Source organism: Pristis pectinata, chromosome 35 (genome assembly GCF_009764475.1).
Source record: "Pristis pectinata isolate sPriPec2 chromosome 35, sPriPec2.1.pri, whole genome shotgun sequence".
Taxonomy (NCBI): Eukaryota; Metazoa; Chordata; class Chondrichthyes; order Rhinopristiformes; family Pristidae; genus Pristis; species Pristis pectinata.
In genome coordinates this window covers 4,925,093-5,027,500 of record NC_067439.1, presented here as the reverse complement: position 1 = coordinate 5,027,500, position 102,408 = coordinate 4,925,093, and the positions used below count along the sequence as shown (strand labels likewise).

The window sequence follows — 102,408 nt, the reverse complement described above, 5'->3', positions numbered from 1 at the left end:
GAGAAGATAATTCCAGCTAATGAAGCAGTTAAAAGACAGGTTATTTTAGGTGAGACACGTTTAATTCTAATCATTCTTAACAATGACTTGTAACTTACAAAGGATTTCCAAACACACATACAATTCTTACAGGCTAAAATGTCAGACCAACAAGTTGCAGACGAGCAATTCATCCGTCGCAAAAACCAAAGGCTGAGGAATGAATTCTAGGTCTTCTCTCTGTAACACCTTCTCTCTGTCATTCCCCCCTCCCCTGACTGCTCTCTAACATTTGTAATGTTTTGTCACTTAGTTGACACCATTGGCATGTGACTTTTTTTTCAACCACATTTTCAGGCCAGGTGACGAGTGTTTAATTAAATAAACGTGAATCCCATTGTTCTCTTGTTTACGTCAAGAGGCTGAGTAGGGAATATTGGTTCGAAGTTTAACTCAGCAAACAACAGACATCTTGAGCCTTGGACCATTTCGACTGTTTTTGCAAAGGGGATTTTAGCTCAATGAGCAACCACTTCTTGACCTTTGGACAGGTCATGCTGCTGTGCTACAAAGCTGAGGTTAGCAATAAGCCTTTTTGGCGTTTGGAAAGTGAATATCCATCACACTTCATTGTCAGCACCTTCAAAACCAATGGTCATTAGATCCTGACGATTCATCACCTGGTAGTTCATTAATTTCTTCGTCCAGTGTTTTATTATTACTAATTTCTTTGAGCTCTTAAACCTTTGTTAGACTTATAGACAAATACAGCAGAGAAACATTCCCTTTGGCTCACTGAGTCCACATTGGCCATTAAGCAGCCATTTACACTAATCCTACACTGATCCCGTTTCACTCTCCCCACATTCGCATCAACTCCCCCCAGATTCTACCCCTCACCTACACACGAGGGGAAATTTACAGCTGCCAATTATCTAAAGAACCCCTACACCTTTGGAATGTGGGAGGAAACCGGAGCACTCAGAGGAAACCCACGCAGACACGGGGAGAACGTACAAACTCCTTACAGACAGCGGCGGGAATTGAACCCGGGTCGCTGGCGCTGTAATAACGTTACACTGCTACACTACCGTGCCTGCCATGTAGAATGCTTCTTTAATTTCTCTCCTATTTATCTAATCCAAATTATAATTTCTCCATGACTTGAGTAATCTTTGTGAATTTGTCTCTACAAAATTTTTGGCGTCTCTTACCACATTCGCACTTGACAACTTTTCCTTTCCTTTTATTGTTACCATGGTCTCCTTTGCTCAAGCTTCATGACTTTGTTTTGCAATGTGATAAGCCTTTCCCTTTGATCTAATATTATCTACAACTTCACTTGATAGCCATGTTGGTCTTTCGTGCCTTAAAAGGATACGTATGACGTACACTGCAAATTAATTCTTCAAGTGTTAGCCATCGCTTGGTTACTGTCATGGTTTTCAATGTAATTTCCCAACCTCCCATGGCCAACTAAGACCGAACTAAATCACTCAGTTTTAACACAAAATCCCATCTTAATTACCCGATCCTCAACTAACCCTTTCACATTGCACAATACTCGATCTGAAGCAGCCTGCTCCTCAGCCTAATGACCTGACAAACCATCCCTTTACAATCTATAATTCACCCTCCACATTATTGCTGATAAATTGTTTTACCCAACCATGTGTAGATTAAAGACCTGCCCCGGATTATTCCTTTACCCTTGTTACATGCAGATCTAAGTCTCCAATTTATGCCACACCCTGTATTACCACTATAGTGTAGGCACCACAACTTGACCACCACAGTATAGTCGCAGATGATCCCACTGTAGTGGGCTGTAACTCAAATAATGATGAGTCGGAGTACAGGAAGGAGATAGAGAGCTTAGTGACATGGTGTCACGACAACAACCTTTCCCTCAATGTCAACAAAGCAAAAGAGCTGGTCATTGACTTCAGGAAAGGGGGGGGCGGGGTGAACATGCACCCGTCTACATCAACGGTGCTGAGGTCAAGAGGGTTGAGATCTTCAAGTTCCCAGGAGCGTGAATGTCACCAATAGTCTGTCCTGGTCCAACCACGTAGACGCCATGGCCAAGAAAGCTCACCAGCGCCTCAACTTCCTCAGGAGGCTGAAGAAATTTGGCGTGTCCCCTTTGCACTAATGTGTTGTTTTGCCCCGTCTTTTTCTTCCACCTTTATGGTATTGGGGTCACCTGTACCGAGGTCCAGTGAAAAACTTATCCTGCATACCGCTCGTACAGGTCAATTCATTACACGGTTCATTGAGGCAGTACAGGGTAAAAACAATAACAGAATACAGAGTAAAGTCTCACAGCTACGGATGAAGTGTTCTGTGTGTTGTCTGTACCTACGTGCCTGTGATGCTGCTGCAAGCAAGTTTTTCACTGTACCTGTACCTCACCGTACGTGTGCACATGACAATAAACTCAACTCGACTTGACTGGACTTGACAAAATATTTAATTCCCAGCTCTCCGGCTCCTTATGAGTATGTATCTGTAATGGCTATAAGATCACAATATATCCATTTATTTCATATTGAGTTACCAATTCATCTAACTTCTTACGAATCGCATACATTCAAGTAAAGAGCCTTCAATGTTGTCTCTAATTATCTTGCCCTGCTCTGATGTAATCATGTTTCGTATGCGCTGGGCCTTTCTGACAAACTCTGATTATCTCCAGAGACCTGAATGCTAAAATCTGGTGCAGTACTGAGGCGGAGCTGCCTTGTGGATGCTTGCCACCCCGGACATTCCCTTTTCTCTCTTCTACCTACTGGGAGAAGATACAGGAGCTTCAAAGCTCGAATGTCCAGACTTAAGAACAGCTCCCTCCCCACTGCTGTCAGACTCCTGAACCAATCCCTTCCTTCACATCCCCCTCCTGGTGGTGCTGCCATGTTCTCAGACTCTACTCTCCCTCTCTCAGTTATTCTGTTCCTGTCACGTTAGCGTTTCTCTTTGCACGACTTCAGACTGTACTACAACCTTTGCACCATCTCCTGTTTTGTGCTCGTTGCAGTGTTTATTGATGTGTTTATTATTACCATGTGTACTGTTTACTCTGTGAGCTTCAGGTGAGCAAGGAATTTCATTGCACCCTGTTGTATCTGACAATAATCTGATCTGAATCTTAAACTGGGGCCCCATCTGATCCCACAGTCTCTGACTGACGATGAGGGGAGCTCTTGCTGTCCTGGGCAGTAGTTATGTCTCACACCTGAAATTTCACTCAAGCCCAAACTCAACGGTGCAGCCCAGTGGCGCTGCTCATGGAGTTACTGCCTCACAGTGCCAGGGTCCCAGGTTCGATCCTGACCTCGGGTACTATCTGTGGAGTTTGCATGGGTTTCCTCTGAGTGCTCCGGTTTCCTCCCACATCCCAAAGACATGTGAGCCGGTAAATTAATTGTCTGCTGTAAACTACCCCTTGTGTGTAGGTGAGTGGAATGTTCTGTGGGGAAGTGTGAGGTCAGGCACTTTGATAAGAAGAATCAAAAGGTGAATTATTATCTAACTTCAGAGAGACTGTAAGTTAATGAAGTTCAGAGTTCTGGGTGTTCTAATGCATGAGGATCAAAAAGTTAGCAGTGTTTAACAAGTCATTAAACAGAATGTCGGCCTTCTACAGGTAAAGATGCAAAGCCGGGAATGTTTTTCTCAGTGAAGGCACAGCAGGAATGGTATTATAGATCAGTGGTACCTATAATATTATTAGAGATCAGTGGGATCTCCAGCAGGGGTTGGAGTTTACGAACATGGAGGGTTTGTTGCAGTTGTACAGGGTGTTGGTGAGACCACACCTGCAATACTGTGCACAGGTTTGGTCCCCTTCCCTGAAAAAGGACGCAGTAACATTGGAGACAGTCCAAAGCGATTCACCAGGCTAATTCCTGGGAGGAGATGGTTGTCCTATCGAGAGATGCTGGACAGCTTGGGTCTGTATTCCTTGGAGTTTAGAAGAATGAGGGGAGACCTTCAAGCATACAAGATCCTAAGGAGGTTTAACAGGGTAGATGTTGGGGTGTTTTCACCAGTGGGAGAGTCGGGAACAAGGGGACAGAGCTACAAAATAAGGAGACGGTCACTGAAAACTGTGTGGAAATTTGTTCTCTCAGAGGGTGGTTACTCTCTGGAATCTCTGGAGTACTGTGTACAGTTTTGGCCACCCTGTTTAAGGAAGGATGTTATTAAACTAGAAAGAGTGCAGAAAGGATTTACCAGGATGTTGCCTGGACTTGGGGGCCTGAGTTACAAGGAGGTTGCATGGGCTGGGGACCTATGCAACGTAGCAGATTGAGAAGTGAGGTGTGAGGGCATGGACAGGGTGAGAGCACATAGTCTTTTTCCCAGGGAGAGTGCTAAAAACAAAAGAGCATGGGTTTGAGATCAGAAGCAAGAGATTTAAAAGGGACATCAGGGCAGCTTCTTCACGCAAAGGCTGGTGCGTATTTGGAACGAGCTGCCAGAAATAGTGGTTGAGGCTGGCACATCAGCAACATTTTAAAGCCGTCAAGATAAGTCCATGGATAGGAGAGGTTTAGAGGGCTGTGGGCCAAACGCGGGCAGATGGGACTAGCTCACTGGGCAACAGTCGGCATGGACAAGTTGGGCCGAAGGGCCTGTTTCCCTGTTGTCTGACTCTATGACTCGAATTCTCTGCCCCCGAAGGTGGTGGAAGCCGGATCACTCGATATATTTAAGGTGGAGATGGATAACTATTTGAATGATGGAGGAATTGTGGGTTATGGGGTACTGGCACAGAAGAGGAGTTGAGGCCAGTGTAGATCAGCCATGATCATATTGAATGGTGGGGCAGGCTTGAGGGGCCGTGGCCCACTCCTGCTCCTACTTCCTTGTGTTGTGTGCGTTGGAGGGAACATAGAACATAGAAAACCTACAGCACAATGCAGGCCCTTTGGCCCACAAAATTGAGCTGAAAATGTCCCGACCTTAGAAATTACTAGGTTTACCCATAGCCCTCTATTTTTCTAAGCTCCATGTACCAATCCAAAAGTCTCTTAGAAGACCCTATTGTATCCGCCTCCACCACCATTGCCGGCAGCCCACTCTGCACACTCACCACTCTCTGAGTAAAAAACTTACCCCTAACATCTCCTCTGTACCTACTCCCCAGCACCTTAAACCTGTGTCCTCTTGTGGCAACCAGTTCATCCCTGGGAAAAAGCCTCTGACCATCCACATGATCAATGCCTCTTATTGTCTTATACACCTCTGTCAGGTCACCTTTCATCCTCCGTCGCTCCAAGGAGAAAAGGCCGAGTTCACTCAACCTGTTTTCATAAGGCATTCTCCCCAATCCAGGCAACATCCTTATAAATCTCTTCTAGACAGGATTCACAGGATAGGTTTTGGGAAGGGGATTGGTCCCAGAGCCGGAATAGACTCAAGAGGCTGAATGGGCGAAGTTTGAGCAAAATAACATTTGGAGATGACAGGGAGGAGGGGACGTGGGGAGCAGGAGAGAGGGTGTAGGAACTCAGCAGGCCAGGCAGCATCCGTGGAGAAATGGATGTTTTTGTGTCAATGTTTCGGGTCAGGACCCTTCTTCAGGTTGACCACCTGCTTTTCTCCATGGATGCTCCCTGGCCTGCTGAGTTCCTCCAGCATCGTAGTGTTTTTGGTATTGGTATTGGTTTATTATTGTCACTTGTCCCAAGGTACAGTGAAAAACTTATCTTGCATACCGATCGTACAGGTCAATTCATTACACAGTGCAGTTACATTGAGTTAGTACAAAGTGCATTGAGGTAGTACAGGTAAAAACAGTAACAGTACAGAGTAAAGTGTCACAGCTACAGAGAAAGTGCAGTGCAATAAGGTGCAAGGTCACAACAAGGTAGATCGTGAGGTCAGAGTCCATCTCATCATATAAGGGAACCGTTCAATAGTCTTATCACAGGGGGGGTAGAAGCTGACGGGGAGGGTTCATCTAGATTCCAGCATCTACACTTTCTCCAGGGTGTGAGAAGTGTCTGATCACTGTGACCTTGAATGACAGGGCAGGATTGGTGGAGAGTGGTGGAGGGAAGGGTGGGGTGGCCTTCTCCTGGTTCTCACGATCTTATACGTTCTGGTAATCACCTGTGGGATCTTGCTGTGCACAGATCGGCCTGCTATGTTCACTGATTCGCGACGGTGAGAGCCCTCGGCTGTGAAGCTCATCGGCACGGGGTGGTGAAAGGTGCCACAGCAACGTGAGCCCCTCCCACCCCCCCCCCCCCCAACATCCAGCTCTGCGCTGGACATAAAAATGCCGGAAACACTCAGCAGGTCAGTCAGCGTCTGCGGGGAGAGGAGCAGTTACCGTGTCAGGTCCAGGACCCTTTGTCAGAATGGGGAAAAGAGAGGAAACAGGTTAGTTTTCTGTGGAAGAGAAGATGGGAGAGGGATTAGGACAAAGGAAGTATCTCTGATGGAGTGAGACCACATGTATCAATCATCAAAACCAACAGGTTTTCCTCTCGGTCCGATAACCCTACCCCTAACCAGACTCAAGGACAGCTTCTAAACCGCTGTTGTCAAACTCTTGAACTGCCCTCTGCTATGCTAAAGGTATTGGTATTGGTTTATTATTGTCACTTGTACCGAGGTCCAGTGAAAAACTTGTCTTGCATACTGATCGTACAGGTCAATTCATTACACAGTGCAGTTACATTGAGTGCATTGAGGTAGTACAGGGTAAAAACAATAACAGAATACAGAGTAAAGTGTCACAGCTACAGGGAAGTGCATTGAACTCTTGATCTCCCAATCTACCTTGTCGTGGCCCTTGCTCTTCATTTGGAAAACCAAAATTGGTGAATTGGTTTATTATTGTCACATGTACCGAGGTGCAGTGAAAAACCTTGTTTTGCATCCCATCTGCTGTGACTGACTAAACTGAGCCACACTGAAGCTGTAACTGGGAAATATAAAAGTCTTTTTTCCATACCAAGGTCGTCGGGAGAGAATCTTGTTCTGCTCCTGACACAAAGTTTTATACTTTTTAAGCACAACGACAAGAATAAATGATTATCTACAGTATCAATGGCTGTAATCACCTACCTAACCTTAACATTTTGAATGGCAACATTTTGACAGTTAACTTCACAGAATCACGTATTCACAATGATAGCACATCCCAACCAACAATAAGAATCAGGTTTATTATCACCGACATATGACATGAAATTTGTAGTTTTGCAGCAGCAGTACAGTGCACAGACATAAAAACCTACAAATTACAAAAATAAGTAAGTAGTACAAAACAAGGAATAACGAGGCAGTGTTCATGGGTTCACGGACTGTTCAGAAATCTGATGGTGGAGGGGAAGAAGCTGTTCCTGAAACGTTGAGTGTGGGTCTTCAGGCTCCTGTACCTCCTCCCCGATGGTAGTAACGAGAAGAGGGCATGTCCCTGATTATGAGGGTCTTTACTGACGGATGCCACCTTCTTCAGGCACCGCCTCTTGAAGATGTTCTCGATGGTGGGGAGGGTTGTGCCCGTGATGGAGTTGGCTGAGTCTACAACCCTCTGCATCCTGTGAATTGGAGCCTCCGTACCAGACAGTGATGCTCTCCACTGTACACCTCCAGAAATTTGTAAGACTCTTTGGTGACATACCTAATCTCCTCAAACTCCTAACGAAGTAGAGCTGCTGGCGTGCCTTGTTTGTAATTGCATCAATGTGTTGGGCCCTGGATAGAGCCTCTTAGATGTTGACGGCCAGGAATCTCTAAGAATCTTCAAATACTGGTGGCTGGTCCTAGAGCTTCAGAGCACAAACTACAGACATCCGAAGTATCCCTCTTCTGTTACAGTGTTGAGGGATGGCTCTCTGAATATACAACTGGCCAGAATAAGATAAGCTATCTTTATTAGTCACATGTACATCGAAACACACAATGAAATACATCTTTTGCGTAGAGTGTTCTGGGGGCAGCCCGCAAGTGTCGCCACGCTTCCGGCGCCAACCTAGAATGCCCACAACTTCCTAACTCGTATGCCTTTGGAATGTGGGTGGAAACCAGAGCGCCCGGAGGAAAACAGTGCAACAACCAAAGAGTGGTTGTTGAAGGGTCGTATTCTGCATGGAGGTTGGTGACCAGTGGTGTACCTCAGGGACCTGTCCTGGGACCCTTACTCTTTTTGATTCTTATAAACGACCTGAATGAAGAAGTGGAAGGATGGGTTGGTAAGTCTGCAGATGACACAAAGGTTGGATGCGTAGTGGATAGTATAGAGGGCTGTCAGAGGTTACAGCGGGACACAGATAGGATGCAAAGTTGGGCTGAGAAGTGGCAGATGCAGTTCAACCCAGATAAGTGTGAAGTGGTTCATTTTGGGAGGTCAAATATGATGGCAGAGTATAGTATTAATGGTAGGACTCTAGGTAGTGTGGAGGATCAGAGGGATCTTGGGGTCCATAGGATGCTCAAAGCAGCTGCACAGGTTGACTCTGTGGTTAAGAAGGCATACGGTGTATTGTCCTTCATCAATTGGGGAATTGAATTTAGGAGCCGAGAGGTATTGTTGCAGCCATATAGGACCCTGGTCAGACCCCACTTGGAGTACTGTGCTCAGTTCTGGTCGTCTCACTACAGGGAGGATGTGGAGGCCATAGAGAGGGTGCAGAAGAGATCTACAAGGATGCTGCCTGGATTGCAAGGCATGCCTTATGAAAGCAGGTTGAGGGAACTCGGCCTTTTCTCCTTGGAGCGACAGAGGATGAGAAGTGAGCTGACAGAGGTGTATAAGATGATGAGAGGCATTGATCGGGTAGATGGCCAGAGGCTTTTCCCCAGGGCTGAAATGGTTGCCACAAGAGGACATAGGTTTAAGGTGCTGGGGAGTAGGTATAGAGGAGATGTCAGGGGCAAGTGAGGGGCAGAGAATGGTGAGTGCATGGAATGGGCTGCCGGCAACGATGGTGGAGGTGGATACGATAGGGTCTTTTAAGAAACTTTTGGATAGGTACATGGAGCTGAGAAAAATAGAGGGCTATGGGTAAGCCTAGTAATTTCTGAGGTAGGGACACTTTCGGCTCAACTTTGTGGGCCGAAGGGCCTGAATTGTGCTGTAGGTTTTCTATGTTCTATGAAACCCACGCAGACACAGGGAAAACGTCCAAGCTCCTTACAGACAGCGCAGGAATTGAACCTGGGTCGTTGGTGCTTTAATAGCATTACGCTAATGGCTACACTACTGTGCCCATATTAAGTGACAAAGCAGACCTGTCCTGAGTTTGTGCATTAAATGGCAGAGATACGCCTTTAACAATGTGTTAATACAGGAGATGGCCACTTAATACCTTCTCTGATCTCCTCCTGAAGTTTTCAATGACCACTGATCAACCTAAACATTCATCTATTGTCTTCCCTGAGTAGTTTCAATGGGACAGAATCAGAATGTCTCACACTCAGTGATTGGTTTCAATGGCCTTAATGTATCAGTTGAAATTAAATTGTGAACAGGTTTTATTTTAGGGCATGCACTGTAGTGTAGCAGTTACCGTAACACTATTACAGCGCCAGCGACCCAGTTTCAATTCCTGCCGCTGTCTGTAAGGAGTTTGTACGTTCTCCCTGTGTCTGCGTGGGTTTCCTCCGGCTGCTCCGATTTCCTCCCACATTCCAAAGGCGTATGGGTTAGGAAGTTGTGGGCATGCTATGTCGGCGCCGGAAGCGTGGCGACACTGGCGGGCTGCCCCCAGAACACTCTACGCAAAAGATGCATTTCACTGTGTGTTTTGATGTACACGTGACTAATAAAGAGATCTTCTCTCCAAAGGTGTTGCCTGACCTGTTGAGTGTTTCCAGCGTTTTTTGTGTTTATATTTCAGGTTTCCAGCATTATCAGTTTTTTGCTTTTAATTCAGGAAGAGGATGTGGGAGATTGTCTGGGTGAAGTCCCTTAACGAGACTTAATGAAAACCTTCAGCTCTGCGTGCCACCCAGACAGATCATTCCACACACAAGTACATTGAGGTAGTAAAAAGAAAGACACAAGCAGAATGTAGTGTTACAGTTACAAAGAAAGTGCAATGCAGGGAGACAAATGGGGTGCGAGGGCCACGACGAGGTAGATTGAGAGATTAAGAGTTCACCTTTATTATTTCAGAGGCCCGTTGAAGAGTCTGATAGCAGCGGGATAGAAGCTGTCCTTGAGCCTGGTGGTGCGTGTTCTCAAGCTTCTGTATCTTTTGCCCGACGGGGGGGGGGGGAGAAGAGAAAATGACCGGGGTGGGAGGGGTCCTTGATTATGTCGGCTGCTTTCCCGAGGCAGCGGGAGGTGTAGACGGAGTCCGTGGAGGGGAGGCTGGTTTGCGCGATGGACTGGGCTGCGTTCACAACTGTTGGCAGTTTCTTGCAGTCTTGGACAGAGCAGTTGCCGTACCGAGCTGTGATGCAGCCGGATGGGATGGTTTCTATGGTGCATCTGTAAAAAATGGTAAGAGAATGGAGAAGGTTGCTTGCTCTTGAGGTTACACTGACAGGAGGTCAGACTGTGTAATCCCCTCCACTCCCCTGAAGGCTTTTAGCGCTGCTATTAACTCCTCAACGCTTGCCAGGAACAGGATGATGTCAGCAGGTAGTTAACCACAGACGCTGTCTCAGTTCTAAAGTATCAAGCCTCACAACTGATCCCACCATCTTTAAAAGCAATGTTTATTTCTTGATGAACAATAGCTTGTATTTATAGAGTGGGTTTAATGTCTAGGAAGGTCCCAAGGCACTTTCCCGGAGAGTTATCAAACAAAATCTGTCGCCAATTCACCTGAGGAGATGTTAGAGCAGGTGATTTGAAGCTGGGAGGGGAGGGGAGGGAGGGGAGGGTGAGAGGTTGAGGGAGGGGAGAGTGGGAGGTTGATGGAGGGCTTCCAGAGCTCGGGATCCATGCGTTACAGAGCAATGGAACTTTTTTGGTATTGGTTTATTATTGTCACTTGTACCAACGTACCGTGAAAAACTTGTCTTGCATACCGATCGTACAGGTCAATTCATTACACAGTGCACTTACATTGAGTTAGTACAGAGTGCATTGCGGTAGTACAGGTAAAAACAATAACATAACAGAGTAAAGTGTCACAGCTACAGAGAAAGTGCAGTGCAATAAGGTGCAAGGTCACAACAAGGAAGATCGTGAGGTCAGAGTCCATCTCATTGTATTACAGTGCCAGCGACCCGGGTTCAATTCCAGCTGCTGTCTGTAAGGAGTTTGTACGTTCTCTCCGTGTCTGCGTAGGTTTCCTCCGGGTGCTCCGGTTTCCTCCCATTTTCCAAAGATGTACAGGTTGGGAAGTTGAGGGTATGCTATGTTGGCGCCAGAAGCGTGGCGACACTTGAGGGCTGCCCCCAGAACACCCTAAGCAAAGGATGCATTTCACTGTGTGTTTCGATGTACATGTGACTAATAAAGATATCTTATCTTATCACAGTGAGATAGAAGCTGTCCTTGAGCCTGGTGGTACGTGCCCTCAGGCTCCTGTATCTTCTACCTGATGGAAGAGGAGAGAAGAGAGAATGACCCAGGTGGGTGGGGTCTTTGATTATGCTGGCTGCTTCACCAAGGCAGTGAGAGGTAAAGTCCAAGGAAGGGAGACTGGTTTCCGTGATGCGCTGGGCTGTGTCCACAACTCTCTGCAGGGCTGTGGGAGATTATGGAGATGGAGAGGTTTGGAAACGGCAGGGGGGATTAACTTCAGGGCAATGGGGTGGGGTGGAGACAGGTCAGCGAGAGGTGAGGGTGAGCCAGAGGCAGAGAGTGGGTGAGAAGCTTTACGCCAAGGCCTCTGGACACCGCTGTGTTCACTGGGCAGAGACGGCGAGAGCGGGCGGTTCCAAAGCACCTCAGAAAAGTCCCAGCCCAACATCTGGCCAGTGGTGCACGGCAAAATCCCACAAATAGCAATGTGACAGTCCGCCTTCGTAATGACTTTTGGCCAGGATGCCTGGGAGGAGTCCATCCAGGCGACATCCACGGGGGTCATGAACGTCCAGCTGAGGGGTGGATGAGGTCCTCGAGGACCCCAGACGATGCCTCCTCCAACCAGTTTCCGGCTGGAGCATCATTTTGGATCTATAAGGAGCTGGGTTTGAACTTGAAATTCAGACACACTAACCCACTGAGCCAGGAATCGGACTGAGACCACCATCCTGCCACCCACCCCCGCTCCCCAACTCCCAGCATTGAGGATGGACACCCAGTGGATTCTAGGGAGCAGGGAGCATCACTCACTAGCCCCACACCAGACCCCTGAAGCAACCAGACCTCGTTCCTGCTCCATCACAGGAAGGTGTGACCAAGCACACAGATAAAAAGGTTCAAGGTTTTCCTCAAAGTCTCCTCGCAAACGTTGTAACGACCCCCACAGACGCATGGGAACCCCTGAGCTGTGACCACCCAAGTCAGGGGAGGAACACTGGGGACACAAGAGGCTGTAGATGCTGGAATCTGGAGCAACAAACGATCCGCTGGAGGAGCTCAGCAGGTCGAGCAGCGTCCGTTGGGGGAGAGGAATTGTCGACGTTTCAGGTCAAGACCCTGCATCAGGACCCGAAACATTCACAATTCATTTCCCCATCCCCCCACCCACAGATGCTGTTCGACCCGCTGGGTTCCTCCAGCAGATTGTTTGTTGCTCAGAGAAGGAATGTTCTGGAAGGCACTGAAGACCGAGTCTCTCCGTTGAAGTCCCAGCAATAAAAAGGTGGAAGGAGTTGTGGACGCAGCCCAGCACATCACAGACACCAGCCTCCCCTCCATGGACTCTGTCTATACCTCTCGCTGCTTTGGTGAAGCAGCCAGCACAATCAAAGACCCCACCCACCCGGGACATTCTCTCTTCTCCCCTCTCCCATCAGGTAGAAGATACAGGAGCCTGAGGGCACGTACCACCAGGCTCAAAGACAGCTTCTATCCCATTGTGATGAGACAATTGAACGGTTCCCTTATACAATGAGATGGACTCTGACCTCATGATCTACCTTGTTGTGACCTTGCACCTTATTGTCTACCTGCACTGCACTTCCCTGTAGCTGTGACACTTTACTCTGTATTCTGTTATTGTTTTTACCCTGTACTACCTCAATGCACTGTGTAATGAATTGACCTGTACGATCGGTGTGCAAGACAAGTTTTTCACTGTACCTTGGTACAAGTGACAATAATAAACCAATACCTACAGAGTGGATGTGGAGAGGATGTTTCCATCAGGGGGAGAGTCTAGGATCTGAGGGTGCAGCCTCAGAATAAAGGGATGTCCCTTTAGAACTGAGATGAGGAGGAATTTCTTCATCCAGAGGGTGGTGACTCTGTGGAATTCGTTGCCACAGAGGGCCGTGGAGGCCAAGTCATTGGGTGTATTTAAGGAAGAGATTGATGGGTTCTTGATTGGTGAGGGGCTTAAGGGTCATGGGGAGAAGGCAGGAGAATGGGGTTAAAAAAAATCAGCCACGACTGAATGATGGAGCAGAATGGCCTAAGTCTGCTCCAATGTCTGATGGTCTAATCTGCTGGAGGAACTCAGCGGGTTGAGCAGCACTGTGGGGGGGGGGGGGGGGGGGGGGGGAATGGACGGTCGACGCCTCAGACTGATGGGGGGTCTGGACCTGAAACGTCGACTGTCCACTTCCCTCCACAGATGCCGCCCCACCTGTTAAGCCTCCAGCAGGTTGTTTGTTGATCCCAAGTTGACCTCAGCAGAACCAGAGAGCCATTCTTCATCAGAGAAAGTGCCTCAGAATCAGGCAGAGGGAGGGAGTGCGCCAACCACCCATTGCTCGCTCCCTTGCGAGGGTGCAGGGCAGGGACTGGATTCCATGTTTGAGCTGAGTCCCCCTTCAGTCTCCTAGACGTCCCTCTGCAGATTCCAGGCCGTGCCCGGTGACACAAAGCATTTGTCGACGCTGGGCTCACTGCCTTCACTCTGTGCCTGCCAGTCGCAAGGTTCAAGGTTCAACTCTTCGCCAGTTCCTTCCCAGCCGGGGAGGTTCCTTGACCCCATCTGACCAGACAGTGGGGTCACCGGGTCACTAAGCGCGCCCAGACAGGAGGGGGATGGGGGCGGTAGGGGGGCGGGGGGCAGTCTCTGTCCCGAGGCGCACAGGCTGGGAGGCCCGGGCGGAGATGGACACCTGTGTTTATGCAAAGGGCAGGGGAGAGGGGTTGTCGGCTGGTTGGGGGTGGCTGTAGGGGATGGGAGGAGGCACAGGATGTGTCTGTGGGGTGGTGGGAGTGGGGGGAGAAGGGGAGGGGAAGGGGAAGGGGGAGGGGAGCCAGCCGAGGAAGAAAGATGTTTGACAATCCATCACAGAGCGCAGGCTCTGACTGGGAGCTCATTAACCATTTAATGGTCAAGTACACAGAACAGCACAGTACAGCACAGGAACAGGCCCTTCGGCCCACGATGTTGTGCTGAACTAACTAACTAAATGCCTAGCTAAACTAGTGCCTTCAACCCACACAACGTCCATATCCGTCCATTCTCTGCGCATTCGTGTGCCTTTCTAAGAGCCTCTTAAACGCCTCTATCGTATCTGCCCCCACCACCACCCCTGGCAGCACATTCCAGGCACCCACCACTCTCCGTGTAAAAGACCTGCCCCGCACATCTCCTTTAAATGTACCCCCTCTCACCTCAAGTACACGCCCTCTAGTATTCGACATTTCGACCCTGAGAAAAAGATACTGGCTGTCTACCCTATCTATGCCTCTAATAATTTTATTAACATGAGCTACTCACCAGTCCTTTGTGGCTAGAGAGGACACAAAGATCTTGGCCAAGGCCCCAGCAATCTCATCTCTTGTCTCTCTCAATAACCTGGGGTATATTCCATAAGGCACTGGGGACTTATCCACCTTAATGTTTTTTAAGAGGCCAACACTACCTCTTTCTTTATTTCAAAATGTCCGAGCATATTAGCACACTCTACAGGGATCTCATGATCCTTCTCGTTGGTAAATACCGACGCAAAGTATTCATTTAGGACCTCGCCCACATCCTCCGCCTCCAAGCACATGTTCCCTCCTTTATCCTGGAGTGGTCCAACCCTCTCCCTAGTTATCCTCTTGCTCTTGATGTACGTATAGTCAATCAATCCCACCTTTCCCACACACAACAGTTGTTCCTGTAACTACTCTGCACTCTCCGAGAAACTTCCCAGCCAATCACATCCTTCTGAAGATTCTCAGAGCACAGTAACAGGCCCTTCGGCCCTTTGAGTCCATTCCAGCCATCAAGCTCCCATTTACACCAATCCCACGCTAACCCACGGAGATACAGGAGACTGCAGACGCTGGAATCTGGAGCAACTAACAATCTGCTGGAGGGACTCAGCAGGTCGAGCAGCATCTGTGGGGGGTGGGGGGGTGGTGGTGGGGAAGGAATTCACCAGTCCTGATGCAGGGTTTTGACCCGAAACATCGACAGTTCCTTTACTCCCCCACGGATGCTTCTCGACCCGCTGAGTCCCTCCAGCAGATTGTTAGTTTCTCCAGAATCCACCTTTTATTCTCCCCAGACTCCCACCAACTCCTCCCCAAGATTCTACCCCTCACCTACACACTAGAGGGCAATTTACCGCGGCTAGTTAACCCACCGACCCCCACATCTTTGGGATGTGGGAGGAATCACGAGCACCCACGCAGTCACAGGGAGAGCATGCAAACTCCACGCAGAGCCCAGTGTCAGGATTGAACCTGAGTCTCTGGTGCTGTGAGGGAGTGGTGGATCTCCCAACTGCGCCACTGTTATAATGTAGTGAATACGGCAGGGTGTATAGCAAGATACCAAAAAAAAGTAGCTGATGATGACCAGATAACCAGCTCTGGATGGCTTAAGTTGAACGTTGTATGAACGTTAGATCTAAGATCCTAGGATTTCTTTCCAGGGGCCTTGGTTTAAGCACTCCCTATATCCCAGTGGGAAAGTTAACTGGGGTGGCAGCCTTGATGCTCTGGACTGAGACTCGAACCCATGACCTCTACAATCAGGAGCAAGAGGTGGCCTTCTGGGAGCTCCAATCAGTTGAACCTCCGGCGGCTATGGGGATTGGATGGTTCTGTTTACAGGAAGGAGCTGATGTCGAGTTGGACTTCCTCTTGCCAGACAACAATTGTGAGGAGGGTTTGGTACACTAAGTTGGTAAATTGGTTTATTATTGTCACATGTACTGAGGTACAGTGAGAAACTTTGTTCTGCATGCCATCCATACAGATCATTTCATCACTTCAGTGCATTGAGGTAGTACAAGGGAAAAGCAATAACAGAATGCAGAATAAAGTGTTACAGTTACAGGGAAAGTGCAGTGCAGGCAGACAATAAGGCACAAGGGCCATGACGAGGTAGATTGTGAGGTCAAGAGTCCATCTTATCGTACAAGAGGTCCATTCAATAGTCTTACAACAGCGGATAGAAGCTGTCCTTGAGCCTGGTGGTACGTGCTTTCAGGCTTTTGTATCTTCTGCCCAATGGGAGGGGGGGAGAAGAGAGAATGTCCGGGGTGGGAGGGGTCTTTGATTATGTTGGCTGCTTTACCAAGGCAGTGAGAAGTGTAGACAGAGTCCATGGAGGGGAAGCTGGTTTCTGTGATGTGCTGAGCTGTGACCATAAGTCTCTGCAGTTTCAGAGCAGTAACCGTACCAAGCCGTGATGCATCCAGTTTACAGGAAAGAACAGGCTGTTTTTGCCCCTTTAGTACTGCTGATGTCAAGTTTGCATTTATATCAGAGACACATTACTGATAATCGATGAAAGGTAGATCTGGTTTTATTCAAACCTTTAATTAGAAAGATAAGTCCAAACCGTCAGTTTGGCGAGTATACCACCGGTCAACACTTAAACTCTCAGCCTGCCTCATTCCTGGTGCCCTGCCTGTTCCAGACTCACTGTTCCTCCTTGTCAGTGTTGGTGACGGGTTCTGCTGTTGCTCCAAACTTCAAGAAGGAGCTAAACCCCGTGTCCTCCAGGGTGGGCCAGCCTTTGCCTCACAGCACCGGAGACCTGGGTTCGATCCTGACCTCGGGCGCTGTCTGTGTGTGGAGTTTGCACGCTTTCCCTGTGACCTCGTGGGTTTCCCCCCCGGGTGCTCCGGTTTCCTCCCACATCCCAACAACATGAGGGTTGGTGGGTTAATTGGCCGCTGTAAATTGCCCCCAGTGTGTAGGTGAGGGGTAGAATCTGGGGGGAGTTGATGGGAATGAGGGGGAAGAATTAAAAAAAAGGGATTATTGTAGCATTAGTGTGAATGGGTAGTTGATGGTCGGCACAGACTCAATGGGCTGAAGGGCCTGTTTCTGTGCTGTATCTCCCCATGACACATCTCCTTCTTCCTTCAATGGAACCATTGACAGTCCAGTCCAAGTCTGACCCACTTCTACCACCTCCGTCCCTTCCCTGCTCAACTACTGGTTGCCATGGCATCGCCTTCCATTTACCACTTCACCAATGCCTCGCCTCTGAGCTCTCCGCTCTAAACCAAGTGGGTATAGAGCAGCACGTGATCGGGAGCTCCTGATCTCACTAACCCTGGAACAGCAGCTCATACAAGGACCTCATTCTCTTCGTGGGTCTGACAGTCTCATGACCAGGTCGCATCGCTTTCTCTACCCTAGCCTAGGCCCCTGGTGATATCTATTACCATGGAAACAGCCCATGGAGCTAATGAGGCCTTGGGTAGCATCAGTGATGTCTTCAGAGTGGGCGTATTGTCTCTTATCTTGGTTCTGGCTCCAGCTTTCTATCCCGCAGTGTTAATAACTACAGGTGGTTCCTGACAACAGTTCCTGATTGGGGATTCCACCATTAATCAAGGCGGGACAACTCTCTCCTTCCGCTGTTGAACCTGTTATCAACCTCCTGGCTTGTATTCCTGTCACATTCTCAGAGGTCTCCACAGGCCATTAACCTTCTCCTGGTCAAGCCGTAATCACTGTCCATTGGTGGCTCCAGCTCTCTGACTCCCACATCCTAGGCCTCCGCAGTTCACTGATCAGCTCAGTAGAATGGTCCCTCAACCCACAGCTTGACTCTGGGGCAAGGGGGCTTCCATTCTCTCTTGTTCTGTCATGGATTCTCACAGCCCGAGTCTGTGCGGACCCCACTTACACCACTCCCACTTCATTCTCCCTACAACTCCCTTCCCATCCTACCCTCATCTACACACTAAGGGGGCCAATTTACAGCGGCCAATTAACCTGCTGGCTTCCAGGACGTGGGAGGAAGCCGGAGCACCCGGGGGAAAGTCCACGCGGTCACAGGGAGAACGTGCAAACTCCACACAGACAGTTGGTTAGAACGGTGAGGCATCGGTTTACCAGCTGTGCCACTGCCCCACCCCCTTTGTCTTGGTGTCTCTCTCTCTCTCTTTCCTCTCTCTCTCTCTCTCTCTCTCTCTCTCCCTCTCTCTCTCTCCCTCTCTCTCCCTCAAACTCTCTCTCTCACTCTCTTCCCCCCCCCCCCTCTCTCCCTCTCAAACTCTCTCTCACTCTCTCCCTCTCTCTCTCTCTCTCTCTCTCTCTCAATCTCTCTCTCACACTGCCCACCTCTCTTCAGCCTGAGGCAGGGGTGTCGGAATATTGAGGACCAACTAGGACGGAGGGACAGGGGAGGAGGAGGGAGGCCGGTCCCATTGCCTCACGGAGGATGCGGTGATCTCCCTGTCATCCGCGTGCTGCCTGGGAGCAGAGGGTGGATGGTCTCTGGGGCAGGGCATTGAGTACAACACCGACCCTTGCCATGTTGACGCTCCCCGGCAGCTGTGCAGACTCGGTCTGGGCACTGTGCCACAGCAACCTGCCAGCTATAATTAGCAGGCTGTTCTGCTTCCAAGTAGAAATTACCTTACATCTGTTCCTTGCCTGCAGAGTGGGGAGTGTGAGCGAGAGAGACACTGTTCCCCTCGCACAGGTTCGCTGGGGTAGGGGTGCTGGGGGCTTGCTCGGGCGGGGGGGGGGGAGGTGGGTCCCAGGGGTGAGGGGTGAGGGGCCACGGTTGATGCCGAGACCTGGCAGGGGTAGGTAGGAGGGAGGGGGTTGCGAGCAGAGGTTGGTGTTGTTGTGTTGCCCGTGGCAATGACTTCTGGCTGATAGACGGCTCGGAGATGAGAGATCTTACACCGTGAGGTGCCCGGGAGTGTTGGAGGGTGGACACAGCAGCCTGCTCCAAGCAGGGGTTAGGGGTTTGGCCTGTGGTCCACACGGGGCTAGAGAGTTCATTAGACAAGGAGGGAGGTCAGACCCCAGGTGTAAATGCTGGGAGGGAACAGAGCCACGGGTGTGGTAAGTTTCGAAAATCAGTGGCTGGAGACACCATTGGTCAGTCCTACAGGCGGACAGTACTACAGTCAGTCCAAGAAACAACCAGACAGTGATACAGTAGATCCATGATACAGTCGGCCAGTGATACATCTGGTTAGTGATACAGAAACATGTACAGTTGGTCATCAGTACGTTTGGTCATCGATACAGCTGCTCAGTGAAACAGTTGGCCAGTATTACAGTTGGCCAGTGTTACAGTTGGTCAGTGATACAGTCAATCACTAATACAGTTGGTCAGTGACATGGTCAGCCAGTGTTAAGTTGGTCAGTGATACAGTCGGCCAGTGTACAATCAGGTGATACAGCTGGGCATTGATACAGTCGATCATTGACACCATTGGTCAGTGATATAATGAGCCAGTGTTATAGTTGGTCAGTGATACAGTCGGCCAGTGTTACAGACAGTCAGTGTTACAGTGATACTATCAATCACTGACACTCTTGGTCAGTGATACAATAAGCCAGTGTTACAGTCGGCCAGTGTTACAGGCAATCACTGTTACAGTTGGTCACTGATACAGTCGGCCGGTGTTAGTCAGTCATATGATACAGCTGGGCATTGATACAGTCGATCATTGACACCATTGGTCAGTGATACAATGAGCCAGTGTTACAGTTGGTCAGTAATACAGTCAGCCAGTGTTACAGTCAGTCAGTGATAGTTGATGACTGATATGGTTGGTCAGTGGTACAAGGACGTGTGGGTGAAGGCGGCAAGAGAGGAAGGGGGGCAGTGAAACCTCCAACGAGGAACCTCCTTCAGCCTGTCGAGAGCACAGGGCTGTGTTTTGAGTGGTGAATGAACTGGAGGAGATTCTCTGTCTGAGGTTAGCTGCTAGGCTCAAGTTTCCCCCTCCCTCGGCCTGAGGGGTCAGAAGTCCCGCAGAGCTGACGGCAACGTTTGGATGGGTGGGTGGGAGGGGGAGGCAGGGGTCTGGGATCCCTCGGTAGGGGTAGGGAGGTTAGATGTTGCAGTGGCAGAGACTCGCTGTACTTGACTGCTCGTTGACCCCTGCATTCCCTGGGTCACAGCCGGTCCAGTCAATGCAGACAGGAGGATGGAGTCTGGGACCCATTGCTCTCGATGTCTTGACCTGTGCAGGGGAAACAGGTCAAAGCCCTTCAGGTAAATGGGAACATCTGCTTTTCGGAAAGGTTGCTTTCACAAAGGGGGCAGGGGGTCCTCTCCTCCCACCGAGGAGCACAACTGGGACGTCTCCCCACGGCCTCTCGCTGACAAGCCGCGCCAGTCTCACTCCCATCAGTATCGCCCAGGTCTCCTCTCGGCTTGAGACGCCTCACTCTGGAGTAGTAGTGGTCAGTCCCCAATTACCCAGCCTTTGAGAATTCACGCCCAAGTCTCAGAGTTTCACGTTCTTGCAGACTGGACACACACAAGAAGGCCAGGAGGACACTCATGTCTCCTGACCCAGTGTGACTAATCTTTTAGCTGCCTACACTTCCCACTGCCTCGGGAAAGTAGTCAACATAATCGAAGACCCCTCCCGCCCCGGACATTCTCCCTTCTCCCCCCCCCCCCCTCGCATCAGGTAGGAGATACAAAACCCTGAAAGCACGTACCACCAGGCTCAAGGACAGCTTCTGTCCCGCTGGTATAAGACTCTTAAACGGACCTCTTGTACGATAAGATGGACTCTTGACCTCACAATCTACCTTGTCATGGCTTTGCATCTTATTGTCTGCCTGCACTGCACTTTCCCTGTAACACTATATTCTGCATTCTGTTTTCTTTTTACAATCTCAATGTACTTACGTATGGGATGATCTGTCCGGATGGCATGCAAACCAAAGCTTTTCACTGTATTTTCAGCACATGTGACAATAATAAACCAATTACCAATTATCAGGTTGTGGACTCAAACTCCTGGCTCCAGCCAAGATTCGAGAGACATACAGCACGGAAACAGGCCCTTCAGCCCATCGAATCCATGCTGACCATTAAGCACCCATTTACATTAATCCCATTTTATTCTCCCCCACATTCCCATCAACTCCCCCCAGATTCTACCCCCCACCCACACATTAGGGGCAATTTACAGCGGCCAATTAACCCACCGACCCGCACGTCTTTGGGATGTGGGAGGAAACCGGAGCACCCGGGGGAAACCCGCCTGGTCACAGGGGGAACGTGCAAACTCCACACAGACAGCGCCGGAGGTCGGGATCGAACCCGGGTCTCTGGAGCTGTGAGGCAGCGGCTCACAGACTCCTTCCTGAGTTGCCCACTCTTCCTGGAATCTCCAGGTGATGAAACTCAAACTTGAGGAGACACCAGGGAGAAAATTGTGTTTTCATTTTAATTTGAATTTTTAAATAGTTACTGGCTGGGATGTTTGACTGACACCCAATCATCAACCAATCATTTCTCTTCCCTTTCCCATTGGTTGCAGGAAGGCAGGCTGTGTGAGACGGACGTGTCAGAGGACCAATGGGGCGGAGGATGCAAATGACAAGACCTGCATTTCTATAGAACCTTGTAGAATGTCAGAATGTACCCAAGCACCTTACAGCCAATGAGGTACTTATGGAAATGTGGTCAAATCTACACACAGCAAGATCCCACTAATAATCAGAATCAGATTTATTATCACTGACTTATACGATGTGAAATGTGTTGTTTTGCAGCAGCAGTACAGTGCAAAGACATAAAATTACTATAAATTACAAAAATAAATAAGTAGTGCAAAAAGGAGGAAAATGAGGTAGAGCGTTCATGGGTTCATGGACTGTTCATAAATCTGATGGCGGAGGGGAAGAAGCTGTTCCTGAATCGTTGAGTGTGGGTCTTCAGGCTCCTGTGCCTCCTCCCCGATGGTAGAAATGAGAAGAGGTCATGTCCTGGGTGGTGAGGGTCCTTAGTGATGGATGCCACCTTCTTGAGGCACTGGTTCTTGAAGATGTCCTCGATGGTGGGGAGGTTTGTGCCCGTGATGGAGCTGGCTGAGTCTGCGATTGTCTTAGTCCGTCTGTGAGGCCAAAACTTGGTGATGCTCCCTCATCACCACCCTGGAATTTAGGACTGGGGTTTCTGGAGCGGGATTTGAACCCACAAAACCCCGCCTCACTGCCAATCCCAAAGACTCTTCCACAGGTCACTGAAGGTGTCCAGATGCATAGAGAAGGGATTAAAAAATCATATGGGATACTTTCAAATCCTGATCAAAAGCTGGAAGGTGATCCCCTCCACAGACTCTGTCTACACTTCTCGCTGCTTCAGTAAAGCAGCCAAAATAATCAAAGAGTCCACCCACCCCGGACATTCTCCCTTCTCCCCCATCCCATCGGGCAGAAGATACAAAAGCCTGAAAGCACGTACCACCAGGCTCAAGGACAGCTTCTGTCCCGCTGTTATAAGACTATTGAATAGTATGATAAAATGGACTCTTGACCTCACAATCTACCTCGTTATGGTCTTGCACCTTATTGTCTGCCTGCACTGCACTTTCTCTGTAGCTGTGACACTTTATTCTGTATTCAGTATTGTTTTTACCCTGTACTACCTCAATGCACTGTGTAATGAATTGACCTGTATGAACGGTATGCAAGACAAGTTTTTCACTGTACCTCGGTATTCACCAATTGTTAGGTCACAATGTGAGTACTGCATTCAGTTCTGGTCACCACGTTACAGAAAAGATAACTGCTCACTAGACGGAACGGAGGAGATTTATGGGAATGTTGCCCAGACTGGAAAATTGGAAGGGTTGGATAAACTGGGGTTGTTTTCTTTGGAACAAAGGAAGCCGAGAGGAGATTTGATTGAGGCGTGCAGAATTGCAGGAGGCCTAGACAAGGTGAACAGTTTTATTTCCCTTCGCAGAGAGATCAGTCGATAGGACGTGTAGATTTGAGTGAATTGGAAGGATTACAGGGATTCCTGGAATGAGGGGGCTGTTTGATGAGGGAAGTTTGAGCAGGTTGGCTTGTGATTGGGTTCTGGGAAAGTTTCAAGGTGAAATCTTTGAAGCCCAGAGGATTCCTGAGGGGGCTTCGCAGGGTGGTCTCCGGAACTGGGAGAGCAGCCTGTTGAAATAAAGGGCTCTGTCTTTCGGACAGAGATGAGAGGGAATGTCTTCTCTCAGAGGGTGGAGAATCTTTGGAATTCTCTCCCTCAGAAAGTGCGGAGGCCGAGTCATTGGACATAGAAGGTAGATAGACTTTTGTCTGAGGAGTAACAGGGACGGGGCAGGTGTAGTGGCGCAGCTGGTAGAGCCGCTGCCTCACATCTCCTGTGATGCCCTTGAGTTCAATCTCGACCTCCGGTGTTTTGTGGACCTTGCATGTTCTCCTCGTGGCTGCGTGGGCTTCAGCCTGAGTGCTCCCTACTGAGATGTGCAGGTCGGTAGGTTAATTGGCCACTGTAAATTACTCCTTGTGCATTGGTCAGTGGTAGAATCTGGGGAGGAAGTTGATGGGAACAGAGGGAGAACAAAATAGGATTAGTGTAAATCGGTGCAAGATGGCTGGCACAGACTTGGTGGGCCGAAGGGCCTGTTTCCCTGCTGTATCTCTCCGTGATCTCCAGATCCATCAGCATTTTGAATGGTGGAGCAGGTACAAGTGGCTGATTCCTGCTCCCATTTCTAAGTGAGGAAAAGCCTCTTCACGTAACCAGTGTGGGGCTGAGACTCGGAGCCTGAAAGTGTGTTGGAGGCAGAAACTATTGTCACATTTCAAAACTGCATAGCCAATTGCTCCAAGAAATGAGGCCCTCAATGGTACAGACCAAGCGTTGGGGAGTGGGGTCCCTCTGGTTAGCTATACTTTTAAGTTAGCGTGGGTACAATGGGCCAAGCCATTCCCCTTGTGTGACTATCTACTGGTTTCTTTGCAGATGATACCAAGATAGGAGGAGGGGCAGGTCGTGTCACAGAGGCAGGGAGTCTGCAGAAGGACTTGGACAGGTTGGGAGAGTGGGCAAAGAAGTGGCAGGTGGAATCTGCCCTTGGGAAGTGTGAGGTTATGCACTTTGGCAGGAAGAATAAAAGCAGAGACTATTTTCTAAATGGGGAGAGAATCCAGAAATCAGAGGTGCAAAGGGGACTTGGGAGTCCTAGTTCAGGATTCTCTTACGGTTAACTTGCAAGTTAAGTCAGTAGTAATAACAAAGATAACGTTAGCATTCATTTTGAGAGGACAGGCAAGGATGTACTGCTGAGGCATTGGTCAGGTCGCATTTGGAATATTGTGAGCCATTTTGGGCCCCGTATCTAAGGAAAGATGTGCTGGCCCTGGAGAGGGTCCAGAGGGAGGTTCACAAGGATGATCCCGGGAATGAAAGGGTTAACGTACGAGGAGCGTTTGATGGCTCTGGACCTGTACTCGATGGAGTTCAGAAGGATAAGGGGGGGGGGGGGGGTCTCATCGAAACCTACTGGATACTGAAAGGCTTGGATAGAGTGGATGTGGAGAGGATGTTTCCATCAGTGGGAGAGTCTAGGATCCAAGGGCACAGCCTCAGAATAAAGGGACCTCTCTTTAGGAGGAATTTCTTCAGCCAGAGGGTGGTGAATCTGTGGAATTCGTTGCCACAGAGGGCACGTCATTGGGTGTGTTGATAGGTTCTTGATTGGTAAGGGGGTTAAGGGTTACAGCAAGATGGTGGGAGAACGGGGTTGAAAAAGTAAATCAGCCATGATTGAATGGCAGAGCAGACTCGATGGGCCAAATTCTGCTCCAATATCTTATGGTCTAATGGACTCTGACCCCAGATTATCTTCACGTTGTCAGTCTGTTCCTCCTGTTGGTGATTGGTTGGCACAAGTCAACAGAGAGGCAGATACAAGAATCGTGAGGTGGCATCAGTTGGCACCGACCCATTGCAACACTCTGGCCTTTGGCCCATCTGTTTCAGTGAGTCAGGCCCTGCCCTCGACGCCAGAGACATCTTTGACCAGAAGAGGGTCTCTCTATCAAGTGGGCACCCTCTCACACAGGGTAACGTCTAAATTTTCCCTGGGTGGCTGTGGAATCGGTCAACTGAGGACATCACCAGCACCCTCGCAACCACCAGCTTTCTCCAGGTCCAAACACCCCAGCACGCAAAAGGATCACAAAGCAATCTCGCTCTCCAAAGCATCCATTTTTAATTCAGATACAGGAAATTCAACATTATAAAATCCATTAAAAACATTACTTTTTTTTGTGAAAACTTGGGCTTAGAGTATTTTTACAAAATACCTTCCCTGTAATCGAACCCTCTCCCCCACTCATTTCAGTGTTGTCATGGGATTTTTTAGTAGGGTGTCAACCATTTACCCCTTGAGTCGGACAATACTTCACCAACATTTCCCTAGCACCTGTCACCACCTCATAACGCCCCAAAGCACTTTACATCCAATGAAGTGCTTCTGCGATGCAGCCGATGTGTACACAGCAAGATCCCACTGCATTGAAGCCAATGCCCGTTTTTCTTTTTTTGGTCACTTTGATTGACCCCCAACGCCCTCCTTCGAAATAACGCTGAGGGTTCTTTTACGTCCACCGGTGAGGGCAGACGGGGATCTGGTTTAACGTCCCATCCCATAGACGGCTCCTTCTGACAGTGCGGAGCTCCCTCAGTGTTGGAAGCAGGGAGTGTTGGCCTGGATTGTGCAGTCTTCAAAGGGCAAGGGGGAAGGGCCAGGAGAAGTGGCTTCCAACATCTGATCTTGTGACAAGAGGTGATGGTTACAAAGTCATTGGAGACATAGCCTGAGTTTCAGATTGTGTGTGTGTGTGTGTGTGTGTGTGTGTGTGTGTGTGTGCGTGCGTGCGTGTGTCTTTCCTCTGTAACACACCCCTTCCAGTACATCCGGTGACAACACTGCTATTTGCCCGACCCAGCCCCTTGGCCCCCAACCTCCTCACCCAGAAAGAATCCCCTACCAAACATTAACTCATGATAAACCCTGATACCCAAAACGAATACCCCACATAGCAAAACAGTAAAACAGTTCAGTGCTACCTGGCAAGATATTGTACAGTTTAACTGCAATTTTAGATGCCCTGAACATGCCAGTTTTTTTTAATTAATTCACAATATTAGACAATACCACATTCAACGCATTCTCCATCTCCCACCCTGTCCCTACCCCTTCCTTTACATTACAAACTGTGTCTGACACAGAATTAAACCCACCCTGGTTATCACAGAGATACTGGAGATAGAAAAGAAGGGCAAAGGTCATACAAAACCCCACCCCATCCCTGGCTGAAGGCCCCGGACGCTACACGAAGGAAGGAATCACTTTGCTGCCATGTACAAAACACACAAATATCCTTAAAAAATAATATGCAGAGGGCAATGGATATCACCAGCCCCCACCCCAGGGCACAGAACCCTAGCCTCATCGTCCTCCCTCCCTTCGCGGTCTTGTGGCTCCAACAGCTCCAAGTCGCCACGTTCCCAAAGCGATGAAGCCCCTACATCCCATCTTGCTCACACAGGGACTGGGTCTCAAGGGGTGGTGGGGGGGGGTGTCAGGGGGGAGGTGGGTGGCTGCTGCTCAACCAGTGAGCTGGCCATGAGACACCAGGCCTTCTGTTCTTCCTGACGGGCCCAGGGCTTATTGTTCCTCCACAGACTGAGGCCTAGTGTCTCCCTACAGGCTCAAGGCTTGCTTGTCCCTTGTCCCAGGGCCTGTTTCTTCCCCCATCCCCAGATCCGAGGCCTCTGGTCCTCCCACAGACCCGCTTGTTCACACCCTCCCACCCCAACAGGCCTAAGGCCTGGTTTCTCCCCACAAAGTCTCTTGGCCTGGCTCGTTCCCCCCTACCCCAGACCTGAGGTCTGCTTGTTCCCCTTACCCCAGACCTGAGGCCTAGTGTCTCCCCACAGGCCTGAGGTTTGCTTTCTCCCTACCGCACCCCCATGCAGAACCGAGGCCCGTTGGTCACCTCCCTCACACCCGAGGCCAAGCGACCACCCCCTCAGGCCTCGTGCACGTGGGGTTGGATATTGAAGCTGGAACAATCGAGGCTTCACACACGTGTGGAGAACCGGGAAGGCTGCTCCTCCGTGTCGAGTATTTAATACCAAAATCACTTTCCTCCTGTACAATCCAAGGAAGCGGTGAATCCATCCCCTCCAGCCCCAGATGCCCAATCAGCGCTTGAACATCCGACAGCAACCGCCAACAGCTTCGGGATGTCCTGAGGTCATGGAAGGCGCTACATAAAAGCAGGTCCTTTATCTGAACGCTTCCGTTTACAAGCCCGATAAGGGTCTAACTCGATTCTGACCCAAAGCTTCTGGGGGAGGGGGGAGTGGGGGGCAGGCGTATAGGAGGTTGAGGGAGCCCCAGACATCCACTGCCCTTGTCTGAAGGAGGTGCTTCCTGAGTATTGCTCCCTGAACGGCCTGGTTATATTCCTAAGAATACGTCACTCTGCGATTCAGGAATCTGTCTGTCAGAGATAAGGAGAGATTACACAGAAGACTGAGGCGCAAGACTGGCAGTTCAGTCCAACAGTTCAAAGTAACAGGTGCCACTCTAAGCAGAATTAGCAGTACAACTTCCGCCTCCATCGGCCTGCCGACAACACCTTCCATTGAGATAGCGCCCTCAGCCTCCACTGTCCTGAGCTGCTTGATTTGGAGTGTTATCAAACAAACGTTTGGAAACTTTAGGACTGCAAATTTGGTTTGAGGAGTGTCTCGGTCAGGGAGGCAGAGGGTCAGGGAGAGAATTCCAAAGCTTAAGGCCTGTAATCGAAGCTCTTTGTTGTGTCATTGGAAAGCACGGAAAAGTCCCAAACCCCAGGGGATGTGTGTCATGCCGAGTAGCTCTTACCCCGATGGCTGGGTTACCCACCTGCCTGGATTACCCTGGGGCCTCTCGGGATTGAAAATTAATCGTTGTTAATCAGAAATAATAACTGAGTCTGGGTCATCCAATAGGCTGGGGAGACCAGGATGGTGGGAGGGATGAGTCAAGAGAACAAGTGAGAGGAACTCCAGGTGTTTAGGGTAACGTCATACAGGTCAGCCACTTCACAACCTGACGTTGGAAGGGGAGGTGGGAAAAATGGAGTCCAATCCCTCCATCGCCAAGTCCTGGGACATTTCCTAATGCTCCCAAAACCCAGCTCTTGGTACAGCAGACAGAGCTCCCCCCCGTTCACACCAGAGGAGATTCCTGTTTAAGGCACTTTGGGTTCCTTTGCCTCTCACCCCCTTGCCTTGCTGCCTTGCGTTACCAGGAAACACACGGCAGCTGACGCTGTTTAGGATTTCTCGGCCGACTCCTGGCAAAGACCCTTCCCCCTGACCGCATGGCAGAAGCGCCAAAGGCCGGGTGACGTGGACAACTCCACTCCCCTGGGCCATTTTTTCGGGTTGTCCATTTCTTTCTCCAAACTGCCCCACTCTTCTCCCACCTCACCACCAAGCGGAAGACCCTGTCTGTTTCCAAAATCCTGGCCTACGAGTCTGGTCGAACATCTCTCCCCTCGGGCACCAAAGGTCGATACCCCTGCGCAAGTCACCGACCTTGGCAAAGGGAGAAGGAAGTTCCTTGGGATTGGAATTACATTGGATTTGACAGGCAGCCAAACTCAACTGGAATGTTGTCAGGCCTCAGTTTCGGCAGATGCCTCCTCCAGGACTGACTGGAGTCAAACCAAATGGGAATAAAGGGGAAACTCCTTTTTCCAGTGGGGTGGAGATCTCTGCCACAGGGTGGGATTGAAGACAAGATCAGAGAGGTATAAATCCTAAGAGATAGGTTTAGAGGGATATGGGCCAAATCCGGGAAAATGGGACCTTGGCTGGCATGGATGAGTTGGGCCGAAGGGCCTGTTTCCATGCTGCATGACTCAGTGAGAAGCGGATTTGGGGGACTGAGCTCAGAGAGAGGGAGGAGGAATGGCCTTCTGACACACACACTCTGGAGTTTGGAAGAATAAGACTCACGAGGTTCTGGGAGGTGTGGACAGTGGATGGGGAGCAAGAACCGGGTGGGGCACCGTCTCAGGAATGGGATGTCCCGTTTTGGTCTGTGTTGAAGGGGGAATTTCTTCAACTCGAGGCCCAAGACCCTTCGGAATTCTCTCCCTCTCGGGGGCCGTGGTTGCCTCAAGGCCGCGGCCTGTGGATACTCCCGGGGTTGGTCGGAATCCGGGGAAAGGCACAAATCCGCCAGGACCTCCATGGGGGGAGAGACTCCCACGTCACAGGACAATGGCGGAGGGGGAAGGGGGGGTGGTGGGCGGGAAGGATGGGGGAGGGAGGAAGAGGGAGGGGGGATGGGGGATGAAAGAGGGAGGGATGAGGGAGGGGGGATGAGGGAGGGGGATGAGAGATGAGGAAGGGGGAAGAGTGGGGGGAAGAGGGGGAGGGAGGGGGAAACAGGGAGGGGGAAAGGGAGGAGGGATGAGGGAAGAGGGAGGGGGAAGGGGAAAAGGGGGAGAGGGAGGGGGGATTGAGGCAAGAGGGGAAGAAGTGTGGACCCGAGGAGAGGCTTGACCGGCTTGCTCGGCGGCCCCTCCTCTCCCCTCCCCGAGACCCTCCGGCGGTGCAGCGGGGCCTGCTCCCTGCTGGTGCGGCTGCGCCTCCTCCTCTAGTTGAAGAGCTGGGGCTCCTGCAGCTGCTCGCTGTGGCGTTTCTTGATGTGTTTCTCCAGGGTGCTGTAGATGCTGAACGGGACGTTGCAAGTGTGGCAGCGGAAGACCTCCTTGCCGGGCTGAATGTGAGTCTTCATGTGGCGGGTCAGCTTGCTGCTCTGGGTGCAGGCGTAGGGGCAGAGCTCGCAGCGGTAGGGCCTCTCGCCAGTGTGGCTGCGCCGGTGCACTGTCAGGTTGCTGGCGTTACGGAAAACCTTGCCGCAGAACTCGCAGGCATTGCGCCGACGTCCCTCCCAGCGGCCTTCCCCCTCCCTGCCGCCGTTCCCGGCCGCCCGCTTGGGCGTGCTGTGCCCGCTGGCCGTGCCACTGTCTGCCGACGCGTCCTGGGGAGGGGTGGATGGGCACGAGCCGGCGTTGTTCTCCCCGGAGTTCTCGGAGGCTGGCGAGGCCCGGGGAGCGGGGGACGGCGAGGAGGAGGAGGAAGCAGCCGGCGGGGGGGGAGGGAGGGGCGGGGGGGCGGACGGTTGCCGGGAGGCAGCGCAGTCGGCCAGCCAGCGGGAGTAGAAGTTGGAGCCAGCCTCCTCCAGGGGTAGGCCTGGCTCGGCCTTCACAGCCTTGAGGGGGGCCCGCAGCAGGCCGGGTCCCGGCGGGGGGCCCAGCAGCCTCTTGGCGTGGAACCCAAAGCCGTTGGCCAGGCCCGGGGGCGGGGGCGAGGCGCCGGGACGCTCGGCCTCGCCGTTGGCCAGCTCGGAGTCCGACGTGGGCCCATTGCCCTCGCTGTCCGATCGCTCGGTCGGCTCCCCCGGCCGCGGATCCTCACCCGAGTTCGGCTCCACCTTCAGCATCTTAATCTGTTGGGCAGACGGAGGTTTCGAACATTAGTGGAGGCCATTCAGGCCTTCAGGGCCAGCCCCATGGCAACGATCCCATTTCCCCAACTCCCAATCCATCCCCATTGACATAAACATCTATTTGCCCATCTGCACTGTCTCCGTAACTGCAGCACTATCAACAGTGTAATACAGCACGGAAACAGGCCCTTCGGCCCAACTGGTCCATGCTGACCAAGATACCTCATCCAAGCTAGTCCCGTTTGCCCGTGTTTGGCCCATAACCTTCTAAACCTTTCCTATCCATGTACCTGTCCAACTGTCTTTTAAATGCTGTTATTGTACCTGCCTCAACCACTTCCTCTGGCAGCTTGTTCCATACCCTCTGCGTGAAGAAGTTGCCCCTCAAGTCCCTTTTTAATCTTTCCCCTCTCACCTTAAACCTACACCCTCTAGTTTTTAGATCCCCTTCCCTGGGAGAAAGTGTGCATTCACCTTATCTATGCTCCTCAAGATTTTATGCACACCCACAAGGTCACCCCTCAGGCTCCTACACCCCAAGGAATAAAGTCCCAGCCTGGCCAACCTCTCCCTATAACTCAGGCCCTCGAGTCCTGGCAACATCCTTGTAAATCTCCTCTGCCCTCTCTCCACAGTTTGATGATGTCTTCTAGCACAGGTACCCTCACTGTTGGAGGGGAACCAAGAAATAAGGAAGGAGGGAATGGAGCGAATGGTATTGCTCTCCAGAGAGCCAGCATGGATGTGATGGGCCAAATGGCTCCTTGCGTGTCATTAGGATAAACCTGGAAATGAGTGGGGCCTCAGCAAAGGGTGAACACTTCCAGGGAAGCAAAGCAAATAAGTGGCAGAGATAGACATCACATAAGACCAAGTGCAGAGCCATATTTACCGTTTCATGTTTAATATCGGATCTGAGTTTTACTACCTCGATGTACTTATGTATGGCATGATCTGCCTGGATGGCACGCAAACAGACTTTCTCATTGTACCTCAGTACATGCAACAATAAACCAATACCATGCCCGCTAAGAGTGAGGCACACAGCAGGATCCCAGAGTAGAACCAAGCCCCGGCCTGCCTAAAGAACTGCATTGCCATAGCATCTTTCATGTCCCTGTCAGACCACTTTAAACCCCTCCCCAAACCCCACTGAGCAGAAGGGTGAAAAAGCCTGTGAAGGCGGCTTTTGGGGCCTTCATCAGTCAGGGCCCTGAGTACAGAGGTTGGGATGTTATGTTGCAATTGTACAAGACGCTGGTGAGGGCGCATTTGGAATCTGGTGTTCAGTTTTGGTCATCCTGCTAGAGGAAAGATGCTATTATGCTGGAAAGTGTGCAGAGGAGATGTACAGGGAGGTTCCTGGACTCAAGGAACTAGAGAGAGATTGAGCAGATTAGGACTTCTTTACTGGAGTGTAGAAAATGAGGGGTGATCTTTCAGAGGTGGATGAAATCATAAGGGGTATAGATAGGATGAATGCACACAGTTTTTTTCCCAGGGTTGTGGAATCAAGAACTAGAGGGCATAGGTTTAACATGAGAGGGGAGAGATTTAATGGGAACCTGAGGGGCAACTTTTATCACCTAGCAAGTGGTCCGTATACGGAACGAGCTGGCAGAGGAAGGGGTTGAGGCAGGTACAATAACAACACTTAAAGGACATTTGGACAGGTACATGGATAGGAAAGGTTTAGAGGGATATGGGCCAAACACAGGTAAATGGGATTAGCATAGATGGGCATCTTGGTCAGTATGGACAAGTTGGGCCGAAGGGCCTGTTTCCGTGCTGTATGACTCTGTGAATCTATGGAAAAACTCCTTTTGTTTATTATTTATATTGAGCATGGTGAGCAGTAGGACTGGCAGTCACAAATAGTCGAATTGGGTAACAGAATGTGCTGCACCGTCCAGTTGGCCTTGGGAAGGTGGGACATCATGAGGATGGGCATGTGGACTGACCAATGGTGTGAGTGTGGGTGGTAGGGGCATCAGGTCATGTGATGCCACCTTCAGGAGTTCTGACGGGAACTGGCAACTCTCGTCAACTGGGTGTCAGGGGCTCGGCTAACAAAATGGACCATCTCTGGTTGCTGGGCCAATGAATATTCGTGCACAAGTTTTTATTTTCCCTAAACACCTTCTGTGCTTAGTTGCCACCAATTCCAGCCCATGAGTGAATTCACTGAACACACTGGTCAAGGTTAGGACTCGAACTCGTGGTCCTTAATGGGCTGGTCCAGCACTGAATTATCACAATTACATATCACCTTGGATAGCAAAGCAGTAAGTCAGGCATGTCCTCACCTATTCTACACACACACACACACACGCATCTACGCACAAGCATGCACACATTTGCGTGCACACACATACATGTGCACACACAGCCATATACAAACACAAGGTACATACACTCGTGCACATACAGTATACACGCAAGTGTGCGCACGGTACACAAGTAGATTCCCATCTCTCATTCCTTCAGCTACCTGTGCCCCAAGCTCTGGACTTCTCTCCCCCTTTAAGATACTGTAAAACTCTGCAGCCACCCCAATACCCACACAGTGACTTGCTGGCAACTGTCAGCTCCCCTGTGCGATATCTCAGGACATTAATCACGCTACAAAGTATGTCTCTGGTTGTCGATCAGGAAGAGAGCAACCGGTGATACGTTTTGCCTTCTCCAGCCTCAGGGATCAGGCTGGGTGGGGGTGGTGGGGTGGTGGTGGGTGTCAGCACAGAGTGGGGAACATGGAACCTCCTGGTTCCCTGGATCTAGTCTGCTGGTTTACATCTCCACATACGAGAGGTTACCCTAAACTGTGCCAATGACCTGAACTTCTATTGAAGATGGTTCTTTTCCAGGTAAAAGCCCAGGTAAAATCCCTGGGACAGAGTAGGCTGACCCAAGATATCACTAGGTGATTCCCCTTTCGGAGCAGACATTAAACCCAAGCCCTGCCTCATCTCTCCTCTCCACTGAACACTAAACATTCCCTAGCCACCTAGTTCCAAATAGATCAGGCATCTTCCTCCCACTGTCCTGGGCCAATAGGAACAGGGTTCTGATCCAGCAGCCAAGATTAATCACTGATCCCTCCCCATCTAAGACCATAAGATACAGGAGCAGAATTAGGCCATTCAGCCCATTCAATCTGCTCTGCCATTCAATCAGGGCTGATTTTTTTGTTTCTTGACCCCATTCTGTCTTCCCATGACCCTTCACCTCATTACCAGTCAAGAACCTGTCAACCTCTGCCTTAAATACACACAATGACTTGGCTCAACAACCCTCTGTGGCAACGAATTCCACAGATTCACCGCCCTCTGGCTGAAGAAGTTCCTCCTCATCGCAATTTGAAAGGGACGTCCCTTTATTCTGAGGCTGTGCCCTCAGATCCTGGACTCTCCCACTGATGGAAACATCTTCTCCACTGCCACTCTATCCAGTAGGTTTCAATGAGATCCACCCTCATCCTTCAGAATCCAACAGAACTCCAATCTGTTGGCTATCTGTCTATCATCCACAAGTCTATCTATTGATCACATTCCCTCTTTCCCTCAATAACCAGTTAACAAAAATCTCAGATTTAAAATTATCAGTTGATCCCAGCATTGCTTATCCCCCCAGCTGCCAAGATGGGATTCGAACTCCTGTGTCTGGATCAAAGGTCCAGACCTCTGCTTGCTATCCCAGTGATTTAACCACCACAGTAACCTACCATGTGGAAGAGAATTCCATGTTTCCCCACCCTCTGTGTCTACGAGTGTTTCCCAAATTCACTCCTTATTGTCATTTCCGGGAAGATTTTCTCTCCAAACTCCCATTAATATCTTGTAAATTTACATCAATTCATCCCATAACCTTCAAAATTCCAGGGAATACAATCCTGGTTTGTGGAATCTCTCCTCATAAATTGAACAGTTGACTCCAGAAATTATTTAGAAGGTTTTATACTAGTCTCTCTCTTCGAGCCCAATAATAAGTTGTTCTTTGCAAAGAGACTGCATTTCTCACATTACAACACTTCAGAGAGGACTTTATTGGCTGTAAAGTACTCTGGATAGTCTGGAGGTAGTGAAAGGTGCTACAAAAATGCAATTCTGACCTTAATTTGGTCTCAGTTCTCCCTAATGGTGGTTTCTAATACTGGAATGGATGCACGGCTATGTGGATGTGGTCAGAACAGGTCATGTGTCAGAGTCATAGAGTCATTGAGCTCAGAAACAGGCCCTTCAGCCCGACTGGTCCATGCTGACCAAGTTTCCCATCTAAGCTAGTCCCATTTGCCTGCATTTGGTCCATATCCCTCTAAACCTTTCCTATCCATGTACCTGTCCAAGTACCTTTTAAATGTTGTTAATGTACCTGCCTCAACCACTTGCTCTGGCAGCTCGTTCCATATACTGACCACCCTCTTGGTGGAAAAAATTGCATTGCCCCTCCTATTAAATCTCTCCCTCTCAGCTTAAATCTAAGCCCTCTAGTTCTTGATTCCCAACCCTGGGAAAAAGACTGTGTGAATTCACCCTGTCTATGCCCCTCATGATTTTATACACCTCTGTAAGATCACCCCTCAGTCTCCTACGCTCCAATGATGAAAGTCCCAACCTGCTCAACCTCTCCCCATAACTCAGTGTCTCGAGTCCCATGGGTGGATGCTTAGACATAATATCAAGGAAAGGCATTAGAAGGTAAAGGAATAGAAGGTTAGCTAGTTGGGCCAAAATTGGACAGTGGCTTCATTAGTGCATTAACAGTTATAGCAGAGTGCAACAGTTCACCTTAAAGAAATAATAATTTACAAAGACTAAGTACTAAAACCTTGTCCTGGGAGAGACTATTCACAACCGTGCAGAGAGTCACGTCAAAGGAGACCATTCGGCCCGTGAGGTCTATACTGGCTCCTATCAATCCCATCAGTCCCATTTCCCCCTCTGGAGACACAAGAGACTGCAGACGCTGCAAATCTGGAGCAACTGGAGTGAGTCCAGAACCGAAACGTCGACTGTCCACTTCCCTCCACAGATGCTGCCTGACCCACTGAGTCCCTCCAGCGTTTTGTGTGTTGCTCCATTTCCCCTTCCCCTTATTTCCCTGCTCGCTCTCTCTCTCTCTCACATGCCCATCAACTACCCTGTTGATTCTTTCTGCTAATTACCTACAGTAGGGGTAATTTACAGCAGCCAACTGACCGACATAGAAGGAAACTGAATCCCCCAGCAGAGACCAGGAGAATGTACAAACTCCACACAGACAACCCCAGAGTCGTGATCGAACCGGGTTCCTGAACTGTGAAGGAGCAGCACTAGTTTCCGACTGTGTGGCACAGCGGGTCGAGCCGCCCCCTCACAGCTCCAGAGACCCGGTTCAATCCTGACCTCAGGCGCTGTCTGTGTGGGTGCTCCAGTTTCCTCCCACATCCCAAAGACATGCAGGTTGGTGGGCTAATTGTTGTTGCCCCCAGTGTGTGGGTGGGGGGTAGAATCTGGTGGGGGAGCTGGTGGGAATGTGGGGAGAATAAAATGGGATCAGTGTAAATAGTCGGCACGAACTCAGTGGGCCAAAGGGCCTGTTCTGTGCACATTATCACAGCGCTCTCACACATAGGAGCACAGCACACTGTCAGTGTTGTCCAATGAAATGCAGCAGGTTCATGCTATGGTAATGCACCAGAGGTCCAATTCTGGGCTCTTACGTTATTATAGGGCTGGAATAATTCCAAGGATAAGACACATTACTCCCATGGGGAGACCGGAGCAACTGGATTGTTCTCCTCAGAGCAGGGAAGGTTAAGGGGAGATTTAATGGAGGCATTTGAAGTTATGGAAGGTTTTGAGAGATCCAGTTGCAGAAGACAAGACATCTTTAGTAGTCACATGTACATCGAAACACACAGTGAGATGCATCTTTTGCGTAGAGTGTTCTGGGGGCAGCCCGCAAGTGTCACCGTGCCTCTGGCTCCAACATAGCACGCCCACAACTTCCTAACCCGTACGTCTTTGGAATGTGGGAGGAAACCGGAGCACCCGGAGGAAACCCAAGCAGTCATGGAGAGAACGTACAAACTCCTTACAGATAGCAGCCGGAATTGAACCCGGGTCACTGGCGCTGTAATAGCGTTACGTTAACCGCTACACTACCATGCCTGCCCTCAGGAATAGTAAAGGGAAAAAATAACTGATGGGGGTTGTCTGTAGGCCACCAAATAATAACATTACAGTGGCACAGGCAATAAACCAAGAAATAGATGTAGCAGAGGATGCGGAGAGTCTGCAGAGAGATATAGATAGGTTAAGTGAGTGGGCAAGGGTCTGGCAGATGGAGTACAATGTTGGTAAATGCGAGGTCATCCACTTTGGAAGGAAAAATAGAAGATCCAATTATTATTTAAATGGTGAAAGATTGCAGCATGCTGTTGTGCAGAGGGACTCGGGAGCACTTGTGCTTGAATCACAAAAGGTTGGTTTGCTGCAACCGTACAGGGTACTGGTGAGGCCACAGATACTGCGTGCAGTTCTGGTCTCCTTACTTGAGGAAAGATATACTGGCTTTGGAGGCGGTGCAGAGGAGGTTCACCGGGTTGATTCTGGAGATGAGGGGGGTTGGTCTATGAGGAGAGATTGATCACAGACTAAAGGGAATTAGCAAAGAAGCAGAGGGGGAGATTTTATTTTTAAAAACTTAGCAAGTTGCCTGACCTGGAACCGAGACACCCGAGGAACAGATTCAACGGGAACGTTAGAAAGGGAACTATAAACATGGAGCAGGGCTGTGGGGAGAGAGTAGTGGGGCGGAACTGAGTGCAGAGTTCTCAGGGAAATCCAGCACAATAGCTGTCAAACAAAGGCTAGTGTTTCTGCAGAGCCTCTTCACCTCCCCGGTCAATGCGCCTGTACATGCTTCCCAACCCACGAAGTAACAGGAGCCTGAAAACGGAGACCGATTGACTTGTGGATGTTCGGGGAATCGGGGAATTACAGGGAATAGCAGGGCTGAGGTAGAAGTTCAGTCACAAGTGGAGATGCAGGTACAGGTGGCTGACTGGCTTCTCCAGCTCTTTATTTTTATTTTATTCTTATGACAGCGTAAGAAATAGAAGAAATCATTTCGCCCCTTATATAGAGCCTTCTACAAGACTGGGCTGGGATTTCACTTCATAGAACAGTATAGCACAGGAACAGGCCCTTCGGCCCACAATGTGGTGCTGAACTAATGAGCCTAATCCCTTCTGCCTGCACACAATCCATATCCATCCACTCCCTGCACATCCATGTGCCTGTCTAAGAGCCTCTTAAACATCTCTTATCGTATCTGCCTCCACCACCACCCCTGGCAGCACATTCCAGGCACCCACCGCTCTCTGTGTAAAAGACCTGCCCCACACGTCTCCTTTAAACTTTCCTCCCTCACCTTAAACACATGCCCTCTAGTATTAGACATTCTGACCCTGGGGAAAAGATACCGGCTGTCTACACTATGCCTCTCAATCTTATGAACCCATCAGATCTTCCCTCAGCCTCCGGTCCTCCAGAGAAAACAACCCAAGTTTGTCCAAGCTCTGCTTATAGCACCTGCCCTCTAATCCAGGCAGCATCCTTGTAAACCTCTTCTGCACCCACTCTGTAGCCTCCACATCCTTCCTGTAATGGGGAGGGGGGGGGGCAACCACTTTCTTGCGCCAGACCCCCACATCCCTCGATCCCACTGGGGGTGGAAGCCAATTTGTGCACAGCAAGATCCCAACAACCCGAGAGAACATATTTTCTGCCCAGTCAGAAACAGTGAAGGATAAATAGTGGCCCCGATTCAAAAGCGGAGCTGTGGGATCTTAAGAGAGTTCAGAAGGTTTTATCCCAAAAGACAGCGCCTCTGACAATGCGGCACGTACTGCACAGGATCATCGGCCTCGTGTCACAGGTGGCCCCGGTCCATCACGGGCACAGCCCTCCCCACCACTGACAGCATATACAGGAGGCGCCCCTCAGGAAGGTGGCATCTATCATCAAGGATCCCCACCATCCGGGCCATGCCCTCTTCTTGCTGCGACCGTCGGGCAGGAGGTACAGAAGCCTGAAGTTTCACACCAGCAGGTTCAGGAACAGCTACTTCTCTGCAATCATCAGGTTCTTGAATCGACCTGCACAACCCTGACCCGACCTCAGCAACGGAACACTACGCACCACCTCTCGCACTGCCATGGACTTGTCTCTGATTGTGTTTTTAGTTTGCACTAACGTCTAATTTTTGTAGTCTTTTTTTTCCCACTGTCCTGTATAATTTATGGTCTGTGTGTTGTCTGTACCTATGTGCCTGTGTTGCTGCTGCAAGCAGGATTTTCATTGTACCTGTACCTCCCCGTGCTTGAGATGAGGAGGAATTTCTTCAGCCAGAGGGTGGTGAATCTGTGGAATTCGTTGCGGAGGTCAAGTCATTGGGTGTATTTAAGGCAGAGATTGAGGGGTCCTTGATCGGTAAGGGGGTTAAGGGTTACGGGGAGAAGGCAGGAGAATGGGGTTGAAAAGAAAATCAGCCACGATCAAATGGCGGGGCAGACTCAATGGGCTGAATGGCCTAATTCTGCTCCTGTGTCTTATGGTCTTACGGTACTTGTGCACGTGACAATAAACTTGACTACGACTACTCACCTTCAAGCCGAACTCCTCCTGGCCGCCAAGCGGTGAGGTGACGCCGGGGTCCTGCTGCCCACCTCGTTCATCCACGTACCTCCGCCGGTGAGTCGCCTGGTCTTTGGAAGCCCTGCCGGAGAGGGTGCCCGCGGCAGGCGGCCAACCGTTGAAGAGGCCGGCGTGGGTCTTCATGTGCCGCTTGAGCTTGCTGGACTGGCTGCAGGCGTGCTCGCAGAAGGGGCAGCGGTAGGGCTTCTCGCCGGTGTGGCTCCGCCGGTGCACCACTAGGTTGCTGGGGAACTTGAAGGTCTTGCCGCAGAACTCGCAGTCCTTGCTCCGGCCATGAGGCGAGCGCTGCCGCGAGGAACCGGCACTCCCGGGGACCTGGTGGCCAGGAGGGAACGCCGGGAGCCGATGCTGGTGGTGGTGGTTCCGGCGGGAAGGCCCGGGACCCCCGGCCAGGGTCCGGAGCCGGCGGGAGAAGTCCGGCAGTGCCCGTCCCGAGGCCGGCGAGGGGCCCGTCTCCTCCGAGCCGCTGTCGCTCTGGTCCGGCGGGCAGTGGAGGGGAGGGGCGAAGAGGAGGGCCCCCGCTGGCGAGCGGACCCGGAAGGCGGTCTCAGAAGCCCGGGGGTCCTCGAAGGGGCTGCCCTCCTGAGGCAGAGGCGACGTGGAGCTGGGGGGGTTCTCGGCGTTGGACGGCGGTGGGGGGGACTCGGCGTGGTCCAGCTCGAGGAAGATGTGGAGGCCGTGGCTGTACTGAGAGTGTTGTAGCAGGAGCCAGGCGCTGGGGAAAGGTTCCTTGCAGGAGTTGCAGATGTAACAGGCGGGCTCCATCTCATCTGTAGGGAGGCAAAGAAATGGCAGTGCTTAGGAAACCATTGCCCAGTCCCACTCACACACTGGACTCTGTTCTTCATTTCCCCACACCAAGGCATGCAACTACACACGCCAGCGCCTCTACTTTCTTATCTGGCATGTCACCGAACCCTCTAGCAAACTTCTTGCGCACCGGAGACATGGATGGTGGAATCTGGAACAACACACACAAAATACTGGAGGAGCTCAGCAGGTCAGGCAGCATCTGTGGAGGGAAATAGACAGTCGACGTTTCAGGTTGAGACCCTTCTTCAGGACTCCTTATTTCCCTCCATAGATGCTGCCTGACCTGCTGAGTTCCTCCAGCATTTTGTGTATATTCTACAGACACACTGTAGAAAGAATATTTTACCCGGCCACATGTAGATTAAAGGCCTGCCCCGGATTATTTGTTTGCCCTCGTTACATGCAGATCTAAGTCCCCGATTTATGCCATGCCTTGTATTACCTGTGTGCACCTCTGGACAACACCCACCATTGTTTGCCACCCCTTGCTCTCCAACCTAACTGACTCTGCCTCTTAAATTTCTCTTGCTGAACATTCTTACAACATCAGGACAGCTCCTGCTAAACTTTTATGTTGACTATCTTTCTCAGAAGCTGTCACCGAACACTAACTTCTACAGCTGCACTGTGGAAAATATCCTGACTGGTTGCATCACGACCTGGTCCAACAATTCTTCACAGAGGCTACAGAGAGTCACGGACACTGCCCGGTCCCCACCATCCAGGTCATGCCCTCTTCTCACAGCTACCGTCGGGCAGGAGGTACAGAAGCCTGAAGTCCCACACCACCAGGTTCAGGAACAGCTACTTTCCTACAACCATCAGGTTTTGAACCAGCCTGCACAACCCTAACCCTACCTCAGCAACGGGACACTACGGACCACCTCTCGCACTGCCGTGGACTTGTCTCTGAGTCTAGTTTTTTTGCACTAATGCCTCGTTTTTTTTCCACTTTATAATTTTTATGGAAACATATTTTGTGCTGTTGTCTGTACCTCCGTGCCTGTGATGCTGCCGAAGCTCGCTCTTCATTGTAGCTGTACCTCACTTTACTTGTGCACATGGCAATAATGTTGGATTCTGGAACAACAATCTGGAGTCCTGATGCAAGTGAAACGCTGACAATTTGTTTCCTCCCATAGACGCTGCTCGATCTGCCGAGTTCCTCCAGCAGATTATTTTTTCCTCTTCCTGTACCTTGCCTGTTTAAGTGCCTGTCTAAACACCTCTGAAACACAGTGATTGTATCCAATTTCACCACCTCCTCTGGCAATGAGGTCCAGATATCAACCACACTCTGTGCAAACTTATCCCTCAGATCCCCCCTACAATTCTTTCCTCTCCCTTTAAACCCATGCTGTCTTGTTTTCGATACGCCTACCATGGGAAAAAGATTTTGAACATCTACCCTATGGTGAGAGGGGGTAGGATCCCTTAAGGTGAGAGAGGGTAAGTTCAGAAGAGGTGAGGGGTACGTTTTTTTTTACTGAGAGAGTGGTGGATGCCTGGAATGCGTTGCCTGATAGGGCGGTGGAGGCAAATTCATTGGGGGCTTTTGAGAGGGGCTTGGATGGGCACATGAATGAGAGGAAAACAGAGGGATATGGGCATTCTGTAGGTAGGATTAGCTATGTCGGCACAACATTGTGGGCCGAAGGGCCTGTCCTGTGCTGCACTGTTCTATGTTCTATCTATGCCTCTCATAATATTAATTATTTCTACCAGGCCACCCCATAGCCTCCTGTGCTCCAGGGAATACAAGCCCCGCTATTTAATCTCCCATAACTAAAGTCGTCAATCCAGGTAACACCCTGGTGAACCTCCTCTGCACTCTCTCCAGTGCAATCACCTCCTTCCTGTGGTGGGATGACCAGAACTACACACAGTACTCACACGTGCAGCCAAACCAGTGTTTTGTGAAGTTGTAAAGGATCTTCCCAAAGCACCATTGTCTTGGAACAAGGGTTCGAGGCAGCCACCTAGGCTAGCAACATACATATGAATTAGGACATTCAGCCCATCGAGGTTCTCCTGGCTGATCTGATTGCAACTTCAATTCTGCACTCTCTTCTGTCCGCAGTATCCATGGCGCAATGGGTAGCGCATTGGACTTCTAGCGGTTGATGTGATTCAAAGGTTCCGGGTTCGAGTCCCGGCGGAGTCGAATTCTTCAATTGGGCAGGCACGGTAGTGTAGCGGTTAGCCTAATGCTATTACAGTGCCAGCGACCCGGGTTCAATTATGGCCGCTGTCTTTAAGGAGTTTGTACGTTCTCCGTTTCTGCAAACTCTACGCAAAAAGATGCATTTCACTTGTGTTTCGATGTACATGTGACTAATAAAGATAACTTGGCAGGCACAGTAGTGTCGCGGTTAGCGTAACACTATTACAGCGCCAGTGACCTGGGTTCAATTCCGGCCGCTGTCTGTAAGGAGCTTGGATGTTCTGCCTGTGTCTGCGTGGGTTTCATCCAGGTGCTCCGGTTTCCTCCCACATTCCACAGACGTATGGGCTAGGAAGTTATGGGCATGCTATGTTGGCACCGGAAGTGTGGCGACACTTGCGGGCTGCCCCCAGAACACTCTACGCAAAAGGTGCATTTCACTGTGTGTTTTGATGTACATGAGGCAAATAAAGATATCTTATCTTATTGCTTATCAGGAATCTACCTACTTTTGCTTTTAAAAAAAAAGCCCTTTGAGGAAGAGAGTTCTACACACAAGGAAAAGGAAACTTTTCCCAGGAGCAGAGCTGTCGATAACCAAAGGACAAAGAGTAGGAGGTACAGGCGGGATCAGAGGGTGGTTGGAATCTGGAATGACTGCCTGAGGGAGGCAGAAACTCTCACAACCTTTAAGAAATATCCAGATGAGGATGTGAACCAACAAGGCAGAGGACTACGGGGTAGATGGTATTAGTATGATGGGTACCTGATGGGTCGGCATGTATTTCGTGGGCCGAAGGGCCTGTTTCTGTGCTCTTACTCTATGACACTCTACTCTCAAAGAGAAAAAAATTCACCTTACCTCTGCCTTAAGAGGGCAGTCTCTTATTTAAAAAAAGTTCTAGATTCTCCCTCATGTGAAAAAAACACAAGAAAATAGGAGGAGGAGTAGGCCACTCGGACCCTCAAGTCTGTCCTGTCACTCAATACGATCATGGCTGATCTACGCCAGCTTCAACCCCTCTTCTGCGTCAGTTCCCCATCACCCTCAATTCCCCGATCTTTCAAATACTTACCTATCACTCTCTCTGCACCCACGTTGTCAAGAACCCTCAGGAAGATCCCACCAACAATAGCAACAGGACAACAACCAGAAGATCTATTTTGGTGATGGATAATTTGGTGATGGATAAGTCATAGACTCATAGAGTGGCTACAGCACGAAGGAGACCATTTGGCCCAATGTACCTCTGCTAGCTCTCTACAGAGCAGATTTCTAGTTCCACTGCCCGGCCCTTTCTGTGTAGCACAGTAGCGTAGCGGTTAGTGTAACGCTATTACAGCGCCAGCGACCCGGGTTCAATGCCGGCTGCTATCTGTAAGGAGTTTGTACGTTCTCCCCGTGTCTGTGTGGGTTTCCTCCAGGTGCTCCGGTTTCCTCCCACATTCCAGAGACATATGGGTTAGGAAGTTGTGGGCGTGCTATGTTGGCGCCGGAAGCGTGGCGACACTTGTGGGCTGCCCCCAGAACACTCTACGCAAAAGATGCATTTCACTGTGTGTTTTGATGTACACGTGACTAATAAAGATATCTTATCTTATTCTCCACTATATATTGATCCAAGGCCGTGATGGGATCTGCCTCTGTCACATCTGCAGGGGATGCATTGGAGGTCCAACCACACGTCAACACCACTGCCTCATCTTCCCCCACCCCCATCCCCCCCCCGCTCCAATGTGCAACCTTCCCCATTCACCCGAGGGTGCATAGACAGCCCTCATTTATCTGGGAGCCTGCAAAGTTCTTCCGAGAACGCAGCGTTTCCTCCGGCCTTGGACCTGGATTCCAGTGCCCCCAGTCTCCAGAGCGGGACTCGAACTCGTAACCTTCTGACACCCGAGGCAAGAGAGGGACCCAATGGGGTGTGACAGGTACCACGTGAACTGACACCGGAATGATTGTGACAAAAATTACAACAAGGGGAAGTATTTTTACAGGAAGTGAGTGCAGGTGTAAAATATTAATAGTTGTATCAAATATTATAATCAGACAAGCAGCAAACAGAAACTAGAGAGAGATCAGAGCAGATGACCAACAGCTCGGCCAGAGTCTGGTTTTATGGATCGCGCTGGGATAAGGAGTTAGGGGGATCCAGAGCTCAGGTACAGGCAACTGCAGGCTGGAGCTACTGAGCAGAGGTGAATCTTTCCTCCGGTGTTGGTGTCCTCCACTCCTTTTATCCCCTCTGTACCATACAAATGGACCCCAGTCAACTCTCTGTCCACACACCAAGGTTCGAAAGATTGTGGATTCAAGTGCATGTGACTAGAAGTTGTTCCAGATCCGAACAGGCAGCAGAGTGGCGCAGCGGGTAGAGCTGCTGCCTCACAGCACCAGAGACCCGGGTTCGATCCCGGCCTCCGGCGCTGTGTGTGTGGAGTTCGCATGCTCTTTCCTGGGTGCTCTGGTTTCCTCCCACGTCCCAATGACGTGAGGGGTTGGTGGGTTAATTGGCCGCTGTAAATTGGTCCCCAGTGTGTGGGTGAGTGGCGGAATCTGGAGGGGGAAGTTGATGGGAATGTGGGGAGAACAGGCTACAGTTACTGAAAGAATGCGATTGCGCTGACTTCAGTAGGCAGAAACAGCCTCCTCCCACGTCACAAAGGAGGACGATAAACCGTGCCGACCTGCTAAACCTGCTCCTGGCACCATCCCAGCCACGAATGGGAATTTTCTCCAGAACTCTTGGCCAACATCGATGTGAATGACTTGGATCAGAAGGTAGCGTGTTTGAAGACAACACAAACACCTGTGGAGCTGTAGTGAGGAAGGTTGTCTAAGGATAGAGAGGGACCTAGATCAGCTGGAAAGTTGGGCAGAGTGATGGCAGATAGAATTTAATCCAGACAAGTGTGAGTTAATGGGAAGTCAGATAAGATAAGATAAGATTTCTTTATTAGTCACATGTACATTGAAACAGTGAAATGCATCTTTTGCGTAGAGTGTTCTGGTGGCAGCCCACAAGTGTCGCCACGCTTCCGGCGCCAACATAACATGCCCACAACTTCCTGACCCATACGTCTTTGGAATGTGGGAGGAAACCGGAGCACCCAGAGGAAACCCACGCAGACACGGGGAGAACGTACAAACTCCTTACAGACAGTGGCCGGAATCGAACCTGGGTCGCTGGCGCTGTAATAGCGTTATGCTAACCGCCTCAAGATTCTGGTCGGATATAGAGTCATACAGCACGGGAACAGGCCTCTTGCGCAACTTGTCCACGCCAACCTAGATGCCCATCTAAGCTAGTCCTACTTGCCCACGTTTGGTCCATAACCTTCTAACCCTTTCCTATCCATGTCCCTGTCCAACTATACTTTAAAAGTTGTTATTGTACCTGCCTCAACCACTTCCTCTGGCAGCTTGTTCACATTCATCCCTCTCGTGCCCCTCAGGTTCCTAATAAATCTTTCCCCTCTCACCTTAAACCTATGCCCTCTAGTTCTTGATTCCCCAACCCTGGGAAAAAGACAGTGCATTCACCCTATCTATGCCCCTCATGATCTTATACACCTCTATAAGATTACCTCTCAGTCTCCCTCACTCCAAGGAAAAAGTCCTAGCCTGTCCAAACTCTCCCTATAACTCAGTCCCTCAAGTCCTGGCAAAATCTTTTCTGCACTCATTCCAGTTTAATAACATCTTACCTATAGCAGGGCGACCAAAACTGAACACAGCCTCACCAGCATCCTGTACAGCTGCACCATGATCTCCCAACTTCTATACTCAATGTCTTGACTGATGAAGGCCAGCGTGCCAAATGCCTTCTTCACCGCTCTGTCTGCCTGTGACTCCACTTTCTGGGAACCATGTACCTGAACTCCAAGGTTCCTCTGTTCTACAACACTCCCCAGGGCCCTACTGTTCACTGTGGAAGTCCTACCTTGATTTGACTTTCCAAAATGCAGCACTTCTCACTAATCTGAATTAAACTCCATTTGCCATTCCTTGGCCCACTTAGCTGATCAAGATCCCCCTGTAATTTTTTATCTACACAGTAAATAGCAGGGAACTTAGGAGAGTTAGGGTACAGAGAGACCTTTGGATGCAAGTTCATAGCTCCCTGAAAGTAGCAACATAGGTGAATAGGGTAACGATAAAGGAATTTGGTATAGAACGGTACAGCACAGTACAGGCCCATCAGCCCATGATGTTGTGCCAACCTATACAAACCTACTCAATGATCAATCTAACCCTTCCCCTCCTACAAAGCCCATAACCCTCCATTTTTCTTACATCCATGTGCCTGAGAGTCTTTTAAATGTCCCTACTGTATCAGCCTCTATCTACCAGTGTGTTCCAGGCACCCACTACTCCCTGTGTAAAAAAACGACCTCTGACATCTCCCCTAAACTTTCCTCCTCTGACCTTAAACTGACGTCCTCTGGTATTGGTCATTGCTGCCCTGGGTATACTTGCCTTTCTAGGCCGAGGCATTGGGTATAGTAGTTGGGATGTCATGTTGCAGTTGTACAAAACATTGGTTAGACTGCACCTAGAGTATTGTGTACAGTTCTGGTGTCCACACTACAGGAAGAACATGGCAGCAATAGAGAGAGTACAGAAGAGACTCACCAGGATGTTGCCTGGAATTGAGGGCTGTAGTTATAAGGAGAGATTGGACAGGCTGGGTTTGTTCTTACTGGAACTGAGGGGTGACCTTATAGAGGTTTATAAAATTACGAGGGGCATACATAGGATAGTTAGTCAGAATCTTTTCTCCCAGGGCAGGGTAGTCTATAACTAGAGGGCACAGGTTTAAGGTGAGGGGGGAGAAATTTAAAGGAGATCTGAGGGGTAGGTTTTTCACACAGAGGGTGGTGGGTGTGTGGAACGAGCTGCCAGAGGAAGTGGTAGAGGCAGATACAATTACAGTGCTTGGAGAGATACTTGGATAGGAGAGGCATAGTGGGATAAGGTGGGCAAACAGGATCAACCCAGACAGGATGAAAGGGCTCAGTTCTGCACTGTATATCTCTACAATTCTACAGTCATCCCGTTGCCAACAGAATGTGTGACCCAGTCAGAGGGAGGAGCTATTTCTTCTGGTGGTGTGGGAAGAGGACGGAGCCCAGAACGGGGAAAGGGTGTAATAGCTCAGAGTTAGATTCAGGGCAGGGGTTGTCAGGAGCATGAGGGGCAAGGGGGAATGTGGACACTGATAAGGCTGGGAGCCCGATTCCTTGTTTAGCAAGGTAGGATTAAGATACTGAAGGGCCATGTACTCCACGGATGGCAGGATAGTCTCAATGGGCTGAAGGGCCTCCTGATCGTATGTTGACATTTGTGAGATTCTGTTGCAAAATGAGCACTGTTTCTTGCCTTGCCCTGGCCCACTGCAAGCTCAGGGACTTGTAATATTTCTGCCAGGTGCTACTTCGTTATATTGATAATGACACAGGAGAAGGCTGTTTGGCCCATCTGCACCCTGCAGGCCCCAAGCCTTCATTTCCAGGCTGTTCCAACCCCCACCTGGGGTGCAGCTTGGTCACTGATCTTGCAAAGCGCAACAATCTGACACAATTTGCTGAAACTAAAGTCCTATCCCCCACCATAGACCATTCCTGTACAGCCCCTCCCTCAGTTTACGGACCCCCACAGACCGTTCCTGTACAGCCGCTCCCTCAGATTACAGACCCCCGGATTGTGAACAGCCCATACACACGACCAAGCATTCGGGAGACCAGTGGGACGGATTTGCCAGCTGCTCCAGGGCTGCAGGCATCTCCTACTGGGTGGGAACTCTGTGGCAAGATCGTTTCATCTTGCAGGGAAATCTGAATGGTTGAGTTAGAGGGCCCTGGTTTAACTACATGTTGACCTAGAGGGCATAACTTTAAGGTGACAGGGGAAAAGTTTAACAATGATAAACGGGGAAAGTTTTTTTCCCCACACAGAGAGCAGTGGGTGCCTGGAACAGGCTGCCAGGGGTGGTGGTGGAAGCAGATACGATAGAGGCATTTAAGAGGCTATTGGATAGACACATGACCAGGCAGGGGATGTAGGGATATGGACCACGTGCAGACAGATGGGATTAGTTTCATTTGACATCATGGTCAGCACAGACATCGTGGGCTGAAGGGCCTGTTCCTGTGTTCTAGGTTCTAGCAAGGCCTTAAACCTGGTTCTACTGAGCGACCCTTCTCTGTGCTTCCTAAGCATAGACAACCTACATCAGGCACCTCAAAGCACTGGAGAAATACCCACCAACGTTGCCTCTGCAAAATCTTTCAAGTCCACTGGCAGGATAAGTAAACCAAGAACATAGAACATTACAGCGCAAGAATAGGCCCTTTGGCCCACGATATCTGTGCCAAACTAATTAAACACCTAACTAAACCAATCCCTTCTGCCTACACATTGTCCATAATCCCTCCATTCTCTGTATATTCATGTCCCTATCTAAGTGCATCTTAAACACCTCTGTCATATCTGCCTCCACCACCACCCTTGGCAGCACATTCCAGGCACCCACCACTCTCTGTGGAAAAAACTTGCCCTGCACATCTTTTAAACTCTCCCTCTCTCACCTTAAATGCACACCCTCTAGTATTAAATATTTCAATCCTGGGGTAAAGATACCAGCTGTCTACCCTATCTATGCCTCTCGTAACCTTATAAACTTCTATCAGATCTCCCCTCAGTCTCCACTGCTCTAGAGGGCTTCTCCTTATAGCACATGCCCTCTAATCCAGGCATTGAGTCATACAGTGTGGAAACAGGCCATTTGGCCCACCAATTCTATCCTGCTCCTTTGCACCAATCCTACACTAATCCCATTTTATCCTTCCCACATTCCCATCAACTCCCTCCCGATTCCACCACACACTGGAAGCAATTTATAGTGACTAATGAACCTACATCTTAGGGATGTGGGAGTAAACTGGAGCACCCAGGGGAAACCCCCGGGGTCACAGGGTAAACGTGCAAACTCCACACACAGACAGCGCCGGAGGTCAGGATCAAACTGGGGGGTCGCTGAAGTGTTGAGTTAGCAGCAGTACCTGCTGCACCAATGTGCTGCCCCATATTTGTCTCACCTTTTGTAACGGGCAAAGGGTAACATGAACCACTGAGACTGCGGACACACCTACCATCGGCACAGATGCAGGGCTGCCCAGAAGATCTGGTTACAGCTCTGTCCACTCTCTTTGGTATTTTTCTAATCTAAATGTGCCCTTAGGAATTTATAATAAAATTTATATATAAAGAACAGAGGTGTTACTTTCAAATGGGAGGGATGATCATGGGATATGGAAATATCTTTTTTTTAAAAAAAGAGAAAAAACTCTTTGTATTCCCTAATAATCATGAGGAAGGCCAACATTTATTGCACAATCTGGGCAGGCACCATAGTGTAACGGTTAGCGTAACATTATTACAGCGCCAGTGACCCAGGTTCAATTCTGGCCACTGTCTGTAAGGAGCTTGTACGTTCTCCCTGTGTCTGCGTGGGTTTCCTCCCGCATTCCAAAGACGTACTGGTCAGGAAGTTGTGGGCCTGCTACGTTGGCGCCGGAAGCGTGGCGACACTTGCGGGCTACCCCCAGAACACTCCACACAAAAGACGCGTTTCACTGTGTGTTTCGATGTACGTGACTAATAAAGAAATCTTATCCTCTTTATCCCTGGAAGGCAGTTGAGAGTGAATCACGTTGATGGGTCTGGAGTCACATATAGGCAGGACTGGGTAAGGATTGAAGGATACTAGTGAACCAGCTTTGTTTCTCTCTCCTCCTGATCTACCCAGTTCCTCCCACACCCACCCCAGCGCCCCTCACCCTGTTTTTTTCTCCTCCCCCACTGCTCCCATCTGCCCTCCCCACCTCCCTTATTCGGTTCCAGGCTCCACCCGCCTCTCCTACAGATTCCACCATCTGCAGCCCTCTTGTCACCCCCCCCCCGTCACCTCCCGGCCTCTGTCGCTATTCCCACTCTCCCCTCCTCCATCTGCCTATCAGCCCCTCCTCACCTGGATCTACCTATCACCTGCCAGCCCCTATCTCACCCCTTCCCCTCTTTATGCTGGCCACCTCCCCTCTATTTCTCAGTCCTGATGAAGGGTCTCAACCCGAAACGTCGACTGTCTATTTCCCTCCACAGATGCTGCCTGACCCGCTGAGTCCCTCCAGCACACACACACAATCCGCTAGGTTCATTACTCATGCCAACTTTTCATCCAGATTTCTACCATTAACTGAATTAAATTCCCCAGTTACTGCAGCGGGATTTGAACTTGTGTCTCTAAGTCAGCAGGATTTGAACTTCCTTCTCTGAGTCAACAGTCTGAGCTTGAAGAGCGACTAACAAAAACCCTGCAGATGCTGGAAATATGAAATAAAAACAAGAATGCTACAAACACTCATCAGAGCTTTTTGGAAGGTTTCTGCCACTCATTTGCTTTGCTTCCCTGGAAGTGTTCACCCTTTGCTGAGGCCCCACTCATTTCCAGGTTTATCCTGTACTTCTAATGACACGCAAGGAGCCATTTGGCCCATCAGATCCATGCTGGCTGCCAGGAGAGCAATACTATTCGCTCCATTCCCTCCTTCCTTATTTCTCAGTTCCCCTCCAACAGTGAGGGTACCTGTGCTAGAAGATATCATCAAACTGGAGAAAGGGCAGGGGAGATTTACAAGGATGCTGCCAGGACTTGAGGGCCTGAGTTATAGGGAGAGGTTGGCCAGGCTGGGACTTTATTCCTTGGAGCGTAGGAGACTGAGGGGTGACCTTATAGGGGTGCACAAAATCATGAGGGGTATAGAGAGGATGAAATGAACACAGTCTTTTTCCCAGGGAAGGGGAACTAAAAACTAGAGGGCGTAGGTTCAAGGGGAGAGGGGAAAGATTTAAAAGGGACCTGAGGGGCAACTTCTTCACGCAGAGGGTGGTGGTTGTGTGGAATGAGCTGCCAGAGGAAGTGGTTGAGGCAGGTACAATAACAACATTCAAAAGACATTTAGATAAGTACATTGATAGGAAAGGTTTAGAGGGATATGGGCCAAACACAGGCAAATTGGACAAATGTGCATTTTGGTTGGTATAGACAAATTGGGCCAAAGGGCCTGTTTTCATGCCGTACTGCTCCATGACTAAGTACTGCCACCCAGTAGGATTCTGTTCATGTGCAAGGTAGCTATTGTTGGGTTATTTGACTGTGGAAGGCATCACCTAGAGCTGAATGCTGCACTTGCCCCAAGATCTATCTTCCAGCATATTTACACACAGTACCAACCCAACCGTTGAGCTCCATCCTACACATCCCCCTCAAACCCTCTGTTCTTGCTGCATTATCCAGGGGTGTGGACTATCGATCTGGAGATACAAGCGTGAATCCCGACACAGTTGTTGGGGAATTTAAACTCAAGTCAAAAAGTAAATACAAAATAAAAAAAGCAATTCTCAGTAATGGTGACCACAGAACTACCAGATTATTGTTAAAATAAAAACCCTGGTTCACCGAGGTTCTCCAGGAAAGGAAAGCAGCCATCTGACCTGGATCAAGTCAACCCTCAAACTTCCTGTCGGGAGGTGTTCCGGACACTTGGAGCTGGGCACCATTACTCCCCACTTTGTCTATCCCAATTTCTGCCCAGTGTAGACCTAGAGACAGATGAACCTTGGGACTGACTGCTTTGACTGGAGCCCCTGAGTTTGATTAACATCACCATACTGCGTGGAAACAGGCCCTTCTGCACACCAAGTCCTCACTGCCTATCAAGCTCATCCCATTTTATTCTCACCACATTGCCATCAACTGTCCCCAGATCCCACCACACACACACACACACACACTAGAGGCAACTTAGTGGGATGTGGGAGGAAACCCACACAAGTTACAGGGAGAAGGTACGAACTCTACACAAACAGCACCGAGGTCGGGATCGAACCCGGGTCTCTGGAGCTGCAGGGCAGCGGTTCCAACCACTGCGCCACTGGGTCGCATTTCATTAAGTTCCAGCTTGAACTTCAGGTGTGAGGAATGACCATTGCCCAGGAGAGCAGGAGAGCTTCACTGATCTTCATTACGCCGCCCATTCGGAGAGATCCTCTTACAGAGAGCACATCTAGAGAATCACAGTGACAGGAGGAAGTCCAGCCCATCGAGTCTGTTCTGGCCTTTAGATGGGGTTCTGCAGTTAAATCTTCCCTCTTCACCTTAACACTGTTTTGCCCCTCCAATAGCCGGCCCTAATGAATCTGCTTGCACTTCTCAGGAAGAGTGGCAGGGTCTTGGACAGTGTTGTAGAACAGAGAGACCTAGGGATACAAGTGCATAATTCCCTGAAAGTGGAGACACAGGTAGACAGGCTGGTGAAGAAGGTGTTTGGCGGAATGGGCGCTGAGTATAAGAGTCACATCACGGAAACCAGCCTCCCCTCCATGGACAGGTACATTGGTAGGAAAGGTTTAAAGGCATATGGGCCAAACGCAGGCAAATGGGACAGGCTCAGGTAGGCAGCTTGATCAGTGAGGATGAGTTGGGCCAAAGGGCCTGTTTCTGTGCTGTAGCCTTGTGAAAACCAGCCTCTTCTCCAGGATGGACTCAATTAGCAGTAACAACTCTGACCCAAATGTCAGATACCTGCACTCGCCCTATTGTTGGAAGTAGTCTCCTCTCCTCTTTCTCCCCGCCCCACGCTCTCAAACCAGCATCGCTGGAGCAGACCAACCAGCCATTGTCAGTGTTGTGGGATCGTGCTGTGCGCACATACTGATAATGGGATCTTGCAGTGGGTAAATGGGCTACTGCAATCCCTACATTACATCGGCAGGGCCTGGCATTTATTTCCGACCCTCGGACCAAAAGGCTCACAGGACCTCTTCAGAGGATCGAAATCAGCCAACCTTTACAGGTATCGGTCAGGAGTCACATATGTTCACTTAACAACCCACAACACCCTTGGGATGCGGGACGAAACTGGAGCACCCGGGGTTGGGGGGGGGGGGTGGAACCCACGCAGTCACAGGGAGAAGGTGCAAACTCCACGAACAGACCATGCCGGAGCTCAGGATCGAACCCGGCTCTCTGGAGCTACGAGGCAGCAGTTCTAAACGTTGCACCACCCATTCTGAGAGATTCCCCAGACCAGGTTAGAGCAATATCTTTCCTACCCATGTAGAGTGAAGCCACTGGGGCTTTTTTTTGTTGTTGTCTTAAAATAACATTCTGGAAAATTTCCCAAATACCTTGCATTTTAATTCCAGATTTTGCTGAACTGAATTTAATTCCCCCAGATAACATGGTGGGTTTTGAACTTGCATTTCCAGTTTCCAGTCCACGAGACTACAACAGCCGGTGCTTTGAAACCTCCCCACAGAGTAAAGACTGGAAAAATTATGGAGCTCTACAATCAGTGGCAAAGCTCCTCCAACGCATCGGCTGAGGGCTCTGTCACTCAGCAAGGGCAGGATTGAAATAAAATAATAGGAATATATCTGGTTAAGTTTGCCTGCATTCTGCTACAAACTGGGTCTCTGGGGTGAGGGTATTGGGATTGGGTGTGAAGCCTCTTCTATCTGCATATCCAGCCTCTGTGGCTTGGGGTTATACAACGTTTGTTTTGTTTTTCTCTTATAGAAGCATTCGATGGTCTTGACACAGGTGCGTCTTTCCAATCCCGCAATGCTCTCAGGGTTTTAAGGGCAAGGACATTACTCTGGGCCCCCTGAGGGTATTCCAATGGGATGATTCCAGAGGGAGTCCATCAAATGAATATTCAACAAATAATTACCCAGACTAATTAAAAAATGCAAATTTCCACTCTCATCCCCCCCCCCGCCCCCAAATCCTCACGCACTCCCCGAATGTTAATTTCCGCAACGAACAGAGGATCCCACAGGGAAATATCCCAGGATTCAGAGCAAGGAGGAATATTAATGAACAGACAATACTTCGGGGATTTGGAGACATATGTTAATATGCAAATTAACAAAAGCTTGACTGAGAGCTTCAGTTTACACAGTGGAGTTGCTCTGGGCCTGTGCAGTGCGAGATTACAGCTAGGCCGGTAACCAAGGGCAACCACTATGGCGTGTAACCCAAGACTGGCAATAGGATGCCAAGTCGAGACTTTCTCCCCCAACCCCCCTGCCCGCCCCCTCCCCTTGTGCTCGAGGGACTGTGGGCTTGTTTCTCCAGGCCTGTCGTGCTCTGGCTGAGGTCGGGGGAAGGTGTTGTTGAGCAGGATATTTGACTGCGGGCACCATCACAACCTAAGCTATGGGCCCTGTTCTTCAAAGCCCAAATTCATGCAAGGGGAGGTTTACTGGTGTCTGAACCCAGCTGGTGGAGAGAGAGGAAACTGAATCCTCCGTCACCACATTCACCAACGTGGCCCAACTTAGACGGAGCTGCTATAGAACCTGCAGCAATGCATCCTGGGTACTTCAAAGCAGGACGTCAACCCTCCATTGATGCCGGTCACGCATTTAAGGGCCAGAGAAGCGGTGCAGTTGGTAGAGCTGCTGCCTCACAGCTCCAGAGACCCAGGTTCGAATTTGGAATATTGTGTGCAGTTCTGGTCACCTAACTATAGGAAGGATATCAGTAAGATTGAAAGAGTGTAGTGAAGATTTACTAGAATGTTGCCGGGTCTTCAGGAGTTGAGTTACAGGGAAAGATTGAACAGGTTAGGACTTTATTCCTTGGAGTGTAGAAGAATGAGGGGAGATTTGATAGTTTACAAAACTACAAGGGGTATAGACAGAGTTAATGCAAGTAGGCTCTTTCCACCTAGATTAAGAGAGAGAACTATGAGAGGTCATGGCTTTAGGGTGAAAGGGGAAAGGTTTAGGGGGAACATTAGAGGGAACTTCTTCACTCAGAGAGTGGTGGGAGTGTGGAACGAGCTACCATCTGACGTAGTAAATGCGGGCTCACTCTTAAGTTTTAAGAATAAATTGGATGGATATATGGAAGGGAGAGGTCTGGAGGGTTATGGACCGAGTGCAGGACAATGGGACTAGTGGAATAAAGTTTTGGCACAGACTAGAAGGGCCAAATGGCCTGTTTTCTGTGCTGTAGTGTTCTATGGTTCTATGGATTAGTGAAATGGGCAGTCAGTGCAGATGGTGGGCTGAAGTGTCCCTCCATGTCTATACCTCTACATTTATTTATTCATTTAAAACAGAGATCAATAGATTACTGGGCATTAAGGAAATTATGGGATCTAGGGATAATGGAGGAAAATGACTGCATGATTTTGATGAACAGCAGGGATGCTCAATGGGGCCATTTTTTATGATATTGGAGTGGATTGTCAAAAGCTCAGTCAAGGAGGAGGGAGAGGTTCAGGAGAGGAGATTCCAGAGCTCGGGGATCAGGCAGCTGAAGGCACAGCTCCCAATGATGGAGCAATTAAACACGGAGCCCAGAAAGGGAGGAGAGTAGAGACATCAGAGGGCTGTGGGGTTGGGGCAGAGTCATGGTACGGTCTCCAATCGGCCCCAAGACTGAAAGAAAGCCACAGAACTGTACTTGTTCACAGATGAAGATGCCACTGTCAAGGCCAGCATTTATTGTCCATCCCTAACCCCCCAACCACTCCCTGCTACCCCCCCCCCCCACCACCCCCCAAACCGAGAAGGTAGTTACAAGTCACCACATTTTTGGGTCAGGAGTCAGACCAGGCAAGGACAACAGATTTCCTTTCCCTGAAAGACATCCGGTGGGTTTTAGTGACTTTTAACTTCTTATTTAATGAACAGAATTACTGAAAAAACACCCAGATGCCCATGGTGGAATTCTTACCTCAGAGCTCTGGAACACTACTACAGGCCTTAGTAGTGTAACCACTAGGCCAATGTACCCCACACTGACACATTAGGTCAGTAGATTTTGAACTGAGTCACGCTGTCCCTTAAATAAGAAACTTGAAAGGAGGTAAATTGTCACAAATCTTGTGTGTAAAAAATGGAACTGAATTTCGATAGCCCCTTTCACATCCATTTTGTGTTTCCCCAGGGTGCTCTACAGCTGATGCTGTACTGATTGATGTGATTGTATTGTTGGAAAACTGGGAGTTATTTTGGACACAGCAAGATCCCATTGACAGGAAGGGTGCGTGTTAGCAATGGTTGTGAGGTACACGTGTATCTCAGGACATGGAGCAGGGTGCAGTGGTGCATCTGGCCAAGCTGCTGCCTCCTAGCGCCAGTGGCCTGTCCTGTCTGTGCGTGGAGTTCGCATGTTCTCCCTGTGACCACGGGTGATCCGGTTTCCTCCCACCTCCCAAAAGGCGTGCGGGTCGGTGGGTTAATTGGCCCCTAGTGTGTAGTTGAGGGGTAGAATCTGAGGGACAGTTGATGGGAATGTGGGGGAGGGGGGGAAATGTAGGATTAGTGTGGGATTTGCAAAAATGGCTATTGAAGGTCTCTATGGACCCCAACAAGCCGAAAGGCCTGTTTCCATTTTGTAAAGCTCTATAAGCATAGAGAGCTGCCCTGCTCCCCCACACCCTGGGAGATTTTATACTCCCAGCTCCCTGGTTAATACCCACCTATAAAACAGTGCACATTCTCTCTGGTGCACCAGCCTTGAGAAGGACACGAACCAAAGGCCTACTGATTGCAAAGCCAGAGCACTGCTCACTGGATGTCACCTTTGCAAGGCAAAGAGGGGATTCCACACAGCTTGTGGGGTTCAGGAGTGATCTGGTGTGAGAAGCCTCATTTTCTTCACTGGGAGTAGGAAGAGCATTTAGGCTGGGCCTTTGTAACTCAGAAGAACCCAGCAGACACGTATAGTCCTGCCCTTCACAGGCTTGGCACACACATCTCTCTGTGCCCGCCCACAAATGATGCTTCCTCTAATAAACCTGTTCAGTTTTATCTCTCAGTCTGCCCTGGCCCAGCTCCAGGAGCCCTAAGGTTAAGGCGTGTCGACCAAGTACTGGTTTGGACAGGTTTGAGTTGGTGAAAATAACCCACAAGAAAACCCATGCCAGCACTACGTTGCTTCGAGAGGCACCCCAGGGCCTCGGTGTCTGGGAGGGGCCCTTGGTAAACAACCACTCCCCCCCCCCACCCCTCGTCTCTCTCACACACAAAAGCCAGAGGCCTACAGAGAAAGGAAGAAGGGCCACGTTGTCAAGTAATGCTCTTAAACGCAGCTGATTCCAACATATACTCTCTTATTCTTCCTTTCAAACCTCAAACACCGCCACCCCCCCTACCTCCACCCCCAACCACCCCCCCCCACCCCACGGAAACAACCACCATCAGGCCTAGCTGCCGGTGAGCCCCACAGCCTGTTACCATGGTGATCGCAGGCCTCCTCCTGAGGAAGCAGCGACAGGCCCAATGAGGGTTAATGAGGCTGGCAGCTCAAGGGAAAAGCAGAAGTTTCTCTCTGCAGATGTGCAATTTGAATATTCACTTCCTCCTTCAGGCCAAAGGGTTTTTTTCCTCTCTCTCTCTCTCTCTCTCTTCAGTACACACACTCTGTTTTGTTTTTCTACGTTCCACAGCAGCCATAGGCCACAGGGCAACCAACCGTGCACAAGAAGGACAGAGAGCACAGATGCCGTCGGGGATTGAACCTGCTGCCGAGCCGAGGAGGAGGGGTACATCGGCAGAGTTGCCCACTCCCACTCACCCACCTCAAGGTGTTGGGGGACGGGCGGGGGGGGAGGGAAGACAGGCACACACACGGGAGAGCTTGGCAAAAGGGGTCACCACACTTGACCTCGTGACAGGCCAAGGCAGGCTAAAAGACCTGCATTTCTATAGTGCCTTACACATCCCTTTCTTGGCATTTCCAAGAGCGCCACGGCCAATGAGGAGCCCTGTCCTACAAGGCCGGTGAATGAGATGAGGTTGGGTAGTGTCCCTGAGCCTTGGTAGTCGAGGCACAACTGCAGCCAGCGGTGGGGAGGACAAGGAGGGAGCTCATCTCTCCCCCTCCCCTTCAAGGAGAGGTGACCTCTTGTCCTGGCCTTTCGTCCGTCCCCATTCAAGCCAATGCACCCTCGCAATTGCTATAAGATCGCTATTGTATAGAGGGCTCCCCAGAGTAAAATATTTCAATTTTAGCCCCTCACCGATCCCCTCTCTCCATCATTCCATGCTGTCAACTGCCCCAAGCTCTGGAATTCCCCTCTTAAAACTTCTTGGCCTCCCCCTCCCCCTTTAAGGGGCTCTTTAATAAACAACCTCATTGGCCGAGCTTTGGGTTGCCTGCCCTATTATCACTTTCCATGGCCCAACGGCACTCCAGTGTAGCAACCTCAAAGGCTCTATATAAATGCAAGTTGTAGACATGGAATAACTGCAGCCATTTAGAGTCCCGCAACCTCTATATCAGATCACGAGGGTGGGGGTAGGAGAGAATTCTACTCCGGAGGACCTTTCCCCATCCGTGGTCTGCTTGAGGGGGCAGCTGTGGTCAAAGTTCGGGCTTGGGAGCATTGGAGGGGAGGTGACCTCTTTCCCTGAACCTATTCCTTCCCCTCTTTCCCAACCAGCCCCTGATTCCCAACTGGCTCTGTCTAATTTGTGGAGATTCTCCCCTTCCTCCCCACCCCTCCCCCCACATCCACTGGCACTGGACAGGAGAGGCACCCCCCCCCTCCCCCCACTCCCCCCCCCCCTCCCCCCCCCCCCCCCCCCCCCCCAGTCACCCAGCCTGAGATAGCTGATGAGACCAGGGTTGTTTTCCCAGAAAGAAGAGGGGGCTTTAAAAATGACAACAAGGTTAGTCAGAGATGGAGTTTGGTGTGAGGAGAGCAAGACAGAGATTGGAACACTATTGGATATGACGGGAACTCGGGAACACGGAGCCAATGCAGGAACGTGGCACCGAGGTAAATCAGCCATGAGCCTTATTGAACAGCAGAGCAGGTTTGAGGGGCCGAATGGTCTGTTTCTCCTTCGATTTCTGATGTTAATGGTATCAGAAAAACAAGGCGTTCTCTCATAGATCCAGAAAGGGTTACAGCAGAAAACTAGTTCATAGAATCATGAAGACATACTCCACAGAAACAGGCCCTTCAGCCCATCAAGTCCATGCCAACCATTAGGCACTCATTTACACTAATCACATTTTATTCTCCCCACAGTCACCTTCCACCCCTCACTACACACTAGGGGCAATTTATAGCTGCCAATTAGCCCACCAACCCACACATCTTAGAGATGTGGGAGGAAACTGGAGCACCCGGGGAGAAACCCACGCGGTCGACAGAAAGAACCCCGCAAACTCCACACACACAGACAGCACCGGATGTCGGGATTGAACCCGGCTCTCTGGCACCGTGAGGCAACGTATCTACCTACTGTGCTGCCCCTAAAGACTCATGAAGCAAGCTAGTGTCATGAAGAGGGGAAAACAGGCCCTTCGGCCCATTGAGTCCTGAGATATAAACCATTCTGGCCCAGCACATCAGATGCTGAAACTCTCTTCTGCTATCCTCAGACTTACCCTGGGACTCCCCCCTCATTCTGCTCCCCGCGGGGAACTCACTGCGCCCCAAATCTCTTGCTGGCCCGCCCCGACTAGCACTGTCTCCCCTCCCCATACCCCCAGTCCGCTGGATCCCAAGGGTTGAAATTCTCACTGTGGTTTCCAAACCTCTCCGTGGCCTCACCCCCTCCCTGACCCCGTAATCTTCACCAGCCCCATTACCCTCAGAGAGCTGGAATCCTCCTGCCTGACTCATCTCCAGTGGGGATTAGGAGAGGGAGGGAGGGGAGGCAATAATGACCAACACCCAGCAGAAGAGCTGAATGGCCACTTTCTGAGCCGCAGAGTCACACATCGCAGTAACAGGCCAACCACTCATTTACAATATTCCCTATTTTGTTTTCCCCAAATTACAAAAGGCATAAAGCACCTAAATACAAAACAATAAAACTTGAGTGGTCTGCAGCGGGCTGGTGGGTTAATTGCCCGCTGTGAATTGACCCCAGCGTGTAGGGGCGTGGAGTGTTCCATGAGGTCACGCATTTTGGTAAGAGGAATCAAAAGGTGAATTATTATCTAAATTTAGGGAGACTCTGAACGTGTGGGGAATAAATCGAGATGAGTGTAGCATCAGTGTAAATGAGGACACTAGAGAGGGTGCAGAGGGGACGTTGCCTGGGATGGAGCCTTTCGGTTATGAAGAGGGCCCAGAGAGGCTGAATTTGTTTTCCTTGGAGCGGAGGAGACTGTGGGGGCTTCTGATGGAGGTGTGCAGAATTATGAGGGGCACAGATAGGGTAGGCAGTCCCCATCACAGAGGTGTCATTTACCAGAGGGCTTGAGATGAGGAGTACAAAGTTTAGAGGGGATCTGTGGAAGAATTTTTTTTACCCCTGAGGGTGGGTGGAATGTGGAATGCACTGCCTGTGGGGGTAGGGGAGGAGAGACTCTGATAACATTTAAGAAGTATCTAGGCGAGCACTCGAATCACCAAGGTGCAGAAGATGCAGAGCAAGTAAACAGAATTAGAATGGGCAGGCACCAGATGGTCAGTGTTGACGTGATGGGCCAAAGGGCCTGTTTCTGCGCTGCCAGTGTCACATTCCCATCAACACCACTCCCCCGCAGCCCATTCTACCCCTCATCAACACACTCGGGGCAATTTACCCACCAACCCGCACGTCACTGGGATGTGGGACGACAGTGGAGCGGTCACAGGGAGAACGTGCAAACTCCAAGCCGACAGCGCCGGAGGCCGGGATCGAACCGGGGTCGCCTGCGCGGCGAGGCAGCAGCACTACCTGCTGTGGCACCCACCCCCCGGTCGGGGGGAGGGGGAGGGGAGTAATTTACGGTTAAGGTACTTGCCTCCGGTGGGGGCGCCCTCTCCTGAGACGTCCGATACGCCCACCGCCCGCGCGTCCTCGTGTCCCGCGAGCAGAGTCCCGTGCGCCAGCTGGCGGGTGGCGAGGGGGGAGTGTGGCCCCCCAGGGGCTCCCCGCAGCCGGGCCGGCCGGTCGCAGTCGCTCTTCTTGTGCTCGATGAAGTCGAGGATGTGGCGGAGCAGGAAGCTGCGTCCACACTGACCGCACGTCAGCAGGTCCTGGCTCGCGACGGCCGGTCTGGGCAGCATGGCCGACTGCGGACCTTGTCCCTCGTCCGTCTTCTCGTCCTCACCTGAAACGGACAACGGCACTGCCTGGTCACTGGCTGCCCTCCACACCCCACCGTCACTGGCTGCTCTCCACACCCCACTGTCACTGGCTCCCACATCCGGCCCCTCCCATCCCCTCTTCCTCCAGCCCCTCCCTCCCCCAGGCCCCCTCCCCTCACCTCACCTGGCTCCCTCCCCTCCCCTCTTCGCCCGGCCCCGTCCCTCACCCCATCCCCCAGCCCCCTCCCCTCACCCCTTCCCCTCCTCCCATTGCCTTAACCACCTCGGGGACATTTGTTGGCGGGGGGGGGGGGGGGTGCAGGTGGGCAGAGGTGGCCAAGTAAGTGTGCACAGCAAGATCCCAACCCAGGTATCCTCTGTGTTGTGGCCAGACACAGGGGAGAGCCTTTCCTCTTGCAGTTAGGCCGGACCTTTTACTACCCCGATTTGACCACTCAGCTGACAGTCAATGGAGTTCAGGGGTGAGGGCCGGATGGGGCCTCTCGAACACCTTGTCGTGCAGCAGGACTTGAACCCACAACCTTTGGGTGCAGAGGTGTGAGCTCGACCCACTTTGCCATATTGAATAATAATTGGTAAATTGGTTTATTATTGTCACATGTACCAAGGTACAATGAAAAACTTTGTTCTGCATGATGTTCATACAGATCATTTCATCACATCAGTGCATTGAGGTAGTACAAGGGAAAAGCAATAACAGAATGCAGAATAAAGTGTTACAGTTACAGAGAAAGTGCAGTGCAGGCAGACAATAAGGTAAAGGCCATAACGAGGTAGATTGTGAGGTCAAGAGTCCATCTTATCATATTAGGGGACCGTTCAATAGTCTCATAACAGAGGGATAGAAGCTGTCCTTGAGCCTGGTGGTACGTGCTTTCAGGCTTTTGTATCTTCTTCCCAATGGGAGGGGGGAGAAGAGAGAATGTCTGGGTCAGGAGGGATCTTTGATTATGTTGGCTGCTTTCGAGGCTGCAAGAAGTGCAGAGTCCATGGAGGGGAGGCTGGTTTCCATGATGTGTCCACAACTCTGCAATTTATGGTCTTGGGCAGAGCAGTAATGCATCTGGATAGGATGCTTTCTGTGGTGCATCGATAAAAATTGATGAGGGTCAATAGGGTCATGCCGAATTTCTGGGGTGGGTGGGGTCTTTGATTATGTCGGCTGCTTTCCTGAGGCAGCGAGATTGGGGAGGACTCTTGCTCTCTGGCACCAGAGTCTGCACTGTCAAGGACCCTTCTTCTGCCCCCACCCTTGTCCTTTTCTACTCCTCACACCTTTCCCATTGCCTCTGTCCTGGACATCCACTCTGCTGCCACGGCCTTGAGCCTTGGCCCGGACTCCAGACACAGATTCAGGCCCAGGACACAAGCCCAGAATGGTCCAGTCAACCAAAACTCACAGGGGGATCAGCACTGGTATTGGTATTGGTTTATTATTGTCACTTGTACCAAGGTACAGTGAAAAACTTGTCTTGCATACCGATCGTACAGGTCAATTCATTATACAGTGCAGATACATTGAGTTAGTACAGAGTGCATTGATGTAGTACAGGTAAAAACAATAACAGTACAGAGTAAGGTGTCACAGCTACAGGGAAAGTGCAGTGCAATAAGGTGCAAGGTCACAACAAGGTAGATCATGAGGTCAGAGTCCATCTCATCACATAAGGGAACCGTGGGGCAGAAGCTGTCCTTAAGCCTGGTGGTACGTGCCCTCAGGCTCCTGTATCTTCTACCCGATGGAAGAGGAGAGAAGAGAGAATGACCTGGGTGGGTGGGGTCTTTGATTATGCCGGCTGCTTCACCAAGGCAGTGAGAGGTAAAGACAGAGTCCAAGGAGGGGAGGCTGGTGTCCGTGATGCGCTGGGCTGTGTCCACTGCCCAATCAAAATGGGCCCTTCTCCCCCAAGACGCAGCTTGCGTCAGATAATCTTCCGGGGTCCTCTCCCTCCCCAAAACAAAAATCGAGATACCAGCAGGCCCAAATACTAAAGTAGGAAAATAATCACCTCCCCCCCAAGCTGGAGTTGAACCCAGAGATGAAAGTTCACCCTGCAAACCCGACCAGAGCACAGAACATCTACCTTCCACCTTTCAGCAGGATCCGACATCAGCTACCTGCCTCCCTCCTCTGCCCTTCCCACCTTCCAGACTATGCTGGCAGAACCTCCAACGGCAGCCTCTATCAATCCCCTCCCTGGGCAAGTCATTAACTTTTTGCCTGAAATCTTCCGGCACACCCCAAAGCCTCGGGATGTTCCAAAGGACACTACAACCAATAAAGCTTTGAAGTGGTGTGTGCCTGGAACGGGCTGCCAGGGGTGGTTGTGGAGGCAGATTTTAAGAGGCTCTTGGACAGACACATGGATGTGCAGGGAATGGAGGGATGTGGACATTGTGTAGGCAGAAGGGATTGGTTTGGTTAGGCATTTAATTACTAGTTCAATTAGTTTGGCACAACATGGTGGGCTGAAGGGCCTGTTCCTGTGCTGTACTGTGCTATGTTCTAAATGCAGTCCCTGTTGTAGGAAACACAGCAGCTATTGTGTACACAGCAAGCTCTCGATGCAGTAACGGCCAGGATACCAGAGGTTTTTTGGGGGGTGTGGGGAGGGGGGAAAGAGCAGAAAAGTAGGCCCAATGGTTCTGATTGGAGAGTGCTCCCAAAGGGGCCAGCACAGGAAAAATGTGATGAATGGTCTTCAACATCACATTGTGAGATCTCCTTCATCCACCTTGGTGAAGCAGCAAGGGAATGGGCCTCATCTGAACATTAAACTGCCCTGGTGCCAATGGCATTCTGTGCTCAAGTCTCCGGAGTTGGACTATGACCCATTAAGGCCATGCCAGCTCCCAAATGAGCAATCCCGTCAGTGCCCTCTTATCTTCACTGCAAATTATTCTCTCTCACATGTGGCCATCAACTCCGCTTCGACTCTTCTGCCACTTACCTACACTAGAGGCAGATTACAGTGGCCAATTAACTTATCCGCATGTCTTTGGGATGTGGGAGGAAACTATTCTGAGGGAGGACATGTAAACTCCACACAGACAGCGCCAGAGGTCAGGATTGAACTCGGGTCGCTGGAGCTGAGAGGCAGTGGTTCTATCACTGTGTCAGCATGCTTTGGAAGATTGAATTTGAAGGCAAAATACAAAGTTAATGGCAGAGCAGTGTGGAGGAACAGAGGGATCTTGGGGTCCACATCCATAGATCCCTCAAGGTTGCCACACAGGTTGATAGGGTTGTTAAAAAGGTGTATGGTGTGTTGGCCTTCATTAGTCAGGGCATTGAGTTCAAGAGCCACAAGGTAATGTTGCAGCTCTATATAACTCTGGTTAGACCACACTTGGAGTATTGTCTTCAGTTCTGGTCGCCTCATTATAGGAAGGATGTGGAAACTTTAGAGAGGGTGCAGAGGAGATTTACCAGGATGCTGCCTGGATTGGAGAGCATGTCTTATGAGGATAGGTTGAGTGAGTTAGGCCTTTTCTCTTTGGAGCAAAGGAGGATGAGAGGTGACTTGACAGAGGTGCACAAAATGATAAAAGGCATAGATCGAGCGGACAGTCAGAGACTTTTTTCCCAGGGCGAAGATGGTTAACACGAGAGGACATAATTTTAAGGTGATTGGAGGAAGGTATAAGGGGGATGTCAGGGGTAAGTCTTTTTTTACACAGAGAGTGGTGGGTGCGTGGAACACACTGCCGGCAGAGGTTGTGGGGGCAGATACATTAGGGACATTTAAGAGGCTCTTAGATAGACACAGGAATGATAGAAAAATGGAGGGCTATGTGGGAGGGAAGGGTTAGATAGATCTTAGAGCAGGATAAAATGTCGGCACAACATCATGGGCTGAAGGGCCTGTACTGTGCTGTAGTGTTCTATGTTGCAGTTAAGCTAAACCTTTATAAACCTCTGGTTAGGGCTCAGCTATAACTGTGCGTCCAACTCTGTGTCTCCCCCTTTGGAAACGATATCTTGCAGGGATGTCACCCAAGGACCAAGAGATGTCAATCCCAACGGAGACTGGGGTTACTCTCAGAATGGAGAAGGTTTGGAGGGGACTTGACCAGTCTGTTCAAAGGTGAATAAAGAGAGAGACCTTCTGTGTTTTCAGCAACAGTCACAAGTGGCTAAGACATCGGACCTGTATTCTTTGGAGTTTAGAAAAACGAGGAGTGATCTTATTGAAGATTAAATCCCGAGGGGACATGACTGGGTAGATGTTGAGATGTTTCCACTGGTGGGAGAGTCTCGAATGAGGGGACGTAGATACAAGATTAGGGGCGGTCATTTAAAACTGAGGTGTGTAGGAACAACTTGTCCCAGAGGGTGGTGAACCTCTGGAACTCTCTGCCCCAGAGGGTGTGGAGGATGGACCGCTGGGGGGGGGGGGGCGGAATTTGAGACAGATACAGTTTTGAAAGACCGGGGATTTGAGGGTGATGGGGGAATTGGCACAGAAGAGGAGATGAGGCCTGGGGCAGAGCAGCCATCATCATATTGAATGGTGGGGCAGAGATAGAGGAGCCGAGTGGCCTACTCCTGCTTTCTCACGTTTCTGCATAATTGCATGGATTTAAGGCAATTTTCAAAAATGCCAGGGCAGGGAAGCGAGGAAGGAATCAAGTGATTTTCTTTTCTTCAAGAAGTGCAGCCAGTTCCAGAATGTGTTGCTTGAAGTTGTGTGAGCTTGAAAACTCTGGTTAGACCACTCTTGGAGTACTGTGTCCAGTTCTAGTCGCCTCATTATAGGAAGGATGTGGAAGGGTTGGAAAGGGTGCAGAGGAGATTTACCAGGATGCTGCCTGGTTTGGAGAGTATGCATTATGAGGAGAGACTGAGGGAGCTAGGGCTTTACTCTTTGAAGAGAAGGAGGATGAGGGGAGACATGATAGAGGTGTACAAAATATTAAGAGGAATAGATAGAGTGGACAGCCAGCGCCTCTTTCCCAGGGCACCAATGCTCAATACAAGAGGGCATGGCTTTAAAGTAATGGGTGGGAAGTTCAAGGGAGATATCAGAGGGAGGTTTTTTTACCCAGAGAGTGGTTGGGGCATGGAATGCGCTGCCTGGGGTGGTGGTGGAGGCAGGTACATTGGTCAAATTCAAGAGATTACTAGATAAGCATATGGAGGAATTTAAAATAGAGGGATATGTGGGAGGAAGGGGTTAGATAGTCTTAGGTGAGGTTTAAAGGTCGGGACAACAGTGTGGGTCGAATGGCCTGTATTGTGCTGTACTGTTCTATGGTTCTATGGAAAGTGCAACAGAAGGAGGTTCCACAGGAGTTTTCAAAGCTGGATAAAATCTCAAAAGAGAAAAATGTACAGGGCTTGAGAGGATGGGGCAGATTGTAAAGAGCTAGCACAGGCACAATGGGCCAAACAACCTTATTCTGCGCTGGCCCGTTCCTGCATTTTTATATCCGCACAGTCACAAAGCCTCACTCTGCACATGAAGGGCCCTGCGCCATCTGAGGTTGTGCCAGGAGGCAGTGGGATTCAACAAGCTCGTCCAAGTCCCCAGGGATCAGAATCCAGGCTCCACCACAACACAGGAGCGTCAGGTGAATAGCCCCAGGCTGTGCCTGCGAAGGAAGGTCCCAGTGGATGGTTACCAAGCCACATCTGCCCGCCTTCATGTTTGGACAAGGTTTGCAAAGGGGACAGGTGGGGGGGAGAGAGCGAGAGAGAGCGAGAGGAAGGCAAAGAAGAGGTTACAGGGGCTAAAGAGCATCAAATCCCTCTGCAACCTTAACACCAGCTCTCAATGCAAGTTCCTACAACCCTCAAAGACCCTTCAGCTCCTCCATTTGTGGCCTCTTGTGCACCACCCTCCCACCATCGCTCCACCACTGCCGACTGTGACCTCAGATGCCTGACTCTCCCTCCCCAAACGCCTCCTCTTCTTAAATCTGGGATTTTGGTTGCCAGTTCTGTGAGACTTAAGCAACCCATCTTTAACAATGCCAAATGAATGCAAGTTATGGAGAAACACAAAATTGGAGCAGGGGCAGGCCATTCGGCCCTTCAAGCCTGTTCTACCACTCAATACAGTTATGGCCGTACCTCTTTCCCTGTAACATGTTCCGGCTCTCTCCGCGACCCCTTAATGCCCCTGTGAAATTTATTGATTAAATATATTAAGTGACTTGCCCTCCATGGTTTTCTGTGGCATAGAATTCACCACACTCTGGGAGAAGAAATTTCTCCCCTTCTCAAGCTTAAACACCTTATCCCGTATTGCAGGACTATGGTAAAGATGACCAGCTCAGTATCGATCCCTGCACCAACCAACACACCTTATCTTGGGGGGGCTTGAAGTGCTCTCTACCATGCTACTGCCGGTCCCTTTGTCAGACATGTCCCCACCAGCCCCTCTACACCAGCGACTCACATTTATCTCAGAGAACTTTCTTCCATTGTCGAGCTGAAACATTAATTCTGCTTCTCTCTCGACAGATGCTGCCTGGCTTGCCGAGTATGCTCAGTTTTCAATGACCTACATTTATATAATGCTTCTGACACAACAACACAATGCAAATTTCAAGAGTCCAATCAAATTGAATCTGATCTGCAACCAAGTAATTACCTCGGTGAATTGGGTGGGTCAAAGCAAGAGGGGAAAGAAGACAGAGAGGTTTAGGGAGGGGATTCTCGAGCTCAGGGAGCTGAAAACTGAGCCGCCACCAGTGGCAATTGGGCAATGAACAAGGTGCAGGACGGGAGAAGGTTAACTGTCTGGGAGTTCTCTCCGGCATGCCCCAGGTTCTGGGGAGAGAGGAAAAACCTGGAATCAGGGATATCATTTTTACAAAGCTCAGGTGATGAAAAGGGGGAAAGTTTCCCATCCTTGCAGAGTGTTACAGAGAGCCCAGTGACCACGCCAACTTTCCGAGGGATGTTTTTCCTAACACCTGGAAGTCAGGATGAGCAGCATTAGAAACCAGACTCTTGGGTACTGGTATTGGTATTGGTTTATTATTGTCACTTGTACCAAGGTACAGTGAAAAACTTGTCTTGCATACCGATCATACAGGTCAGTTCATTACACAGTGCAGTTACATTGAGTTAGTACAGAGTGCATTGCGGTAGTACAGGTAAAAACAATAACAGTACAGAGTAAAGTGTCACAGCTACAGGGAAGTGCAGTGCAGGTAGACAATAAGGTGCAAGGTCACAACAAGGTAGATTGTGAGGTCAGAGTCCATCTCATCGTTTAAGGGAACCGTTCAAGCAGAACAATGGGTCCCAACACAGGTTGGGGAAAAGAGGGAGAGGGCCAAGGCCATCTCTCCTCCCTCCCACTCTGCTCACACTCCTCTCTCAGCCCAGATCTGAAGTAACCGGATTGGTCACAGCCTACACCTCTCTTAAATCACTCTTGGTTACTTCATTACACGAAGCAACTGTAAACCATCTCACGTTCCCTGGGAACACCTGCGCAATCGGAAAAAAAGAGTAAAGATCCCTGTTCCTGGGGCACCTCTCACAACCTCGGGACCGTCCACCCCACCTTTCAGAGAAAGGAACCAAAATAAAACACAGACTGCTGGGAAGACTCAGCGGGTCAGGCAGCATCTGCAGAGGGAGATGGGACAGTCGACATTTCGGGTCGGGACCTTTCACCTGGGCAGAGAAAGGATTTTTACTCTGCTCGAGGAGCACAGTAAGATCCCACAAGGAGTAGTCTGGCGACGGCCGGGTTTTAGCAGTGGTGTTTGCGGGTTAAATATCGGCTCCAGGGCACTGGGGAGAACTCCAGTGGGGACCCGAACAAGCGTCTGAGCAGGGGCCAAAGCTTAAAGCCCCCTCTGAAATGATGGAGGTACCTCTAACACTGCAACTACTTCTGTGGGGCAGAAGACTGCTGTACTCAAAGACAGGGAGCAAGGTTTGAACCCACAACCTAGCATCAGAGCCATGGCTAACCCCAGCATAAGGCAGCAAGCATCCACCCCCCTCTTCCCTGTCCACTCATACCACCCCACCCCTTGGGGCTTATCGCCAGGGCAAGGCATCGTCCGGTTTGAGGGCCCCTGCTCCTGCTTCCACCGGCCCCGCTTTTGCAAAGGCTCGAAGTTTGTCAAGGAAGCTGCTGAAGAATGTGGACTCCTAGGGTGTGGCTCCACAGTCACCAGGCCCCAGTGCCCACTCACGGTGAGCACACCAACACGGCAAAACATTGGCCCACTTCACACTCCAAACGGGCCACAATGGACAGTGCCTCTGCCCTCAGTTCTGGTGAACATTCACAGGCTCACAGAGCGCACTTCCCTGGTTCCTGCTAGATAGGAGACAGCCCAATGTGCATTCCCACAGTGTCCTTCTTGATCGTGGGACATTCCAAAGCCCTTGGCTGCCAATTCATGCTTTTTTTTAAAGGGGTAGACACTGCCTTAAGATAGGGATACATGCAGCCAGGTGGTACAAGGCCTCCCCACTGGGGCACTGCTGCCTGGTATCTTGTACGCCCACCCGAGAGGGCAAACAAGGTCTCGTCCCAAAAGGTGGCACTTCTGACAGTGCGGAACTCCCTCGGTGATGGGAGAGTCGGCCCAGACCCCTCCAGGGCAGAACTTGGGCTGTCTGCCCCAGAGGTAACACTGCCAAGCTCCTGCCCCCGACAACCCCAGATCCCAAAAATGTGAGGATGCGGGGCTTCTAAAACAAAAAAAGGTGATTCCTTCCGAACTGACGCAGATTACCAATGATGAGAGGCCTTGGGAAGACAGAGAATGCTCTCATGAATAAGGTGTACACATCGGAATCATCTGCCACACTGAAACCGTAGGGACAGTGCAGTTCAGAACAAGATCTTGCTGAACTGTGCAAGATTCCAAAAGGTCTGACGGTGGGGGAAGGGAGGAGGTGGGAGAAGGTGGTTATGAGCACCTCTCACTTTCTGTCCCCCCCCACCTCACGTCCCCAAAGGGCACCTAGCTGAGGACTTCTCTGGTCTTCTGACATCTCCAAGCAGCTATTGCTTGGCCTCTAAAGCCTGTCAAATAGGACTCAAAGAGGCAAAAATCGTCCCCCTATCTTCCTTACTCTTTTGTTCAACTTGAGTGATTCAAACTGAAGACCCTTGGGTCTTCTCCAACCAGGCGCTGACACTGAACAATGGGTCCCAACACAGGTGGGAAAAGAAGAAGTGTCCCAAGGCCATCTCTCCTCCCTCCCTCTCTGCCCCCCAAAATAATTTAAATCTGAGGCAGGCTGCTCGATATATCACCGGGGGAAACTGAGTGGCAGGTCACATGTTGTAACGTGTCAGGTCAAGTGTCCTGATTGGGCGAGGTGTTTGAGGTATTGATGCCACCTCAAAGCTTAATACTTTTATTACAGTGTTATAAAGGCACATCAAATGCATCACAAGGCCCAATCGAATGGCAATAACTGTGTTGCATTGACCAACCCTTTGATCAAAGGCCTAAAGGTCACACCAGCAACAACTCCCTGCATTTGCATGGCGCCTGTATCCACCCGGGATGGTTCCGGGGAGGGAGAAGGTGGACTGCATCAAATATTACTTCACAGTCAGACGAATCCTGCCTTCAGCCTAAATCGCCTCTGGCCTACAACACTCCCAAGAACTCTGCACTCTGCCAAACACTGGCCTGAAGTACTTTGCAACCCACCCCCCACCCACTCCTCCCCCCCTCCCCCAATGATCTCACCTTGAGCAGCAAAGGCTCTGCCTCTTATCTCCTGGACACCCCTGATTTTAGTCATCCCACCACCTGACCCCGTTGCTTCTGCACACATGAAACCCGGTTTCTCTGCCCAGAACTCCCTCTCTGTAACTTGCTCCCAGCAAAACTCCCCTCCCAACCTCCTGACCACCACCACCCCCCCAACCCCACCCCCACTCCACCCCCTTAACTCCTGTCAGGCCTCAGGGAAGGGGGAAGAATTCCCAGAGCCTGCCAGTGAGGTGCAAGGGCAAAGCTTCAGGTGCCACACTCTGGCCCAGTGGCAGGAGCTGGGCAGAGATAACTGGGGCAGATGTCATGTGTGACTGGCATGCTTAAACCCAGCGAGGGGAAGAGGGGGGTGGTGGCGAGAGAGCAGAAGGGGCAAACTCAGGTCTGGCACTGGTGTTGACCCACAAGGCTAACCCCCTCCCAACCACGTTTGTCTGTGGCATTCACCACGCGAGTTTTAAGAGAGACGTTCTCTGATAGGGAGCTCCAGCGATACAAGGCTTTCTCATTTTGACTGAGTATTTTTTTCGCGGCTGCCTTATTGACAGTCATCACAGCATAACTCTAACTGAAAATGTGTGGTTTGCAAACTGAAATTCCCCCCCCCCCCTTTCTCCTATATAAAAAATTTAGCCGCACAGGAATCCGAGGCCAGGCTGAAGCTGAACACAGAGTGGCTCCGTGCACCAGTTTTAATGCAAAGCTCGTTCCTCTAACCTGCTCTTGTGGTTCAAAGCAATGGCACAGAATGGGTTAACCCTCCAGGCCTGTTTATCCGCAAATTTTCTTTCCCTCGCTCTCCTCCAGGCAGTTTGTTTGCGTTTCTGCTTCAGTTTCTTTAACTCTATCTCCTCCGATCAAGAGTTCGCCCACACAGTCCCAATACCCCGCAATTTTGACCCTTTCTCGCCGCCTCCCGCCCGTTCCTGGGTTAATACTCACGGCTCAGTTCGCTGCGGTGCTGCGGTTTGCTGCCTTGTTTGCGGCGGGACATGGTCGGGCGGCGGGGGTTGTGAAACCCCCCCAGTGCCCGGCACTATTCCTCTCCGGCCACCTCTCCCCCTCCCTCCCCTCCGCCAGCCTCTCTCAGGTCCAGGCAGCGACTGGCCCCGCACTCGGCCGCTCCGCTCAGAGACACGGAGACGGAGGGACAAGTTCAAGGCGGAGAGAGAGAGAGAGGGGAGGAGACAGAGAGGGAGGGGAGGAGACAGAGAGGGAGGGGAGGGGAGAAGGCAGGACACGGAGGGAGGGAGGGAGGGAGAGGGAGAGGGGAGAGGGAGGGGGGAGAGGGAGGGGGGAGAGGGGAGAGGGAGGGGGGAGAGAGGGAGGGGGAGGGGGAGGGAGGGAGAGGGGAGAGGGGAGGGGAGGAGGGGAGGGGGAGGGGGGGAGAGGGGAGGGGGGGAGGGAGGGGGGGAGAGGGGGGGGAGGGAGGGGGGAGGGGGGGAGAGGGGAGGGGGAGGGGGGGAGAGGGGGGGGAGGGGGGGAGAGGGGAGGGGGGGGAGGGGGAGGGGGGGAGAGGGGAGGGGGGGAGGGAGGGGGGAGGGGGGAGGGGGAGAGGGGGGCGGGGATGGTGTGGGGGGGGGGGGGGGGGGGAGAGGGGGGGGGGGGGGGGGGGGGGGGGGGGGGGGGGGAGGGAGGGGGGAGGGGGGGGGGAGGGAGGGGGGGGGGGAGGGAGGGGGGAGGGGGGGGAGGGGGGGGAGGGAGGGGGAGGGGGGAGGGAGGGGGAGAGGGGAGGGGAGGGGGGGAGGGGAGGGGGGGAGAGGGGAGGGGGAGGGGGGAGAGGGGGAGGGGGGGGAGAGGGGAGGGGAGGGGGAGGGGGGGGAGAGGAGAGGGGGGGGAGGGGAGGGGGAGGGGGGAGGGGGGGGGGAGGGGGGGAGAGGGGGGGGGGGAGGGGGAGGGGGGGGAGAGGGGGGGGGGAGGGGGAGGGGGGGGAGGGGAGGGGGGGGGGGGAGGGGGAGGGGGAGGGGGAGGGGGGGAGAGGGGAGGGGGAGGGGGGGGAGAGGGGAGGGGGAGGGGGGGGAGAGGGGAGGGGAGGGGGGGGAGAGGGGAGGGGGGGAGGGGGGGGAGAGGGGAGGGGGGAGAGGGGAGGGGGAGGGGGGAGGGGGGGGGAGGGGGGGAGGGGGGGGGGGGGGAGAGGGGGGGAGGGGGAGGGGGGGAGGGGAGGGGGGGGAGAGGGGGAGAGGGGGGGAGGGGGGGAGGGGGAGGGGGGGGAGAGGAGGGGAGGGGGAGGGGGGGAGAGGGGGGGGGAGGGGGGGAGGGGGGAGGGGGGGGAGAGGGGAGGGGGAGGGGGGGAGAGGGGAGGGGGGGGAGAGGGGAGGGGGAGGGGGGGGAGAGGGGAGGGGGGGGAGAGGGGAGGGGGAGGGGGGGAGGAGGGAGGGAGGGGGGGAGGAGGGAGGGGGGAGGGAGGGGGGAGGGGGGGGGAGAGGGAGGAGGGGGAGGGGGAGGGGAGAGGGGGAGGGAGGGGAGGGAGAGAGGAAGGGAGGGGGAGACGGAGGGGAGGGGGAGGGAGAGAGGAAGGGAGGGGGGAGACGGAGGGGAGGGGGAGGGAGAGAGGAAGGGAGGGAGAGGGGAGAGAAGGGGGAAGAAGAGAGGAAAGGGAAAGGTGGGGGGGAGGGAAGGAGGGGACACAACAGACGGGGAGTGAGAGAGGCAGGAAAGGAAAAAAGGGGAGGGGAGAGGCGAAGGGGAGGAAGGGAGGGAGAGGAGAGAGAATGGGAGGGGAAGGCAGGAGAGAAAGAGGGGGTGAGTGGGAGGGAGAGAGAGTAGAGTGGGGAGGGGGAAGAGAGGGGGAGGGGGAGAGGGAGGACCAGGAGGTGGAAAGGCAAAAGCGAGGGAGGGGCAGAAGGAGGCGGTTGGAGGGAGAAGTTGGGGGGTGCTGATGAGGGATAGAGTGAGGTGCATGGAGATGGAGGAGAGGAGGGAGGGGAGAGAGGCAAGGAAAGAGGGAGATGGGGAGTAAAGAGTGAGGGGTGGTGTACGGGAGGGAGAGATGATCGGTGAGGGAAGAGTACGGAGGGGCTGGGAGGGGAAAGAATGAGTGTTGAAATCGGAGGCATGGATGGAGGAGTGAGAGCGAGTTGGAGAACGGGAGGGGAACAGGAAGGTGAGAGGAGAGGGGAAAGGACGAGTTAAGGATGGAAGGAAGGAACGGAAAAGATGAAACAGGAATGGGGGAAAGAGGGATTGTAGAAAGGCGCAAATAACGAGAAGCACACGAGAGGGCAGGGGAGGAGAGCAGGAGAGGCCAGAAGGACTGAACAGCCTCCTGTTGTGGTTGAAGACGGACCTGTATCTTCTCTCCAGATGCTTTCCTGTCAGCACAGATCCAACAGTAGAAATCGAACACGATCTGAAAGTGACCTTATTGGATAGAGTGTCCAAGGCCCACTGTACAAACTGACCCATGGGACACAATAAGAACCTCTAGATTCAGACAAGTGGGGAGTCTATTGCCTCGAAATTAGCTTGCCCTGTATTTGGAACATTTATGCATGGTGAAAAGCCTGACTTAGACGAAAATGTAGCTGGGTGGTTTAGTAAGTCTGCAGACAACACTAAAATTGGTGGAACTGTGGACAGTGAATAACTTTGTCAAAGGATACAGCAAGATATAGATCAGATACTGATAATGGGTGGATAAGTGGCAGATGGAGTCTAATCCGGGTAAGTGTGAGGTTTTGCTCTTTGGGAGATCAGATGTAAGGGGAAAGAATACAGTTAATGGCAGGACCCTTCACAGAGGGATCTTGGGGTCCAAGTCCATAGCTCCCTGAAAGTGGCGGTGCAAGTAGACAGGGTGGTAAAGAAGGCGCACGGCATCATCGGTTGAGGCATTGAGTATAAGAATCAGGAAGTCATGTTGCAGCTGTATAAAACTTTAGTCAGGCCGCACTTGGAGTATTGTGTGCATTTCTGGTCACCCCATTACAGGAAGGACGTGCGGGTTTTAGGGAGGGTACAGAAGAGGTTCACCAGGATGCTGCCTGGATTAGACGGTTTGAGCTATAAGGAGGTTGGACAAACTTGGATTGTTTTCTCTGGAGCGGCAGAGGCTGAGGGGAGATCTGATAGTGGTTTATAAAATTATGAGAGGCGCAGATAGAGTAGACAGTCAGAATCTCTTCCCCAGAGTAGAAATGTCTAATACTAGAGGAGGTAGTTTTAAGGTGAGAAGGGGAAAGTCTAAAGGAGATGTGCATGGCACCAGTCCAGACGAAGGGTCTCGACTCAAAGTGTTGACTGTCCATTTCCCTCCACAGATGCTGCCTGACCCACTGAGTTCCTCCAGCACCTTGTGTGTTGCTCCAGATACCAGCATCTGCCATCTCTTGTGTTACCATCTCAATGATGTTGCCCGGAGCACCAGTACTTACCCCAAATGCCTCCAGCAACAGTTCACCACCTGCACACTGGGCTAAGGATGTCGTTGCTGGCAATTACGCATTATCACCCCTCTAATATGTCAGGCCAAATATGTCACTGACTTCGCAGGATAGGGGACGGTGCACATGCACCCATCTCCATCAACAGTGCTGAGTTCGAGAGGGTTGAGAGCTTCAAGTTCCTGGGAGTGAGCATCACCAACAGCCTGTCCTGGTCCAACCACGTAGAAGACACAGCTAAGAAAGCTCACCAGCACCTCTACTTCCTCAGGAGGCTAAAGAAATTTGGTTTGTCCCCTTTGACACTCATCAACCTTTATCGATGCACCATAGAGAGCATCCTATCTGGATGCATCACGGCTTGGTATGGCAACTGCTCTGCCTGGGACCGCAAGAAACTGCAGAGAGTTGTGGACACAGCCCAGCACATCACGGAAACCAGCCTCCGCTCCATGAATTCTGTCTATACCTCTCGCTGCCTTGGTGTAGCAGCCAGCACAATCAAAGACCCCATCCACCCTGGACATTCTCTCTCCTCCCCTCTCCTATCAGGCAGAAGATACAGGAGCCTGAGAGCACATACCACCAGGCTAAAGGACAGCTTCTATCCCACTGTTATAAGACTATTGAACGGTTCCCTTATACGATGAGATGGACTCTGACCTCACAATCTACCTTGCTGTGACCTTGCACCTTATTTGTCTACCTGCACTGCACTTCCCTCTAGCTGTGACATTTTACTCTGTACTCTGTTATTGTTTTTACCCTGTACAACCTCAATGCACTGTGTAATGAATTGACCTGTACGATCAGTAGGCAAGACAAGTTTTTCACTGTACCCGGTACAAGTGACAATAATAACCAATACCAATTCTAATACCAATACCAATACAAATACCAATTCCAATTCCAATACCACCCCAAGATCTCAACTATTAGAAGGTGGCCACCAGAATAGGAAGGAGCACTCTCCTGTTTGCCATTCATCAAGGGAGAAGAGCCACAGGACCCATAACAGGCGGCAGGTGAGGAGCCTGTCAATCACTATGGTAACCACGTCATTCATATCTTCTCCTTGTCCATCCATCTCCTGTTGAAGAGTGGAATAAGTGCACCTTAATTCCTCCAGATCGATGTGTTTGCGGTGTATTTGTGCACCCCTATTGGGATAATCAGTGCAGGGTATCCCAAGGGATGGGCCCCTGCCCCCGCCTCTTCCTCACCAGCCACCCCAACCCCAACCCAGCGCAGGAGGAGGAGAGGAGGGGAAGGAAAGGAGGATAATAATGAAGGAGGTGACCGTTTCATAGAACACCTACGCGACCTGCATCTCCCTGTTGCCGGTCACTTCAGCTCCCCCTCCCACTCCATCACTGACATGTCAGTCCTCGGCCTCCTCCACTGTCGGGAGAAATCCAAACGCAAACTGGAGGAGCAGCACCTCATTTTCTGTCTTGGGACCTTACAGCCGAACGGCATGACCATCGAATTCTCCCACTTTAAGTAAAACGCCCACCTCCCCTGCCTCCTTTTCCTAACTATTTTCTCCTGGTAATCGTTCTTCTCTCCCTCTCCTTTTCCTCTCCTCCCCTCCCCCCATGCCGCCTGCCTCCACACCTTTGACCCACCCCCGGTGGATCTGCTCTCCCCTCCTCCCCTGCACCTGCCCGTCACTACCTCTCACCTGCATCTACCTATCATCACCTTGTGCCCACCCCGCCTCCCCTCTTTTGCCCACCTATCACTGCTCTGCTTTTCCCTCCTATATATTGGGCTTCCCCTTCTCCTATCTTCAGTCCTGAAGAAGGGTCCTGACCCGAAACGTTTGACCGCCTGCCTTTTCTCCACGGATGCTGCCTGGCCTGCTGAGTTCCTCCAGCATCGTCATGTTTTTTCATGAAGACTGTGTCTTTCTGCCTGATGCTACTCAGTTCCACTGCAGGTATTGCCACAGGAGAGGGAAGTGGGTCAGATGTGGCTCCTGGCACAGTCAGGAGTCATACAGCACGGAAACAGGCCCTTCGGCCCAACTAGTCCATGCCAACCAAGGTGTCTGTCTGAGCCGGTCCCGTTTGCCTGTGTTTGGCTCATATCCCTCTAGGGATTCAGGGCGGGTGAGAACACCACATTACCACCATGAGGACCTTGATAAGGAGGGGTTAATGAGAGGGCCGGTGTACAGTCAGGCCCACCTGAGTGAATATAGGACATAGCATGGATGGGTACATCTCCCACCACAGGCTGTAGGACATCTCCATGGAGGTGACACACACTTCTCTGTGAGGGTCCAGCACATACAGCACAGAAACAGGCCCTTTGGCCCACCAAATCCATGCTGACCATCAACTATCCATTTACACTGATCCTATTTTGTTCTCCTCACGTTCCTGTCAACTTCCTCCGGGTCCTACCACTTTCCTGCCCTCAAGAGGCAACTTACAGTGGCCAATCGACCAGCACGTCCTTGGGATGTGGGAGGAAACTGGAGCACCCAGGTGAAAGCCACGCGGTCACAGGGAGAATGTGCAAACTCCACACAGACAGCACCGGAGGCCGGGATCGAACCCGGGTCGCTGGAGCTGTGAGGAAGCGGCTCAACCCACTGCGCCACAGTCTCTTCTATAGCAGTTGCTGGTTCAGAAGGTGGCTACTATCTGAAGTGTTGGCAACCGGAGAATCTCAGTGGATCCGGCAGCATCTATGGAGGGAAATGGACAGTCAACGTTTTGGGTCTGGACTGGAAAGAGGGGAGATGGCCAGTATAAAAACGTGGGGGGAAGGGCTGCGGAAAGAGCGGTGGGGGAGACCGTGGACAGACATGTCGGTGTGGGAATGGGAAGAGGAATTAAAATGGTTGGCCACCAGGAGATCCTGGCTGGTACAGCGGACGGAGCAAGGGTGCTCAGTGAAGCGGTCTCCAACTTGCGTCGGGTCTCACCGATGTAGAGGAGGCCACAACAGGAGCACTGGATGCATTAAATGACACCAATGGACTCATGTGAAAGACTGCCTCCCCTGGAAGGGTGGTGAGAGAGGAGATGTACGGGCAGGTGTAACACTTTACAGGGGTGAGTGCCTGGAGAGGGAGGGGTATCAGTGGGGATGGATGAGCGGACGAGGGGGTCATCGAGAGAGTGATCCTTGCGGAAAGCGGAGAGGAGAGGGGAGGGGAAGATGTCTGACGGTGGGGTCCCGTTGGAGGTGGTGGAAATTGCAAAGATCTGAAGTGCTCTATCTAAAGTGTTAGTGCCTCTGGGCAGTGTGTGACTGGGTTCTAGAGTTCTGCTCCCAATTACCCAGGGCCAGGTTTCTGTTCCCCAAGAAGAGCAGAGTTCCAGTCCCCCAGAAGAGAGACTGGTGGACAATTCACACAGGAACAACGAGACACCTCAGGTCAGATGTTTCTCCACTGGCTATGGATTATTGCTCAGACAGAGAGCTGAGTCTGGAGGGAGACCCAAACTTAGGGAGCAGGGTGGCTGGAACCTGGAGGAACTCAGCGGGTCAGGCAGCATCTGTGGAGGGAAATGGACAGTCAACGTTTCGGGTCGAGATCCTTCATCTGGCCCTTTATGGGGGGGTGGGGTAGTGTGGTGGTTAGCATAATACTTTACAGCGCCAGCGACCCAGGTTCAATTCCCACCACTGTCTGTAAGGAGTTTGTACGTTCTCCCCGTGTCTGCGTGGGTTTCCTCCTACATTCCAAAGACGTACAGGTTAGGAAGTTGTGGGCGTGCTATGTTGGCGCCGGAAGCATGGCAACACTTGCGGGCTGCCCCCAGAACACTCTACACAAAAGATGCATTTCACTGTGTGTTTCAATGTACATCTGACTAATAAAGAAATCTTATCTTGTCTTATAAAGAGGTGAGGGGAAGGGTTGGGGCAAGGGCTGGCAGGTGATAGGTGGATCCAGGTGAGGAGGGGTGATAGGCAGATGGAGGAGAGGAGAGTGGAGACAGTGACAGAGGCCGGGAGGTGAGAGATGGATGATGGAATCTGATAGGAGAGGAAGGCGATTGGGGCTGGTGGTTTAAACTGGGGTGATCTGCACGGACTCTGGTCACTGAATGTATCAAGACAGAAACAGATAGAGCTTTGGGGATTGGATATGGGGTTAATGCAGGAAAGTGGTGCTGTGGTTAAAAAAAAGATCAGTCATAATAATGGTGGGACTGAGGGGCTGAGTGGCCCACTCCTTCCATTTCTTACATCCTGACGCGAAAGTAAATTTATCCACAAAAGCTTTTGCTTTGACCACATCGGGGTGAGACAGTCAGTGCCCTCAACGTTGTGTAGTCATTTCAGAGGATTAATACTCAACAGAAATTACACCAGTTCACTGTGAAACCATCTCTAACAAACACCAATGGAGCTGCTCAGGTCTTGCAGAACTAGCGTAGCTACTTTCTACAGCAGGTAGAACTTATTATGATAGACTCAATGAGTCAAGTTTTTACTACTTTTATTCACGTTGCACTTAATAAATGCTGGTCTTGTCAGCAACACTTAGGTCCCATAAGAACAATAAATAATTTAAGGAACTTCCTTCATCATTTTCCATATATTTTCTAGATGGAAAAGATAAGCAGCTTCAAAGTTCCTAGGTGTCAGCATCTCAGAGGACCTATCCTGGGCCCAACACATTGATGCAATCACGAGGAAGGCACCCCAGTGGCTCTACTTCAGTAGGTCACTAAAGCAGAGCCTCAAGAAGACAGCCTCCATCTTCCAAAGACTCTTGCAAATTTCTACAGATGTGCAGTGGAGAGCATCCTGACTGGTTGCATCACAGCCTGGTATGGAGGCTCCAATGCACAGGACCACGAGAGGCTGCAGAGGGTCGTAGACTCAGCCAGCTCCATCACAGGCACAACCCTCCCCGTCAACGAGGACATCTTCAAGAGGCGGTGCCTCAAGAAGGCGGCATCCATCACTAAGGACACTCACCACCCGGGACATGCCCTCTTCTCGTTACTACCATCAGGGAGGAGGTACAGGAGCCTGAAGACCCACACTCAATGATTCAGGAACAGCTTCTTCCCCTCTGCCATCAGATTTCTAAACGTCCATGAACCCATGAACACTACCTCCGTATTTTCTTCTATTTTGCACCATTTATTTATCTTTGTAACTTAAAGTTATTTTGTCTTGCACTGTACTGCTGCCACAAAACGACAAATTTCACGTCATCTAAATCAGTGATAATAAATCTGATTCTGATTCTGATTCTGATTTTACTTTAGTAATGGAAATATCCTCAGAGTGTTTTTCAGGGCTGTGTATCAACAGAGCCCCTGTTTAAGAAAATAAGATTTCTTTATTAGTCACAGGTACATTGAAACACACAGTGAAATGCATCTTTGTGCGTAGGGTGTTCTGGGGACAGCCCGCAAGTGTCGCCACGCTTCTGGTGCCAACATAGCACGCCCGCAACTTCCCAACCCGTACGTCTTTGGAATGTGGGAGGAAATCAGAGCACCCAGAGGAAACCCACGCAGACACGGGTGAGAACATACAAAACTCCTTACAGACAGCGGCCGGAATTGAACCCCGGTCGCTGGTGCTGTAATAGTGTTACGCTAACCGCTACACTACCGTGCCTGCCCAAATACCTAACTGTCAGGAGTGGGTTAGAAGCTCAGTGAAGTTAAAGTGTGTTCTGTTCCATGAGTGGGATGTTGAATGTCATAACGGGCATGGGGGAACCTGTTTCGCAGGGGTTCTTGCTCAGTTGGGTGCTCCTTGTGATTGGTGGGAGGGGAGTGAGAGTGATCATTGACAGGTCTGAAGTCACCCTTTGATCAACGCTTCCTCTTCTGCTGATAAATGGCGTCAGCTGGGGCGACCACGTCATGCGGCCTCCTCTGCGTCAGTGAGACCAAGCGCAGACTGGGCAAACACTTCGCCGAGAGCCTGCGTTCCGTCCGCCTTGGCCTTCTGGAGCTCCTGGTTGCCGGCCATTTGAATTCCCCTCCCCGTTCCCCCAGCGACCTGTCTGTCCTCGGCCTCCTCCGCTGCCAGGGTGAGGGGATACACAAACTGGAGGAACAGCGCCTCGTATTCCCCCTGGGTAGTCCACACCCTGACAGCATGAACACTGAATCCTCTGACTTCAGGTAACCTGCTCCCTTTTCTCTCTCCTCCTGATCCACCCAGTCCCTCCCACACCCACCCTAGACCCCCCATCACCCTGTTTCTTTCCCCTCCTCCACTCCATCTGCCCGTCACCCACACACCCCTCCCACTGTTCCCACCTGCCCTCCCCACCTCCCTCCCTCGGTGCCACGCTCCACCTATCAGATCCCACCATCCGCAGCCCTTTGTCACCTCCACCTACCGCCTCCCGGCCTCTGTCGCTGTCTCCACTCTCCCCTCCTCCATCTGCCTCACCTGGATCCACATCGCCTGCCAGCTCTTGCTCCAACCCCTTCCCCCTCACCTCTTTATACTGGCCGTCTCCCGTCTGTCTTTCAGTCCGTTCGAAGGGTCTCGACCCGAGACGTCGACTGTCCGTCTCCCCCCACAGACGCTGCCTGACCCGTTGAGTTGCTCCAGCGTTCTGTGTGTTGCTCTCATAATGAGGAACGTGATGGCTCCTTTGAGTACACAGTCAGATCTCTACTTTCATAGCTGTGGGCTGGTTGAGGTGGTTAGGAGGTCTTTAGAGGACGATTTCTCCACTTGGAAATGCGTAGGTTGCCCATGAGTCCCAGCTGTGTGGGTCCAGTGTTAGACACCTTTTGTGGATCTTGTTAGTAATCCTTTAAACCTATTTAACCCATGATGCACCTTAGTTCCTGTGTGCAAAGAGGACGGTGATTGATTGCGGCAGTTCAGGAATGGGCTGGGGGAGTGGGCAGATGAAATTTAATGTGGTGAAAGGAAAGGGGATACCCTTTGGTAGGAAGGATGAGGCGAATTCATTTAGAATAAAGGATGTGCAAACTCCACACAGTTAGCACCGCTGTCTTACAGCTCTGGAGACCAGGGTTCGATTCTGACCTCCGGTGCTGTCTGCGTGGAGTTTGCACGTCCTCCTTATGACCCTTGTGGGTTTCTCCCGGGTGCTCCGGTTTCCTCCTACATCCCAAAGACGTGTGGCTCGGTGGGTTAATTGGGAAGGCAGGGGAAGATGATAAAGATGAAAGAAAATTAGCGTAAACGGGTACAGAGTCACAGAAACAGGCCCTTCGTCCCAACTGGTCCATGCTGACCAAGATGCCCATCTAAGCTAGTCCCATTTGCCAGTGTTTGGCCCATAACCTTCTAAACCTCTCCTATCCATGTACCTGTGTCGTCCCGAAATCAATTTCCCTATCCGTCCGCTGTAAATAACATAGTGCCACGAGGTCGATTCGAACAAATACCTTTATTAGCAGCGCACCACTAGGAGAATTCTCTTCAGCACTCACTAAGAGTCGCTTCCCGAGTTCTCTCAGTACAAAGGGGTAGACAGAGATTTATACAGGTATTGTCACGCACACTTTAATGAGTCAGGTGCCGGAGTTCTTGGTTGAGCAGGAAACGGACAAAGGGCTACTGCAGATGGACAAAGAGCAGCCTCACACCACAGGTTCAGCTAATCATTTTGCAATCGGGTGAGACAAAGGCAGGTATCACCTTCATTGTTTGAGACAGCCTTCCCATTTCCCGTTAAGATTGACCATCATCTCCATAGTCAAGCATAATGGGAATCCAATTAAGTTCCAGACACAGCAATTACCACACAGCACCCAGCCCAGGTAAGCAGTGGTGTGGCTGTTCTGGCCTGAAGGACACTTTTAAAATCAGTATTTCGAGCAGCCATAATTCTCATCCGTCTTAAGATATCAATACAGTTATAGTTTATTAATCCTACACCTCCTCACCTGTCCTAAAGTTTGGACAGGATACTTGATCTCACCTCTATCTTCCAGTCCAGATGAAAGGTCTGTACCTCAAACGTCGACTGTCCATCTCCCTCCACAGATGCTGCCTGACCCGCTGAGTTCCTCCAGTTTTGTTTTTTGCTCAGGATTTCAGCATCTGCAGGCTCCTGTGTCTCCGCTGTATAAAACTCTGGTCCAGACTCAGTGTTCAGGTCTGGTCACCATGTTCTAGGAAGCAAAGGAAGGTGTTGGTGAGGGTCCAGAGGAGGTTTACAAGAATGGTTCCTGGGCTAACGGACTACAATTACAAAGGTTGATCGGAGAGACTGGGGCTGTTTCCTTTCAGAGAAGGCTGAGGAGAGACTGGATAGGAGTATTCCTGGGAAGGGTAGATATTGAGAGGATGATCCCATTGGTGGAGCAGCCACAGGTAAATAAAGAGGTACAGAATTAAGGAAGTCATGAGGAAAACATTGTTAACATAGAGTATGGGTTGTGTTGGGAATGCATTGACTGTTGACGTAGCAGAGACAGGTTCCATTGTGACCCCCAAGAAGAATTCAGTGAAGGTACAGTGGAGGTAAGCCTGCAAGGCCGTGGAGAAAGGGCCTGAGGTGGAACGAGAGAGTTGCTATGGCAGTGAGCCAGCATAGACTTGATGGGACAAGCGGCCTCCTCCTGTTCTGTAACGGTTCTATGATTCTGTGAACAGACTGTACCTGGGAGGGCATAGTGGGGACGAGCCAGGGGTGGTGTACAGGTGTGGACAGTCCTGGGGGTCCCAGTGAGGTTGTATCCCTCCTCCCCACCCTGGGTGGGACACGAATAGGATGGGAATTTTTAAAGCGATGATTGAATCTCAGGAGAGGCGTTTGGGGGAAACTTCCGACGATTGTTCCTCCTGACGGCAGCACAAATGTAACCTCCTTTCCTCCCTCCCCCACTCCCTCCCCACACACTCACTCCCTCCCTCCCTCCCCCCACTCCCTCCTTCCCTCCCCACACTCACTCCCTCCCTCCCCACACACTCCATCCCTCCCCACACTCACTCCCTCCCTCCCCACACACTCCCTCCCTCCCCACACTCCCTCCTTCCCTCCCTTCCTCCCCACACTCCCTCCCTCGTCCCCTCCACTCCTCCCTCCACAATCTGAATCTTCCTGCTGCTCAGTCTCCTCACTTGCCCCTCAGCACCCCCTCACCCCCTCCTCCTCCCCCTCCACCTCCCCCTCCCCACCTCCTTCCTCACCCACTCCTCAACCCAAGGACAGATCCTTGATTATGTTGGCTGCCCTCCAGTGTGTCCTGGGAATGGTCAACGTCACGCTGCAACTAGATGGAGACGAAAGGGACTGCAGAAGCTGGGATCCAGAGCAAATATCTGGAGTCCGGATGAAGGGCCTCGACCCGAAGCATCGACCGTCCATCTCCCTCCACAGATGCTGCCTGACCTGCTGAGTTCCTCCAGAACTTTGCATTCTTTTGTACCCATAACTAACCGCAGCGCTGTGCGGTCCAATTCCAGACCTTGGTCTTTCATGGGAGTGAAGGAGGAACTTTAAACAGGAGATGTGGAATGCCCTTCAAGCCAGGAAACCCGATGCACGAGAGATGGAAAGGAATGTGTGATTCCTGGAATGGGAATCTGGTACCATTGGGGAGTGCATTACACTGCACTCTGAAGTATAATCGCCATCGAGGACGTCTTCAAGAGGCGGCGTCTCAAGAAGGCGGCATCCATCACTAAGGACCCTCACCATCCGGGACATGACGATTCAGGGAAGTTTTTCACTGTACCTCAGTACAAGTGACAATAATAAACCAATACCAGATTCTCCCCACCTGTCATCAGATTTCTGAACGGTCCATGAACCCATGAACACCACCTCGTTGTTCCTTTTATTTTAAGATAAGATCTCTTTATTAGTCACACGTACATCGAAACACACAGTAAAATGCATCTTTTGCATAGAATGTCCTGGGGGCAGCCTGCAAGTGTCGCCACGCTTCCGGCGTCAACATAGCATGCCCACAACTTCCTAACCCGTACTTCTTTGGAATGTGGGAGCACCCGGAGGAAACCCACGCAGAAATGGGGAGAACGTACAAACTCCTTACAGACAGCGGCCGGAATTGAACCCGGGTCGCTGGCGCTGTAATAGCGTTACGCTAACCACTACACTTCCATGCCTTTTTTGCACTATTTATTTATTTTTGTAGTTTATAGTAATTTTATGTCTTTGCACTGTACTGCCGCCACAAAAAACACATTTCACTTCATATAAGACAGCAATAATAAACCTGATTCTGATAATGGGGAGGTGGAACAAACTCCACAAAGGGTAACGGGATTTGCTGCTGTGAATTATATCGGATACCATGTACTATACAGAGAAGGGTGTCATACCAGTGGACCCTGAAGCATTGGGAAGGCAGATCCAACAAGACCTCCAAGTCTGATTGTTCCCGTCTATTACTTGTCGTGCAATTACCCTATACTGTGACTTTTAGGAGATGCTTTGGGCCATAAACCTCACACCGACCTTGTGTGGCATCACCAGCATCCTGCATTTATATAGCACCTTTAACGTGGCTAAAACATTCCTAGTGTAGCGGTTGCTACCGCGGAATAAAACAAGACTCTACTCGGAGGATTGCCAAACAGAACTGGTTTATTTTCCCGCCTTGTGCGGGCCCTTTAAGGGAGAAAAACTCCCGCCCAAAAAAACCGGCAATGACGTAAGTCCTACGTCATCAGGACTTTCCCGCGCGCGGGTTCTCCCCGTCGCTCGGAAAGACGAGGCCCGCCGCCATCTTGGGCCTCGTCGCTCCGACACCGCGCGACCCGACTGCCGAGCCGGTTCGCCCGACTAGACGGTGAGTCGCCACACAACCCCCCCCAGAACCGGCGAGACAGTCCCCAAGGTCCGTGGGCTGTGCCAGCTGCCGCTTAGGGGGGCGGCCTCTGCGTCGTGGCGTGGCCACCTCGACAGGCTGTTGCAGATCCAAATGGGCCGGTTTGAGGCGGTCCGCCGTGAAAACCTGTTCCCTGCCTCCAATGTCCAAAATAAAAGTGGATCCGTTATTCCGTATGACTCGGAACGGTCCCTCATATGGTCGTTGCAATGGCGCCCGAGGTGTGCCCCTGCGAACGAAAACAAACTTACAGTCCCGTAGTTCCTTGGGCTGGCAGGATGGGGCTTGACCGTGCCATGAGGTGGGAATCGGGGCCAAGGCGCCGAGCTTCTCGCGCAGTCTTTGTAGAACTGCTGGGGGTCGTTCCCCTTGGTCCTGAAGGGCAGGTATGAAATCCCCGGGGACAACTAGTGGCGCCCCATATACAAGCTCAGCTGACGAAGTGCGGAGGTCGTCTTTGGGGGCAGTGCATATGCCGAGCAGGACCCAAGGCAGCTCGTCAACCCAGTTAGGACCCTTCAGGCGGGCCATCAAGGCCGATTTTAGATGGCGGTGAAAACGTTCCACCAACCCGTTTGATTGAGGATGGTAGGCCGTGGTGGTGTGCAGCTGCGTCCCTAGCAGGTTCGCTAATGCAGCCCAGAGACTGGAAGTGAATTGGGTGCCTCTGTCTGAAGTGATGTGGGCCGGAACGCCAAAACGTGAGACCCAAGTTGTGAGCAGCGCTCGGGCGCAGGAATCAGTTGTGATGTCAGTCAGGGGGGTTGCCTCAGGCCACCTCGTGAACCGGTCCACGATGGTAAGGAGGTACCGGGCTCCTCTTGAAACCGGCAGAGGGCCCACGAGGTCGACGTGTATGTGGTCGAACCTCCTACGGGTAGGCTCGAACTGCTGTGGTGGGACCTTGGTGTGTCGCTGGATTTTTGACATCTGGCAGTGCAGACAAGTCCTGGCCCACTCACTGACCTGTTTGCGCAGGCCATGCCAGACAAACTTGCTGGCGACCAGTCGGACAGTAGATCTGATGGATGGGTGCGCCAACCCATGTACCGAGTCAAAAACGCGTCTCCGCCAGGCTGCAGGGACAATAGGGCGGGGCTGACCAGTCGCAACGTCGCAAAGTAGGGTCCGCTGACCTGGACCAACCAAGAAATCTCGGAGCTGCAGACCCGAGACTGCGGTTCTGTAGCTGGGCATTTCGTCGTCGGCTTGCTGTGCGTCAGCCAGGGCCGTGTAGTCGACACCCAAGGACAGGTTGTGGATGGTTGGTCTGGAAAGTGCATCAGCAACGACATTATCCTTTCCGGAGACATGTTGGATGTCAGTTGTGAACTCGGAAATGTAGGATAAATGTCTCTGCTGACGAGCTGACCAGGGATCGGAGACTTTGGAGAAGGCAAAGGACAGAGGCTTATGATCGGTGAAAGCGGTGAAAGGCCTGCCTTCTAAAAAGTATCGGAAATGCCGGACCGCCAGATACAGCGCTAGAAGTTCCCGATCAAAAGCGCTGTACTTCAGTTCGGGCGGTCTAAGGTGTTTGCTGAAAAATGCCAAGGGTTGCCAGCGGCCTTCGAGTAGCTGTTCCAGTACCCCACCCACCGCGGTGTTGGACGCGTCTACCGTGAGGGCAGTCGGGACGTCAGTCCTAGGGTGTACCAGCATCGTGGCGTCTGCCAGGGCGTCTTTGGCCTTAACGAAAGCAGCCGCAGCCTCGTCAGTCCAGGTGATGTCCTTGCCCTTACCAGCCAGCAGCGAGAACAGAGGGCGCATGATACGGGCTGCTGCAGGGATGAAACGATGGTAAAAGTTGACCATCCCAAGGAATTCCTGTAGGCCTTTGACTGTGTCGGGGCGGGCAAAATGGCGGATAGCATCCACCTTGGCGGGTAGGGGTGTTGCCCCGTCGCTGGTGATTTTGTGGCCGAGGAAATCGATAGAGTCAAGTCCGAATTGGCACTTGGACGGGTTAATCGTGAGGCCGAAATCGCGGAGGCGGGAATACAGCTGGCGGAGGTGGGAAAGGTGTTCCTGGCGGTTACGGCTGGCGATCAGTATGTCGTCCAAGTAAATGAACACGAAGTCCAGGTCTCGGCCTACCGCGTCCATCAGCCGCTGGAAGGTCTGCGCGGCGTTCTTAAGGCCGAACGGCATCCGAAGGAATTCGAACAGGCCGAATGGGGTGATAATCGCAGTTTTGGGGACGTCATCCGGATGGACCGGGATTTGGTGGTATCCCCTAACGAGGTCCACTTTGGAAAAGATGCGGGCCCCGTGTAAGTTCGCTGCGAAGTCCTGGATGTGAGGGATGGGATAGCGGTCCGGGGTGGTGGCGTCATTCAGCCTGCGGTAGTCGCCGCAGGGCCTCCACCCTCCGGTGGCTTTGGGGACCATGTGCAGGGGGGAGGCCCAGGGGCTGTCTGACCTGCGAACAATCCCCAGCTCCTCCATGTGACGGAACTCTTCCTTTGCCAGGCGGAGCTTGTCTGGAGGTAATCGTCGTGCTCGGGCATGAAGGGGTGGCCCTGTGGTAATGATGTGGTGTCGTACCCCATGTGTGGGCCGAGAATTTGTAAACGAAGGTGCCAAAATCGATGGGAATTCGGCTAGGAGCTTGGCGAAATCGTCGCCAGAAAGGGTAATGGAGTCCAGGCACGGGGCTGGTGGGCTGATTTCTCCCAGGGGATAGGTCCGGAGAGTGCTAGAGTGGACTAACCGCTTCCCTCGCAGGTCGACTAACAGGTTGTGGGCCCGAAGGAAATCGGCGCCTAGGAGTGGTCGGGCGACGGTGGCAAGGGTAAAGGTCCAGGTAAAACGGCTGCCGCCAAAGTGTAATTGAAGCGTACGGGTGCCGAAAGACCGTATCGTTGTACCGTTGGCGGCATTGAGTAGAGGACCTGGTGGCCTGTCACGAGTGTCGCGGCCTGTCGGGGGCAAAATACTGACCTCCGCTCCAGTATCAACGAGGAAATGCCGTCCAGATTTCTTGTCCTGAACGAAGAGGAGGTTCTGTCGGCGGCCAGCCACCGTAGCCATCAGCGGCGGCTGGCCCTGGCGTTTCCCTGACTTGCAGGGTGGGCGGCATCGACGGGCCTCCGCACCCCACCTCTGATGGTAGAAGCACAGCTGGTCACCCGTGTCGTCGTCTGCGTTCCTGGGGCGTGGTTGCTCGGTTGCTGGGGCCGGGCGAGGCAGGCGTTGGGCTCGCGGCCTGGTGATTTGACTGACGGACGAACCGCTCTCGCGCTTGGCCCTCCACAGGACATCTGCCCGGGCGGCCACCTCACGGGGGTTGCTGAAGTCGGCATCAGCTAACAACAAGTGGATGTCATCGGGGAGCTGTTCGAGGAAGGCCTGTTCGAACATCAGGCATGGCTTGTGTCCCTCGGCCAATGCCAGCATCTCATTCATTAGGGCGGATGGGGATCTGTCCCCCAGGCCATCCAGATGAAGCAGGCGGGTGGCGCGCTCACGACGGGAGAGGCCGAAGGTCCGGATCAAAAGATCTTTGAAAGCCGGGTACTTATCTTCCTCCGGAGGCGACTGGATGAAGTCTCCAACCTGGGCGGCTGTCTCCTGGTCCAGAGAGCTAACCACATGGTAGTACTTCGTGGAGTCGGAGGTGATCTGCCGAAGGTGGAATTGCGCTTCAGCCTGGTCAAACCAGACGCTGGGCCGAAGTGTCCAAAAGGTGGGCAGCTTGAGGGCCACTGTGTTGGCTGCTGCGCTGTCGTCCATTTCGCGGGTCCAAAAGCCGTTTGGACCGTCGGGGTCACCAATGTAGCGGTTGCTACCGCGGAATAAAACAAGACTCTACTCGGAGGATTGCCAAACAGAACTGGTTTATTTTCCCGCCTTGTGCGGGCCCTTTAAGGGAGAAAAACTCCCGCCCAAAAAAACCGGCAATGACGTAAGTCCTACGTCATCAGGACTTTCCCGCGCGCGGGTTCTCCCCGTCGCTCGGAAAGACGAGGCCCGCCGCCATCTTGGGCCTCGTCGCTCCGACACCGCGCGACCCGACTGCCGAGCCGGTTCGCCCGACTAGACGGTGAGTCGCCACACTAGGCACTTTTCGTGTTTCCTTCTGACGGAGAAGGAGGCCATTTGGCCCATCGACCATGGGCAAAAGGATGTGGCAGGAGACCAGGGTTCCTCGGGGAAATCCACGCAGTCACAGGGAGAGCGTGCAAACTCCACGCAGGCAGCATGGAACAGCACAGCCCACGATGTCAGGATCGAACCCGGGTCTCTGGAGGTGGGAGGCAGCAACACTACCTGCTGTGCCAGTGTCGGGGGTGTAATTAAACCTAAGATTTGATACCAAGGCCAAGAGTTGGGGAAAGTGATCCAAAGGTTGCACAAAGGTGCTAATAAAGTACAGGGAAAGAATTCCGGGTTTTGGGATCCCATGCTGTTACTTCCATCCTGATCCAGGCAGCTGAAGGCACAGTTGCTGTTGGTGAAATAAAGGGATAGAGATTTGTGTATTGGTGAAATCAGAAACCAAGTAAGCACTTAATTCTTAACGCTGTTCCATTTATGACACAGTTACAGAAATATTTGCAATTCTATAGCACCTTTCACAACTTCTAGACATCCCAACCCACATTACAACTATCAAAGCACTTTTTAAGTGTGGCCACTGTTGTTGTTGAAGACCCAGGGGTGCAGGTACATGATTCCCTGAAAGTGACGACACGGGTAGACGGGGTGCTGAAGAATGCGTTTGGCACACTGGCCTTCATCAGTCAGGGTACTAGTGCAGGAGTTGGGACGTCATGTTGCAACTGTACAAGATATCGGTGAGACCGCACTTGGAGCACTGTGTGCAGTTCTGGTCACCCAGCTATAGGAAGGATGTTGTTAAGCTGGAAAGGGTGGACTCGAGGGACTGAGTTAGAAGGAGAGAGTGGACAGGCTGGGACTGTTTCCCTGGAGTGAAGGAGGCTGAGGGGTGACCTTATAGAGGTTTATAAAATCATGAGGGGCATCGATACAGTGGATGGTCACAGTCTTCTCCCCAGGGTAGGGGAGGCTAAAACTCGAGGGCATACATTTAAAGTGAGAAGGGAAAGATCAAAAGGGGACCCAGAGAGGCAACGTTTTCACACGGAGTGTGGTGAGTACATGTAATGAGCTGCCAGAGGAAGTGGTAGAGACGGGTACAATTACACTGTTTAAAAGACATTTGGACAGGTACATGGATAGGAGAGGTTTGGAGGGATATGGGCCAAATGCAGGCAAATGGGATTCGGTCAGCATTTACGTGTTGGGCCGAAGGGCCTGTTTCCGTGCCGTATAACTCAGTCTGTTGCATAAAGAATGGAAGAAAGCGTAGATCTTTCAGTCTGTCCTGCTTTCACTGTGGACAGCATGCTGGATTACATGGCAAGATGCTGTAGTTAATGAGAAGGAAAGACTTGCATTTCTGTAGCACCTTTCACATCCCTTTCAGAATGTTCCAGAACACATCATAGGCAATGATATACATTTACAGTGTGGCCATTGCTGTAATATATAAAAGCAACACATAGCCAATCCGTGTGTACCCCCCCTCCCCCAGTACCCCCACCTCCCCCACACACCCCCCACCCCCCCCCCCACACCACCCACCCCCCCACCCCCTCCACCGAGATATTGGCCAGAACTTCGGTTGTTAATAATGGTGGACAGAGAGATGGGAACAGTTGCCAGGATTGTGGAGAATTGTCCCACCATTTAAAATGGTGCCCTTGGGATTTTACCTGGGAGAGAGTAGACAGTATCTCTGACAGTGTGACCCTCCCTCAGTACTGCCCCCCCCCACAGTGTGACCCTCCCTCAGTACCGCCCCCCCCACAGTGTGACCCTCCCTCAGTACCGCCCCCCCCACAGTGTGACCCTCCCTCAGTACTGCCCCCCCCCACAGTGACCCTCCCTCAGTACTGACCCTCCCACAGTGTGACCCTCCCTCAGTACTGCCCCCCCCACAGTGACCCTCCCTCAGTACTGACCCTCCCACAGTGTGACCCTCCCTCAGTACTACCCCCCCCACAGTGTGACCCTCCCTCAGTACTGCCCCCCCACAGTGTGACCCTCCCTCAGTACCGCCCCCCCCCCACAGTGTGACCCTCCCTCAGTACTGCCCCCCCACAGTGTGACCCTCCCTCAATACTACCCCCCCCACAGTGTGACCCTCCCTCAGTACTGCCCCCCCACAGTGTGACCCTCCCTCAGTACTGCCCCCCCACAGTGTGACCCTCCCTCAGTACTGACCCTCCCATAGTGTGACCCTCCCTCAGTACCACCCCCCACAGTGTGACCATCCCTCAGTACTGCCCCCCAACAGTGTGACCCTCCCTCAGTACCGCCCCCCCCCACAGTGTGACCCTCCCTCAGTACTGACCCTCCCACAGTGTGACCCTCCCTCAGTACTACCCCCCCCACAGTGTGACCCTCCCTCAGTACTGCCCCCCCACAGTGTGACCCTCCCTCAGTACCGCCCCCCCCCACAGTGTGACCCTCCCTCAGTACTGCCCCCCCACAGTGTGACCCTCCCTCAGTACTACCCCCCCACAGTGTGACCCTCCCTCAGTACTGCCCCCCCACAGTGTGACCCTCCCTCAGTACCGCCCCCCCCCACAGTGTGACCCTCCCTCAGTACTGCCCCCCCACAGTGTGACCCTCCCTCAGTACTACCCCCCCCCACAGTGTGACCCTCCCTCAGTACTGCCCCCCCACAGTGTGACCCTCCCTCAGTACTGCCCCCCCCACAGTGTGACCCTCCCTCAGTACTGCCCCCCCACAGTGTGACCCTCCCTCAGTACTGCCCCCCACAGTGTGACCCTCCCTCAGTACTGACCCTCCCATAGTGTGACCCTCCCTCAGTACCACCCCCCACAGTGTGACCATCCCTCAGTACTACCCCTTTTTTTTGTTATAAACGTTTATTCACTAAAAGCACTACAAAAGACAACCAGTGTCAATACACTACATCTAATACAGAAAAGAAGAAACTACGCAACGACATACTACGGTAGAGAATGCAAACTAAAACTAGCGAAACACACACGCAACACTACACCCGTTAACGCGACACGTGACACTTCAAATAAGAATTGTGTTCGTACCGTCCACGACACACGCGATCCCCTGAGGGGCCCACCAAGCGCGGAACTCAGCTAGGGTGCCCGCGGAAACCGCGTGCTCCCTCTCTAAACACACCCGCGCGCGCACGTAAGCGCGCCAGTACTACCCCTCCCACAGTGTGACCCTGCCTCAGTACTACCCCTCCCACAGTGTGACCCTCCCTCAGCACTGCCCCTCCCACAGTGCATTGCATCAGGAGCGTCAGGCTAAAATCTTGTCACAACCGCCAGGAGTGGGACTTGAACCTGTGACCGGACGCGGAGGCAAAGCTGCCACCCACGTAGAAATGTAATGCATGGGAGATGATGTAAAAGGGTGGCAGGGAATGAATTCCACAGGTATGACTGTGGAGAGAGGGAGGGGATGTGCTGTGGGTGGCTGATGCCTCCACACACTGTGGCAATGTGACTTATACAAGATACCTTAATCTTTCCGGGGGATCCCATCGACACATTCCTGAAGGAGGTGAAGCCAATGCCTGCAATAAAAAGGACATTTTTACGGACAGTTTTCAAAGCTTCCTGATGCTCAAAGGCAGTGCTACATAAACAGGAAGGGTGGCCGCGAGAGATGTCGGGAATGTACAGAGACCTCTGGAGCCTTGGCTGGGGAGAGGTTTGGTTCACCTCACCACAGGCTCTGATCCCAGGCAGTGCGGCCTGGGCCACCACTGCCCTCTGTTGGCTGCTCACAGCATGTCAGCTCATTTCAGAATCAGAATCAGGTTATCACTGACTCAGGTGACGTTAAATTTGTTGTTTTGCGGCAGCAGAGCCGCGCAAAGACAGAAAGTTATTGTAAGAATAAATAAATAGTGCAAAAAAGAAGGAAGAACCAGGTAGTGTCCATGGGTTTATGGACAGTTCAATCACAAAGGAGGCACGTCAGTGGCTCTACTTTGTTAGGATTTTGTGGAGATTTGGTGCCACCAAAGATTCTTACAAATTTCTACAGATGTGCGGTGGAGAGCATTCTGACTGGTTGTATCACTGCCTGGTATGGAGGCTCCAATGTGCAGGATCGAAAGAGGCTGCAGAAGGTTGTAGACTCAGCCAGCTCCCATCACAGGCACAACCCTCCCCGCCATCAAGAACATCTGCCCAAGAAGGCAGCATCCATCACTAAGGACCCTCACCATCTGGAACATTCCCTCTTCTCGTTACTACCATCGGGGAGGAGGTACAGGAGCCTGAAGACCCACACCCAACGATTCAGGAACAGCTTCTTCCCCTCCGCCATCAGATTTCTGAACGGTCCATGAACACTGCCTCGTCATTCTGTTTTTTTGCACTATTTATTTATTTTTGTAATAATTTATAGTAATTTTATGTCTTCTCACTGTGCTGCTGCCGCAAAACAACAAATTTCACGTCATCTAAATCAATGATAATAAATCTGAATCTGATTCTGATTCAGAAATTCGGGGTTTCGACAATTCTTTTCCTCCCACAGATGCTGCTCGACCTGCTGAGTTCCTCCAGCAGATTGTCTGTTGCTCCAGATTCCAGCATCTAAAGTCTCGTGTGGCTATTGGTGATGTTTACTTGAAGCTCTCAACCATCTCCACCTCAGCACCATTGATACATACAGTGGGGTGAGCTCCACCCCCCCCCCCCCCTTCCTGAAGTCAACGACCAGCTCTTTTGTTTTGCTGACATTGAGGGAAAGGTTATTGTCCTGACACCATGCCACTGGGCTCTCTTTCTCCTTCCTGTACTCATCGTTATTTGAGGTACGGTTTCCAAATCTGGATGGCGTGGGGACTCAAAGGGGAACGGGCAGATGGTGAGGTCCCCTTGTCCTCGGCAGTAGAGTTCATGGGTTTGGGAGGTGCTATCAGAGTAGCCTGGGTGAGTAACTGCAGTGCCTTTTGTAGATGGCACTCACTGTAGCCACTGCATGTCGGGTGTAGAGGGATCAAGTATTGTTTGCAAACTGAGAGAAGGCATTATCCTTATTCACTGTACCAAGCACATCATTCCCTCCACTTACAATATTTGCATCATGTCAGCTTGGCACCAATTTTCATTCCCAAGCACTTTATCAATGAAGTGTTTGAGAGGCTGTTCCACAAGGCCCAGCCCTTCAGTGTCCAGTAGTGACAGGACCCTCGTCTGTGGTCCTTCTCCACGGAGCCTCTGCAATGGCTGCACCGCGCTCCAGTGCATCCCTCAGCACCCCGGAATGTGCTAGTCGGCAGCATTCGCTTGTGGACATCTCCGTACCCTGGAAGACCAACAAGTTTCAGGAAAACCAAAGTGCGTCCTTCACCGAGTTGATGATCTTCCCAGCGGCAGTCGACGTTTTGTCTCAGTGTGCTTAGGGGTCCTGTAGAGCGGAGAGTCCTGTGTTTGCGCAGCTGCTCAGGACTGACCTCGACATCCCTGTGCAGACCTTCTCAGCAAGCGCGCAGGTCCACGAGGAGGTGGATAATCACCTCACCCACACTGCAGCCACCACAAGGGCAGCGTTTGGTGGGACCAGAAAGAGTAGAACTGAAACGAGTGCAGAAAAGATCTACAAGGATATTGCCAGGACTTGAGGGACTGAGCTATAGGGAGAGGCTGGGCAGGCTAGGTCTTTATTCCTTGGAGCATAAGAGAATGAGGGGTGATCTTATAGAGGTGTATAAAATCATGAGGATCATAGATAGGGTGAATGGACAGTCTTTTTCCCAGGGTTGGGGAATCAAGAACTAGAGGGCATAGGTTTAAGGTGAGAGGGGAGAGATTTAATAGGAACTTGGGCAAAATTTTTTACACAGAGGGCGGTACGAGCTGCCAGAGGAAGTAGTTGAGGCAGGTACAATAACAACATTTAAAAGACCGTTGGACAGGTACATGAATTGGAAAGGTTTAGAAGGTTATGGGCCAAACGTTGGCAAATGGGACTAACCTGGATGGGGCATCTTGGTCAGCATGGACCAGCTGGGCCGAAGGGCCTGTTTCTGTCCTGTATTGGTATTGGTATTGGTTTATTATTGTCACTTGTACAGAAAAACTTGTCTTGCACACTGATCGTACAGGTCAATTCATTACACAGTGCAGTCACATTGGGTTAGTACAGAGTGCATTGATGTAGTACAGGTAAAAACAATAACAGTACAGAGTAAAGTGTCACAGCTACAGAGAAAGTGCAGTGCAATAAGGTGCAAGGTCACAACAAGGTAGATCATGAGGTCAGAGTCCATCTCATCGTATTAGGGAACCATTCAATAGTCTTATCACAGTGGGGTAGAAGCTGTCCTTAAGCCTGGTGGTACGTGTCCTCAGGCTCCTGTCTCTTCTGCCCGATGTGTGATTCTATGACTGTGACTCAGGCTGTGCAGGAAAGATCTGACAGGAGGGTTCTGTCTCACCACCAGCTAAGCGAGATCTTGGTGCTTGTCTGAGAGTTCTGGACATGAGGCATTCTGCCAAATGGCTGTGACAGTCTGCTCAGGAAGCCATCCCACAGGGTCCACTGTCCCCTTCTCCCAGCGGACACAATCAGAATCAGATTTATTATCACTGACATATTATGTGAAATGTGTTGTTCTGCGGCAGCAGTACGGTGCAAAGATAAAATCTATAAATTACAAAGATAAATAAGTAGTGCAAAAAAACAGAATAACGAGGCAGTGTTCATGGGTTCATGGACCGTTCAGAAATCTGATGGCGGACGGGACGAAGCTGTTCCTGAATTGTTGAGTGTGGGTCTTCAGGCTCCTGTACCTTCTCCCCGATGGAGAAGAGGGCAGGTCCCGGATGGTGAGGGTCCTTAGTGACGGATTCCGCCTTCTTGGGGCACTGCCTCTTGAAGATGTCCTCGACGGCGGGGAGGGTTGTGCCCGTGATGGAGCTGGCTGAGTCTACAACCCTCTGCAGCCTCTTGCGATCCTGCACATTGGAGCCTCTGTACCAGGCGGTGATGTAACCAGCCAGAATGCTCTGCCCCGGACATCTGTAGAAATTTGTAAGAGCATTTGTGAGACCTCAAGAACATCCTGTGCAGACAGTCCCTGATTAACTTATCATCAAGGGTGTTGTCCGGCACAAGATCTTCTGTGAGACACTGGTGGTGAGCTAGCGGGGCAGAGGGAGGGACTGGGTGTTGAAGGTGTGGATGGGGTGCCAATGTTGTCCTGAGTGTTGTCGAGCTCTGCAGTAGCTGCTCATTGTGTAACTGTGACAACACTTCAAAGATACTTCATTGGCCATAAAGTACTTTGATGAGGGTGTGAAATGCAAGGGGGATTTTTCTGTACAACTAAAAGCTCCCACCAAAGCAGAATGATCACTGCTCAACCATTTATTTTATTGTTGATGATTAAGGAATATCCTTAATCCCCCAGGAGCTTTCCCTCTCTTCTAGGAACGGAACCAAGGAATGCACCTGATTGGGGAAAATGCGCATTTAGTCAACTTGGACAGAAACATTAAAAAAGCAAGTTATTAATTAACTGCAGTGTGATTGCAAAATGGTTCAGGGGATCTGGAGCAACACACAAAGCACTGGAGGAACTCAGCGGGTCGGGCAGCATCTGTGGAGGGAGATGGACAGTCGACATTTCGGGTCGAGACCCTTTATCTGGACTGGGAAGAGGGGAGAGGGCCAGGATAGAAAGGTGGGGGGAAGGGTTGGGGCAAGAGCCAGCAGGTGATTGGTGGATCCACACGAAGTGGGGGGGGGGGGGAGTGATAGGCAGGTGTGGGGCGGGGAAGAGGGGGAATGATGTAAGAAGCTGGGAGGTGATTGGTGGAAGCAACAAGGGGCTGAAGAAGATGGAACGTGATAGGAGAGGACAGTGGACGTGGAACGGAGGGAGGGGGACCAGTGGGAGGTGCGTGTGGGTGAGGGGCAGATCGTGAGGGTGGGGAAGGGGGAAGAGAAGGGGTGACGGGGGCTGGTGGGTTACTGGAAGTTAGAGAAATCGATGTAGATTCCGTCAGGTTGGAGACGACCAAGGCAGAATGTGAGGTGTTGTTCCTCTAATCTGCGCCTGGCCTCAGCTCGGCAGTGGAGGAGGCCGTGGGCAGACAAAGGGCTGCAGATGATGAACGTGATAGGACAGGGAGGTGGAGTACCGAATCAAGGGAGGGCAGGTGGGAACATGGGGGGTGGGGTGGAGGGGGGAGCCAGTGGGAGGATGGGAGGGACAGGGTGACAGGGGCCAGGTAGATAGCAGGACAAGAAGAGAGACACAAGAGACTGCAGATACTGAAAACCTGAAGCAACACACAAAACGCTGGAGCAACTCGGCGGGTCAGGCAGCATCTGTGGAGGGAAATGGACAGTCGACGTTTCAAGACCGTTTGGCCAGGTGGAACATGAGACGCTGTCCAGCTAGTTTGCAGATTCCAGCAGCCGCAATCCCTCGTGTCTCCAGAGGGATGTGGAGGTTGTCCTTGAACTTGAAGCAAAGCAGTCAGGTACAGCAAGTAAGATAAGATAAGATATCTTTATTACTCACATGTACATCGAAACACACTCAGTTAACAATATGAATTTTTATTTCATGACATTAGTTTTAGTAATAGGGATCACAAAGATACTAGATTGTCATAAAAACCCATCTGGTTCCTCCCGTCTTTTGTGGGGGGAGGTGAATCTCTGGAATTTCTCTACCCCAGAGGGTTGTGGAGGCTGGGACACTAGGGGGATTTGAGGAGGAAGTAGATACAGTTTTGGAAGATTGAGGAATTGAGGGTGATGAGGAACTGGAAGAGAAGGGACGTTGTGGCCTGGGACAGATCAGCCACGATCATATTGAATGGTGGGGCAGGTCTGATGGGCCGAATGGCCTCCTCCTGCTATTTTCTTCTTGCTTTTTCTTTAGGTCTGTGTGTGACTCCACAAAGTCAGAGAGACACAGCACGGGAACAGGACCTTTGGCTCACTGACCATCAACCACCCATTTACACTGATCCCATTTCATTCTCTGCACATTCCCATCAACTCCCCCCAGATTCTACCCCCCACCTACACACTAGAGGCAATTTACAGCGGCCAATTAACCCACCGACCCCGCACGTCTTTGGGATGTGGGAGGAAACCGGAGCACCATGGGGTCACAGGGAGAACGTGCAAACTCCACACACAGACAGTGCCCGAGCTCAGGATTGAACCCCGGTCTCTGGCACTTTGAGGCAGTGGCTCTACCAGGTGCGCCACTATGTTGCACTGTGTCAGACACAAGGAAATGTCCTTGACCCTGAACTGCCCTCTGACAGGCCCAGTTAGCTTCTCTGTTGTATCACACTGCTGGGTTTAAGCAGAAAAGGATAAAAATAGACAGACCTCTTGGTATCAAGCTGGACACCAAAGTTACTCTCAGTTCAATTGACCTTCCAAAGACAATGTCACGAATACCTGGGGAATACCTGGGGATTGCTGCTCTAGGTTTCTTGGCCATCTGACAGGACAAGGGTCATGATGAGGGGCAGGAGAAGTGAGAAATGCCTGCTTATACCATTCACGCTGTGCAAAGCAGTAGATGTTCTTTGAGAAGGAAACAAGTGAGATGTGAGAAGGTGGATTAGGTTTAAGCACAGCCGCACAGCCTGAATGATCTGTGATGATTCCCCAGTAATGGCAACAGAAATCTCCTCCAAGCTACTGGGCATGGTATTCCCCAGTTTGAATCTATTTTCTACATGAAAGAGAGAAATGATGTGCACGATGTGCCTTCACAGCTGGTTATCTGGTAGTGTGTGAAAGCTGTAGGTTGGGGTGTGAGGGTTGAAATGACAGTAAAACTTGAACATGTAATGAAGTGTATGATTGCTACAAGCTGAAAGGTGACTTGATGGAAGTTTATAAAGTGATGAGATAGGGTAGATAGAGTCTTTTTCCCAGGGTAGAAATGTCTAATACTGGAGGGCATAGGTTTAAGGTGAGGGGGGAAAGTTTAAGTGGAATGTGCGGGGTAAGTTTTTTTTACACAGAAAGTGGTGGGTGCCTGGGATACACTGCCAGCAGTGGTGATGGAAGCAACATGACAGCAGCATTGAAGATGCATTTAGACAGACATGTGACCGAGAAGGAAATGAAGGGATATGGATCGCGTGCAGGCAGATCGGATTAGTTTCATTTGGCATTGTGGTCAGAACTGACATTGTGGGCCGAAGGGCCTGTTCCGTGCTGTTCTATTCTATGTTCTATGACTGCCTGATGTAGCCATACTCACAGAATCAAACCTTACACACTATGTGCCAAACAGCTCCATCACAACCCCTAGGTTGTCCTGTCCCACCAGAGTGATATACAGGTGGGAGGGAGTTGGACTGAGAATCCTCAGCAGATCCCATGAAGTCCCATGGTATCGGGTCAGACATAGGCAAGGAAACCTGCCCCTGATTCCCACCCATCGCCCTCCCTCAGCTGATATATCAGTGCCCCTCCAGGCTGACAACACTCAGAAGAGGTCCTGATATCAGCAGGGGCACAGAATGTACTCTGGGTGGGGGCTTTAATGTCCAGCAACAAGGGCTCAACCTATTGACCTCATCCTTGCCAGTATCCAAGTTGCAAAAGCATCTGTCCATGACAACACTAATAGACGTCACCACCACATTCTCTTTGCCTAGCTCAGAGCTGGACATCCCTGAGATCCAGTTCACTGCCATAGACTGTAATCCCTGTCCTAGGACGTTCCTCACGTTACCATAACCATCAAACCAAGGGTTCAACCCTGGTTCAACAAGGAGTGCGAAGGGCATGCTGGGAGCAGCACGAGGTATGACGAAAAGTGAGGTCCCAACCAGCACTGTACACACACCGAGCAGCAAAAAACCACTCGCAGTGGTTAATGATAAGTCGTTTCACAACCAGCGGATCAGATCGAAACTCTGCAGTCCAGACACATTTAGTTGTGAATTAAATTAAAATCTGAACTGGAGTAGCGTTATACATTATGTGGCTACAAGAACAGGTCAGAGGCGAGGAATCCTCTGGTGAATTACTCACTTCCTAACTCCCCACAGTCTGTTCACCCTTAATCACTACTTCAGTAGAGCAACACCAGGACCACTTTGATCACCCTGCACTACAATGGACTTTTTTTTGTTCTAATTGTGTTCTTTCTTGTAAAAAAAAGTGTAAAAATTATGTTTAATCTATGTTTTTCTTGTGAATGCTGCTTATCTGATGATGTGTGCTTGTGATGCTGCTGAAAGTAAGTTTTTCATTGCGCCTGTGCACACATGGACTTTTTGTAAGATATCTTTATTAGTCACATGTACATCGAAACACACAGTGAAATGTATCTTTTGCCTAGAGTGTTCTGGGGGCAGCCCGCAAGTGTCGCCACGCCTCCGGTGCCAACATAGCATGCCCACGACTTCCTAACCCGTACGTCTCTGGAATGTGGGAGGAAACCAGAGCACCCGGAGGAAACCCACGCAGACACGGGGAAAACGTACAAAATCCTCACAGACAGTGGCTGGAATTGACCCTGGGTCGCTGGTGCTGTAAAGCGTTATGCTAACTGCTACATGTTTTTAGTTTTTTTTAGAGATGTTTTTATAGACTATTTTAGATATTTATCACTGTTCTCTTTGTTGCACTGATATGAGCTGGTGAGAAACAGTATTTCATTTTTTTGTGTATGTAAATACTCAGAGAAATGACAATAAAGCAAATCTTGAATATCTTGAGTATTACCCCACCGTGTGACAATAGACTCGACTTCTGACTTTGATCTAGAGGCTCTGTGATGGAGCACTCTCCACTCATCTGGATGAGTGCAGTTCCAACAACACTCAAGAAGCTTGACGCTATACAGGACACAGCAGCCCGCTTGACGGGCACCCCATCCACACCCACTCACTCCATCACCGACACACAGCAGCAACAGTCTGCACCATCTA

The 102,408-nt window shown here is 51.3% G+C and overlaps 1 protein-coding gene across 1 annotated transcript; it reads right to left on the bottom strand.

The window, feature by feature from the left end:
- Nucleotides 1-25,405: 25,405 nt before the first annotated feature.
- On the bottom strand, nucleotides 25,406-72,418 carry znf296 (zinc finger protein 296). The gene is made up of 4 exons (XM_052044121.1): nucleotides 72,208-72,418; nucleotides 61,245-61,553; nucleotides 39,384-40,204; nucleotides 25,406-30,732 (listed from the first exon to the last, which is right to left on the bottom strand). Exons 1-4 carry the CDS (start codon nucleotides 72,257-72,259, stop codon nucleotides 29,878-29,880), a joined length of 2,037 nt encoding a protein of 678 aa, XP_051900081.1. The 5' UTR covers nucleotides 72,260-72,418; the 3' UTR covers nucleotides 25,406-29,877.
- Between the last annotated feature and the right edge of the window lie 29,990 nt (nucleotides 72,419-102,408).

Bases quoted from the DNA above. Each gene is read 5' to 3' on its own strand.
- znf296 (XM_052044121.1), bottom strand. From the start codon at position 72,259: ATGTCCCGCCGCAAACAAGGCAGCAAACCGCAGCACCGCAGCGAACTG. The intron at 61,554-72,207 runs GTGAGTATTAAC...TGTCCGTTTCAG, and splicing joins GCACCGCAGCGAACTGAGCC to GTGAGGACGAGAAGACGGAC. The intron at 40,205-61,244 runs GCAAGTACCTTA...GCCTCCCTACAG, and splicing joins AGAGGGCGCCCCCACCGGAG to ATGAGATGGAGCCCGCCTGT.